Genomic DNA, 111409 nt, shown 5'->3' with positions numbered 1-111409 from the left:
CTGTGCATCCTCTGTAGCGCAGCCAGTGTGATGGAGGCACAAATGAGCACAATACATCCTGATCCCTCCCCAGACGCAGGACAACCCAAAACAGGAGCTCCAAGAGCGGGAGTTTGTGTGCACCGATTAGGCTGGGGGGTGTGTCTGTGCCTGGTCTGGCCATACTCAGCACGGCGGCTCCCTGCAGCGCGGTTCGGCAACTCCGAGCCCAGGCAGCCAGCACCTCGCCGCGGGTGGCCAGCTGGGTCAGGCAGAGGGCTAGCAGAGCCCTGCGTGGGCAGCCAAGGTTTATTAGAGAAACGGCTAAATTCAAATGGCTCAGATACAAAGATAAGCTGCGCTGCCTTCTGAAAGGCGAAGGTGTTTCTGACCCATAGAAATGGATACAGGTTACTGAGACATCAGTGACCGCAGCAGGTCTGACAGTAACGAGAGATCACCTCGCAGTTAATCTGAGTGGAGTCAAGGTTCCTTTCTACCTGGTACATCCAATAGGATGTGTACATCCAAGGGATGCGTACATTGTGTCAGCACGGAACTACCACCTCCCACCTACAGCCTTGCTGCCTTTCCTCCGGGACACTGCTGTCTGCCGTAGCAGCATCTCTTCTGTCCCCGTTCAATCACAGCAGCTCTCCCCTCCCTTGCCATGTTTAAACATCCAAAGCAACACATATCTATGGATCATGTCTAAATTCAACATTAGGCTGCTCTCTTTAACTAGATGGGGAAAAAGAAGGTGCAGAACTCAAAACCTGTTATTAGACCTTTAAACTAAAATTAAAATGAAAAAAAAAACCCCAAACCACTGTTCATTTCTCATGGAGAATTCAAACCCTTCACCGGTGTGTTCCTAGGAATGTTTTTCTGCTGGCAGCAGTTAGCATGGTGGGATTGTGTCCACCTTCCCTCCCTGGAGCACCACGGCGTCACCTCTCCGGGGGACGAGGTGTCATAGGGCTGCACACACCAGCGTTGCCGTCCACACGCCAGTCAGCACGAGGCTGGCTGACAGTCTGAGCGCAGGGTGAGCCTGGAGGGACGCGGAGGCCGAGGTGCAGGAGCAGACCTCATAGCCGTTCTCTGCGCGGCTCTCGTCGTGCTGCCCTGGTTTGGAGCGTGCCCCCGTCCGGCTGCTCCCAGCTGCTCCCGGGGAGTCGGACTGCATGTTGCTGCACACCAGCCAGTCTCTAGCAATGGACTGGGGATAACCAGGCTGGGCCTCCAGGTCACTGTCCAGCACCTTCCAGTACTCCTTGCCCCTGAAGAAGTAACTTGCACCTGCAAAGAGACCAAAACCCAAAGGCAAGGTGAGCGGTGATGGCCGCTGCCCCGGTGGAGAGCAGCAGGGCATCGCTCCTGGCCTGGCTGCATCCCGGTGAGCGGGGCACGTGCCGCACCACCGCCCCTTGCCAACACCTCCCTCGCTGCAGGAGCACAGCAGCTGGGGGCGCCCACAAAGGTGACGCTACCCGCGGCCGGCGTCTCACACCAGCCAGGAGCCACCGGCCAGAAGGGAGGCAGGTGGGGAGATGTGGTGGGTACCGGAGCGGACACATCCCCCTGACACTGGGGGTGCGCAGGGTAAGAGCCCCAGTAAATCCACAGCTGGACACATCGTACACCTCTCCCCGTGGCCGCAGGCAGCCTTGTCATGGGGCACGGTAAGGCCGAAGGTGGCCTCGCCTGCCTGTCGGTGACCTGGGCCGCGTGCCGCTACCCCAGAGAAGTGCCCTGAGCCCGGCAGGGCCCCTGGAACCCTCCGCTCTCAGGTGCATTTCTCCCCTCTGAGCTGCGAGGCTGTGAATCCTCTAAGCAGGTCCCACGCTCACGGAGGGCTCCTGCCCGCCAGAACGGCTGATTGCTCTCAACAGCTTTGGAAATTCAGCTTGAAAAGCCTCTGGAAATGTCCCTCCTCTCTGCCTGGTTTAACGATTGCCATTACACCGCTAGCTGGCTGATAAATAAAACCTGCAAGCACCACTTTGCTGGTTGCAAATGGCCAGTTTTAAACATCTCCTGTGACAAAATTTTTGTGGTCTTTTCTGGGGGAAGAAACCACTGAGAAATCTCATCTCTGGAAAGTAAGTCTAAACTCTGGGGAAAACATCTCTTAAAAATCTTTTCTGTCCACATCCTCACTGGCTAAAAATCCACTAGCAACAAATTCATGAGGAGCAAATCAGCACCTATTAGGATAAAAATCACTGCAAAACAACAACTGTGTTCTTTTAATAAAATCAAATTATTAGGCCCCCAGGATATTTTTGTTGCCTGCTTGAAATTTAGTCTTTTAGCGAGCAGTGTGTGGAGCCCTGGCTGGAAGCCTACCTGCCTTTGCAGCTCCCAGACACCAGGAACTGCCACCCCACCTGGGGCGCAGCAGTTTGTGTCGGCAGGCATGGTAGAAGGGGCTATAGCTCAAGTGCAAATGAAACACTGATTTTTTTTCTTGTACTTTTTGAACTGGTGCACGGGACTCACCATCTGACCACCTCATGGCATCATCTAAAGGGCTTGGTATGCCCTTCCACAGAATAGTCTCTGAAGGGTACCCAGGATCCATCCTCTGCTCGTGGTCATCGTAGCGCCAGTAGAGATTGTCCTTAAAGAAATAAGTCTTGTCATTGTGGGCCCAGGAGAAAGCGGCGTCAATGCCTCCCAGCGGCAGACCGAAGTCTGAGATTGGCCGTGGGTATCCTTCCTCCACGTTATTGTCTTTGAAGACCCAGTATCTGTCTCCTGTGGAAAGGAAAGAAGCACAGAGCAAAATCACATTTGTTTCGCGGCCAAAGCCAGCATGCCCCACTGACGAGCTATTGTTTCATTATCTGTTGCCCTGACAGCCCGCAGGACTCAGCTCTTGGCATTTGAGGATGGGGACGGGAAGTAGCGGCCCAGTGGGGAACCTTGATCTTTGAATAGTGGCTTTTTTTGTGTCAGGCTCTCCAAGGAGCACAGACCCCCTTTACCCCCTTCACTCCTCAAGGGCTGCAAGGCACGATGGTCCCGGGACGTGAACATGCCAACAGCATCAGTACGGCTGTCACTCTTACGTATTCAGTGGTGGCATTTGGTTTTCTGCCTGATATCCAATGGCAAGAAACAGAAAGCTGCTTACAGCTTTTGCGAGCATATCAGACCCTTCCTGCCTGCTGTTCAACTCCTGAGCAGCAGCGTGTAGTCCCACTTCGGAACAGTAATCACCAGACTTGATAAAGCCAGCTGGGCCGAAGGACCTGTGGATTTTAAGTGATGTAAAGGAAAATGCACAGGGGCTGGACAAATCCCACCTGAGCAGCTTAGTGCTCTTCAAGTGTCCTACACAGGCAGCCCAACCCTGGGCAGCAGCACAGAACAGTCAATACAGGGTTGTTTTTTTTCCCCTGATAAAAATGAAGCATGACATGGCCCTGGTCTGTGGCAGAACAAGAAAATGAACCCAGATGACTCAATCCTACCTAATCCTCTAACCACTGGGATGGTCTTTCTGTATGTACAACGTCTCTTTGGGAACCTGCAGTGTCCTTTTAGGTATCGCAAAACCTGTTTTAAAGATCAGGCTTTTTCCTCCCTTGGTTTTCTAGAAAATCTGGAGAGGCACTTAAGTACATGCCCACGTACAGCAGCAGGACCTTAGAGGCCAGGATAATTTGTGTGCTTTGGTGGCTGTCCAGGGATCAATGAAACAGTGCTGGAAAGAGAGAATGAGACAGTATTTTATGGCTGGAAAGAAAACCTCGAGTTTAACCTTCGGGGCGAGGCAGGACTAGCAGACACCTCAGCGTGGCAGTGCGCGGTGCGGCGCGAGAGCCCAGCTGTGGCACAGCTGCAGTTCTGGCCCCACAAGCAGCTGGGAGCAGCCGCTGGCCCTGGGCTGCTGGAGGCCTGCCCACCCTGGCTGGGCGAAGGGGAGGAAGGCAGGGATGCCCCCATGCTCTGCGGACCCACCGGTGCCCGGTGTGACGCTGCTGTGCTCTGGCCGACCCTGTCCCCTGCGCATGGGCCAGGCTGCCCGAGCAGCTGGGGAGGCGCGGCAAAGCCTTGCACGGGGCTCGGCACACGGGCAGCCTGCAAGGGCTTCGGCTGGGCTTGGAAACGCTTCTGCCAGCCATTCCTCCGGCCTTGCTGGAGGAATGAAAACCAAATTCCTGCTCTCAGGAAGCTTCTGAAGCTGGTAATTGCACCACGCTCAGAGCAGAACGGTCGGGAGACAGAAGCAATTTCCAGCTGGGGAGCACCGAGAGCTGGGATGTACTTAGCTCTTCAAGTGCATAACCTTTCTGAAACAAGAGCTGGTACCTGTCAGGGCCTTGGGTGACATTTAGCAAGTGAGTAACATCTAACCAGCATGAGTGGACCATTCATGGGCAATGGATGTTTGTATAGGAACCCAGAACTAATCTCTTAGACCACTTGTTTTAAGGGTAGGGTGGGGTGGGGTGGGGGGGGTGGGGAAGTCACAGAAATATAATTAGCAAAACCAAACTCTTCAGGTTTCAGTTTTGTCCCCTCTGCTGCTGCTTCTCTTCTCAGCAACAACTACTGAAAAGAGAAAAGCCCAAAGGAGGAACGCAGACCCTGTAAAGTGTGCATGTGGGTGGTTCCTGCTTTTCTTTCGTTCTTCAAAAGCTAAGATTTCAGTTAGATTTGGCTGAACTTTCTCTTCAATGACATTTCCCTCATTTGCTGGGGAACACGACTGCTACTTTTTGCTTGCCCTCCCTCTGAGCCGCTTTCTCCTGGCCTTGGACCTGCCCGGGGAGATGCTCAACGGCTGACACTGGTGTCTCCTGCCTGCAGGAGAGGTCAAAACGCTGCCAGGGTACCGCAGCACGAGGCTCCACATGGGGGAAATGCCCATGCTACCTCCAGCACCACATTTGCTCCCACCTTTGAAGAAGACGATCTTGTGGTCGCTGGTTCTCTCATAGACCGCATCCAGGCTGTCCAGGTTGAGTGGCAAGCCCCGCCAGAAACGGTGGATCTGAGCCGGCTGGAGGGAGACCAAGTGCTTATTGCGAGTCAGTCTCCAGAAGTACTTGCCTGGAGGGACAGACTGGACATTACTGACCCATCTTCACCAGGGAGACACGCGCTGGGCATGTGCAGCAGCAGAACGCAAAGCGCGTGAGATGGGAGCTACGAATTAGAGGCATCCTGCTTTCCACCAGAAGCTGCTAGCGCCTTCTATTTCTGGCAGCCATTAGAATAAATCCCCTTTTTAGGATCAAAATAATCCTCTGGACATTGCACCGGAGCTGTTCTATTCCTGGCTGTGGCATAGAGCTGTGCCACCGAGAGAAGCCATGGGGAGCTGGCAGCACCAGGCACCAGCAGCTTTCAGCGAGAGCCTCCACAGAAACATCCCCACGTCCCCTCTCTCGGAGCACCCCCAGCTCTTGCACACAGTGTGCCCAGTTGTATCCTATTTAGAAATGTGCATCACGTTATGATAAAGCACAGAAATACTCAGAGGGGGGTTTTAATGAAGAAAGGAAGTAAGAAAACAGGGGAGAAGGAAACTATATTAATCAAGCTGGAAGGGGCTGAGATGGGGAAGAAGGCGCAACTAAGGAGTTTGGTACCATCTAGAGGCGCAGGGGACCTCGGTCCTGCATTGCTCCCCAGGGCTGAAGGCACCAGTGGTGTTGGACCCCCCGCCAGCACCTGCAGCAACGTGGCCCCAGCCAGAAAAGTTTGGCTTGGGGCATTTCTGGAATATTTTGCGTAATGGAAAAAGAAACAGGTTTGTCCTCCATGGGAAGGATGCCAAACTTTCTCCTGCTGGAGAAGGCATATGCAGGATTTCCTGAGGAGTCTCAATGATTTTTAGGGGCAACTCAACCCCCCTCCCTCTGCACTATCTCTGGGATGCTCAGCCTGAGAGCTTTTGCAGCATGCTTTGTGCTGCATTTTTCCTGGGAGAGCTCCACACAGCGAGATCTGAGCTGGAGCAAGATATCTAAGAGCTAGCTCTCAACTTTGTCTCTTATTTGTTATTGCCTGTTAGAAATTACTGCATGTTATTTACATCCGCTCTTGCATGGGTTCCCAAGGGGGCATAAGCAACAGAAACCAAAGATACGTCTTCAGATTTGTATTCACGACACCCAGCCCTTTCTCCAGAGCTGGCAGATTGTGACACCATCTTTTAAAATTTTATGGAAATTGGATCTTAGCCTAATAATGCAGGAGGCAAAACTCTAACACTTAAACATCTGCAGAGAGGGAGTTTTATTCTAATTATGATGATTTATATCATATTCTTGTTCTTCTGCTCCAGTTTGCATATTTGCTCTATCTGACTGAAACACACAAATGAATAATACATTCAAATGTGGTGGGAATTGCCATAATTACAGATTCTTTTTAAGAACTAAAAAAAAAAAAAAGTATTCAAATTTGGTGGCCATTGTACATTGATGGAAACACATGTAATTAAATAAAGATGATCTCTGCATCTCTAATTAGCAAGGCACCAGACAAAGCCAGGTTTTCACTTTTTTAACAAGAAATACAGCTCAACATAATTCCTTCTTTAGCAGATAAGCATCTGAACTGCGAAGTGCCCTGGGCTCATTCAGACAAGGAGGGAAGCCTCAGTGCTTCTGACATTTCAACCCTCTGCCAGTGATGGCCTCACTGGGTGCGCAACTGCAGCAAGCAAGCTTTAAATCTATCCTGAGAGTCAGGCATAGCCTGGGCTGCTGGTGAGTTTGGTTGTTTTTTTGATAAGCTATCAGGAAAAAGCAAAAAAATATAGCAATTAAGTAGCAAGGAATTCTTAATGCGACAGCCCGTCTGCCTGGGCTCACGTTTTGTCACGGCCAAGCCTGCTCGCCAAAGTGCTGCGGTTGCTTGGACAGTCATCAGCCAAAGCCAGACCCATGGGGGAATTGCTTCCATTAGCATGCAGAAATATAAATGAATAAATCAATAAATCCCAACCCCCTGTTTGCTTAAAAAGCTTGATTTAAAACCACCTTCTGAGCTGGCAAACTGAGCAGGATGAAAGCCAAGTGCAAAGTCCTGCTGTCCCGAGTGTCTCATTTCATATGGATGATGGGTCGAGGCAATCGTCTTCTTGAATACCAGGTGATTTTGATCCCAGCTGCGTGCCATGATCGCACTTTGGCTGCCTCTGGCAAGACTGCTACACACATTGCACACACATTGCGCGCGCGCGCGCACACACACGCACACACACACACGCGCACGCGCCAAAGTTGTTTTAGAACTTCAGGAGTCTGTGGCGAGACACCTAAATCAAAGCAAGCGGCGTTTCCAAAGCGCAGAGAACCCACTGTTGCCTTCAACACGACAAGCCTGGGAGCCCTGGGGAGCTCCTGGGGTGCCTCTGTGGTGGGAGAGGCTGCTCTCTGGCTGGGCAACCAGCCAGACCAGCTCAGAACACGGTGTCCGTCGATGGAGGGAGCTCATCGCTGGAGGTCACTAAAATCCTGCTCCAGAGGTGACAGCCCTGCTCGTGGTGCCCAGGACGGTTTGGTGACAGTGATGGGAGCTCAGAGACAGTCATGCAGCTGGCACCCACTGATACTGGGCTCTTCACATTTGCACTTTGGCCCACAGTAAACACATCCAAAAATAGACACCGAGATGGATTTCTTTTTCCATTTAATCTTCTTTTTTTTTTTTCCCTCTGAAAGACAGACAGCCATTTTTCCTGGACACCAGTTCTTGTATCTTATTTTCCCTTCCTCACTGTGGCTTTTTGGAGCTGGCATCTGAACAAATATACCGCAGGGGAACAGCCTCCGTATTGTGCTCCCCCGAGGGTGCAGACAACATCAAATTCTCTGGAGTCCTTTGGCCGTTCTTGCCTGTGACCCGAGATGGCACTGTGACATCCAGATGGGCTACACGTGCCTGGATGCTGCTCCCAGGCCCTGGGGAGACACTGCTGCTTCCCTGCTGGATGGCTTTGGGGTGGCCAAATGGTGGCCAGGGATGGAAAGAAGTGCCCAGTGGGCATTCTTCCATCTTGGAAAGATGGGAAGGAAAGCCCACAGAGTCCAGCCTACTCAGCCGTAGTAGAGCTGAGAAGGCACCAACGGGATCCTGATCAACAGCCAGGCACCCCGGAGACACGCTGCCAGTGAGTGTTTGCTGACATGGAACCACATGGCTCTGCAACTGCACCCGTGTTGTCTTCGAGAGATGCACAGCAAGCAGAATTAGGGAAGGTGAAGCGTGGGAGGAAAGGAAAGTTGGAGGCATCCAGGAAAAAAATACAGCAGAGAGCTGTTGTTGCTCTCCTTATCCTTGGCTTGAACCAGCTTTTGGTTCCGATAAGCACGAATATCAGATCTTCACTTGGGCAGTGCGGGGTGATGGATCAGTGTGGCACAATGATGGCAAAGTGCCATCCTGGATTGTCACCAGCCTGGCCACCTCAGAGGGAAGCGTTAAACCCTGGGATGTAGCACGTGGCCACACACCTGCCCTGGCGTCAGGCCACATGTCCCTTGTGGGCACCACAGGGACCTGGGCCGCTGGGTTTGCCTGTCCTTCCTGACCGCCCACCAGAGCCCCAGCCTGCTCCCGCCACTGAACTGCTCCTGGCCACCGCTCCCGCCGGTGAATTATGCTCTGGGTTAGAGAGCATCCATTTTTATAATTTTAAAATAAATTGTGTTTCAGTTTCATTGGCTTTCTCCTTTTGGATAAAGAAAATGCTCAATTTACTGCTATTTACTTTTGGATACCTCTACCACATCCCTTCTCTTCCTCCTCCCTCACGGTCCCCATCTAGCTGCTCTCCCTGCCTGTCCCCAGCAGTGCCACCGTCCCCAGCTCCCAGCCACGTGGGGACCTCCTCTGCTGCGCTGTGACAGACGGGGCACGAGCTGGGCATTTGCCTTCCACATCAGAGGCAGGATTCACAACGACATTAACATTTCCTTACCATCCGTCCTCAGCCCCACGGGGTGATTGAAGGTCTAAGCGCTTTGACTTGAGCCAGAAGGAATCAGTGGCACGTGAGCCACCCTCCCGGCTCTGCGGCCCCACAGCCTGCAAAGCCTGAGCCAGCGTATCCTCATCGCCTGCCCCAGGCTGCACAACGCCGCCACGTTGCACTGCCACACGCATGGCACCGCAGGGTGATGCAGCAAAGGCAACTGGCAGCAGGCGTGCTGGGAGCAGGCGCGCTGGGAGCAGGCGCTTACCCTTGAAGAAGAAAGCCTCTCCCCGGATCTGAGCCACGGCGTCGAAGTGAGTGCTGCATCTGTTGGGCACGTCCCGCCGGAGCCTGTGGAGAGATGCCCAGGTGACCACGGCCCAGGTGGACGACGAGGGGCTGTGTCCTCCCTGGTGCCCCCCATCCCACGGACCGCAGCCCCCCTGCCCCTGCAGCCCACAGGCTGTGCCCGTCTGTCGCTCCTCACACTCAACCCCCACCAGGTGCCAGGGGATTTCTGAGGGGAGCTGGGGCAGCCCTCAGCCTCCAGGAGCTCTGTGGCAGACGCTCCCCGGGCCACTGGAGACCATCGCTGGGAGCCAAGCAGGGACACGCTCTACATCCACCAGCTAGCGTAGCTGGTGAGGGCTGAGCTGGCTGCCCGCTCCCCGGTGACATTGTGGCTCGGCTGGTTGTCCCCAGGCAGCGGGACACATGGTGGGTGAGAGCCGAGCAGCATCTCGCTCCAGCAGCTGGGGACATTGCTGGTCCGAGGCTGAGCTGGGAAGGGCTGGTGAGAGGTGACAGAGCTGCAAAGCAGAAAGCAGCCGAGACTGAACGGGGGCACCCGGAGGAGCAGCGACACCAGGTGATACCTGGCGAGGGCCACCTGGCCAGTGGCAGCTGAGCTGCTTTTAACAAGGTGGGTGGGGAAGGCACCGAGTATGAAGGACCAGAACAGCTACAAAGCCCATGTAAGAAATGATGATTGATGGAAGACGAGGAGAGGCTGCTGGGAACACGCACAGAAAAGCTGCTGTGGGTGACAGGGAGACATAAATCTCATTTGCTGGTAGAAGAGTTGTGCTGGGCCGCCAGCACCAGCTTCACAGCCCTCTTTGGCCACAAAATGGCAGATGTGGAGGTAAGCCCCGTCCACGCTCCCAGCCTCATGTGGGGCAGGAAGGGGGTTGGCAAGAACAAGCTTCTCGTTGCTGCTGCGAGGCACTGGCCTCCTACAGCAGGAGGGGGACATGCTCTGTGTTTGTAGGTCACAACCTGGCCACACAGAGCCTTGTGGACAACCCCCCTCAGAAGCTACACAGAAAGAAAGATAACTAATGGCATTCAGCATGCTCAAGGAGAAGGGTTCCCCAGGACCCTCGCAGCCTTTCTGCAACCTCTGGCAGCTGGCACATCCACACCAAGAGCGGCTGCTCAGCACCTCTGTGCTGTGGGCACCACACCAAGCAGGGCAAAGGGGGGTGAAGAAGGTGCCGAGGTGGGAAAAGTAACTGCAGCACAGGGGTATTTTTTCAGGTTGAGATTCTTCTCGGTCCCATTACTGTAGGGCTAAGCTGACTGTTCCTGCCTCAGTGCTGTTACCCCCTCTTTGCAGATGGGGCACTGAGGCACAGAGATGAAGTGACTCCCTCAAAGTCACACCCCAGATGGGGGCAGACCAGGAGGTGATGGTGACCTGCTTTGCCTCTGCTGCTCTCACCTGGGGCACTCCTGGTATCTGGCAAAACTGTGTGTGACCACGAGCTCCTACCTTTTTGCTCACTCTGCTCCCTTCTCTTAACTGTCCTGCTGCCTTGGTAGTAAAACAATTTGGCAACTTAAGCGTTTATTAACAAGCAAGATCCAGAACTTCCCCTAATAAGGGCACACTGGTTGCTTGATGACACTCTGTATAAGCAGTCCTTTGCCGACGCAAACCTGTGTTAGAGTCAGGCTGTCGGTCCACTTATTCCAATATTCACCCCCACAGGCACATTAGGGAGTTGCTCACTGTGGAAAGATTTAGGTATGTTATGCTTGCACCATTCAGGATGCTGCAGAGGAAGTTTGATTAAAATTACAGCAAGGATCAGTCCACCTAAGGATGATGGGGACAAATTCCCATTAACACAAGTAAAATTTTGAGTCTTAGAGAAATGCAAAGCATTCCAAAATAATACATGCCTTAAATTATAAAAATTAGTTAAGGGATAAATAGCACTGTCACTTGTTCTTGCTCTCAGCTACCTCAGTTGTGGGCTGGCTGGCCAGTCTGCAGGCACGCTGCTTGACAGAAGCAAAGTGTATGCAGGAGATAATCGGGGGACATGAGGAAAAGGGGGTACTCTGTGTGTGTGTACACTTTGCAGAAGACAAGAGGTCCAGAGGGAAATACCGAAACCAGACTGAGTAGGCTAGATACTGATGCTTAAGCGGAGCTTTACTACTACATGTCCTTTGCAGGAAAGAAACACATTTGACTTACAGGACAGTGGAGCGGTTCTCTGGCAGCTCTGGCAGGATGGGATGGTCATCAGCTTTGCTTACTTCAGGCTTGGCTGTGGGGGACACAGATTCCCTGACTCCTATGCATAAAGACAAGAAGCAGTAGTGGGCAATACCATTGTCTCCGCCACCTCTGCTCATCCCAGAAAGAGCTATTCCAGTGTGCCCAGTGGCAAAGCCAGGCCATAGCTGGGCAAGGGACACAAATTTACCATAGAGCTGCCAGATTCGGACTTTGTCCTCGTAAGGTAGGTCATACTTCAGAGGATCCCCCACAGGACCTTGGTAGTAGGGTCTCATGATAGACTCTATGGCAGAGACATGGGTCAAGCCAATGGCATGGCCAAACTCATGGACAGCTACAGCAAATAGGTCCATCCCATGAGCATCTGGAAACAAAGACAAAATTGAAATAAAAGTCATTACAGACTGATTGCATTTTGGGGGTTTGGTGGGCTGTAACAGAAAGTACAGGAATATGTTGGATAAACTGGAAAGTAAAGCTTTGGAATAGGTGAAGTTTGAAAAAGACATTTTTCTCCCGTTGGAAAAAGGAGACTGAAGTGTATCATATCACTTTTTAGTAGGGCCTGTAGTGCTAGGACAAGGGGAAATGGTTTTAAACTGAAAGAGGGTAGATTTGGATTAGATATTAGGAAGAATTCTTTTACGATGAGGGTGGCGAGGTGCTGGCACAGGCTGCCCAGAGCAGCTGTGGACGCCTCATCCCTGGCAGTGCCCAAGGCCAGGCTGGACGGGGCTGGGGGCACCCTGGGCTGGTGGGAGGTGTCCCTGAACAGGCAGGGGAGTGGGACTGGGTGACCTTTAAGGTCCCTTCCAACACAAACCATTCTGTGATTCTATGAGACAAAAATGGAAAGCAAACCAGACATCAGCCCACAGTGGGAGTCTTCAGCCCCACATGAGCCCAGGGATTGCCCCTCTTGTTCCCAGATCGCCAGTGGCACCCAAGCTGGGCAGACGGCTGAGCCAGCCACCAGCACAACCGTCCATCATCCCCGTAACGGCTGGCGCAGTCTGCCCCGTATCTTACGCCTGCCCCGCAGCAGCTGCTGACACACTCTTTGTGATGCCCAGAACCCTGGATTTCTGCAGCCACTAGGCAGAAGCTCATCAGAGCCTGTGATAATGAGCAAAGCCATGTGCCAAGGAACCGGTGAGCACCCAGCAGTGCCCGCCTGCCCACGGTGCTCTGCTGGGCTCTCCCTGCCTGCACGACACTGGCCTCGCATGCTGACGCCCGGGCCAAATCCAGCGCAGCTGCCTCCTCCACGCATGCCAACGCAGAGCTGTTGGCTTGCTCAGCGGCCACCAACCCCGCTCATCTGACTGCTGTCCTGAGGGGAAGGGGCCGAAAGGGCACGTGGCCATGGTGGCTTTCAGGGCACTTGCCCATCCTCCCTTCCACACCTTGTGCTGGCAGGGCTGCAGCTCTGCCGTCTGCTCCCTTAGGCAAACGCTTCGGTCCTCACACACCACACTGGGCATCAGGGAGACTTTATTGTACATTGATATCTCTTTTGATGCCTCTCCCCACCCCCCCTTTGAGCTATCTCCATCCATTCTCTTTCCCCAGGTTTCTCAGTTGCCATCCAGCCCTAGTGCCTCACGCCACGCGTGCGCACAGACGCGTCCTACACCCTCCAGAGCCTCAGGCACTCAAGGTCTATCTCAGGGGTAAATGTCCACCTCCAAACCTGCACCACCGCCACCAAAGCAAAGGAAGAACTGCTCGCAGGAGCCACACGGCACCGATCCTGCTCAGTGCACTTGCCACCCAGCCCCAGCCCAGCTGGGCCAAGCACCAGCGCAGCTGCTGCCTCTCACCCCACAGCAGTGCCCTGCAGGGCAGTCCAGGGGGCGGGAAGGATTTTAAGCGTGGCTCTTACAAAGGTCATCACTGCAAGTACTGTAGTAAAAAGGCAGCGAAGTTGGAAGGTCTGCGCAGAGCCCAGGGGAGCCCCACACTCCCTGAGCTGCAGTCGGGGCCAAAGGAGATGCTGTGCTGAAGCAGCCGTCCGTGGCTGATCCTGCACAGTCCTTAGTGCTCCCCACCGGGCTTCAGGTGCTGGGGAGGGGGATATTTTTGCTGAATTCTGCTTTTTTCCTTGATAACTATTATTTACAATGTCTGTAAACAGCCAGGATTTTTATAACCTGTGCTGTTTTCCCCGGCACCAGGAGAGAACAAGACATATGCTTTCTGACATTTTAATGCCAGACTGACAACCTTGGGGATATTTTTATATCACCTACCACGTTGTTATTTCTGAATCACTAGGGAGAACAAAATAAATAAAAGATGAAGCTGGGATAGCTCCAAGACCTTCAAAATAGAGGGCAGCTTTCTTGCCCATCAGGCTCACTTCCTTGTCCCTTGGTGGTGCTTGCAGGGACCCCCCCCCCCGTGGGGCTGCTGGCCTGGAGCTCGCTCCCCAGTGTGAGCACGTTTCCCAGCCAGCATTCCAACAATCCCAACCACAGCTACAAAAGGGCCACTGCCCCTTACTTCATCACACAGCACATCTGCCACCACAAGCTACCAGGACCCCAGCACTTTGCCTCTGCCCTCTGTGCCTGCAGAGCGGAACTGCTGCTGGTTTTTTCCTTCTCCATAAGAAACATCGGTTGGGGTTGCACAGCGCATGAACCAAGGAGCAGGTTGAATCCTGAAGAATCAGCCTGCCCAGACCTTGAGCCTTAACCTCAGACCCCCTGCAGCATGCCCGGTGAGCGCTCCTGCCCACGAATACACATGGGGGGACGGATGGAGGTCAGCCGATGGGCAGGGAGGAGAGGGGTGGGGAGAAAGAAGGTACTAGCTGGTTTCAGAGACGATGATTAGGTCTAAACAAAATCATTAAGCTGAAGCAGCAGGAGCCCACTGGGAGGCTGGCAGAGGAGGTGGTGTGACAAGTAAATTAGCAGCTGGTGACTGCAAAACGTGTCTGACACAAGGGTTGGGGACCTGATCCCTACAGATGGCTCGCGCAGCTGAGGAGCACTTGCTTCTGAAAGTCCCTCTGCTTATTAAAACTCTGCTCATTAAAACTCTCCTCTAGCCAGATAAGATGAAATAAAAGAAGAAAAAATAAATAATAAAACTGTAGCATGAAAAAGCTAGCATTCACAAGGGGCTTTTTCCCTGCAGACCACAGAGCCCTTTCCAGGCAGGTCAGCTTATAAATATGCTTTAAAAATAGGAAACCAGGACATGCGGCTATAAAGCCACCCAAGACACCGAAGTCAGAGAATGCGGTCCCCATCCAAGAGCTCCAATAGCTGCACACCCAACCTGTGACCTTCCCAGTCCCAGAAGAGATGGGGACTGGGGGTGGGCGATGGGGAGCTCTGCAGCTGCTGGTACGATAGGGAGAAACAGGGAGATGTTGTTGGGGCTTCCAGGAACATAGAAGGTCCTCAGTGCTGGCTGTTGTAATTTTGCTCGCAAGGCGGAGAGGAGAACCAGAGGAAGGGGTTGGAATCCCCAAGCCTGGGGTGAAGGCGTAGCAGAGACTACACCACCCTAACCACCAGAGCATGAGGGAAACTAGGAACCCTCGCGTTTGGCTGCAGCTCTCCCACTCCAACATACCTGAAGATCGGAAAGTCCAATACTCGTCATCATCAAAATGAGTGTCTCCTGCCGTGTGATGGTCTCCAGGGAAGAAAGCATGTGCCACTGTCCCACCAGGCCCGTCAAAAGGATAGCCGTCATTGTGATCTGCCTTGGAGAAGTCTATCTGGATGTCAGCATTGTTACCTGCCACTTCATGGAAATTCAGCGGCGTAATGTCGCTCCAGACCTTCAGGGCATAGTACATCAGGGCTCGGACGGTGTCGTGGCCCAGGTGGGACTCTTTTGGGAAGGTGCGAACTCTGAAATGAAGAAAGACAAAAAGAAGGTAAGTCAGCATCATGAAAGATCTTCTCTGAGGACCACCAGGAAGGGCTCTGCAGGTGCCTAGTGCCTTGAAGAGCCCCAGTGAGGCCTCCAGAGCTCTCAGTGCTCCTCCAAAGCACCCTGACACCTTTTATAGGTGTGTCTTTAAGTCTCTGAATCACATCAGTTCCAGAGCTATGAGGATTTCAGAGTCTGGGTCCTCTGGAAATACCAAGCCAGTCTGTTCCACCAGCGTGTGAAACATCCCACCCACGTGAAACACAACCAGGACCTGAATCCTGATCCCTCCCGATCCTGCTGTACCAGGTGTCAGTCAGCCTCAGAGCCACACTTCATGCACAACCCGCTGTTAATGCCCAGGACTGTTGCCCTTGCCCAGCCTTGGCAATGCCAATGCCACAAGTCCCTTTCCAGAGCTTGCCCATTTTTTTTTTCCAAGCTCCCTTTCAGACCTATGGACAATGATTTTCTCACCACTTATTCGTTCCACGTGCAACCCAAATATGCAAAGATTATTGACTCCTGAAGCCTTTGCACCTCACACAGGCCCATCAGTTTTCCTGCAACAAAAACCAGCAGGTCATTGCTCACTCTTATTACACGCACACAGAAATCCAGTACAGATTTGCTGCCTCCATATATTTCCCGGCCTGTCTGCTGGAGGTATAAAATATACTCAGAAACCAGTACACTGCCAGCAATCTTGGAGACTGCAATCCATAACAAGGAGGAAGAGGAAAGGATGCATTTTGTGTAAATTGCATTCAAAGTGCCTCCAGCCTATTGCCTGAGGAGACGGACTATTTGATGGAGCACTGTAGCCGAGAAGCTCTTGTCTTGCTTCTTGGCAGAAAAAGCACTGATGAGCAGGGGCTTACAACACTACTGCACGTACCATAGGGCTATCATAGCTTTTCTGCATATGCACTACATCCCTTCGTCCTCAGGTCTGCCTTGCCCTGGAAGAGGAGTGCGGTGGGATGAGTCATGTGCCGGCACTTGCTCTGCAGCTGCATGCCTAAAGCCTCCCTTGTCATCTTCACTGGAACGAAGAAAAGTCAATGTCTCCTATATAACCAAACCTTGAAAAAGAATTCCTAACGTTGTTGATTTAATAGAGAAGGTGAAAAGACAAAGATGCAACAAGGCACCTTGGCTTCTGAAAGAGCATGTTTAGATAATCTTTCATTGACAATTTTGACAAAAATAAACACACTCCAGGAGAAATGTACTTTTGACTGAGTAATTATTGACAAAAAACAATTCTGCTGGAAAATTTCTGGCCAGCTCTACCCCAGTAATAATGGATACTTTATTTCTTGTGTACCAGCACACCAACCAAAGCATTCATGCAATATTCATGGCTTGACAGATTTTTAAAGGCTGAAGCAACAATTACATTCACCTCACTTGCCCTGCTGCATAATACAGCTGGGAGAGCATCGCTCAGTATTACACTGCTCCCCAGCACCAGTGTGAAGTAATGACCTGACTAAACCTCTAGAGGTAATTACAGGTGTCAGAAACAGATGTCACGTCACTCAAGCTCTTCCTACAAGTAGTGGTTTGGGTACGAAGAGACACCATAGATCAGAGAAGGGACGTAGGAATGACTTGCTGACTGAGGTTGGATGCTCTTGCTTTCACAAGTACTTGCACATATCCCATGCCCTCAAAGACATGCAGCTCAAGATAGGCATCACCACCTGACCTGGGCAAAACTAGTGAGGGTTAAATCCAGGATGGAACAAAAAGGGACTCATGAGAACAAGTGCGGATCTCATTAGCAGTTTCTCCGAAGACCTGGGGAACCCCATCCCAGAGAGGGTGGGAACAAGATGGGTGAATCAGGCAAAACACATCACAGCCAGATGAGCAAAAATCACTCATATCTACGGCTTTGCTATCCCTAAACTATTCTGAGCAAAGAAAGACTTTATCTACTAAACTAAATGAACTAGCATACACGTAGCATCAGACAATCATGGGACTCCAAACAAAATGCATTTGTAAAGAAGACAGCATAGAGGCACAAACAGTATGAGCATGGGACTAGAAAAGGCAATTTTTAATTTATAGAAGAGACTGTGGCTGTTTTAACCTCTACTGAACAAGTCATTATACATGTAAAACACACCGTGTTTAGCCCAGGAATTACAACCTGTCTCCAAGATCACGGCGCCTAGCTTGACCACATAAGCTCCTTTCCTCTCTCTCCTTTCCCTTCCCTCTCCCTCTTTCCAGCTGTAGAGTAAGGATAATAAATATGATCTCCCTTATAAAAGGATGGCCAATGAAAAGCCCCGTCTAAAGAGACAAACGCTATTAATATTCATCTCAACCCCTGACTCCAGAAACATTAGATTAAGGCAGAAACAGTATCAATACTTATTTTGCTTCTTATAAAAGGTCCTGCACCTCTGAGCTGACCCACATTTTATTGACATACTGCAGGTGTAAGTAAAAAATCCCCCATCCTTTATTCATTACCACCGTTATTTTTCAAGAGAATCCCATCAGGGTTTTTCAATTCAGCATCTGATTTGATTGCCGGAGCTCTACTAATTGTTTTCAATGAGATTAGCAGAAGACTATTCTACTGATAGGATGTTTGTCGGCACTGCATTACCCAGTTCCACTGAAAAGGAGGCACATTTCTAACATCATGCAGAACGAGACAGGACTAAATAAGCTTCCTCCTACCTTGATTATTACTATTATTTGTCATAAATGCAGCTGCTTAGGTACTCAGCGGAGAGCCATGCTCCTTCTTCTTGGGTGTTAATCCCTCCTTAGACTGCCCTCCCAGCGTGCCAGTCTTGGGCAAAAGCCTGATGTAACTGGGGAGAAAGCTCCCTCTCCCAGGCTGGCCCTGCCAAGCCACTGGGACGGTGACAAGCACTGGGCTGCTCGTTCCCCTCAAGCCACCCCACCGGCCTGTGGGGTCGGTCACATCCCCCTGCAAAGCCACCGGCTGGGACACCCTGGTGAGCATCCGTCCCTGCTACAGACATGGCTGCGTGGGGCAGCGCCAGCCATGCTGCGGGACAGGGGCTGTTGAGCAGGGCACGGCTGGAAGGGCACAGCCAGGTGCCAAAGAGGGCATTGCTGCTCTGCCTTTGGAGCTCACCCGGGTGGCAGCACCGCCACATGGACAGATGAAAGCTGGCTTCCACCTAGCTGTTGCCAGCCCTTCACCTGTCCCTTCAGTCCCCTCCTTAGCTCGTCCCATCCCAAAGAGATCTGGGGTCCGCACTGGTTAATAAGTAGAAGCCCGAGAGGGCTGGTCTGCCTCAGCTACTGAGGGCACCCACACCAATGGTTATTTGATTTCTGGGTTCCTTTTTGGGTTTTGTCCTCCCAAAGACAAAAGTGAAAGAGTATTAGTGATGTATGGGCAATCAATTGCTGGTTAATGAAAGCACTCCTTCACCTTCTGCAGTCCTGAAACCACACAGAAATAAAATAAATGCTGATAACTCCTGAACACAGCAGGCTAAGGATTGCCTGATGAACCCAACCTAGTTTTGCTGGGGGGTGGGGGGTGGCAAGGGGACAGCTGGAAGGGGGGTGCTTGCTACTGTGGCAGGGGTGCTCTCCCAGCCGCGCAGCACGAGCTGTGGCACAGCAGCCCTGCTCTGGTGCTGCGTCAGCACTGCTGCAACACCCCGATGCCAGGGGAGGACAGCAGTGGGGTGTCTGCACCCCCGGCATCCTGTTCCCAGCACTTCGCAAAAAGTACTAAACATTTTGGGGTGACAATCCTTCTCCTGCCTTTTAAATCGTACCTAGTGCCTTGCGGCTCCCTGCACCCAGCAATGGGCACCAGCATGGGAGTAATGCATTCCAGGGTGAAGAGGTGGGGGAAATCAAATTCCACAGCTGGTTTCTCAGGCTGCAAGAGGAGCAGCTGCTCTGGGGGCTGCTGCACTTTGCTGCCCACCCCAGCCATTGTGCCCCTGCCCTGCCGCCTGCACTGGCAGCTGGTGCCACCGTGGCAGCTGCCCGCACTCTGCTCCGGCCGCTTGGGGCTTTTCCTGCGCGGGGGGCATTATGGCAGCCCTAAAGCAGCCCTGCGCCGGGGGGTGACACTCCTGCCCCCTTGGGTGTCTGTCACCCCCAGGTGACGGGGAACATGGCTGGCTGCAACCAGCTGGGCTTGGGCTGGCAGGTCACCACGGTGGGATGCCACTGATTAGAGGAGGAGAGCAGGAGAATCGGGTCCGTCACAGGGACAGGAGCACGGCACCGGGGCTTGCCCTGCTGCACACTTCTCCCCAGCAGTGCCTGCAGGGCTGCCGCCCCTCGGGCCTGGCAAACCCACCCCTCGGCTCGGTGGCAGCCTCCATGGCGGGTGGGCTCAGGGTGCTCCCAGCCACGGTGGGCAGCGACTGAAGGATGTCACTGCTCCCCTGCCACCTGCCTCTGCTCCAGCCCCATCCCAGGTCCTGAGCATCGCAGTTGCAAAGACCGCAGGTCTGATGAAGTGGCACCAGGGACCCATCCTTAACTAAGATGGATGACAGTCAGCTCAGCTCGGCACCAAGCTGAGATTTCAGCAAGAAAACACCTGGGAAATTCAGAAAGCTGGACTTGGGCGGCTTCTGCCTACCCCAGGGTGTTCAAAGCGCGCAGAGAGGGGGCACAGCCCTGGCGCTGCATTTCCCATGACCGCAAGGAGACAGCGGGTGCCTGGAAGAGATGGAGGTGCCAGCTGTAAACTCCCCTTCTGCGGGGCACAACCAGAAGCAATAAAGCAAAATTAGCAAAAGGAAAACCAGGCTGCAATGGCGAGGAGGAACCCGCTGCGAGCGGCTCCCGGCGCCAGTGCCAGCAGAGGGCATCCACAGCACGCTGCTCCCCACGCCCCTCTCCAGCTGCATCCCAAATCTATCCCACTGCCACCTCATCAGTTTACCCAGCGCCTTGGTACACATGTACAATGCAGGAAAAAAAAAATCCCATGAAAAGAAGATTTATATGCTGTAATAGCCTGGAAACTTCCCATGGAGCTGAGGCACAGAAGACTGTGTGTGTCTGCCACTGCACTGGGATGCTCTGACGCTGCATCACGGGCTGTGCAGGATGCAGCCTGTACTGTCTTGCTCCCTGAGCCCTCCTGTCCCACAGGCTGGCTGTGCTCACGGGTAAAAAGAAGAAACTTCAGTAACCTGCATGCCTATAAAATTTTGTTTGCCAAAAGCTGCCTTCTCCATCAGTGCAGGTGCATATCCCGGGATCATCCTTTTGCACAGCTTTGCCTACATGTATTCCAGCCTTGCAATCATTCAGGTTCTTATTCAGTTTTTAAATGTGTAGCATACTAGAATTTGGTTTCTTTTTCTTTTTTTTAAATCTTCAATCAGTGTGTAAAACGTAAGCGTGTAAAACTTTATGTCTCCATTGGCAGATTTTCACGGCAGTTTTAAAAGAAGCTATTTTAATCTCAAGTGTTGGATGTAAATACTGTGTTAGAGTTTCTATAATGCTGTAGCCTTCTGTTGGATTATACCACCTCCAGTTATAAAATACAGCCCTTTCTTGAACAAAAGCCAAGATCTCGGAAAAGATCAAAGACTAAAAAGAAGAAATGAGTTTGCCAGGAGATGGATTTTTTTAGGTCGTTCATATAAAATCGTCTCAGACCTAAACCCCTTTTTATGGCAAACCTTGCTGCAGCATCACAGTTTCAAGGGCGGGGGGTATCCTGGGGCTGCATCCACCGGAACAGCCTGACCCCATCCCACCTCCACTGCCCTCTGGGATGGTGGACCCTGCACCATGGCTGGGGTCCCGGCGGCACCGGGCACTGGCCCCGCTGTTGAGGCCAGGGCTGCGCACACGCCATGCCCCCTGCACTGGCTCCGGCAGCTCACAGGACATCATGGCAGATTTTATTGTTTCACCCAAAGGGATTTTCTCCTCTCTGGAATGTGAATTTTATTCCTCTTACCCATCAAGACGGGGCTGGCCAACAGGGGGATAGGCTAAGCTTTTGTAACGTGGGCTACTTCACTACAAGAAGCCGTCCATGAGCCAAAGTTGTTCCTTATGAAGCTGAATTATGTTTACCTTCTCTGAGAATAAGGTCGCAGAGGGATGTGCTGGAACATGGACCAAATCCCTGGTAAGACCAGTTTCAACACATGTCAACAGTGACAGCCAAGCTGAGATTTGTTACTGTAGAAGGAGGTCGACTCACTCTAGGGACTACGTCAGGATCAAAGAGAAGCTTATTATTAATAACGGAGATCTCTCCGCAGTGTCCACATGCATTTTCAGGATAGTATGAGCACCTCATGGTGCTCACCTTTCTTGAAGCGACAATCACTTGGTCTTAGAGGAAGGAAAAAAGAGTCCCCAAAAGCACAAGTTTTGGTGGGACAGGGATCAGCTTTTTGTCAGCCCTGACCTGCAGCACGACCACAGGGTCTCCAGGAGTTGGACCTGAACTTCTGCGTGTCGCACGTTTGGGCTGACCCACACACATCGCTTCCTGATGTCAAGGGAAAAATACTCCCCTACGGCAAGGACTAGGAGAAAAATAGTGACTATCACCCAGAAAACACTCCCAACCCTTAGGCTCAGGTGGGCTCTTCAAGAGAAGATGGCCCATCTGCGCTGAGCCAAGCCTGTGGCAGCTGCTTAAGGAAGCGCAAAGTCCCAATGAACTCAAGAGAAACAATGCTCTAACCATTGCAACGCAGCAAACACCCCGGCTAATCCAGCGGTCAGACCTGCACCATTCCCAGCCGGCAGCCTAGCAGGTCCAAGAAGTCAAGGCTGGGATAGGCAGAAGAGTTCAAATAAAGAATCTGGGGGGTCTTGGGAGCTCGGAGGGACGTGTTTTAACACGCCACCCTGAAACTCGTCACAAAGCTGTATTTAGCCCAGATCTGCATGGGATCAGCTGCAAGATTTCAGCAGGGGAACGTGAATTCCTACCTCCATGACAAGTTCCTTTTGCTCCACTTGGTGACAGCCTGTGTGAATCGCTTCCTCCTGGCCTCCACGGCAGCAAGGTCGGGCAGAGAGCAGCGAGGGGTCTTCATCAGCTCTAGTGTGGCTTCGTCTGGGGTCATGGAAAAAACGAGAAATCATGGAAAGGGTGGGTTACAAAATCCCGGAGGGGGACAGGGAGATGGGAAGCAAAGCTAAGGATGCAGCAGCAGAACAGCAGGCAATACCCGAGAGCCTGTTGGGGCACAGCACCGGCCCCAGCACCACTTGGGGTGACACCCATGGGGCACTGAGCCCCTGCCGTGCCACCGCTGCACCCACCCCCAGCAGCAATTCCTGCCGAAAGCCCATCTCCTCAGAGCACCTGCCAGCCGGGGCTGCTGGGGGGTCTGGGGGCTGGCACCGTACGGCTGGGGGCTGGGCGCTGCTCTGCTGTTAGTGCCACCGAGAGGGTTATTGGTGTCAGGAGAAAATGCAGCAGGTTGCCTCTTGCGTGACACCTTACGGATCTCAAGAAGTTGTGTGCAAAACTACCTCTGCAGGCTTTGATCATATTTTAAAACACAATTTTTTAATTATTCTGTTTTGTACTCTCTTGCTGAATTGCCCATTATTCCCCTGGCAAAGCAGGGAGACATTCACATGTAGATAAACTCCATCTCTGTTCAGTTAGGAGCTCATTTGGAAAACGTTCATATTCCTTCTTATTTATTTTTAAAACTGAATGAAAGCTTAAAGCCTCTGTTCTCATCTGCTGAAACACAGACAAGTTGTTCCATTCACCATTTTCTGTACTGGCTTTACCTCTTTACTTAAACACTGTTACCAGATGCAAAGCCACGTCCACGCCCTCCCAGGGCAGCCCCCAAGCCTGTTTCGAACACCCCCTCCAGAAACGAAAATGAAGATGCATTCGAAAGGCCAGCCTTGCTCCTGGGCCTCCTGCAGTTTGCGATAAGGTGGAAGACAAATAATTACATGCACTCAATTAAGAGCAGAGAGGGACAGCCCCACCGAGGGGATGCGGCTGGGGGCTGCTCAGGCAGCAGCTGTGCGGGGGGCCCACGGGGGGCTGCTGGGGCGTGGGGGTGGGCGCAGACCAGCCTGCTAATGAGCAGCTTCTCCTTAGTTCTGTCCCAAGCAGCCGAAGCAAGCTGGCCACACAGCAAGGTCATGGCCGCCTGTCAGGGAGGGGAGGAGAGTGGCCAGGCGTCCTTCCGAGGGCCGGGATAATGCTGCCTTTCTCCTTCCCTCAATGGGGACATTGAGAGGAATGTCCTGGCCATGCTGGGGAACTTGTGTTGCTTCAGCCTGGCCCTGGGCTGCTCCCTCCCAGCCAGATGTGGCTGCCACATCAGGCAGGAGCCACTCACCGCCCTGTCCCTGCTGGCCACTGGAGCTGGTGGTGGGCTCCTGGCTGGCCAGGGGGGTGCCCAAAGCCACGGCAGCTCAGCGAGAGCCCAGGAGACCCTCAGCAGCCCCAAGGGCACCTCGCGGCTCTACCTGCAGCAGGCAGGAGCAAGCAGCACCTGGGTGATGCAACCCATCTTCCTCCCCCGTGCTGTGCCCTGGTGGTGAAGAAACCAAAGCAGCTGCATATACAAACTGGGAGGCTTAATCAGGATTTTTGTTCAACTCAATTTGATGCTGCAATTAAGGCTTTGAACAGGACAACCTATCAGCCTTAGTTTTTCCGTCTTTTTTTCTTCTCTTTTTTTGAACACACCAAGAGCTATTTAAAGCATAACAGGAACCCCAAGGGCACGCGGGTCTGGTGAAATAATTGCTTGCCTCAGGTTCTTGAAAGCACAAGGCAACAAAGCACCTGAGCCATATAATTACTCTTATAGATGCAAACTGGGCCGTATGTTACACCTGCGTGAGATGTTCCTAGAGATGATGCTACACCACAACTCAGTGCCAAGTTCCCTCTCCACCCCAAACCCATAAGGAGCCATCCCCACATCCCTCTGCACCAGAGAGAGAGGAGGGATCATGAGCCACTGACCTAGGACCCCTGTCGCCTCGAGACCCCCGAACTTTTGCATGGCAGTGATGGCCTTGGTGAGCTCCTCCTGCGTCTGCAGTTGTCCTGTGATGGGATCCGGAGGTGGCAGATACCCAAATTTTGTCAGCCAGTCCTGTGAAACAAGAACAGGGGATGAGAAAAGGAAAGGAAGGAAATATAGACACAGGGAAAGATGCTCGGAAGGTCCCCTCCGTTTCACTTGGAAATACTTTTCCCATTTACACATTTATACCCAGCTTCCCCATCGGACTGTGTGGTCTCTGCTAACAAATGGACATGTCAGGACAGATCTGTACACATCGCTTCAGTAATGGGATCTGGTGACCTTCACGCATTCCAAGGGTGACATCTAATTTTCCCACCTGGCTGCAGACCATCTTGGGCAGTGGTGGCAGCAGGCCCCGGCGAGGGTCACGCAGGTGCCTGTGGTCTCCGCTCGGATGCTGGCAGCTCCTACTGGAAACTTGCTGCAGGGCTGAGCACAGCGAGGGGAGGAAAACTGCCCATCGCAGGGGCTCGGCAATGCCGCCTCCCGCGGGACCTCACTCCAGTGGGAGCCCACAGGGGTCTTGGGTCCCCGGGAGGAACCTCTCTGTCTGAGGCTGCAGAGCAGCTGGGTTTTGCCCAACTTTGTCTCGGTCAGACCTCTGTTGGGTTAATAGTTGGACTCGATGATCTTGAGGGTGTTTTCTGACCTACATGATTCCGTGAGGGTGGCTTGCTTTACCCTGACCTTCCCCATGCCAGGATTTTGACTGGCAACAAACCCAGCCATGAAGACTCTGAGCCCGCCCTGAGCTACGCAGTTATCTGAGACCTGAGGTGGATGACCTCAGCACTGACACAAAACTGAGCCCTCCGGAGAAAAAAACAACACATGGAGAGACAAGGTGCCAAGCCACTTCCTTGGAGGCCACCACATGCAGTGGGACCTCGGACTGGTCCCTTCCCAGCAGTTCCCAGGGAACACGAGCACTGCAGCTGCAGTCCCAGCTCCCAGGAACCAAAACGCTGCCCCAGGGAGACCCAGCGGGTTCCCAGCGGTGCTGTCACCCTTCCACTGTGACAGGGAGGGGTATGGGGAAAGGGAGCAGAACAAAACCCTGCAACAGCCTTACCCTAAAATTTGGCCAATGCCAAAAAGTCATTCCTGGTGACTGGTGGCCCTCTTTTTTAAAAAAATAAATACATAAATGGATTTTTAAAAAAACACTAAGAAAATCTCACTGATGATGGCAACTGGTTTCTCAGCTTTAGATCATTTGTTGAAGGGGATAAATGGGCAGAGCTGCGCTCGCCCCAGCAGCACCAGAAGTGCCAGGACTGGCTAACTGGTGAAGCTGAAACCTCAGCCACCCGTGGCCCCCGAGAGGGCTGACTGATTTATTTAAGAGAAGCAGATGGCTTTTCTCTCTGTGCCCTCCTCTCCAGCACTTCCACGTGCCTGGTTTAACCACCTCCCCACCAGTTGCCGTAAAGCGCCCAGAGCCAGGTGCGGGCACCTCCGCCACCAGAAAAGAGCAGGGACCCGCAAAATGCCCGCACATCCCTCTTTGCCGAATCTTGAGCAAGCACAGCCACGTGCCAGCGATCCCCCCCTCACGGATGCATCGTTCAACCAGAGGCCACTATTTGGTACGGATTTGTCTCTCAAAGGACAATAATTTTTTATTGAGTTCTTTCTCTTCCTCTTTTCAGCCTAAAGCTGATGAAGAAAATGCCATCACTCCCCTTCTTACAACTGCTTTTTCAATGTCTGGTGAACTAGCGCTCTAAATCCTTCCCTACCCGCCTCCTGGCTCCCCTCCCCCAGCAGCAGGATCAGCAAAGAGCAGTACCACCGCACGCAGGGAATTCCATAACCACCTGCCCCCTGTTTGCTTTATCTGTATCAAAGAAGCATCGAACTATTGAGCATCTTGAAGACTGACATTGATCTAGACCTCCAGTGCGGTCAATACACCACAGGTTTATCGCAGTCAGATTAGTTCCAGAAGTCAGCACCTGCCTGGGGCACCATGCCCTAATGTCTCCTGGCCTGGTGTCACCCACCGCGGCCACCCCGAACGCCACAGCCTCCCAGACCCTCTTGCAAAGCCCAGCTGGACAGTTTCATGCTTGCGGAGCTTGACGGCGATCTCCCCACGTGTGGCGTGGCTCTTCACCGGGGAGCATCGGCTCCTGTGCCAGGTTACTCACCGGCAGTTCACTTCCCTGCTCGCCCTTCTGCACGGATGCCTTATTTTAGCGGGATGATGTGCTATCACAGCTAGAGAAAGCAGCTTATCTGGCCATTTCATGTTGCTTAATGCAACTCCATTAGCCACCACCTTTCTAGGAGTACATTAGCATCTCTGCAGCCTTCCCTCACCATCAGGCTGAAGGCCAGGCCAAGTGCTCTCCCTCTCCTCCCTGCTCCTATCTGTCCCTTTGCATAGCAAAAACATTTGTGACAGAAATTAGAGATACAATTCACCCCTGATAGCTCATGAGAAATCGGCTGTGACACGGAGCTTGGCAGCCGGCCCATCAATTGCCAGGGATGGTGGAGTTTAATCTGGTTTCTTCCCTGGCCATGGAGACACCGTCATTTATCCTCTAACGACAGCGGAGATGCTGCTGCACTGGCGATGTGTGCATCCCAGCTCAGGCCCACCTGGCGGAGGTGGCTGCAGGAGGCTGGGGGGCACAGGGCGGGGGGCTCAGCAGAGGTCCTGCCGACTTCCCTGCTCCTTGACCCGAAGGGAGGAGGAGGCACCAACACGAGCGGACAGCCTACGGCAAACGGGGGGCGGGTGTGTGTGTGTGTGTGCTCCCTGACAGACAGGTGGCAGGAAGGGGCAGGTACCACAAGTCCTGCAGCTGATCTACCTTGCAAGCACTGATTTTCCTGCATAGGATTTTTCATCTAGACCACTGTGTTTATCATGCCCTACTCAGGTTCTCCATAATTTGGCAGACCTCTGTGATAATCGCTCTCATTCATCTCGTTTCCAGTGTACAGGTTCTGGCCGGTTTCCTCTCCCCTTGTAAGCAAAGCTGATCCATAATATTGAACTTCCCCATTCCACCTTTGCTGTAGCAAAAAATCTCATTTAGGGAGAATGCAGCTGGACTTGCAGATGAGAAGGGGCAGCTGGAATTGTCTGGCTAATTACCTGGGTGCCCTGTGAAAGCTTTTCAGGTATTTTCTTGTCCTTAATTAGGACAAAAGCTAAATGTATGAACTTCCATAACTGAAAAAAATGAAAACATTTTCCACTGAGATAACTTGAACATGTTCCTGTCTTATTTCCACTTGCCTTTTTCATTAAAAAAAGGTATTTTTGCCAACTCTCATTAGCTTAAAATGTTTAAATAAAACAGTGATTTGAGCTGAATGCTAGAATTCTTTGGACATATTTCTTGCCTGAGTTGGTGCAATAAAAATTTTTCCTTAAAATTGTGCTGCACTAAATCAATTGACCTAATCCCACGAGAAGATTCAGCTTCAGCAACTCCCCATTTCAAATGGAAAAAATTGCTTCACCAAAAAAATTCAGATTGAGCCAACGTCTGATCATCTTCCAGCTGGGAGGTGAGCTGAGAATGAGCGCGGCTGCAGGACGCGACTCCTGCCACAGCTCACAGGACCCTGGCCCAGTTTTTGTGGCATTCACCTCATTGTGTCTCTGGCCCCCAGTTCTTCATCTATGAAATACCTGCAGCGGTATCTCCTGGTGTCCCATCTAACTGGTCCTGTCTGCTGGCACTGGGAGCTCTTTGGGGCAGCCTCTCCCTGGCTCTGCTGCACCCCATGCACAGGGGCTGCCGGCTGGACCAGCCTCGCCAGAAGTGGCCCCACACAGGGGCTTCGCCACCGGTGCTGGGAGTTAGCAAAAGTGGGGCTGGGGAAAGCTGGAGGGACCCAGCCAGGTCCCCAGTGAATTTTCTGAGCCAGGTCCACCACCAAGCAGTACAGAATGAGAGGCTTCCCATTGTGCTCAGGGCCAGGAAAAAAAAAAGGAAGAACCGCACACCTGGCAAAAGCAGCCAAGGACACCCATCCATCTGCACCTCCCCCCCACCACATCCATCTGCACCTCCCCGCCACTGCGCCGGGCCAACAGCTGCCAGCAAGAGCCCTCACGCTGCTCTGCGCTGAACACAGCCACATACCTACTCCTTGAAAACCACAGCTGGGATGGCTACCAACAAACCACTGCTTGTGGGGGGCTGGAGGTGCCATCTACCCCACTGCGGATGGTTGGACTTGCCCCACATCCTAGGCAGCGGGAAAAAGCCATTGCAAGGCGTTCAGCCCTCAGGGCTGAAAGAGCAGGAACAGGGTCTCCCTGGGTGCCGCCCGTGCCCCATCCCCTGCAGACTCGTGGGACCAGCCACCCACAGACAACACAACTCAAGAAATAAAGAACAATTGAAAAAAACAACTAAACCAGAAAAAACCCACTTTTTCCCTCCCATGTAGCTCTACAACGTTTAAATGGCTTGATTTGACCCCTCCTGTCCCACCGCTGTGGTACCCAACAAAAGATGTCTTAAAGCAACTGCTCCGAAGCAGCCCTCCTCCAAAAAGGGACTGTGCTAACGATGAGGCAGCAGCGTCGTTCCTCCATGGAGCTGCTCCGTGCATGTGTTTGGAGGATTGCTCACTTGTTTGGCTAAAAATAAGCTGTATTATTTTTCTCTCGTGTGAGTTGCCACACTGCTGTGGCATAGTGTAATGAGAAAAAGCCTGTTTCTTGCCTTAAAAAATGATTAACGGAATCCAGAACTGCAGAAATTTTTTTTGCACATTTTCTTTTGAAGGCCGCACAAAGTTAGGAAAAACGGAAACTAAGTCCTTGCCTCTGCAAGCAAGCCCTGCTTCAATTTTGGACGTTTTTTTTACTCCTTAACCCACCTGAGCAGAATACCAGGAAACAGCCTGGGTCTGGGGCTTTCCAGGGCCAGGTGATGACCCGGAGCAAAACGTTAGCTGCAGCAGCAGAGAAGCCTGTGGTATCACTTATGCAGAGCCAATTTTCAGATTAAAATGGCAATTTAATTTCTTTCATCTATCCACTTCCTTTGTACCAATACACTTTTGTCCTAGAACCTACTTACCTGCTTAATTTTAAATCAGATGTAGATATTGTCCCTCTTTTACGGAAGATTTATGAGCTCTGAAGGTTTGCTTTTACAAATATTAATATTATATAAGCTGATGGGCTTATTCAACTGCCACAAGCAAAAAAAGACTCAGTCAGCAAGTTTTCTTCCTGATGATTTCTTTTTAAGGGTCGTAGGTTGGTGTTTACAAGAAGACAAACTAGTTCAGGATAACAAGGAGAGGATAAACAGGACAAACAGCAAAGCAGAAATCAGGGTAAGCAGAAAAGCTCTACCCAAGCCAGGTCCGTGCTCCTGCCTGCTCTTACATTGTAATGACCACATTTCTAAAGCTTAGCCCCCCAAAAATCAGGGTGGTTTCTTTTTTTTTTTTGCTTGATGTTGCATAAACACACAGGAGGTGAAAAAAGCCTTAATCCTGCAGTTTGTAACACTCCCGTTGCTCTGGGATGTAGATTGTTACTCTCCGCTTACCCGGCAGGTTGCCAAGGGGGGAGGAGAGCAGAGCCTTACCCCCCAGTCCCTGGCGCCTCTGTCCTGGACTGGAGCCTGAGCTTCGCACCAGCACCCAGACTCCCAGAACAGCTCTATCCCCATCCCAGCAAGACTGGGGGAAGAAACAGGGTGTCAATTCCTGCCCCTGTCGAGCGGGGCACAAGCAGCACCCACAGCGCTCTGCCTAAGGGCTGTCGGTGGTGACACCCATGGGCACCTCTCCCTGGCCTGTGCCGCAGCCACCAGCATCGCTCCACATGCCGCTGTGGCGAGGGGCTGCGCTCGCGGTTCTGTGTGACACCTCCGGAGACCCTTTGGATGTGCAACATGCATGGAGAGGATGCTGGCATATCCCAATCCCCAGATTTTCAGGGCAGTCCAAGGCTTGAGCAGAAGCCTGTTTCCACTCAGAAGATCCCTTTCATTAATAATCCTTGGAAAGCTTTACCGAACCGCACCTTTTCTTATTCATCAAGCTATGAGTTGCTTTTCTTCATTTAAAAAGGCTCCGGTCACAGCTGGGTGGCTAAACCCTCACCCCGGCCTAAGCCTGGCCTCGGCTTGCTGGCGGGGCAGCATTCCTGCCCACGGTGCCCAGCGCCCCAGGCTGAGCCGGAGCACGGACCCCCCCCCAGCCCTCATCTCTGTCATCCACGCCAGGAATCCGCAGGGGAACGGGCTCTGGGTTTGCAGAGCCACCCAGGCGGAGGGGGCTCGGAAAGCTCCCTTTCCTGCTGGAAGCCTCCTCATGCCCTGGGTGCAGTCATGCTTCACACATACAGGGGAAGAAAATCCAAACATACTACTCAACAAAATTAACGACCCAGATTACTAAAATAAAGCTACAATTCAAACATCCGGAACTAATTTCCAAATTACACTTCATTTTATCTCTGCAGCTACTATTAAATAGGGTGGAAGCTTTTAAAATAATAATAATAAAAAAAGTCACCGCCACCACAAGCTAGATTAAAAGGAAATTGCTTTCGGCTGTTTGAGTTTTTCTTCCAAGTTTTCGAAGGTTTACAGCATTAAAATTTTTACAGTCATTTTCCCGAGATCAAACAACCCCAGAAACAACGCCCATTAATTAGAGCAACACATATGGTGCCGCAATACTCCGAGGAGCACGCTCCTGCAGTGTAACGGCCTCCGGGCCACGCAAAGCCAACAATTCCCTTCCAAGGGTTGCCATGCACCTCTCTAATGAGCTATCGCATACACATAATCAACTGATTAATTCATTAGGAGAAAAAAAAATGCAGTTTGGATTACAACCAGGACTTTGGTTGATGCCACCGCTGAACTGCGGGACTAGTTTCATTAGCTCACGCCGGAGGAGTTGCTGGAATCCAAACAGCTATTTAATTCGAGCGAATGTTGTGCACAGAATCCAGGGTGGAAGTTAATGCAGCTGCTAATGATTTCCTCTCCCTCCCCCTTGCTTTAAGTGTTCGATTAGGTTAACAACAGTGGTGTTGCAAAAGGCCACAACCCAGAAGTCCTGAAGATGACAGGTCCCTTGGCAAGAGACACATCAAACCACTCGACACTGGTCCTGGGACACCCTGGTCACCAGGGATCCAGTGGAGAGAGCACCTCTGCTCCGGCGCAGCTCTCTTCCTAGCCAGCCACTGGCACCAGCCTGGTGGCCTGCAGGTCTGGGGGGATGTGGCCAGGTCCTGCCTGCGGCTGCAAGGGCCCACTTGTAGGGCTCTGCCGGCGTGACCGCCTTGCTGGGCATCCTCCACCAGACACAGTGGCCACGGGAGTCAGCCGTCCTGATTTGGAAGCAAACTTCATTGACTCTGCGGTAGATGTTACACAAGGTGTAAGCATCTCTTTGGTTGGAAGGATACTGACAGCCTTCCCAGAAACACAGAGTTAATCAAGAGTTGGAGCAGCAGCAGAAGGGAATTCTCTGCAGACCACAGAAACAGCATTTTCAACCTCTTTGAACTGAAGATCAAAGAACCAATTCCTGCCCATAGAAGGCAGGCAGAATAGCGCAGCGCAGAGCAATGTTTACTACAGCTGGTTCAGGTTTCTTTTCAGCGTAAGAAAAAATGACAAAACATATAAACAAGGTACAGTTTATTCTGTATTTTCAACATAAATGTGTATTTTTCTTGGTGGTGATTTAATACTCTGGGGCTTTAAGGAGGCCTTCAGTCACTGGAGGTTTTTCCAGCACATTCTGAAAATTTCCACTCGAAGGCAATGAACAATGCAAAAACATTGTGTGTAACTGAAACTCCACGTGACCATCAAAAAGGACTTTCAACGGCAATAGTTTTTTGTTTTAAATCAGCCCTAGTTTTGCATAATGCTGCTTGTCATGGTGAAGAATCCTTTGTCATCAATGAGTTATTTAGGAAGGAAAAGAAGAAAGTCCTGGTGTACAGCAGTCTGTTGAACTGTGGTGGGAAGTTAGGTAAACGACCAAATTAGCATTCTTTTATCTCGCCACAAAACCAGCTCTACACAGCATAACCCATCGCACAGCGTGGTTTATGGACACAGCCCTGCTCCCTCCATGCAGGTGTAGTCAGAGCCTGTTTGTGGTGGGTGCAGGAGGCTCCCAGCCGGCAGCGCCGTGTCCTGGTGAGGGATGCCGCCGGCCAGATCCTGCGTGGAATGGCAAACGCGGGACTTCAGCTCTCCCTGAACACCCCAGCCCTGCTCACTACAAAGGAAAGTGCCAGCATTTGCGTTAAAAATGAGATGAGTTCTAGTCCTCTGGTGGGCCCAGAAGCCAGTAACATCACCAGGGGGATCTAAACCACCCCAATATTCCACTGAGAAGCACAATAAGTAATTACCATTGCAACATATGGCATATAAATACCAGCAGCAGAGTTTAAACGTGCTTTAAAATCCACTTCAGAGCATCTGCGCTGTTGGTACCCAGGCTGTGCCCAGCTTCATCTGCACCATGGAGTGTGGTGGCTGCTGCGTTAATTCATGGAGCTGCAGCTCCGCTTATGTGGGACGAGCCAGCGCAGCCTGGGCTGATGTGTCAGGGCAGGGCGGTCGGTGGCTAAGCAGGGTAGAGAGAAAAGCCCAGCTCCAGTGTGAGAGACAGAGCAACTGGAATCCCTGAGACCCGCCACCCACTGCTCCTGAAATGGCTGCAGATGATGACGTGAAGTGTACAGTGCTCACACAAAGCCCCAGGACAGGCATTTCTCCTGGGTGCCAGCTCCCCTCCGTGCTGGAGCCCAGCAGCCAGTGGGCGCCCAGAGCCAGGGAGCACGTGCCCCTGACACCCCCTTTCCCACCAACAGCACCCGCTGCTGTGCTCTGAGCATGCCCGCAGGGACAGCCAGATCAAACCCAACCTCAGATCTGGTGTGACAGGGTTAAATTAGATGTCACCACATACGGTTCCTACAACATTTGTAAGCCCAGAGATCTCCTCCCCATGTACCCAGCCGCAGTCCACATGTAGCCAGGGAAGAGGTTTCCCTGCTCAACACAGTGCAATAAATCATGGTGAGAGGTTGCCTCATCCCTGAAATCACATCCTCTCTGTACGAAGGGAAAATCAAAGCCAAAGTTTTGCAAACCCAGGGTTTTCTGGGCACAGGACACGGGAATGTCCGTGGTTTCCTAGATGATTTTGCACAAGGCTCAGCAGAGTCCAAAGCTGCTGGGAGGCTGCTGCGAGCAGAGCCAGCTGGACAGTGCTCCCCAGGAAACATCTGCTGGAGAGGGACAGAGGGAACAGAGTGTGCCTTGACCCTCCTCTCCCCATGCTCCTCCACCTTATCCCACCCACACAGCAGGAGGGTGGGCAGGGAGGGCGGCTCCTGCGCCCCTCGCCCAAGGGGAATCCCATGTCAGGAGGCTGCCTGGGCCCTCTCCACTACCAGAGCTGGGACCCCCGCCCCACACAGATGGGGGGACCCTGCAAGACAGGCTGTCTGGGGGTTTGTCCACCTCGTCGCACACAGATGTGCAGACATTTAATTAAAGTCTCCAAGCCTCCCAAGCATCCACCATGGGGCTGTTGACATCACCCAAACAGACTGTGCAGAAAACTTCCAAATGCTCCCATCTTCCAGCTGGATTGGGACCAAGATGAGCAAGAAAATGATGAATTCTTTTAAAAGAAGTACAAATTGCTCTTTACCAGAGTGAGACTACACAGCAAGGCTCTCCTGGGGGGTGACTTTAGAGGTCCTGGTTTTGCTTAATGAGCCTGTCCACTCATCAGACCCAAGCAGCACGTTCGCTCACGGTGCGTAGGGAAAGCCAACGACGCGCCGGGAACACAATGCCGTTCATCTGTATTCTTCCGTGGCCCCGCCGAAACGAGCTCCTACTCTTCTGCTTTCAGTCATTAAACAAACCACGTCTGGTAGCTAACTGAACAGACTGCTATACATCAAAACAAATCTCTTGCTAACTCCATCTATTGGATCTTGGACTAGGACAGTGTCTTCTGCAGGACAGATTCCAGACCCTGCGTTGTCTCTGCAGCGTGGCTGGTAACACCAGAGCTCACCTTGGCCTGCCTATGTCCTCACTCGCAGCTTTCAGCCTCCGTCCCAGGCTTCAGAGCTGAACCTCCAGCACAGCTTAACTGTTTCTGCATTTACAGCAGCCAACAGTATTTTACATCCAGAAATCAGCTTGGCTGCACATCTCCCCTCCGCTCATTAGCTCGGAGATCAGTGGCTTCCTTCCTCCCCCTTGTAGCGTCACATTTCCCTCCAGCTAGCCAGGCTTGGTTTTCAAGATAACCCCAGGACACAGACTGCCTGTTTAAATATGCTCACAGCGTGGCTCCACACTCCTTTCAAGAGATTGCAGAAATGCTCTAGTCCTCCGCAAACTGGGAATTCAGACACTGTTATCACCATGCTCTGTGCTAGGGCTGGTCCAAGGGCTGCTAACAACAGCTACAGCCCCTGAATTTACCTCAGCAGCTTCTAGATCAGGTCTTAACTGTATCTTCCCATTTAGTTTTTAGCAATGAAAATATTGTGACATTAAAAAATATCCATAAATCAGAAGCCGTGCTGGGGTGTGAAATAGTGCATCCATCTGGGAGAGAATTAAGCCTCACATACATCTCTTGTCCCTGGATCTATGTGACTACAGGAACAACACATTTGCTACCTGGTTGGCTTTGCTGCTTCCCCCAACGTCTTTACAACAGCGGTATTACAATGAGCTTTTCTTGTTGACAGGCTCTTTCTATTCTCTGTACAAGCATCTTGAACAATTATTGATGCTGTGGGCAACTGGCAAACAGAAAAAGCAGCCTTCTGTTCACAAGCAAGGCTATTAAGTCAGAGGAAGCAATAACATCACAATTCTCAGGGGTCTGGCCCTCAGGTGCAAACACGGGGAACTCTGCAGAAGTACTTCAGGAGCACCCACAGGCTGCATGAGCTGGAGAAATTACCCGCTGAACAGCAGCAGATTTAGAAAAGCCAAAAAAACCCCAAAAAGAGCCCTGCATCACCACAAAGTGTTGGACAACTCACAAAACATGACAAAAATTCTTTAATTATTAAAATAAACTAACCGAAATGAATAATTTAACCCACTCTGACTAGTCCGGGGCATTTTCCCATGGCTGCCAGGATGACTCTGCTTTCAGTGAGCGCTAGCGTTAATCATGACCTGGGACAAAAGCGGTTTTGCAGGAAACAACCAGAACAAAGCAGAACCCAAACAAAACCACAGATTATACTCCTCCCCAGAGGGATTCAAATTATACAGTACCTGACTTCGGCAAACGAGCTGAACCATGCAGCAGAGAACCTGCTTTTACCAGCACTCCCCCCATCCCAAATCCTAATTTAAATAATAATAAATCTGTGCGTCTACACACACTGTTATCTATTTAGGTGTTACAAACCAGACCAAATTATGCAGCACCACCTGTGTGTACTAGACCACTGCAGCTGGGAAACAGCAGTAACTCGCCCCTGCCCAAGAGTGAGAGCCAAGGATGCAGGTGCCGACCCCTCTGACACCCCCTCCCGGGAACCACCGCGGCTGCTCGCCCCCAGGAACACCGGGCTCCCCAGCCACTGCTCACACCTGCAGCTGTGCCACGCCGAAGGACAGGCCGAGAACAAGTTTTTTCAGTTTTTTATCCAACAGACACGTGGCCACAGGCTACGGCTTGTGTAGGTACTACCAGTTTTGCCTGCCCTTGCTCCTCTGCTCCCAGGCTTTGCCCTGGGCCAGTTGCACGCAACTACATCCCAGTCAAGTGCAAGCTGATGGGATATTGGAAGAGCAGTTTGTTTCCTCCTTGCTGGGAGGCAGTTGCTGTTTGTAGGATAGCTCTTCCCTGCTGCTGGCAGGGAGAACTGCTGTCCCTGCCTCGCCAGGACTGCAGCCCCATGGGGCAGACGCGCAGCGCTCCCGCCCGAGCCCAAGCTGTCAGGCTGTGCAAGATCAGAAGCTGGCAGCTGGCACACAACTGCTCTCGCTCATGTGGCACAACACAGGGGAAACTCATGCATCCAGGGGACATGGCTCCCTTTGCTCCATGGCTGCTATCAGGAGCCTCTTCATAGCACAGGAACCTTACACAGGTCCTGCTGTACCAATGTGGTCACCAGCACCCCTTGGGCACCCCAACCCCAGGTTTCTGCTGGTGGCTCAGTGCCACATGCCCATGGCCACCGGGTCACCCTGCTGCCAGTCTTCTCACCAGCCTGCAGACTTCAAACCCCTGCGTTATTTTTCATGTGGGCTTGGAGGGGCTGGGGTGGGGTGGGGTGAGCAGCGGCACCCGAAGCCGTTGGGCAGGGATGAGCCTTTTCTCAAGGCAATGGCCATCTGCGTGACCGCAGCCACGTGCGGTGCCTTGGATCCAGCCCTGATCCTAATTACAATAGCATCTTCTCTGGTTTTAGAAACACAGCTCACCGTGGTCCTGATCGCACCAACGTGGGATGTGCAAATTAAAGCTGGTGCCTGCTATTTTACACAGAAAAAGCCACTCCACGCTTGTGATAAAGCAGCCCGCTCTCCCCACCACCCTCCAGCCTGCATCTCTGCACATCCCCTTCCCAGCACGGCTGGCAACAGGCACATTTATGCACAAAGATCATTTCTCCCCCACTGAGCGGCAAATGATGAAATAAAAAGATTATAGAACTTACATATTTGAAAAAGCTCTAATGGGAAAATATCCCCTATCTTCTGCAGCCTCGATACGGTGTGTGTGCAGCCTGACACAGCTGGAGGCATCCTTCACCTTTCTACATGTAAACAGCCAGGCTTTATATACCTATTAGATCTATTTGCAGTGCAGACAGATACTGAGATTAGGGGCTTTCAGCTTCCCAGCCACATAACCTGTGCAGAGATCCAGGTGAAAGGATCCCATTTAACTGCCCCGGCTACCACTGGTCCCTCAGCCACACTTCCCTGCCCTCAAGCCTTCGTTTGCCTCTTCCACCACAACCTCTCTAGCATCAGCAATAAAGGAAAATTGATGGTTTTATCTGGTCGAATCTTTGCTAAAAGTATGTTTCCCCTCTGTGAAGGCTGTGGGTGTTGGTGGTGATGGCAGGACAAGGCAGGTGGCTCCCGTTACGGGCAGCTGCTGCTCTGCGCTCGTGAGATTTATGCAGAAATTTATCCCCTGGCCCCTTCCCAAGACCTATTCCAGCAGAAACAACACAGACTAAATTTTGACACCAATCGCACTCATTAAGTGGAGAGGTCTTGCATTCCTCCATAAGCAGAATATGAAATACAGAGAAACTCCTGGAACAGACCATCCTGCACAGCAGAGTAGAAATCCATCTGATAAACTGAATAAATTTAATCACATTGGGTTTGTTTTGCCTGGGTTTGGTTTTGTTTTTTTTAAGACCCATATATTTTGACTTCTTCAGCTTCACGACACAAAATGTCAAAGTGACCATCAGTATCACGTCACAAGCAGAATCACTCTCCTTGCAACACCAGGACAGCTCTTCATCAGGAGCAGAGACATGCCATGGCATGCTGAGTGGGCTGCTGTTCCCTTCGGCCATAAGTATCAAGTACCATTTGTGAACTATATGGAAGCCAACCGGCCGGATCTGCTGCCTCCTGCCCTAAATGCCACAAGAACAATCTCATCTCCTGCTGAACCTGGTGCAGAAAGGTAATCAGCATCAGCCTGCAACCACCAAGTCTATAGGTACTGCCGACTGGGTCAGACAAACCACCGACAATTTGCCAACACATCTATTTCCAAAGCTCACAAGGCTGGGCCGTACCCCAGGAGGAGCCAAACGCCTTCCCGCAGGGATGAGGAGCCGCACACTGCCATGGCTGCGGCACCCTGGGGCTAAAAGACTCGGAGCAGCGATGCTACAGCAGACACTGTTACGGAGAAAGGCCAATCAAGCCTGCCAGAAAGGTGAGAGAAGACAGGACATGTACGGCCTTGGAGGGACTAAGGCAAAGCACCAGGCTCTGCTGACTATGCTGCCTAGGGTTTTGCCTTGACCACGCAACGAGCTTGTTCAGATATGCAGGTGATGAGTTTCTTTTTCGTGAAAAGTGGGGTGAATCCTTATTCCTCCTTATCAACATGTCAATTCTTCCTGCTTTGCTTGGGAAAGGAAGGATGCTGCTGTGCTCAAACAATAGCAAGCACAGGAGAGCTATAAAAATATCAGTAAATAAGTTATTCCCTCTTTAACATGGGGAATGAGACCATCTGACCTTTCCAGACACCTGCAGCTCTCTACAGCTCCAGCCCTGCCTTTTAGAAGATGTTTTGGGGTACATCTAGCCCGCAGAATGCAAAGGCAGCAGAGAGTGCTTTTGAACAGCTTTAAGCAGGTTAGGTGGCGAGAGCTAGCTTTGTTTTGTTCAGGTTTTTTGTTGTTTTGGGGTTTTTTCCTTCTTTTTTTTCTCTACATGCCACAGCCACCAGTGTAGATGTTATCCTTTATTTTCTTCCATAGCAAGGACACAGACATCTCAGTGCAAGCAGATCTGCTGCTGCTGTGCAATTAACCCACTTTAGCAGGCAGCTGTCCCTGAGCAAAACCACAGCAACAGCCGCAGAGGTAGGACACAGCCCCTTCCTCAAAGGGATGCGACTTTCAAAGCATAAGGCCAATTCCAGCAATCAAGCTATTAAACTGAGTTAATCTTGTTCTTGGTAAAATAAGCAAAGAAATCAAAATGTAACCCCCTAAGTTAATGCAAATTTAAGCTTTCACATTGATTGCCCATCACATATTTATGTCATTGCTTAATCTAGCAGCACTAAAATGAACATTCTTCTAGCAATGCTACAAATAATAATCCTCCGTGAGCGATGATAGCATCTCTGGCTCCGAGGCTGCTGTCCTGCAGGGGGGCACAGAGGCTGCACACAGACAGGCAGAGCCCGTCCTTCCCCCCGAGGGATCTCCCCACATTGACAAGACAAACAGGAAAGGGAAACAGGGAGGAGGTGGTGTAGGCTGGAGGTCACACCATGGGGAGCACACGTCCCCCACAACCTGGGCAGGTGCCCCAGCCACCGAACTTCACTGCCTCCAGGCAATCACCCACTGCAGAGCTTTCCGTTATCCATTACTATCTAGCCTTTCTACCTAGTTAAAGCCTCAGGTTAAAAATAAAACAATGTTTTTGTTGAAAATGTGGCTTTTAAATTATTGTTTTTTTCTTTGGGGAATTATCTGCAACTGATGGAGCATTGCTGGGGAGGCGGTGTGGCAATGATGCTATCAGCTGGCTCCCCGCCAGCGTGCACCAGGCCATAATGGTTAATGAACCCCTCATAGCTTTTGTTTTGCTCCTTTTTCTGTATTTAATGCCACCATTTATAAGGCCCTTGGGAAAAGAAATGGGTTTGCATGTGAGTGTCCTGTGAATTTTCTGCAAGAAACCAGGTTTTTGTGAACAGGGATGCAGCTGAGCGCCTGCGTCTAATGAGGTTACATCAGCTGGCTGTGTGGGAAGGGTGAGGGATTTGCAAGACCCTTTCCTTTTTCTTTCTCTCCTTTATTTCCTTAAATAAATGCCTTTTGTCGTCTTTTCCCTGCCTTTCTGCTTTGCAAACAAGCCTTTAGCATGTCTCAGCGACCATGGCCTGGCACGGTGGGTGGCTGCAAGCAGAGAAGCAGAGGCACACGGGGCTCCCCAAGGATCCCCAAATGAAAGCATTTGTGCTTCCAACAAAATGAAGCTCGAGGGTGGCCAAGTCGATGGAATTTTGCTATCGAGGGCCATGTTGCCCAATTCCCCAGATGCAGGATGTCACAGCCAGCTCAGGGGCACAGATGCCAGCCAGCCCGATGAGGGGAACAGAGCCAGTGGAAACCTTCACCGCGCATCTCCGAGCTGTCCGAGCACGACGCAACGCCTGGCCCGCAGCATGGCTTCCCACTCTCTCCCAGCCACTGCCTTTTATTTCCTGGCAGCTCCAGCCCCGGGCCGGGAAGCCCTCGGAGCCATCCCTGTCTGATGGAGTAGTGCTGCACCAAGGGAACACAGGGGAAGGTCCATACAACTGTGCCATGGGCAGCAAATGAGTTTATCATGATCGGCTGTGTCGCAACTAATGCAGGGTGGTAGCAGGGTGCTTAGAAGCCGTAGGTGCTTAGCAGGATGAGTATTTCTTGCTGTTGCAAAGAAATGCAGGCAGCATGTGGCTCCCCTTCCCCTGCACGTACAATTAAAAAAAAAAAAAAGGGTATCTGTATCTTCGGCTTCTCCTTTCTCACTTGGATTAGCCCTGCCACGGGTGGCATGAGGCTTCTACACTAACTAGGTACAGCAGGAGCAAAACAAACACAGAAGAAGAAACAACCAACCTGCTGCAAGAGTAAAGTTACTCCACAGCAGCTAAAACCAGAAATCAAAGCCCTTTTCCCTGCTGCTGCTCTCAGGGAACACAGAGAGGGGTGGCTTCACCCAGCCTGCACTGATCTCAGTCATCTCGACATTTAATTTTGATCTGTCTCTTTTCTTGCTTTCATACAAACACCTCACTTGGCTTTGGCCAATCCATCCATCAGGCTGAGCTTTCAAAACAATAAAAGGAGATGTCTAAAGTCCATCTTGTAGACAAGGGAAGAAATCTTGCAGGTAGGACTCACCACAAGTCAGGACAGCATTGTTATGTATCTATTCTGTGAATTAACACCTTTTAGCCAAGCTAGTAAGACTTGACTCCTTTCCAGCCCATAAGCTCATGGTTTTACTAAGTAGTAAGTATTGACTTCTAAAAGGACCGAGATAATTTTATGACCATCAAGAATATTTCAAGCTATACAAAGCCAGATAATGGCATGGGGGTGGGGGGGGTGGGAACAAATCAGATCAGTTCGTATATATCACGCCTTAACTACTGACTGACAACAGCCAGGAAGGAATTGTTCCTTTCAGAAGCAGCATTTCATCCCCCAGGCTGGGGGAGCAGAGAGCACATTTGCCCTTCACAGAATGGGCTCAGAGAGGAGCCACGAGGTCCACGCTCCCACCAGCGCCGGGGACCCTGCCTGCCCCGGCATCCCTCCCTCTGACACGTCCCTGCGCTGACACGTCGCCTGCAGAGCCCAGCTGCACACGGGATGGAAAAACACGTTTCTCTCCCCAGGCGAAGAGGGAAAGCCACCAGCACAGGGCTCACAGCAGAGCTCCAGAGGAAAGCAGGGAGAAGACACGACATGAAAACATGCAGGAGACATCTTCTCTGCGACCAACTCAGAAAAAAAATTAAACTGCTAATTAATAGAGTGGAGAGGCAAAAGAATTGAACAGGAGCCCAAACAGATTAATTGAGCTTGCTGGAGAGGTAGGCAGGAGCATGGCACCCGGCGGGCCGGAGCTAGCAGGCAGCAGCCAGGCACTTCTCCCCCGTCCCTGCAGAGAGGCAAGCTGAAAACCAGGTCCTTGTCACGGTGAGGACAGCGAAAGGCAAAATACTGTATTTGTTCCTCAGTTCCATGGCTATAAAGTGCCTTTCTCTGGAGGACCAGCACTAAGCACAATCCGGCACTTCCACTGCCCCAAAGCCTTCTCTCATTTTGCCACCAGTTTGCCACTTCATGGGCTGGCAGGTTTTGGGGAGAAACAGGGCAGGCAAAGGAAGGGTGAAACATCAGCTCCTATGAAACTGGGGCTAAACTCCCACAGCTCAAAAGGAGCCAGGATTTCTGCCCTGCACCTGATCAACCAGGCAAGGAGGTCTGGGAAGTCACTCCAGTGAGACCCAGCCTCCGCCACGGCCCCAGTTTGCACCAGGTGGGAGAATAAACATGTCAGTGAAAGGCATCCTCTGATCAATGGAGGGAGGAACAGAAGAAAATCTATTCAGATTGCTCTGACACAATTTAATCTGACTAAAAGCCATGACCACAGGGGCAGCAGCAGGCTGACACCCACAGTAACCCCAGCCCACCAGCTCAGCAGGGCCCATTTTAAACACGGAGCTAACAAGAAGTTCATTAAGTGAGCATACTGTGTGCTGTTGTGTTGTCCTACAAAGAGCATTAAAGCAGCTTTCTGGCTCTTGGGGCACAAGTGACACATCAAATGGCTTGGGGACCCACTCAGCGGGCGCTGGGGTGGGCAGGCTCCACCCGGCCATCTCCAAAGCCTGCCATGTGGAAAAGCAGCGTGCAGGGTGGGTTAAGAAACACCAGAAGAAGGCAAGAAGAAAGCATTGCACACCCAGAGAAAGAACATCACAGACTGCCTGGTAAGAGAGAGCAAGCATCAGCCAAGAGCAGAAATAAGGCAGACCCTGATGAAGATCCAACTAAATAGAAAAATCACAGCAGTAAGCTGCATTACAGGGATTTCTAAAGTGAAGGCCAGTTCAAGAAGAAACTGGTGCTGGTAGAAGCTTCACCCCCCTGGATGCTCTCGAGGCTGTGTAAGCGTGGCCCACCACCTCCTGCTGCCCCCAGACCCGCCCCGGCCTTCAGCAGGCAGGCAGCAGGCACATTGCAGGAGGCGGCTGGCTACCCTGTGGCGCACTGTGCCAGCCAGGAGCATCGCTTGTGCCGTTGTCCCCCCAGCAAGGCCTCCGTGCAGCACCAGCATCCCCACCAGTCCTGCCAAGCAGTCCAGAGCAATGCTGCCCACCCACCAAGCCATCACGACCCCCGCTGCGGGTCAGGTAGTAGCAAAGAGGCCCATGTCTCCCTGCTCCCCTGCCTTTGCACCCCCCGCACCCACCCTCCCGGCTGTGCCCGAAGCAGCACAGATAAACCTGCCATCTTCAGCAGCCCAGCAGGAAAGGATTACCAACCATCAATCCTCCACCACACAGCAAACTGGAACTATTCAGAAAAAGCAAGCAAGCTCTTTGGGTAAGAAAATTTCAGCCAAACAACTGTAAGCAGAGTAAAGTCAGGATGCACTTAACCTGGGCAGCAAGAAAAGTCATCTCAGTGCCCTGCTCCTGCCTCCCGCTGCTGCTGGGGGCTCTGCCAGCTGCCCACGCGCAGCCTCAGCAAGTGGGGCCGAACGCCCCTCGGCCAGTGTGGGCAGGATCCAGGCAAGCGGTGGGCAGCAGCCCCTCGCCATCCCAGCACCAGGGACACAAGGACAGCAGTGGAAAAGCCAAAATCCCTTGCCACTGGAGCAGAAGAGACCAGGGGAAACGAGGCGGTGGGCAAGCGGGGAGCAGCCAGGGACAGGAGCCTCCTGCGGAGCCCACATAACACGTAAGTGCATTTTAATGTTACGTAAGGGTGGACTTTACAAGGTCTGTTTCAAAAGGACCTTGCTCTAAGGAAAGGTTAAAGACGGTTGAATTATTCTCTCTGAACTCAGAGGCTCAGAAGTGACATGTTTCATGTTGGTTACGGTATCAGAAGCTGGACGTGCAGCCCCACGTGGGGTCTGGCTGCTGCGGGGGTTTCGGGCTTCAAGGGAAAACAAAAAGTTTGCAGGAGACTATATTTCTTTTCATTTGTGCACTTACCACAGTGCGGGCTCCAGCTGGGACTAGCTAGAGGAGTGGTGAAAAACACTTCCCCCCCTCCTCCCCCCACCCCCCCTTAAAGAACTGGCTGACTATGCCATTATTCAAGCTCACTTTGTGACTGGGAGTCTCCAGGATACCCCAGGGAAAACTGAAGCAGCATCCTCAGATGCTGCCCTTCCCTGTCCTCTTGGTTAGCCAGGAGGACAGAGCGGGTCCAGCACGGCCAGACACTCCCTGGGGCTCTCCACCTATGCAAGGCACCTGTGGGTCTGCGATCCCTCATCCAGCACCCCTCGGAGGAGACCTGCCCCGCAGCAGTGGGACACTGCATTTCCATCACAGACTTAGGATGCTCCCGGACAGCATTAAAGGAGATTTTGGTCCTGCTTCTGCCAACAGGCAGCTCCATCCCTGCCCATCAGCACGCCCTACGCTACGTGCCTGCAGCAGGAGCTCCGTGTCCTAAGAGAAGCATTCCCAGTCTGGGCTGCTGTGGTGGCGTGTCCCACCTCTACACCATGCCAAGAAACAGATTAGTTAATAGACAAGGAGGAAATATTTACTGCTTCTCATCAGGGGAGGTATGAAGTCAGCCTCCAGTCCACCTCAGAAGGCTGCGGGTACCTTGCAACCTTGTACTAGGAACACACTAATGAAGGGATATGATAAAAAAAAAAAGTTATTAAGCAGTTCTAAGACTCTGCCTTTCTGCCTTGCCATATGACATCCCACTCTCCAAGCCCAGAAACTAAGGGAGAAGGGGGAAGGTGAGACCACTGCCCCCAAGGGACTGGCCACGGCCCTGCCCCAGGCAGCTCTGCAGCATCTTTAGCAAGAGCAGGAGGCAACCCCAAAAAAACAGCCTGGGAGAGGCTTCAGGGGCCGAGTACTCAGCCTAATAAGCTAGTTGAGATGCTGAAGCAGCTACATAAAGAACATATAGTTATGCATCATTTTAATTATGCATATAATGGCTTTATATTATTGTTGCCTTATTTCATTATTGAAATCCTTTATTTCACATATACATTTTAATTCTCAAATCCAGCCACCAACAAAACTACTTATAAATAATTTAATACACAACAAGGCACTGCTTCCTCCAAAAGCAGCAATCCTGGAACATGGTTACTGGAAATTCTCTTAGTGCCTGACACTTTAATATCATACCAGAGCACCCAGAAGGTAGCAATATACAGCTCCTCCAAGCAACACATGCTCATTTAGAAGCTGTAGTGGAGGAGCTTGTGCGAGAAGAGCATCTCCTGGTGATCATCAATATACAAGAGAGGTCTTTGGCACGTATCGAGGCAGGAGAGCCTGCCAGTGAGTTTGCAACACCAGCTTGAGAGCTGCACAGAGAGAAAGAAAAGAAACCTTCAGCCGCGCGGTCCTCTCTGCCCCAGAGACTCACAGCCAGCTACACAGATTGGGCTGGGCAAGAACATTCCCCTACCAATGTCTTTTGGCACCACAACACCACATTTAGAATGGAGAAGAGTCGTTAGGGCGTGCTGAGCCACATGGAGCAATGACGAAGGTCTCGAGCACTGATAGCAGCTGCCGAGCACCAGCAAAATAAACCCAGAGGAACCAAAACAAAACCCTCACCTCCCAGCTGTACCAGGAGGAAACACTGTTAGTTATCCTAGTCCACAATCAGCATTTGCATAATAGATATATTTTTCTAATGAGGTTTGTCAGCTTTTCTAATTACACAAGATACGCAGCACAACACCGTAATTTTTCATATACCTGCCTCGCTTTTTCCTTCTAATAAAATGAAATTAAATACAGATCCATCCGTGCAATCTCTGCCCCAATGGAACTCAGACTTCCACCGCAGGCATCCACACAGCCAGGCTTTTACATTTCTTTATTGCATTTATTCCCCCAACAAAGTTGTATTTAAAATGTACAGGCTAAAACAATAGGTACCTACAGACAAAAGGGCACGAGTGCACTCTATCTCTTTTCACTTCTGGTCCTGCTACAGTGAGCATTTGTAGCCTAAGACCCAACGAGGTCAATGGGAAACAAGCAGGTGCCTTAAGTTTTAGGCATGTGCATAAATTAGTCGTTACTGAAGAGACTACACATGTGCATATTTTACTGATTGCTGAATCAGTGCTTTTAAGCTATCAAATTGGATCAGCCTGATTGCCATCACAGAGTACCCTTTTGCTTCCCCACCACTAAGGCAAGACCTCCTTAAAGTGATTATTTTTGCATTATGCAGTGGAAGGGCAGAGATGCAGGGAGCTCCCCTGAGCCCCCGCTTCCACCAACCCTTCTTGGGGGGCACCTATGCTACATGTTCAGCTCAAGAAAGTAGGAGATGTAAGCGTAGCTGCTAAGGAGACAACTCTTGCTTTGCAAAGGGGAGGTGAACACATCGGTGTGCTGTGGGATTACACTCTGGGTTTGCTACATGGAAGACACATGGGCACTACACAAGCCGCCTGCTCTACAGTAAAATGGGAAATTAAGACGTATTCCAAGATAACATCAGATTTTGCTAGTAATGCTAATGAAACCACAGCTGGCATTAAACTGATGGTGATTTTGGGTGCTGACAACAGCCTGAATTGGTGCAACAACACAGTAGCAAAAGCATTTGCAGGTGGTGGTGTCAAACAAGCGCAGGCAGCGCTCCACCTGGATGATGAGCTTCCTCCGCACCCCTCCCACAGACAAACCCAGAGCATTTGCTAAGGCCGGTAAGTGGGTGCTCTGGCTTGCCCCCAGCACTGCCTGTGCCAGCCCGCCCCGCGGAGGGCCCGATGCAGCACGGGGCAGGCAGGCTTCTGCCCGCGGCTGGCGTTTTGATCCCTGTGCCGGCAGCGCTGGGCAGGCTTTGCCCCCGCCTGCTGGCTCCTTCCCAGCCCCAGCCCCAAAACCAAGGGGTCAGCTGCTCACCAAGCACATCCCAAACCACAGCTTCTGGCCCTCCAGCCCCACTTACATGTGACTAGGAGGTGTTGCTGCAGGCTGGGTTAACTCCAATTTTTGAAGCCTCCTGAGATCATCATATGCAGGTCCCACGGCTGTAGCACGTGTCACCCTCCGATCCTCCCCATGCTTTCATCTGGTGTGGGAGTGCCAGGACCCTCCCAGGAGCAAACAGCCTTTGCAAAGGGCTTTATCTTTGCTGGCAGGGAAGCCTTGAAGGTTCAGAAGGCAGCAAGGGAAATGTGTGCTGTCAAAATCAAAGCTGTGGTAATTAAGCAGGAGTTTCCTCTGTCCCAGGGAGGCGGCTGACAGAGCAGTATTTGTGAGCGGGGACGTGAGGTTATGTTCTGCAACGAGGAACTGCACATACAGAGCGTGAAAACTCATCCTGCCCAGCAGCGTGTGGCACCAGCCCCATGGCTGTGGTGGGATCCAGCAGCAGGGTCACTGGGCTGCTGAGGCACATCCTGCTCCCACATACAAGGGCATCCTGAGGACCCTTGCCCTGCTGTTCCAAGTTCATCCTCACCCCACAACTCAAAACTAAACTTTCTTTGTTCAAAACTAGGAAAATCTTCTCCTGCTGAAAAAAGAGGTGGGGGTGGGGAGCAGCATCTTCCAAAGCACTTCCCGGTCTGATGTGCAAAAGCCAATTATCCAAAACAGAGGTGAATCAATGGAAAAGGCTCTTGGGCATTGGGAAAGGCAGTGGCTGCCCTTTCCCAGGGCCATGCACAGCCTGGATCGATGCTGCTCTGCATCTGGCATCCACTCTCCATATTTCTATTTTTTCCAGTGATGGGTTGCCAAGGTGTCAAAGTCAAATCATTTGAATTTCTCACTGAGTGAAAGACACTCAAGGTTCAAAATTACACCTTGACCCAGTTGGGTCATTTTGCAGCAATTATCACCAATTTCTACGGTGAAAGATTGTAAGAGTTCAGAAGAGGAGAAAAGAACATTGCTTATCCTTTCTTCACCTTGCATACAAATGAAAAACAAATGTGATCTTCTTGCTCTTGACATAACCATGCTTTAAAGAGCTTTACAAACATCCATTTCCTCATTCAAGCTCACATAGAAGACATATTATCTCTTTTAAATATGCCTGCTCCTTGGCAGTGTGCAGCCTATCCCCTACCTTTAACATTTTAAGAAGCCACCAAGCGGTTATTTGCAAAACTGACGTTAGGAGATGGATATAATCTATTTAAACCTCAGCAAAATTGGCCAATTTAATGAGGTTTTAACATACGGTTGAATTAATCAAGTCACACGGATTATGAAATGTGAAACGCAGGCCCCCCAGCTCTCCACCCGCATGGGAGCAATTTGGAAAAAGCCCAACCGTCTCACGGCACAGTGAGGAGAGAAAAAAATAATAATAAAGGGAATGGTTTCCAACACACACCGGCTTCCTGAGCGGTGATGCTCTCCCTATTAGAGCGCCTCTGCCTTGCGAGACTTCCACCTCGACTCCCCTTTTTGGCCTTGCCATGCCCCACTCCTTTGGTGGCGAAGCCCTGGGAAACCAGGAGCAACACCTTCGGGCTCTGCACCCACCCAGCACCAACCCTTCTGCGGCAGGGCCAGATCCAGCCCTTCTTCCCCACTTACCAGATGCTTTGGCTAACTCCTGCCTTTCCCTGCTGCCCTCTGCACAGGTACTGGCACCGCATGGTCCCCTCCCAAGGGAAGGAGCCCCTGTGCTGGCTGGAAGCAGCTTCACCCTTTTGATGGGAAATAAATCCAGGAAAAGGCATTTCCTCCAACATTAAGACTCCAGACTCCTCTGTCTTACTCTATCTTGTTTGCGAGGTCTTGCTATTCAGTTGCTTGGAGACTTTTGTTTATTGCCTTGTTTTTCTTTTGTTTTAAATGGCTGAAGTTAGTGTTTTAACTGAGATTGAGGGCAAAAATATTGATTCCCAGGCAAAACTGCCTGGAGCCTTCAGTGGTTTCCATCTTTTGCTAAAAACGTGTCGGAACGAAGCACAGCACCCTGTGCAGGTTGGCAGACATGGCATCGCACACCGAATGCGCCTTCCAGCATGGGTCACTGGCAGGGCCGGGGGACCTCAGCTCACAAAGCCACAGTGTGCTGCTGTTACGAGGGAGTTGCTCACTGGATCTGGATTTTTGCATCCATGCAGATTTTGTCAGCTGCCACCCTCCATCAGGCTCTGAGTATGGGCAACCGGGCAGCAGCACACCGGTGGTGGTCACCAGGAGTGCCCGGAAAGCCAGCCGTCCTCCTGTGCGCCACCGGGCAGCTGCCCTGGATGCTTTACTCAAAGCTGACGACTTGCTCGGGACAGGGGCCTGTGGCAGGCAGCCAAGCTGCGCCGCAGGCTTGTGCCAGCAAAACCCCAGTGGTGCCGGCTCCCACCTGGGCAGTTCAGCTGCACCCGGCAGCAGCAGCAGGTCCCAGCCCTGGGACTGGGACCCCCAGGCACAGGGAGACTTCGATGTTGCGGTGCCTGGGCTGCCGGCTCACTCCCTGTCCTCCTGCCCTATGTCGCAGCAGCGGCAGCTCCCCAGCATGCACCCTGTGCCGCAGGACCTGGACCTGCCAGCCTGGTGCGGGCGCAGTGGGCAGCAGCAGCTCCCCAGAGCCAGGCAGCTGTTTTGAAAACTATTCAGTGTGGCAGCGGCTGCCACGAGTGGATAAACGACAGGCAGGAGCACGAGCACGGGCCCCTGACAGAAGAGAGGGAGCTTGAACAACAGTTGCATCACCCATGGGAGGTGCCGGCTGCATCACCCAGGATGCTGGACCCACAAAGCAACTCGGAAAATAGGGTGGAGGTTTCCAGTAACGGCAGGAGGGCAGCAAGGGGACTCAGGCATGCAACAAGGGGGGGGGTCTTCTCGTGCCCCACCACCCCCTGAGCTCTCCTCCAACACAGTGGGTCATTTTTGAGGGTGCAGGCAGCAGCATCACTCCCAGGAACACCTCTCAGCTGCCTGCACTCAGAGGGGGTGTTCAACAGCAGCAAACACAGCGTACACAATGCTGAATCCCGTCCTGTTCTGCCTTGCCCCCAGCAACCCGGGACGGGCAGCATCTCCCAGGCACCGGCTGCTGCGCAAAGCCAGGGAAGGCAGGATGTGGTCTGAATGCAAACACGCCACCGACGGGAAGACAAATGGCTCCGGGGGAAATACAATGACCTCCCCGGCAGCGGCAGGAAACATTTGTCAAATGGCAGAAGTCATTAGCTGTTTCGCTCACCTATCGGAAACGTCACACCACTGGTGACGGCCGGTTAATGCAGACCTGACAGGGCTTCACGGCCAGAGCCAAGATCAACTCCTGCTTCAGGTGGCAGCAGACAGGTCTGCCCAGCACAGGCTTGGCCACTGGCCCCGGCACCCCTGGCTCTGCCCCTGCCTGGCTGGGGGCACAGCAAACGAGCCGTGCCAGGAAACCTGCCTGGCTTCTAGTATCCTTTTTGAAGTAACCCCCAGAACTCCTTTTTCTATAAAATCAGAAGATCTCAAAGCCTTTTGCTGAAAGGGAAGACTACTGAAAGCCTATCACGATGGGTGTGAAGCCAAAGACCTGAGCAGGTTAAGGACTTTCTTGAAACCCATGAAAGGTTGACACAAACCGCACCGAACCCTACGACCCATCCTTCTGGACAGCTTTAGGGCACATTGAGCTGAACTGCATTGAGCAGAAGCACCCTCTGGGGAAAGCCGCTTGGCTCCCACACACAGCAGAGCAGGAGCCAGCCACCGGTCACCAGCCTCACGTGTGAAGGAAGGAAAGCAGATATAGTTAGTGCCGTGGTTGAATTTTGCCTACCAGCCACCGAGACCCGGCCGTGGGAGCTGCTGGCTGCCTGGCCGCGTGGGTACCGCTGGGCCAGCCCCAGGCACCTGGCTTTATGAGGCTGAGGGTGGGCTCAGCAAAAATGAAAACTGAGAAACTGTCAGGTGAAAACCACCCTTCTCCCTTTGTGAGAATGGAGGTGGGATGGGGATAGGTGACAGCCAACACCAGGGCATGCAGATGGATTTACACAAATACTTAAATAAATGCATATACTCAGGCACTTAATAGAATTTAATACATTGCAAATAACATCCCACTGTAGCTCAACCATGACAGCAATTATTTTCCAGTGCTGCCATGAGACCAGCAGCCCCCTGACCTCCCAAATTTGCAGCTCTGGCAGCAGGGAGATGGTCCAGTGGTGTGCCAGAGCCCGGCCCATGCTGCTGCCAAGTGCTCTCATGAGGTGCTTTTGCTTTGCAATTGCCTTAAAATAAGGGGAAAGGAATTAAATTAAGTGCACCCATCACCTGGCAATGAAATGTGACTGTCAAGGGTCCTTTCCAGGAAGTCATGAGGCCTCCTCTCCTCTCCTAGGAAAAATGGCACAGATATCTGGACCAGCCAAAAAGGGTAGAGGGAGAGATAGAGGAGGTTAACCCAAACCCAGGTGTGACCACGAGATGCTGAGACACAAAATGAACGAGCGAACTCATGCATTGGGTCGCCCTGCCAATTTAACCTTTAAATTTAACGTGACTGCATTAAGAAGCATTCAAGATAAGATGCATTTTCTGCATTACATCTGAAATGCAAAGGGGAGCTGGTATCCCCAAGAAGGGCAGCTGTGGCAGGGGGGACCTGGAGGGGTTCAACCACACCAGGCCCCTGCTGAACCTCCTTCTCCAGAGGGAGACTCACCCACCTCAGGCCCAAACTCATCTTCCAACCCAAGACAGCAACACACGCCTGGAGGCTCAAAAAACAGAGTGCTGGGAGTTTGTGGAATGATGCGGGGAAAACGAGCAAGAGGTCAGTCCCATAAAAGCCACCCCCCCCCCCCCCCCCCCCGCCCCTTAGCAGAGAGGCCACCTGCAGCAAAGGAATACAGAACTGCAATGAAGTGAAGATGCAATTTCTTTTAGCGGGTCCTGAGCCTCCTTCTGCAGTTAAGGCCCCAGCACAGGCACGGGTCCGTTGAGTCACCAAATCGACTTTTGCAGGCTTGCCCTCCTGGAGGAACCTCTCCTGCAAAAGCAGCCATAGGAGGAGAGCAGAAAGGGCTGCAAAACGCACGAGTGGGCAAAGCCACGTGGCACTGCCTCTGCAGCCTCCGCGGCAGGGCACTGCTGCCAGCTGCCTTGATGGAGTGCTGCTTTCACATGGCAGCCCTCCTCCCAAACAACATTTTCTCTAGAATGGAGCTGCATGTTAAAGGTCAGTATCTAATAAATATTTAGGCCTTGCCTGATTGTAACACAGCTTTCCTCGAGCATCAAGGAAATTCTCAGCCTGGCTTTCTTGCTCTTGAATCCGCAGCAGAGCAGGGCAGGTACCTGCAAAGCCTCTCCCTGTCTCCCCAAACGTAGCCAGGGTCACAGCACTCCCTCCCTGCCCAAAACACTTGCATCGCTTTCGGTCGTGTCCCGTTTTCTTGTTCTATACTCTTTAACAGTGCAGCGGTTTTGGGGTGCACAGACCGTCACTGGCACACAGGGGCAGTGGTGCCCAGGGATGCCTTGGGCACCTGATGCCTGCCACAGGCACGAGTCACTGGCATCACAAGCACAGTGCACCAAAATCAAGAGTTATTGTGAAGAGCTAAATTCAAAACACAAGGAAACAGCACTAGCACAAGGCTAGAAATAGGAAAAGGCTGTCAGAGATGTGAGGGCCAGGACTGACCCCCCTGGGTGCTGTTTTGCCAGGGCAGGAGGGAGAAACAGGATCACCAGGAGACCCAGAGTGGGTGGGAAAGGTCTTCCAGCCATCACTCAAACAGACAGTGGCAGGTTTTGGTTCCCCCTCTCCTGCCCAGAGCTGTCCCCATGGGTAGGGATGGTGCCAGGGGAGCCCTGCAAGAGCCTCTTGGCCGCTGCACGTCGGTGCATGCCATGCCGCACTCCATGCTGGCCACTGCGCGCTTTCCTTCCCCCTCCCCAGCACCGCGCTGGCAGGGCACCAGGGAAATTAAGCAGGCGATTTCTGCAGCCCAGAGAAAAGCAGCCATCTGGGCCCTAACAGACAGGTCATTTAATGAACAAAGGGAATTTTCTAGAGAAGCTGGAGAAATGCAACAGTCTGAATAAAAGAAGTGGTAACCCCTCTGATCCATCCAGGGGCTGCAGTAAGACAGCAGCTTTCAGGGAGTGCTGAATACCGGGTAACGCTCCATCCTGTCTAATTAAAGGCTGAAGCAGGAGATGGGCTGGAGCGGTGGGAAGCAGGAAGAAGCAGGGTGGGCTGGGGGTGAAGTTCAAGGTTTTCTGTGCCACAAAGAGCTGGGGCAGCTGCCCATGACAACAGAAGCAGCCACCCTGGCAGCACCCTCTGCCAAGGCACCAACTTCAGCACCTTTGGGGATGGAATTTACATCAGTAAGTCCCCTAGGAGACTTTGTGTGCCCTCATCTTCATTCTCAGCATATTCCCCTGCAGAAAGCACGCTTACTGCTCGTGTGACTGACAGAAAACCCTGGCGACTTTCCCAGGTCACAGCCCCAAAGTTCAGAGTACAAACCTGGCACCTTCACCCTCACTTCTGCACATCCACCACCAGCTACAGAAAGTTCCTTTCCTTTCTGCTCTTCCTCATAGAAAAACCATCATCACTCCTAATTCAATTTGCAAGTACTTTCTCATCCCATCGTTTTGTGCTCTGCCACATTTCATAACCTTGTTTTGCACGCTTGCAGGCAGTGCTCGCACTTCTCCTGGGGCTGGCAAGCAGGTCTCTTTTGAAGTTCTTCCAGGTTATTGAACTACTATGTTAATGCAGCTTGTTTCCCATCAGTTGAGGGCAGAGTGCCGGGGACATAATTTATTTTCCATGTTTATTTATGTCAGGAGAGTCCTAAAAGGATTTGTTTGCAGCTGCTTTGGTTGCTGCTCTTGCCGAGGTTAACTCCTGCCCCGCTGTGTGCCAGCAAGTCAGGCCCAGGGAGACTGGAGTCCACCGTCTCCTTCATGCTGTGGAAAGAACTAATTTCTTTTGTGCTTCTTAATGAGGAGCAGAATCATCCTTTTTTTCTGGCTAAAAGGCCCTTATGCCCCTGGAAGGCAAAGCAAGCTGGGAACCAGCATGGATCCCTTAGTCCTACACCCCTGCTTCTGCACATCCTCAGAGAAGGGACCGTTTGGTCACCTCCTTTTCGGGTGGCTTGAGCACGTCCCGTCCGCACCCCCACATTAGGGACAGAGCAGACAGCAGTGTTGCTCCCACGGTGTGTGGGGTCCCCAGAACGAGCTCCTGTTCCAGAACTATATGGATGGAGAGCCGTAAGCCCTTGAAAAATGGAGGTTTCTGGATTATTCCAACAGAGCGATCCTCTCTGCCCCTTTCACCCTCACGGAGAAAGCAACTGGGTACATACTTTACTCCACCACCTTTATTACTATTAGTTCTCCAGGCTCAGTCATACCTGCAGGTGGTCACTTTTTTATTGCTATCAACAATATACAGCCCCAAATTGCAGACTGAGATGACCTCTCCTGCACCAGCCCCTGCTCAGGGCTCCACACCAGCCCTGGTTCATCCCCCACAGATGATGGCCAGGCTCTGCACCTTTTCCCAGGTGGTCCAAGCCCACGGCATCACCTCACTCCCAGCTGCTACCCAGCAACTTCCAGCTCTTTGGAGCATCCCAAGGTGATGTGCTGGGGAGCCGGCTGCCAATTAGTTTTCTCATCTACCTGGGAGGAGGGGAGCATGCTGAACCGATTTCCCCTATTGTCCTCACAACCATCTGGGCAAAGAAACATTTGTTGTTTTGTGATAGATCCCCGTGGAGGCCGTTCAGGCATCCCACCAGCTTGCACAGCAGAGCTGGCAATTTTGCCAGAAACTCTGCTTTAAGGAGTTTTGCAACATTAATTAAATTTCTGCAGTTGTATCTCTTGGCTCTGAATAAGACCCGAGACTCTCTTAGCATGTAAGGAAGGTCTCAGCTCCTTGTTCCCATCCAAACCCGGCTCTGAACAAGTCTGGCTTCCAAGGCTGAATTCCCTGTACGCAACATCAGAAATACAGTCTTGTCCCCAACCAAAAGGAAATGAATTCAAGACTATCAGGGTTCTGACACAGTACGGGTCTAAATAACCTAGAAGCTGAGAGATGATCCCACAGCTACAAAAAAAAAGCAGATATCCTTGCCCAGAGAACCGGTTCCTCTAAATAAGCAAAAATGAGATCAGTGATCATGCAGACAGGCACAAGGCAGGAGGGACAGCAAGCCACCCCAAAGACTCTGGGTGAATTTGACACAAAACCCCCACAGCTCCAGCTCCCTTTCGCGTCCAACGCACACAGCCCCTGCCTTGGGCTGGCACCAATGACCCGGCATGGCTGGGCTGGTGTAGGCACCACTTTCCAGGAAAGCATGGAAGGAAGAGGAGCTGCCAAGCCTGGGAAATGCAGGAGGACACAGGTTGATTTTTAATGATTAGAATTCTTTAGAAATTTAAAACAGAGGCTGTTTTTTTCAGGAACAGGATATTAATAAATGAGATAGGAGGGAAATGTGAAGAAGACAAGGAGAACATTAACTCAAGGAAGCTGTGGGACTCGGGCTTCCTGAGCAGCAGGGCCAGATCCACTGCCTGGAGGTGGGAGATGGGCACGAGGCTCGCCAGGGTCCCGCAGGGCTGGGACACCAGAACAGAGGGTGGAACACAGACCAATGGTGCCGGGCTGGCATTTCCCACGCAGCATAGTGCGATTTCTGGCAGCTATGATGGAGAGACCTGAAAGCAAGGTGGCTGGCGGGGTCAGAAGACGCTTGGCACCAGCACGTTTGCTCCAAGCCAGCCATTAATCATCGCCCTTTGTGGCCGGGGCTGCTGCGTGCACCACAGGGGCCGTGCTGGGCTGCGGAGGCAAGGGCCAGCAGGTTGGCACCACGGTCCCGTGGGCACGTTCACCCGCTGGCGTTCCCAGGAGGTGGCCACAGCAGCATCGCACCTTCCTGGGAGCTGCCGGGCCACCGCAGGTGGCAGGGCTCTGGGTGCAGGGCACCCACGGGCTCAGCGCCACTTCAGGGAGAAAGTCACAGTTTGTGCCGCCGCCAATGAAGGATTTTGCTCTGACATAAATAGCCATTACTGCAGAATAAGGAGGCGCAGAAGACACTTTGCAAACTTTATCTGCTTAAAGCACGGCCTGCTGCCGCCACGCAGGGGTGCCTGCACCAGGGGCAGGACTGACCCCCCGCCGGGTACCTTAACGCCGCGTCGCTCGCCCGCTGCCAACAGCATCAATGCGAGGGCGCTGAGGCGCGGCCGGCGGGCACAGCGGGGGCCAGCTCAGCCCAGCCCAGCCCCGGCCAGCCCGGCACAGCCCCGGCCAGCTCAGCCCAGCCCGGCACAGCCCCGGCCAGCTCAGCCCAGCCCGGCACATCACCCTGCTCCCACGGGGCCGTCCCGGCCCCGCACCGGCACATCCCGGCTGTGCTCCCAGTCTCCACAAGAGGGCAGCAGCACGACACAGGCCGCCGGCCCCTGCCACCACCGCGGCCTCGGGGCGGCTGCAGCCGCGGGCTCGGGGGGCACCGGCCCCGGGGGGGGGCGGGGACAGCGGCTGATGCCCACCGCCCCGAGGAGCGCCCTGCAAAGGGTGGGCGCGGGGAGCCCTGCCGCGGACCCCCGGCTCACCCGGGCACAGTTCGCTATGGCGCAGCCCCTCCGGCTCACGCTTTCCGAACAGCTCGGCTAAGAGCGAGGGGCTGCGGGGCGGGAACCGAGGGGCACCCACCATCACCCACCGCCAGCCTCTGCCCCCTCTGCACAGCCCCGGCAGGCAGCACGGCCCCCACCGCAGGGTGCTGGTGGGCTCGGGGCAAGCCCCGGTGCAGGGGAAGACCAAGTCGGAAAGAAATGGCCCAGTGTGGGCAGCCCCCCAGGAACAGCCATCGGGGTCTGCAGGGCCCCCCCAGCCCGGGGGGCAGCCAGCAGGCCGGCGGGTGTCCGGGAGGCTGAGGTCACCCGGCAGCTGCGCCCGGGGCAGCCCCCGCCCCAGGAACGCTCCTCTTCCTCGGGCCCCACGGAGCCAAGCAGCTGTCAGGAGCCAAATGGTGGAGCCCCGGAGCTGTACCTAACGGCAGGGAGCTGCAGCAGCGTTCACCGGAGGGCATCCCACGCCAGCCACCCAGCCCCAGGCTGCACCGGGCACCCCTCGCCAAGGGAAGCCTCTGACTACCAGAGACCTGGTGCTTGGAGCTCCGGTCGCCTTTCAGTGAGCAACGCGGTCGCATGGCCAGTGACTGCATCTCATGCCCCAGAGCCCGGCAGAGCAGGCACTTGGCGCTCCAGGCTTTAGGCAGAGAATGAGAATTTTAGTATCTTCTGGGGTGAATTCTTTAACCCCGGTGAGCTTGTAGAAGACTACTCAAATCACTGTTGCCCTGTTCACCGCCCACATGGGACCCTGGAGCGTGACAGCTGATCTCCTCTAGATTATCTTGATCTTGCTGGACATTGAGCAAGTGCACACCAAGGCACAAGGTGTATTAGGGATGCCAAAACAGCAACAGATTGTCTAATGGGGCTGTCATTCTGTCATGAAATATGACATGCATCCAGCCTGGGAGGAAGAACTGGATTGCTGTACAGTTCAGCGCCAGCTGAGGCCACACAAGATTATTCCTCATTTCAGAGTCTCATTGATCAGACCCGGAGGATACCTTTCTGCAGCATAAACAAAATGTGACAAAAGTCCCAAACCACCCACCTCTCTTTAGCTGCGCTTTATATGAAGCGCGTTGCCATTTCACAGGCACATCTATGAGGGATTTCCCTTTTGTGAACCCAATTTCCTCTTGCTTTTGAACAAAAACTCCTCTCTGACATGAAGGATGCGAAGGTAGAGACAGCATGGCTTGGTACAGAGCAACGGGGAATTTGCCAAGTGGCAACAAAATGGAGAACAAACAAGAAAAATAAAAGCCTATTTAATGCGGAGCATTTATCAAAGGGGCAAAGATGCTTCTCCAGCAGCATCACTGACTCCCCTTCTGTTGGCGGACACGCCGGGGGGACACTATGAGCAAAAAGAAGGAAGAGCAATGACAAAGTAAACACAAGTAACAAGGTAGGAACAAGCCTACAGGTTGGTAAGAGCTCCTCATGCTCCCCACCACGCCACCCTATCAAAGGCGCAGCCTCGACCAAGCGCCAGCTAGGACAAAACTAACGTTGAGTGGATCTCTGGAGGAGATCCCACATGGTGAGCTCAAGGAAAACAGAAGAGTCATCTTTGTTTTGCTCTTCCTCAGTGATAAATGGGACCTGACACCCTTTCCCAAAGGCTGAATTCATCAGCTCCAGAGCTTACAGGTAATTAGATCTGGAGTCATGGTGGGATTGTCTCTAGCAGTCATGGTACCATCTTGCTCCTTGCGCTTTCCTTGGGATCCTATAACCGAACTTCCCAGGACCTACAGTAAGACAAAAGAAGCATTTTCTTCTGTTATACCCTCCAGCCAAGCAGACCTCTGAGGTTTTGGTACTTATAGGCCTCTGGGAAGGCACTGCCTCTAGGATGGCTATGGAGAGCCCAGCAGAGCCACCCAGCAGGTCAGGGTACCAGGAGTCACAGCTCTGACTTCGAGGGAAACATGAAAATCTGTCTCGTGAGACATACTTCAGCCACAGTACCAGCAGTAGTGCTTCTGCATGTGCCAACACCTTGCTGAGAAAAGCAAATCTTCATGAAGACGTGACTAATACGTGGACAGCCAAAGCCTGAGAACAAGCAGTATCGCCTACAACTCACAGCATTTTGGGAGGTCTACAGCTGTCAATCAAGTGCACACTTACTCAGATGAGCATTTCCAGGCTTCCCTCTCAAAAGGGATCCCATGGGAACCCCCTTCCTCACACACCAGTCTTCTCCATCTTTTTATCCCGCTCAGGTCCCCCCCAGGGTTCAGCTGCTTGCTTGGTCCCAACACCGCTCTCAGATCTGCTTCCTTAGCCTCAAAAATGCCTTGGACAGAGAGATCCTCGAAGTCTGGCAACAGCCTGTGAAGTCTCCTTTTGATCTCCTGGTAGTCTGCCATCTCCTGCAAGGGGCATTTGGTGGAAAGTAGAAAAATCCAGAGACAGGTGGTTTGGGATGGGAGCCCTGGGAAAGCTGTAAGGCAGTTAAATGCGCCCACCGTGGTGTAGGACAGGCAACTTCCACAGATGAGGACGAACCTGTGGATGAAGCAGTCCAGGCCTCTTATCTCCCACCAGTATTTTGGATGAGGGAACCTGTTGTCCTGCATCGTCACAGAAGGCTGTGTGTAGCAGGCTGCATAGGGGACAAATGCAGGAGCAAATCCAGGACGTGACAGCAGTGCCTGGGATGTCGGGTGATCTTCAGCAGCCGGGAGCTGAACCACAGGAGATGCCAGTTGGGCTTTGTGAAATGACAAGACCATGTAATCCAAACATGTCCATCACCTTCAAGCAAGGATCCTGTGACACACGTAAAATTGCTTTTGTTCACCCAAAAGATCAATATTGTCAGGATGAAATAATATGTCAGCTGGTGTGAAGAACTCTGCCTGACCACTGACAGTCAACGGGCAGAAACTCCCTCTTGAAAAAATATTTTAAAAATCCTGAATATACTACCACTTTCCAAATCGCTGTATTCAGACTGTAGATCATCTCCAAATTTCTTGGAAGAATGATTTTCTGTGCACGTGGTTTATTCTGATGCAGGAAATTCCTCAGATTAAATCGAGGGTTTTTTTCTATTAAATCATCACGGCTAATCAAACTGCCAGAGTCCCATCTGAAGACCATACTCCTCGGCGAACATCAGCATTTACTCCATGTCAGTTGAGGTAGGACTTTCCTCTGAACAAACCTGTTGTCAAAGACAGCTTCTCATTATGTTCATCTAAAACTCTCTGGTCCTTCGGCAGCTTCTTCCCCTCGCCCCCGCATGATAGCTTTGTTTTGCATGGGATTTAACTTTGCATGTGTGGTTTGGTGTGGGTTTTTTTAATATAACATCAAATCTCTTAATTCTCTGACCCAGAAATCAGAGACAATCCTCATAAAAATCTGGGACAAAGAAAACGCAGCTGCGTGCTTGCAGCAGCAAGAGCTCCCAAAACTCCCAAATCTACCCATTTAAAGTGGTTGTGATTAAAGAAAGCATTTTGAGAACTGTTGCTGTCAGATCTCGGGTTGTTCTGAAAGTAAATCCTTGGCTTTCAAGCACAGGTCTACTCTGAAAAAGACGCTTTAAAGAGTGACAACGCAGCGGCCCAGGCTTGCCACCAGCCGGCGATTCACACCTCCGATGGGAGGGCTCTGCTGCCCACCATGTCACCTCCATCACCACGCAGGGCACACCTGCCCCCACAGCATCCAGAGATGAAGGTTCTCCCAGCCGCAGCGCGACCTTTCCCAGCGCCGCACAGCCCACTCCTGCAGCACTTTTGCCAATGAGTAAATAATGAGAAATTAGCGCATGGTCCTGGCGATGAGTCAGAGAAACCGCCGCTGGCACTAACAAACCCGCAGGGACAAAGCAGGGTGCTGGAGGCATCCAAGCCCTGCGGTTTCCTGACGGCATCACCCATGTCATGCCCGTGCCACCCCCGTGTGTCTGGCTGTGCGGTCCCATCGGTGAGTCACCCCCAGACACCCACCGGGACAGCCCCGTCCAACGGGCCAGGGCCAGGACCGTGCTGCCCGCCATGGCCTCCCCACGGGTTAGTTTGGCCAGGGAGACCCACACATTGCCAGTTGGGGCAGGCTGGCACACCCAGCCGCCCCCCGTGCGAGAGCCCGGGGGGTTTTAGGGGCAAAAGGAGGGCACAGAGATACAGCTCCACCGCATGCTGCCACCAGGGCCAGCGGGGGGGCAGTTGGACAGATCTTCTTCTGCCCCCCCAGTGCTCTGCTGCAGCACCCAAGGGTGAGGCCAAGGTGGGAGCTCACCCACTCCATCCCCAGTGCCAACCCCAGGGAAGCCCCACATGACAGCAGGGTCACCCCCACCCGTTCCAAACCCTTCCCTAACGAGGCAGGGTCTCATTAAGGAGGGTGACGCAGCCCAGCTGCCCTGGGTACCGCAGCCGGGGCCCACGGTGGCCAAGCACAGGAGGAAATGGCATTGCTGTACCTGGAGCTCGGGGGTGCTCCCCCCGAAAGGGAAAGAGCAGTTCAAACCAGCCAGGGCTTTAATATCAGATTAAATGCTTTCACAGGAGCCTATTTGAAAGCTTCCAGACAGCCTTTTGTCAAGCCAATTTCATTTGCATTGTACTTTGGCTTCAAGAGATGCCTTAAAATGTAACCAGCAGCACTTTTTTTTTTTTTTTTTCTTTTTAACATGGTAGCCTAACTTTCTTGGATGGGGCTGGGATGGCCACTGCTCCATATGGGAAGGCAACAAAGTGTTTTAAAGGCAGAGGGTCCAAGCAAAGCTCTCCTCTCCAATGCTGATGGCCTGAATGCATTATTGTTTAGGGAATCTGTTGAGCATTTTGTCCTCAAAGACTTGCCGTTTTAGAAGGCTGAATGAAGCTCCAACTGGGATTATCAATTTTTAATTTCCCCATTAGCAGAAACAGAAGGTTATAAGTCTGGTAGTTTCTCCAGCTAGAGGGAACAGCCTATTTCCAGACGAGGATTTTACTTTAAGAGGGCTAGTTATCCCAGGCCTCGGACCGGGAGGTAAGCCGTGCCTCAGCACTGCAGCAGTTCAGGAGTTCCTGGCTGATCCCCGGCCAGGTGGGAGCAGGAGGGCGGCTGAACCAGGACGTGCAGCTGCACGTGGGCATCTGGCAGGGACAGCAGCAGGGTGCTCCTGCCCTCTGGCAGGCAGGAAAAGCGACCCAGAAACAGCAAGAGAGAGCCCCTTCCCCAGTCATGGGCTGGCTTCCACTTTGAAATTTGGCACCTGGTAGACACAGGGCACAGACTCGTAGGAAACTGCTGCTCCTCCTGCCCCTCCGCTCCCTGATGTGGGGACACAGAGGAACCTCTGTTTGTCCCCCAGCCCACCACCGCCAGCCGGGAGGGCCCAGCATCACAGGGCTCTGTGCCACCCCGGCTCTCCCCACAAGTGCATCCTTGTCATTCAAATGAGAAGCTGCCACAAAGACGAGGGCCCTGCCCTGAACAAAGAGTCGCTTGGGAGTACAGCAGAGGGGGATGCGGGTCCGTGGTCTCCACCGATGAATGCAAAATGCCTCCATCCCCTGGGAGCAATTTCTGAGGGAACAACAGAGACTGGCTTTGTGAGCCGGAGGCCGAGGGAGAGGCATCGTTCATACGCAAGCCCCCAGGAATGCCCAGCAAGCCCCAGCTGGAGAAACGCCTGGGGGGCATGCACAGATGTCCTCATCACCCCTAACCACGAAGTCAAGAAAAAGCAGCTCAGTCTTTTTTTTGCACCCGTGCTTTTGCAACCAAACTAAAGCTTTCCTAGCACTCCCGCATCCCTTGGCCACTGACGCCAGAGCCCACATCCACCAGGGCTGATCTCAGTGATGCCACCACCACCACCTCACCATCAGCTCCCATCCTGCAACCCCAGCGCCAGGGGAGAGCATCTCCTGAGGACAAAGCATCCCCCTCGGGGCCAAGCTTGCTCAGCACTGGGCATCAGTCCATCCCAAGCTGCAGCTTTCGCCTGGTGCCCAGTGTCCCAGCACACGGCTGCCGTACCCGCAGCGGGCAGTAACGCAGCCCAGCGGGCAGCAGCTGCCTGCTTAACAGCCAGCTCCTTTACAGACCAGCCGGGCTCCAGGTCAGCGCCTTCAGTGCAGACTCCACTGCGCCAGCTTTTCTGGAAAATAAAACTTGAAGGCAGACCTCCCTTCAGGCCTGGTTCAAAGCCCAGCAAAGTGAGAGCTCTTATTACTCAGTTACTACTAATGTATATAAAGTTTTGCTGCTTACACCTCTGAGACGCTCAAGCCCAACAGCCATAAAAAGATGCAATTCGTGAATGCTGGGCACTGCAGTGAGGAGGGGTTGGGGGGGTTACTGTAAAGGCAGCAGTGCAAAATGCAAAGTAGTAAATCTCAAAAGCAATGTACTGAAATTCAAGGGAAACACTCAAGTCAAGCTCCGTTCCATCTGCTATTTTATGCTCTCTTTGTTAGAGTAGCTAATGGAGAACAATAAAAACATTAATAATCAAGCTAGATTTATAAACTGGGCAGGATATTCCACTAGTAATGAAATCTGGAGAATCATTCAATATTACATTGCTTTGGGCAGCACTCTAACAAGAACTGCCTTTGAATTATAGCCCTCTTTTGTTTTGCTGAACTTTAATGTGGCCCAGCATCACTGTTTCATTTAAAACAAACCCTATAGCAGGACCGGAGCTGAGGACACAGCTCAGAGGCACAGTCCTGCTCGGCACTGAAAGCCTCTCAGCTGCAAGAGGGGAGTATTTGGGATGTAAAGGCTCTGTTGACATTGTGCTCTATTTACAGCAGAGAATTGCTGGATCTAATTTTCAAAGGTTAGCGGAGCTTTCTATTGCCATGCTTTCATGCTTCCTGGTTTTCAAATATTTGGTTGAAATGCATCACAGATCTTTAATTTCTTAGTTGCTTCATAAAGTGGATGTCAAATAATACTTCTTACTCTCGCTTCCCACACAGTGGTATTTTCTAGACAAACACCTCTGAAAATACCTTGGCGTTTTCTGCTCCCTGCTGCTTATTAGAGGGCATAAGCACAAACCTGCTTCACAGCAACCTCTCCACAATCCCCTTCAGCGCTGTCTCGAGCCAGAGAGATGCATTTGCCCCAGCAAGCACACTCACCGAAGGGGGGGAATCACTCCGACACCTATCTGAGACCATCCACTCTGCACTTCCCAGCCTAGATAGGGCTTGGTCTTAACGTAGGACTCCCTGATCCCCTGCTCCTGCAGTTCACTTCTGCACTGCTGCCACCAACCCCGGCACCTTTTGCTTTGCAAGACTGCCACAGCTCTTCAGCATTTGAGCTACTGCTCAAATCCAGTCCAGGACAAAAAAAGGTACTTTAATGCCTGAAAGTTGTCAGTGATAACTAATGAGCCCTCTTGAGTATTAACATTTAGCCTGTAAAAGCTGAGTGCAACATGTACGGTAGCAAGGGTAAAAGCAGGTCAGAGACAAAGCTTGAGTCAAATTGATCGGGGCAGAATACACCAATTCATGCGCCGTTTGCATGAAATATTAATTCCAGCTTTAACATTTAGAGGAAAGCAAATACACCATAACGATGCAGACGTACCTTATTTCCCCCACATTTTCCCTTCTGCTAGGAGCTGATGGGGAACAGTGTGCTTTGTCCTTCCCGGCAGGTGTTTGGGTAGGAGCCTGCGAGCCAGAGCACGCGCTCGGTGGCCAAGCCTCGGCGGCAGAGGCAGCGTCCTGGCGCACTGCTCCATGTGAGCCCTGCTCATTAGATAACCCTGCCATGCTGCAAATCCTCCCTCCCTCCTTCACAGCAGCACACAGGCAGCAATTTGAAATCCGCTGAATTTCAGGGAATTTCTCCAAACTGGCGGGACCAGCCCCAGGACTGCTGCCCACACCCAGCCTCCGCCAGCTTTCCCACACCCAGGTCTGACACAGTCCTGGGGCTTCTCTGAGCTACGGCTGGTATCAGCTACAAGAAACTTTTCCTCCTCCAGGAGGAAAGCCTCCATTTCTCCCCTCTCCGAGAGGACGGCGCGAAGCTCTGCTGACCTGCTGGCACCGTGACCTGGCAGGGACACGACCCAAGCCCTCGCTGCTTGCTAAAACCTGTCACCCTCCTGCAAACCGAGCAGGCACCTGTGAGCAGAGAAGCCGGACCACAAGGATGCCCACACAGACCACCGCAACGAAGTCAACCCTCCACCTGCCGCCGGCGCAGAGCAGCCCCCAGCGCATCCCCGAGCTCGCCCCGGCCCTCAGGGATCGCTCTTACTCCAAACGAGCCATTTTACCGGGCTTGCTGGCAGGGGTTTGTGTGGCTCTGCCGCAGGCAGGGAGCCCTTGAGGGAGGCCAGCCTCTCCCAGCGCCTCAGAAACCACCATCTCCGTGTGAGGGCTGCTGGGGCCATCACCCCGCGGATGCTGGGCTGGGGGAAAGTTGGGCATTTTCACACCTCGGTGCGTGGTGGGTGCAGGGGGGCACGGCGTGCGGGCAGCCACCGGGGGGGGGGGGGGGGGGCGGGGGGCAGCGGTTGCAAGGGAACGCACCGCACACCGGCTGGAAGGGAGGGGGGGTGCCAGGCTCCAAAAGGGTTCCGGGCAGTGGTGGGGGGCACTGGGTACTGAGGGGGTAAATAGTCCCTGCCCTGGGCGCGGCGGGGGTGGGGAGCGGCACTAGATGCAGCGAGAGGCACCACGCAGAGTGCTGGGGGGGTGAACACCGGGTGTAAAGGGGCACCGAGCAGCGGGTGCAAGCTGAGGGCACTGGCTGCAAAGGGGGCCCGAGCGGCGGGGTGCTCCGGGGAGCGTTGCTGCCGGGGGGGCTCTCCCAGCGCCGCGGGCCGGCCATGCCCGGGGACGGGGGGAGGAGCGGGGGGGCAGCGAGGCGGGTGCCGGCTGGGGGGGGGAGCGGAGGGTCGCGGGGGTCGCAGGTAACTCACAACTCCCCGGGTGATGTCGTCCGCCGCGGGGGTCGGCGCCGCGGGCGCTTCTTGCCACGCCAGCCACAGGGCGACCACGAGGAGCATCTCCCGGCGGCGGGCGCGGTGCCGGGCGGCGGGGCTCAGCATCCCCCGGCGCCCCGCGCCACCCGCCGCCCCCCCCGGCAGGGCCCGGCCCCGGCCCCGCGCTGGGCTCCGCCGGGCCGCCGGGCTCCGCGCCGCATCCGCGCTCCCGCCCCGGGCTGCGGGCGCCGCCGGGGAGGGAGGTGGCAGGCGGGGGGCGGGCTCCGCTCCGCGCCGCTCCGCCGGGCCGGGAGGCGGGGGTGGGCTCTGCTCCGCGCCGCCGGGGGGGGGCGGGCTCCGCTCCGCGCTGCGCTGCCGGGGAGGCTCCGCCGCCGGGGCGGCTGCGGGGTCACATCGCCCCGCTCCCGCACCCCGCGGAGCGAGAAAGTTGCTTCGGGCGCTACCGCGGAGCGGAGCGCGTCTCAGCTGCTGCTGCCCGGGGCCGCCGCGGGGCCGTGGCTGCCATGCACCCCTCTGCCTCCGGCCGGCGGAGAGCCCCGACCAGCGGTGGCGGAGGAGGAGGAAGGATGGTAATGAGGGAGGCGGTGTCAGGGCTCCGGCGGGGAGGGGCGGCACAGCGCGGTCTGGCCGCGGCGCTGCGCTGCGCAGCACCGGCACCGGGCACCGGCACCGCTCCCGGCGCGGCTCGCAGGGAGGGCTCAGACCCGGGGCCGGTTGCGGCCCCTCTCAGCGCTGTGTTCGCCTGCGGCTGGAGCGTCCCGCGCTGCCGACACGCTTCTCCCCCGGCACCACCATTTCTTTAGCGCCAGCCGAGCCCCCGAGCTCCCCGAGGCGCCGTGGGCGCAGACCGGGAGGCCGGTGCGTCCCCCAGCAGCACCCAGTCCCGGCGCTGGTCCCCAAGAGCTGCGTAACGGGCTCCGCTGGCCGCGGCAGCCTGCCTCCCGGAGCTGTGAATCTGCCACACTGTGACAGGCCAGATGGCAGGGGACACCCTGACACCTCCAGCTCCAGCCGGTTCAGCATGAAAATGTACTTCAGACTTTGCCTTTCCCACCTCCTATTAGCACGTTAATATACTCAACAGCTTTGGAAATGAGCTTCAAAGTTGTTTTAAAATGGAAATTTTAAATGTTCTCTTTTTTTAAAAAAAAAGGGTAAGAAATGGAAATAATGAAGAACAGCAGAGACAAAAAAAAACGCTTCAAGGTGCTGCTGGGGCAAAATTGGAACGGACATTGATATGGCACCGTCTGCACAAATGGATTAATTCAGCAATCAACCGTAGCTGCTTCTGGAGATATTGAATATCAGACAGGACTTGAGCAAAGCAGTGGGGGAGGAAAGAAGAAATCTTTTTCTAGAAGAAACTGGTTAGAGATAATTGACAGGGAGACCTCACTTCCCACAGCTGAGCTCACACCACCCTGGGTCCCCCTGAGCTGGGCCAGAATTACTGCTCTGACACCAGAGAAATCGGAAGGAAAACCACTGGACAGCAGGGCTCAGAGCCTCACCAACTAGAGGTCTGTTGTAGCTCAAGAGCTTTGCTCCTTACTAAGGCCAAGTTCAGCTCCTTAAGATGACGAGCAAAGCCCACCCAGCCTCTGGGTCAGCACGTGCGGGAGGGGGGCGGTTGCAGAAGGCAGGAGCCCCCCGTGCCCGGCTGCAACGTGATGGGGCTGGCTGCTCCCACTCAATGTTTCATTTTGCTCTGAAAATCTGCCCATGGCCACCTTGCCACAAACCCCCATCTCCCGGGCGTGGGCTCCCTCCCCTTTACAGGACTCCTCCTTCACGCATCTCCTGCCTCATCCTGTCTGCCCTGCAGGTGCTGCTGCTGGCAGGGGAGATCTCTTTCTCACTTCTGATAACCACCACGCAGCGCCCCGATGAGATGAGGATTATTACTTGCTCTATTTCAGATCCCACTGCCCCAAGCAGAAAGCAGCAGTCACCCAGCACCCCTGGACCTCTCCTGGGTTTTCCAGCAGAGAAACATTACCCTGGGCAGTCAGGCCAGCCTGACATTGCTTAGCAACATCACATGTAGTAATTTCCTGCTAAGCAGCTCCAGAATCTCTTCTTATTAGGGATCATTTCTCTTGGCAGTTGACAGGACTGTGGGCAGCTAGGAGCCATCCTCAGGAGGAAGGCAGAGGCAGCACAGCCACGTCAGCTGGGAGCAGCGGGCAGCAGCAGCACAAAATCTCAGCCCTGAGGACAAGCCTGCAGCCTTGGTGTGCTCAGTCTCTGCCCTGACCACCCTGCCAGGGTGAAAACTGCCAGTGCAGGTGCCCTGACATGCAGTGGGTTTGGGGTTATCCCTGACAAACGTGTCAGCACCTGGAAACACTTCCTAGGGGTTTGGGGCTCTCTTATGACTGCTCAGCACAAAACCCCTCTGTCCCAACATGTGGCACATCTTGCATGCCAGCCCAGTCCCCGTGCTGGGCAGCCTGCAGCTCCGTACTCACAGTGCCACCTTCCCTGTGCTAGCCACACCACCCTGTAGCAGCAAGGTTACCTCAGCTGCCTTCCTGGTGCATGCTCCACCCTGACCTTCAATTCCATTTTGCAAATGAGGGCAATGAAGGATAAAGGTTCATCATGGGCAGCCTGTGAGCTGTTGGACCAAAGATAAAGGCTGAGCCCACTCCAGCTGGAAGAGTTTTGCTCTTAATTTCAAGGGGTCAAGGTTTTAGGGCACATGCTACAACTTTTTCTTCACCTCCTAGTTCATCCTCTCACAACAGTACAACAGGGACAAAATCTTCACGGTTTCTATCAGACTGGGTGTTTTAAGTGGATTGACAGCACGGCAAATGGAAGATGCTGCTCCACATCAAATGTACTTCAGTCCCTTTAGATTCTTTCCTATAGCATTACATGTAAGAGTATACCCATTTTTACCAAATGTAGAATATACTAAAACTCGCCTATCGCAGGAGAATATTTTCCCCACAGCTGTTTCTCACATACATGTATTACATACAGGCATGGGCTGTGATCACAGTTTTGGGTGTTTGTAGAACATTTTGCTGCAGCAAACTCGGCCCAACCTGCCAGCTCCAGCCTCCCACTGAAGAGCACTGTGCAGAAGCCCAGCTTCCCACCAGCAAGCCTTTGCACAGCCTCCTGCCTCCAGCATACCAGGAATGAGTTTTATCCTGGCTGGGGTAGATCAGCTTTTATTAGAGCAGATGGTCAGATGGCCCCAAGCAATGTCAAAAAAGGAAAAAAAAATAATTAAAATTAGTGTCTTGTATCATCTATTCCTGGCAACAGCCCCTGCTGGGAAGGACTGTAACGTTAAGCTAGCTGCAGATATTATGAGAGGGAGCAGCACTGCCCAAACTGAGATTTTGAATCCTTTAGCATCAGTTGCTCCATGGCAGATGGAAATGTGTCCTCTGGAGATGGGCTTTTAACACTGAGCTCAGTTAGTGAGGGCTGGGTGGGCTCCCCACTTTCTTGGATGCAGAGCTGCTTGCCTGCGTGGAGGAATTTTGAACTCCTGGGTGGTCAGGACAGTTTTGTCTGCAACTTTAGGTGCTCAAGCTCTGCCTTGGCTCCCCCTGTGTGCAGCAGAAGCAGAGGTGTGCACGGGGACAGGAGAGCACCCATTGCTCTCCCCTGCTGACAGAGAACCCTGAGCAACCAGCTTCAGGGGGCAACATTTCAGCCAGTGGAAGTTAGGTGAGGTTGGCGGCATCCTTGGCCCTGCTCAGTGAAGCCCCTCAGCTCATGGCTCAGGATTCCCACTTGCATCTCAGCTGCTTTGGTATGGGCTCAGGTCCAGGGCTGTGATCCGTGCACCTTCCTCCAACTGGGACTGGAGCAGAGCCACATGCAAGGTAGGAGCTGAAGAGTTCTGCAGATCTGGCTGAGGCTTTTTTCAAAGAAAACGAACAGCCCCACAAAACTCTCAGACTTTTTAGGTGGCCAAATCCCACTGAATTTTCCATCCTCTGCCTTCTGCAGCTGTCAATACCTGCTCTGTTTCACCATCTGCCCAGGTATTAGTTATTAGCATCTGTGTTGTGACAGCACCTCAGAGCCAGTCTTGCACCACAAGAGCCTGCAATGTGAATAATTATATACGCTCGATGGGTAGGTGCTCTGTCCATACCCTAAAGCTATTCAATGTAATTCCCAACATATTTATAAACATTTTTAGCAAGCACTTGTAAAAGACAAGACAGCAGATTTCTATGCATTAATCAAAAGCTGTCACAAATTACAATACCAAAAAATGCTACAACCATGCTATGTACGAACAGCAAAGAGAGATCCCTTAGTAGTTTAATTTTATTGCATGAGACCTCCTCTAACAAAACACTGCCTGGTCATCAAGGTCCAAAGAAATGTCAGAGAAGATCTAAACTTTCAGACTGTTGTAGGGCATATATTCAACTTTAAGCATATGACTAGTTATGCTGACGTTACTCTAACCAAATGAATGTAATGAAAGTGCATCTTTCCTTGGAAAGGTGGAAGCTGTGCACAATATAGTGAGGCAGATCATATGGATGCCATCAGCTCCTTACAGCTACAGAGAGCAGAGTTAGGCAATATGAAGAACCCAGTTACAACAGACTGAACTGTGAATATTTTTTCTCTCTTTCCTCTTTAGTCAATAAAAAACACCACCTCAATGGCACAGGTTTAACTCCACGCTCATGCCATAAGAACAATACGGGGGTAGATAGAGTTTTCATGCCATTCATTACCCAGGCAGGCTGCTGAATAGAATTTATTTAAGGAGGGAGCAGCATGATGATTTTAATTCTGTTAAGTGTAGCTTCCAAAATGCATTCTTTATGCTTTATTTGTTGCAAATGAATGACTCAGTTAAAACAGCATTTCAACACATTTTAGCCAAAATATTTGCTTTGCACAACAACAAAATACAGATAACTGCAATCATCTGTAAGTAAGAACAAGCAAATTGACAGACACAGCAGACAGCCGTTTACCGCCATACCTATAGTCTTTTTTAGCACAAAACTTTTATGCAAAACAAGAAGTGCTAGTAAAGCTGATTTGCAAGTTCACATTTCCCTGATCTGCCTGCCTGTCCCCCAGTGTTTGGGGAAAAGCGGTAAACAAGTGCACTGTATTTGTTTTCTTTCCACATGCATTCCAACCAAAATGCACATACTTCAAATATTTTCACCCTTGTGCATCAAGATGGTGAGCAGGAATTTAAAATGTCATTATCTTCTGCCTGTATGTGCTATGCGCAAGCTGGAGGTTTTTCCTCTTGGTGTCTTTAGTATAATTAGCATGTATGACAACATTCAGACAATTTAATTTCCCAATTACACAGCTATACTGAAAATAACCTTTGCATTAACTATGCAGCAATTCTTATCAGTAGATACTCTACAGCTTCTTCTGCCCTGTTCTATCGCTACAGATGCTCATGTTTTGGCAAGCTGAGAAATGATAATTTTCTGCCCTATCAACCAGGGAGACAAAAGGCAGTGCCGCAGTGGAGTGGGGGCCTGGGCTGACACGGTGCCCCCTCTCTGGGAGCAGCCAGCACACGCGGTGCTCCCGAGGCGCAGCCACATAGCAGGGGCTTCTTGCTGAGCCCGAGCGGTGCATCGGTTTATGCTGCGAAGTGTGAGAATGAGGACACTTATGATCCTACCCTGCTGTTCTCCTAGAAGCTTTGGTAGCCATGGGAAAATCAGTTACCAGAATCTAATTTGCTTGCTTGTAAGTAATATCGCTCAGACACTACTTATTTGCTTGCCTACTTTTAGGACTGATGGGTGACCAATGATAATGAAAAAAAAATAATAATCACTTTTCTGAGACCAGTAGTAAACACCTAGTCACATATATGTTAATTATTACTCATGGGAAGTTTAGAATTATTTTTTTTTCCATGGGCAAAAATGAAACCAAACAGGGCATTTACAGAAGGCTTGGGAGCATGCAGCTTTTTTTGCTTCCTTGTTCTCTTACTGTAAAACCAACCCACTGACATTTCTTCAATACCTTGTACAAAAGGAGGGAAGCCAAAATTAGAAGGGGTGGGGAAATCAGTGTTCCTGCAGGCCAGGGCTCCGGAGTGGAGGGATGCTGCAGAGGTGCTTGCGGTGCTCATGGCCATGGGGTTTTGTTCTCTGCATAATCACGCGCCGGCACAGAGGATCTCCAGCATCTCGGGGCCATCTGCCTGCCAGCTCCGCCAGCCAAGGCTGCACTAACCACCTCCCCGAAGAGCTCATCCCACTTGAGTCCTCTAACAACATGGCTTAGACCTCTCTAACTCACTTTAAGGTCTAAATTTTGCAGATTTCTCCAACATAACACCTGAAAAATGCAGCCTTCCCTGGCTCCCCAAGCAGCCGCAGCTCCCCCCGCTCGCCTCTCCCTGCGGCTGGGCCCCTGCATCTCCCCAACCACCCTGCCCCATGGGTCCCTGCGTCAGGTGCAGTTGCAGTGGGCTTGGTCCAAGCCCGTCGCTTTGGCCATCGCTCTGCAGCCCTGCCCCAGCAGTGCTCTGCTGAACTCCATCTATTGGATCAGACACGAGCTACTTGTCTTTATTTCCAAGGCCTTCACAGATGACCCGGCCTTGTCTTTTATTATTCATTTAGCATCAAGAAATCGGCTCCATCCTCCAGCTGGCCCTAAAACCAGCCTCTCTCTTCCTTCGCTAGGCTCGCAAACCACCACACTCACACTTGCTTCCACACTGTCTCTTCTGCCTGGGATTTTTTCCTTCTAAGCAAACCCAAGTCAGCCATGGTATCCTCCCTCTGCCTATAAATACACCCTATAAGGTCAGGACCACCCCTGGGAGTAATTTTTTCTAACACAATGATGCTCCAAGAAGCTAAGCGGTACTATTTTGCAGTTTCCTTCATCTCCGTTGCTAGCAGTTGTGCCTTGTTTTGCATTTTCTCCTGGATACAAGAGCTCTTTTTCCCAAGTCTGTGAGGCACCTAACACAAGGTCATCTTCATCTACTGCTGGAGTCCCTTGACGCTACAGTAACGTCAGTGATGGCCACAACATCTAAGTACTCAGCTCACAGCCACATTGCCACCAAGCAGATGCAGGCACACGCTGCACTGCACAACACTGGCCACTTCTGCCTCCCCACTGCATCATATACTTCTCACAGAACAGTGTTTAAAGCATTAACACCCATGAAAGAGGCACGTGTTCTCCAGGCTTAGCTTTGCTGCAAGTTTCACCGATACAGCAAAACCTCAATCAAGATCCTGTAATGGCGAGCCAGGCACAGGGACGGGCCAGACTGCCATGGTAAAGCACACTAAAGTGTAATTCTCTCTTCACTAGCAGCATTCCCATCTTTATTCCCATTGCTTTTTAATAACATTAACATCGTTTCAAGCACTGTCTTTTTTAAACGGTGAAGCGAAGTTCAGAGGTTAATTAGCAAGAAGCAGAACATAGTCACTTTACTAAAAAAAAAAAAGCCCAACAACAACAAAAATATTAAAAGGTATAAACTAGAATTTGATGGAGTTTTACAGGGAAAAAAAATACTGATTTTAACATTATTTAAATGCAACAGACTGTCCTTTGGCTTAGGAAAACCATGAAACCTTTGACAAGCTTTTATAATGCTTTAATAAGTGTTTGTGCTTTCCGTCAGTCAGAAGACAGCAAATTATGTGACATCCATCAAAAGTCAGCAATCAGTTATATGCACACATACACTGTATCCTACAGAGGCAGATAGGCTCTTCAGTAATGGCACAACATCTCATCAATTCAACCTAGCCATATATCTTCTTCCAACGTATGACATGTTGATTGGCAACCTTTCTAGAGAGCTGGTTCAGACATCCGGGGGATTTTGCTGGCAAGGTCAGCAAAGCTTGTAATGCAGCAGTTTCTGTCACAGGGTCATGGGTGACAAGCCAACAGACCTCAGCTGCACGCGGGGCTGCAGCAACCCCCACCTGCCAACGGCACATGCTGCACCAGGGGTGCTTGCCCCAATCTCTGGTCCTTGCTCTGCTCTCTGTGCCATGCCTCTTCCCGGTTTGCCCCAAAATCCTTCCTCTGCCCAACCCTTCCTATATCACCCTGCCAGTTCCTTGAAGTCCCTAATCAAGGAGGTTTGACTGCAGTGCTATGCCACGCTCCCCACCGAGATCAGTGTTCTCTTCTCAGCCCTGGCTGCTCCTCTTGGAGGCCAACAGCTTCTTCAGGTGCCGAGAGTCCTGGGTTTAACTCTGGAGAAATCCTGGTGTCCTTCACCTTTTAGTTCTGGGAACCTCACTTCTAGAGGGATGGGGGTTCAACAGAGAGCAACAAAAAGCATTCAGGTGTTCTGTGGGAAGGGACTTAAGACTCACCATACCCATCTTTTCAAGGGAAAGTGTTACCAGAAAAGAAGAGGCAGGAAGGAAACTGTCTGTGATGACAGGGCAATCGGAAAGGAGAATGAACCAGAAGATGCAATTATAGGAAGCGGTAAGAACAGTGAAATATTGAGCCCCATTGCCCGGGAAGGCTGTGGGATCCCCACTACTAGACCAAGAGGCTCTCAGAACCAGCTCAGGCACGGCGGGCCACTGTCTTGCAGAAAGATCGAGAACAGTCTCCTGATGGCCTTCCTAGTCTTGTTTCATATTTTATTTCCTCTGCTTTTCATCTGACCTGGATCTTCTTGCCTTTAAGATCTTCGTGAGGTTCAAGAGCTGAAGAAAATCAGCCGTTAGTCTAAGGCCGTTGTTGCATTCATAGAGATGCAGTCCCAGCTGCTTACCCTATATAACAGGATTTAGGAGACTGAATCTTCAAATTCAACTTTTTCTCCGGTAAGCAAAGAACTGTGTGGTGGGTTGACCTTGGCTGAAGGCCAGGTGCCCACCAAGATGCTCTATCACTCTCCTCCCCTCCCCAGCAGAACAGGGGGGAGAAAATAAGATGAAAAAATATTGTGGGTTAAAATAAAGGCAGTTTAATGAAACAATAGCAAAAGTTGCACGCGTGGAAGTGAAGGAAAATGAAAGGTATTATTCTCTACTTCCCACCAGCGGGAAACGTCTGGCCACTTCCCGGGAAGCAGGGCTTCAGTTTGTGTAACACTTGCTTCAGAAGGCAAATATCATAAATAACGAATGCCCCCTCCTCCTCCTCCTTTCTCTTAGCTTTTACATCCAAGCAGACATAACACTGTACGCAATATCCCTTTGGTCACTTTGAGTCAGTTGTCCTGGCTATGTCCCCCCCACCCCAGGATCTTGCCCACCCCCATCCCACTGGTGGGGGGGCGGGGGGGGGGGGAAGGCTGGGGAGACAGCCCTGATACTGTGCCAGCCCTGCTCAGCCACAGCCAAAGCACTGGTGCATCACCACCACCGTTCTAGCTACCAACACGAGCACAGCTCCGTAAGGGCTGCTACGGGGCTCCACCAGAGCCAGTACAAACCATTAAGATGTGTTTAAGTCTCTTGTTCGGATTCAGAGCTGAACACTTACCAAATTGCACATCCAGGAGTTTTCCCTGGCCCGGCCCGTTGCAAAGCCCAGCTGGCAACCACGGAACCTGTTCTGAAACGTCAGCAAAACCCAAGGATATTCTGGAGCCAGTGTTGCAAATTCAGGGCTTTTTCTTGCTATAAACAATTCATCTATAGGAAATACATTGCCCACAAACCTAACATGGCCCTTAGCAGAGCTAAGCACAAGCTAAGGGCAGCTGCCAGTGCTGCTGCTTCCTTGCTAATGCCTTAACAGAACGACCCTGCTTCTCTCAAGCAAAGCTATTCCAGTGCATCAAATGCAAACAAATCAATACTTGCAAGGCTTCTCTCTCCATAGCCTCCTCTAGACCTTCTCAGCAAAACTACAACCAATGGTGAGTTTAACCTGCTCGATCAGTCCTCCCTGCTTGAGCCTGCAGGGAGAGCATCAGTTAAATAAGGCAAATGCTTAATATGAAACCTGTTCTTGGTGGCAAAACCTGCATTTTGCCTTTGTGGCTATCCTCACCCCTGGTGGTTTCCATCACGGTCAGAAGTAAGTGGCTGCAGTTGGCAGAGGAAGGCTTCATTACCAGAAACACAAGGCAAAGACCCAGGAGGAACATTCTTCTTTTACTCTGCTCTCCCCTGGGTTGATGAAGCATGAAAATGAAAGCCCCATTCAGACTGGAAGGATTATGCCTCTGTATGTCAGAGCCATGTGAAATAAACAGTAGTGTAATTTATGGAGCAACTTTGGGAACTTAATTATTTCTCAGAATTCAACTTTGATGACTCCTTTCTACTCCCTGGGTCCTAAGCAGCTAGTGACGTTATGTTGCATTAGAAGCTGAAGCTGCAGCAGACAGAACAGCATCAAACCTAGGGCCAGGGGGGGACACAGGGCCCAGGGACACATCCCAGAAAAAAACCCCCTGAATGGTTTTTCTTTACCAAGAACAAACATAGGCAGTAGCACAGTGCTTTGGAAATAAATTGTTCATGAACCTTCTGGCTCGAAGCTACCAGTAAATCTTCCTGTTTGCAATGACGCCCAGGTATATATGGCAAAAAATCTCACTGCTCTATTAAAGGTCTTACTGAAAAGTCTCCCTGCTTTACAGAAAAGCTCTTATTTACCCCTTGTGTCCTCAGAATAACAGATTACCACAGCTCCTGGCAATCACAGCACAGCTCAGCTCTGTGTCCACACAGCAGACTAAAGTGCATTACATAGATTGCAAGCTGTTACATAAACCAAACTTTTATTATGGTGGTTATAGCAGCAAGATGTCCAAAGGGATGCTTTATATACAGCCTCTCTCTCTGCTTAATCAAAGTACAATCAAATGCCTTCTTTTTTTTAAGCTTCACTAGAGAAATGTTTTATTATTTTTAAATTGTCCAATACTTAACCACTAATTCCCTATGTTATTAAAGCTTGAACGAGGGGACTAGGGTCTAGCTCTTGCAAATCCTCAGTCAATTGAGTTTGGGGTTTCTAAAGCCTCAGTGCCAAGTGATACAGACCTGAACTCATGGCAGCTGAACTGTCAGAAGACAGCTGTCGGTGGACAGGAGGCTCAGAACGGTCTGCCTCTGTTCATTATTGTCCCTGTTTTGTCCCAAGAACGGGCAGCTACATTGCTTGGGAGCAGGGCGGAGAAGGCGGACAAGCAGGGGATGCTTTAGCCTGGAGATGCCACGTGAGATTGGGCACAACCAGCAGCCCCCAGTCACCCAGACTTAGCAGCACCGTTTGTCAGAGGCTTCCTGAGGAAGGTACAGGACAGAGCAGGAGATGTTCAGTTAATATGGTAACGTGTCTGTGGAAAGAAATCAGGCTGCTACACCCAAGGTCTGGGGTCTCACATCCACTGGCTTCCAAGAAATACCCTGGTCCTGATCCACACCAGTGGCCGATGGTGCTCGGCTCAGCCGTGCCCTGCAAGTGGGAGCTGGCAGGGGAGACAGGTGGGAGCTTTGTGAGGGGTGTGATGCAATGGAGCACCTCAGACACCCCCTCCTGCCCACAGCGATGCACATTGTCCCAGGCGCCGCCCCCCAGGAGCTCTCCGAGCACACAAATCCCCTCCCAGGGGACAGAAGCAACTTTCCCCTGCTCAGGGCCAGCCGGCTGTCTCCCGACAGTAAAGCTGTACTAATTGCTGTCTGATACAATTAGGTTTATTCCTACTTGTAATTTAATTTGTGCAGGAGTGCTAGTTCAGCACAGGAGTTTGCATGCATTTGTGGCTCCTTCAATTAGTGGCACTTTGTAGTCCCTCCGAGAGTGGCTGCAATAGAGCTTGCTCTCGTCCCTCCTGGAGCAGCACTCGGGGGGCAGCAGGTGCAGGGCTGGTGGGACAGGGACCTACTGGGGCTAACAGGGCAGGGGGACCATCTGGGACCAGCCAACCCTGCCATGGCCCTGCATGGCAGCACAGGTCACCAGCCAGGAGCCTGCTTGTCTCTCTTGACCCAAGGGCAGCTGGGTTCAAGGGACAGGTAGAGATGGGTGGCAATGCAAAAAGGGCAAAAGTAGGAGAAAGGAAAAAGAAAGGAGCTGCTGAAAGAAGCCCAACATATACAGCACCCAAGGCAACCAGCCACGGGCCCCTTCCCACGAGGTGTGCTGGCCCATGGGACTCTGGTGGCTCCCAAAGGGCACATGCTTCACTGAGACCACCAGCCAAGCCTAGATGGTGCTGTGCTTAGCGTAGGGAAAGGAGGAGGGAAAATACCCAAGAAGTAGAAATCAGAATATGATTAATGCAAAGCAGTATTTGCTGGTGCCCGTGATGTTTCACTGATCTTTATGTATTTCCTGTGGGATCAGGAACATCTTAGGTACCGTGGGAAGATAAGAGTCCTTGACTAAATAAGCAGCTCTCCTGACATCTATCTTTCACATACTTTGCTCTGCACACAGATAGTAAGCGTGGGAAAGCTACTGTATCCCTCTGACAAGCTTACCCTATAGTGGAAAAAAAAAAAAAAAAAGAAAAGAATATATAGTATTTCCTTAGCCTTAAAAAAAAAACAAAAACAAAAACCAACAACCAACCCTATTTGGAAAATAGGAGGCCTGTGGAGGTCCGATTTCAAATTCATCACACCTCCTGCCCCAGAGACATGCCTAAGGATGGCTGCTTCAGAACACATAAAACTGTTTTCAAACTTAGCCATGTCCTGCCTGTCTGCTTCGCCTGATATTTGCTTGAAGAGCAGAGCATCACAGGGGTTGCTGCAATGACTTTAAAGGCAGAAAAGACCCCTTTGTGCCAAGGGAGGCAAGCAGTTGCTTAGAATGAGAAAGGCACCGCATTGTATCCACAGGGTATTTGACAGATAAAAGTGTTTTATTTGTAGAAACTAGCAAAAAAAAAAAAAATCCCAAAACCCCACTGTCCTTGATAACTAGAGAAATTAAGATAATTTCTTGTGTTCCCCCTCCCCCCCTTAACTAATCTTGCCAAAATAAAACACTTTTCCTTCATTCTAATGCTTAAAAGACAGCCACAGAGATTTAACAGTTAAAATAGAACCATTTATTTCAAAAGGTTGTAGTAGAAGATGTATCATTTTAGTAGCTATTGCCTGTGGGCAGTGGGAAGAGAGCTGCTGAATGCACCATCAGCAAAGAGATTGAAGAGAGGCTGAAAAGGGGAGCCAGGAGAAGGCATTCACCTTCCCAAATGGGCCATAAACTCAAGTGACTGACTACAGCTAACTAAAAAGCAGGAATATTTCCATTGTGTATCAGAATCACAAGCAGGAGGCTTGCTGGAGCCCTGATGATGCTTTAGAGGACCATCTAACCGAAGAGCTGCTGGGCAGGGAGCAATGCAGTTCCACACACCACAGTCAGCGACTAGCCCCGTGCTGGGAGCTGAAGTGTGGGTAAACAGACATCTGTAACACCAAAGACCCCACACGTGTCTGGATCCAGCAGACCAGCTGATTTGCAGGTTTCCTGGTGCCCGCCTGAGCCCAGGAGCTCCCAGGGACCTGCCTCAGCCACCTTGTTCCCAGCTGGGCAGCAATTGCAACGCTTGAAAAGAGCTTACACCGAGTACTCACAGCAGAGGCATCATCGCACCCACACATTAGTGTTTTGCCATTAGCCAGCACATACCAAAGGGACGGCCAGCCTGTCCCAGCAATGGAGTTGGACCAGGCTATAGCCAGGCACTCACAGGTGCTTTGGGTGGAGGTTTTGTACCTCCCCAAGTGCCGCCGGGCTGACATTCACCAGGCGATGCCCCCGAGACCACCCCGCGGCTCCTGTGCCTTGGGAGCCGGGAACGATGTGACTCCCCGCACACCCCCGACCTGCTCAGAGGCAGCCTGGTTATTTGGCATGAGTCCAGACACAAAATCCCTATCAAGCGCAAGAAATTCTCTCTTCACAAACGCTCACGGCAGGGGAGGGAGGCGCATGTAACTGCCCCAGCCAGGTGGGCTCCTTCAGCAGCCCAAGGCAGGCGGTGTGACCCCACAGGTGCCCACCACCCTCCTGGAGAGGGGCTGCTGCTCTTCCCAGCCACTGCCGGGTGGGACAGCACGTTGTGTCAACCCAGCACAAGGTGATGAGCACAGCCCTGGGGCTTCAGATAACAGATTTATGCCACAAAAAAAGAAATTCAAACAAAAAGACCAGCTGAGCATATTTTCAGCATTAATAAATCATTTAGGAGTCAGGCAGATGCCCTGACACGGCTCACATGCCAGTTGACCCCAAGCTTAGCCACAGGAAAAAGCACATTTCAGTTGTGCCAGGCTTTGCTGGATGCTTAGCAGTTTCTGGAACCTGGGTCTCTCCCTGGAACTCTCTCAAATCCAGGTGATTCCCATCACTGGATGCTTGGGCTCCAAGAAACCTGTGTGGGTGGGAAGGAAGGATGGAGGCAGGATTTGGAGGTGGCAGTGTCCCAGAGAAACAAGTGACAGCACGGGCAGATGCTGCTGGAGAAGCAGGGGCAGGGGAGGCTGAGCACAAAGGCTTTTGCTCCGGCTGCAGGCACATTCATGTGGGCAAGACTGAGCCAAGGGAAACTGGAACCTCTTCCCAGGCAGCAACCAGGAGGAGAGGGAGCTGCACCTCCAACGCTTGTGCAAGCCATAAAAAGGAGGGAGTCCCTGCAGCAGCCCGCTGCAGTGCCTGTTGCATGCCTGGAGGTGTTTGAACTCAGTGACGCTCCACGCCAGCCGCATGCACTTTGTAGAATCAGGAGCCGAGCAGCAGCTCCTTGCTCGCAGATTTACGTCACAGACTCATGGCACCTTCCGTCGTCTCACCCAGAAAGCCAGTTTGGGATGTGTCAGGGCACCATTCCCCACCAGGCTCCTCATCTCCACCACGGCCAGAGCTACCCAGCCAGGGGGACAGGAGCACTGCCAGCCCCGCCAGGGCCCTGCTTTGCACCCACAGCTGAGGTGCTGCTTTGTTGCTGCTGTTGGGTTTTTTCCTGTTTCCACTACACACACACACACCCCGCAAGGCTTTTCCTTTCCCCTCACAGCCCCCATCAACTACATGACCACAATCAAGGGGACTGAAAATTTGCCATCAAGTAAGAGCTGGAAATTCTTTCAAAAACTGCAGGGAGAAACCTGTTACTGACAGCGGTGACCGAGAGGGGGGAAAACAGACGCATAGTTTTACAGATTACGTACACAAATCGCACAGAAACACAGCACCAGCCCCGGTTAGCCCCGCGCAGGAACGGCCCCAGAGCCTTCCTGCCCCGCAGCCCCCAGCCCCCGCACAGCGCTGCCCACCGCCACCGCAACTCCTGCCACCGGGACACGGCACCCGCTGCTCCAGAGCGGCCGAAGGGGGGAAATGTGTCACACAGCCCGGGGCGACCCCCGGCAGCAGTGCCCTGAGCACCACAAGAAAAACTGCCCTGGTAGGAGTTTTCTAGTTCACCAGAACTGCACAAGGAGGAGGGGGTGAAAGGTGGGGGTTTCTGCGACTTCCCAGCACCCAGGCACTCCTTCGCTCGGGCAGAGCTGTGGCCCTGTCACCCCGTCCCAGGGTGGGTGTCTGACCCATTCCCGGTCGGGGTAGGTCTCGTTTCAGACACTGGGAGCCCCCAGGAGGGGTAGAGGCTCCACTACTCCGGAGCGCCCAAGGGAAGGAGCAGCAGTCCAGCCTGCCACCGCCACAGCAGCCACCAAACCCAGAAAGAACCGAGCAACCACAAATGCAACAAGAAACACATCACTGAAACCCAGCATAGAGCTCACAGAGAAAAAGTTCCTGAAGTGCTGAGAAACCAGTTATTAAAGATTTCTCTTACCTGAGAGAGCTTGATGCTTAAGGAACTTCCTTTGCAGTAAAGGTTTTTTTCTTTTTAATGTTAGTCATTTTCTTAGAGTTTTTCTTTACAGGAAGACCCCACCCCTCAAAAAAAAATTCCACCCTGAAAAAGCAGAGCCACTTCACTTTCTGCTCCCTTACTAACTGCACCTCCAGATCACCCCCTCCTATCTCACCCTCACACTGAGTACACCTATAGAAACTCTACAACACATGTTTAGTTTTACCTGTGCCATGTCCCTCAGCCGCGCTCACTCCGTGCCACCCCTCTTCTGTCACACAGGGCCCAGCCAGCCAAGGCAGAGAGAGCACCCACCACTCAGCCTGCCCTAAGCCATCTCCAACCAACACCGGGGGCTCTGCCCCTGCCCAGAACAGCTGGACCCCATCACACCCCAGCTAACCCCAGCCCCTCCATATTAAGCATCAGCCCTGCCAGACCCTACCTGCAACCCCAGCCACACAGACCCACAGCTGTGGCTTAGGAAAAATCCTGCTGTGGGGCACAGACCCCCACCTGCATGGCGTTAGGAGGCTGATGAGGTACTCAAGCAAAATTGCTGCATCCTTTATATAGGTGTGAAAGCAAGCACACCAATTTCTTTTTTTTCTGTTTTTTAAAGTGCTTTGAGCTGATAATTTTTTAAAAAAGGCTTTAAATTAACTGGAGTTTTCTACAGCTTCATTGCTTGAAAACCTGAGCAAGGCTCCTGCCGGCCTCGTGTTTAGCAGCTCACCTTGCACATGTGGGGCTAAATCCTGGTCCTCGCCGGGCTCATTTCCCTGCATAGACCTCAGGACCCCGGTGGTGGATGGAACGGTCAGGGCGGTCGCTGTGTTTTATGGGAATTCAGGCACACTTCAGGCCAGGTGGCTGGGCTGGAGAACACGCTGGTGGCACCCAGGGCGGTAGGCTGGGGGGCTGCCGCTGGGGAAGGTCCCACTGGAGCTGGGACAAGGATGGCTCCCGGCTCCTGGGGGAGCTGCCTGGGAGCTGCAGCGTGCTCCTGGTGGCAGCTGCCCCGCCAGCGAGCATACTCGGAGATGTTGGGTGCTTTTATATTTCAATATATTATTTTCTTTGAAGAAGTAAGAGGGTTGAGTCAAGCTTTATAGCTCTCCTTTAAAAGTTTGGCTTTCCGAATGGTTTCATTTGGGAGGGAAAAGAAACATCTGCCAAGCAGGGGAAGGCTGAGAGGTCAGCAGCCTTGGTGGGATCCCATCCATCAGGTGCAGAGCAGCCAGCAGCAGAGGCAGTTGTGAAAAGAAGTCAGATATCCCAAAGGCAAAGACCATTTCAACTGCTATGTGGTGCCCAGTGCTGCTGGAAGGTGGGAAATGCCTCCAGGGACAGCTCAGCCCTGGTTTTGCAGCCCATGCAGGGCTGAGGCCACCTTCTTCCTGGGGAAATGGCCCCCGGTGAGGGTCCCAGGCTGGGGGCAACCTGCTGGGTCGGAACCTGGCACTGACAGGTTTAGTTAAATCTTGTTTCGAACTGAAATGCATAAAACAAGCTGAAGAAAATGAACCATGGGAGTAAATGATGAAGTGAGAAATCTGCTCAGTAAAACCAACTGCCTTGGGGCCTCCTGCACATGAAAGGACTTGAAATGGTGCCATAGCAATGGAGAAGCTATGGAGTTCTAGGAGAAATCCCAGAGAAACTTTGTTTAAATTTGGAGTACTTGAAAAAGCAATAGGATACCTTCTACAGAAAGCTCCGTGCCCTGGGCCTGCTGGTGCCTACATGCATCCCTGTTCCCTCCTAGGGGCCTGCTGCTCCCGGCGGGGGTTACACGTATGCCGATGTGTGCACAGCCTGTGCCTGGACTGGGCCACTGTGGTCAGCTCGAAGAATGCTCAGGTACTGCTCAAAGTCAGAGGAAAGCTCCTGCCTCCCGCCTGCACTGTGGTAGCGTGGTTAACGCCCATCGCTTGTGTGACATGAAGGTGAAACAATCCCATGGAAATTCGTCGATGGGTCTGTGCCGGTTCCATGGCAGGTGGCGGGGCTGGGATCTGGCTGCCAGAGCTGGCAGGGCTGTGGGAACCCTGGCTGGGCTGGCCCAGCTCTTCTGCCTGCAGATCACGGGCTTTGTGCGTCTTTCCTACATGCACAGTCAGTGATGCTAATGCAAAGGTTGGGGTTTCCCACAGGATGCGCGCTGCAAGTGCTTGGCAAAGTGCTCACGGCCAGGGATAACACAGTAATTTGAGCAAGACCTGTCCAAGGCTCTTGGAAATGTCAGCCTTGTACAGCTCCAGCATGCTGGGGCTGCATTTCCCTGTCTGCAAAGCAGGAGGGGAGTTAAATGTCAATACTTGTGAGTCTTCTTTGGCAAGGATCCAGGGCTTGCACTGCATGGATACCCACCCTGCTTCCCTTTCCCCAGGATACCCACTTGCCCATCCAAAGAGCCAGACATGCTGAAGCCTCTCCATGCTAGGAGAGGAGGTGGCTGATTTCCAGGATGCTGGAGGAGCCCAGACAGTCAATCTAGGCTTCTTGACTCTGTAAGCAGCCCAAATCCAGCCGGAGCCTGCCTGAGCACCTAGCGAAGGTTTGTACTGCAAGGGCCGTGCCTTGGCCATCGCAGAGCGAACTCCTGCCAGGGGACAGCAGGACAGCATGGGCCCGGGGCTGTGAGGGGTGGCAGGCACATCCTGCTGGTACTCGGCTCTTCACTTCCCTCACAGCATCCCAGTGATGCCCCACTGAACACCCCCTGCAGCTGTGCCCTGCTTGACCATTGCTGGGGGTCTGGCCTCGCTGCCGGGGCCTCCCTGGGAGGGGAGCACCCTCCCGCCCCGGAGCGCCGGGTGCCAGAGCCCGGGGGGTCTCCCTGCAGAGGACACCAGCGACCGTCCCAGCCCCCGGCTGACCGCAGGCGGTGCAGCACTCTGCCTTCTCCAAGTCTGATGTGGGGGTCAAATGCTGGGCCAGGGGTCTGAAAATCACATCTCCTGACAGCTCATCCTCCTGCAGGCTGGAGAGTGGCGTCAACACAAGGAAAGGCACTTGATCCCCATTATAATGCTAATCTCCTCCGACTCACAGTAGGAGCTGTGCAGCATCCTGTTAATGAAATTATAACCACGGCTCGCACAGTGCATTTCTGCTGAACACATCTGAAATCTCTTTCCCTCAGAGGCTACATAACTGACGCCTGGGAGTTATCTTGCTGCTGTTATAAAAGCAATGCGATTAGAGTGCTGAAGCTAATTTAAATCCCGTTGAATGCTATTGTAAAGCAGCAAGAGACAAGCTGGTATGTAATGTGTTGTGGAGCCATCCTCAGAGTGGGCACATCAGCCTGATACCCAAAGGTCTAAGGGATAAATGCAGAGACTTCAACGTAAATTGCAAATCCCACATGAACAGGTTCTGTTTGATGAGACTTTCAGGTACTTAAGGTACAAGTCTTAATTCTGTGACCACTTGAGGACTCTTAGCCGGCCACAGACTGAAGTATCTTCTCAGATCCCCAGTTACCCTGAGCATCTTCTGGGTACCATCGCATCTCTGCTCCCAGCGTAAGCAACAGGTCTGGAGGTGGGGGAAATGGCTGTGATAAATCCGAGCACTGGTAGTGAGGCTAAAGTGGAAGTTTAGTGGCACAGGTCAGTTGTGTTGGAGGTTCTTCTGATCCCTTGCTCAATGGGCTTTGTAGGGGTTTGGGGTGGGGGTGTGTGTTTTAAGAGTACAGGACAGCCCTGTCAGCCCAGGTCATGACAAGCAAACCAGATACTGAGCTAAGAGGTTTTGTCTTGACCTTTCCTAGCTGCCGCAACACCCCAGAGCTCCAGCAATCGCCACCTTGCAGAGCCTGAGCAAACAAGTTACTAATTCAGCGGGGAGAAGCGAGTCAGTCGGTACCGGAGCATGACAGCAGACTGCAGCATTCAACTGCTCTCCCGAGCCTGGTGTCACAGAGTCAGGCTCCTAACATTTGCATTTTATAATTGTTCCTGAAACACAAAGGAGGGTTGAATTGTGCCTTTTGCTCCCCTCTCTTTCCCAGCACACCTGAAGGCAGATCACAGAGGTGCAGCCAGGCTGGATGGCTGGTTTTCCCTGGTGCTGAGCAGAGGGCTCCTGGTTACCCCACAGACAGTCACAGAGCATCTTGTCCCATCTCAAGCCACCCCCACCACTGGCTCTTGGCTGTGCCCAGCACAGGTTTCCTGCCCTGCTCCATTTCCCCCCTCACCTGACGCTATTAGGATGTCTTCGTCAGGTCGGTGGGCAGCACTGCACGAGTTTCAGCCCTTCGTGGGAGCTCTGTCCTGGAATCGCCGCCCCTGGCCCAGCCAGCTCACAATTTCCTACTGCATAATTTAACATCCTATGGCACAAAAATATAGTGCAAGTGTGGGGAGGGGAAGAGGAAGGAGAAATGGCTACAGCGAGCAGCAAGGAAGGGATCCCAGAGCCTGGGAGGAGATCATTTGCCATCTGTCTTCACGTCACTGAAAGAACAAGGTAGACCTTTACCAGGGCAAAGCAGCTTGGCTCTCTGCTCCATCGTGAGTGTCCTGTGCTCGGCCGCCTGCACAGCGGGGTGGGCTGGGGGGGCCTCTGCACCCCCTGGGCCAGGCACTCCTGCCTGGGGCTGCTGCTGCAGACCGCAGGGGTGGGAAGGAAGGTTACCTGCCGTGCAGGAGACACAAACCTTACCCCGGGCATGGCCCTGCCCCACCAGGTGTTTCACAGGCTCTAACCAAACTGCTCGGTGTTGAAAAGAGCAGTAAGCAGGCAGAGCTGTAAAACAAGCTTGGCTTTAGGGAGCCCCCTGCAAAGGCAGAGGCCATCAGCAAGACGAGGGGGGTCTGCCCTCTCGGCTTCCCACCTGTGAAGCAGGGCTGATACATCCTCACCAAGAGGGGTTTGATGGATCTCCTCAGCGTGAGCTGAACCAGGTCAGCAGCCTCCCAGATTAACTCCACAGCTGGCTTCTCGCAGTAACACTGCCATACGTCTGGCCTGCGCTTTCTGGGCAACTCCCGCAGCTTCTTCTAGGAGACAAGGCAGCTGCTTCTGCTCCGTAAATGATTTTAGAATCAGCACTGGAGCCTTGATCAGACAGGGTTAATGGACTAGAAGTCAGGTGAAGCTGGAAGACCGTAGTGATGTGAACCAGGTGGCCTAATCCATGGTCAAAGGGAGCAACAGCAACCAGCCCAAGTTGGAAGCGTCTCTTTCAGACGCCAAACGCTACAGCCTCCCTGCCTGGCCATGACCCACACTGGCATCACCTATTTTCTAGCTTCAAGGAGATGGGAAAGACCTCTAACTGCATCCCCCAACACAGGGTGGCTACCTCCTTTGAAGCAAGGTTTCTCTCTGTTCCTGCTTGTATTCTCATCCAGAAATTCATATTCCTTCCCAGCACTCCCTTTCCCCATGGAGACCTCTCACAGCCGTATAACCCTTCCCCAGCACTCCTGCCCGCTGGGATCTCACCAACCCTTGGCCGGATTTTGTGCATCTCCTGAGGACCCTACAGCCGTTTCTTCTCTATAGGTCTCATTTACATTGTACCAAGGCTGAATTTTTAATTCTGTGACTCACTCTAAAGTTTCACCTTCCTCCAAATCCCTGCCCAAGGCTGAGCTCCAGTCCCACAGCCTGCACTCTGTGACACCCCATCTGAGCTGGGTGGGACTGTCCACATCATGCTTAGTGCAGGTGAGACTGTTTGCTCATCCATTTATTATTTTATATTTATTATCCATTCAAAATACTTAATTATCACGATATTTTCATCTTGGTGCTGAAGTAGGGCATCGCTATCATCAGAACTCGGTTTGGCTGTATTATGGGGAAAGACTCCCCGCAACTGAGGTATCAGCCCAGGGCTCAGTGACAGAGCTGGAAACTGGGTTCCTTCAAGCTTTAGTGCCTGCCCAACCATCAGCCTCTCCATCACTCTTCACCTTGGCCACCAACACTGCCCTGCTCTGGGAGCTGCTGAGGCCAAACATGTACCTGCTGTGTCTAGAAACAGTGAAGTATTTTAGAGGGGAGTTAACACTCCCCAAATAAACTCATCCTTTCAGTTCACGTGCTGGCAGCACAGGCCCTCACAGCTTTATTTTTAAATGGCCTTTTCCTTTATCACCAGAAAAATTTCTTCCCATTGACCTGAACAGCACTAGCAAAGTCAAGTGGAATATATGTATTCTTTCTTACTCACTGAACATAGTCATTGTTAATCTGAGCATGCTAAAACCAAAGGGATGAGACATGGAAGGTGGTTAACGCTAATGTGATGGGAGCAAAGGGGAAGGGGTGAAGACCAATCTTGTTGAAGGCAGAATTAGATGTTTAAAATGGAAGTGAAGTGACTACCTGCCTTGGACTTGCAGTGCCTACCTGCATCTCAGGGGACACAACTGCAGCACAAAGACTTTTGGCTGAGAGGAGATGGGGAACCAACAGCCTCGTGGAGTTACCAGCAGCATGAGAAATATGGAAACGTGTTCACAGGTATAAAACTGGGAGATCCAGAGTAAGAAACCAGGAAAACCAGCCTGCACAGCCTTTGCAGAGGACACTGCTGTCAGGTCACTGGGAAAACATCTCGTAGCCACTTTGAGAACTGTGAGCCAAGAAAAGAGATACTCAGAACACTTGAGGGTCAGTTCACAGCAGGACTGCCTCATGTGAAGACGAGGGGAGGACTAGCCCTGCATTGAGAAGATCTCATCCTGCTGCCAGCATCCACTGTGCTTGGCAAAGCAAGCTCACCCGAAGGCCGCTCTCCAAAGCGGGCTGGAAATGATCCTACGATTTCCCACATCCCAGAAATGATCCTATAAGCTTTCGTAGCTCTCCCTTTCCAAGGAGAGGGGAAAGAAAAGCCTAGAGGAAGGGTTTTAGCATGCAGCAAGCAGACACGGGAATGTCTGACTGGCTGAGAGAGGACAAGTGTACTGTTTTTTCCATCCTGAGAGTTTTATAAGAGTAAAATGTACCTGTACAATCCACCCAAGGCCTGACATCAGTCTGGAGGCACCTGTGGTGGCTACAGGGGGAGAGGCAGGAGCTGGAAGCTGCAGGGACCGACACCTTCTGTGGGGCCCAGGAGGCAGGCAACCCTCCTCCCTCCTCAGCAGCTGCCTCCTCGCAGTGTTTACGGGAGAAATTCAAAAGCAGAAGCTAAGGTTATGCATTGGAATGATTTCTAACACAGCAAATTCCAATTTTAACAGCGAATTTCATCTGCAGGGGAAAAAAAAAAAAAAAAAAAGGAAGCGCCAAATCACACCAATCCATCAGGATCTGTCAAAATTGTCTTTGTTGGTACAAACGTGTGTCTTTCTTATTCACACAGTGCTGGAGGTTTAGGGCAGAGCAGAAAATCTCTTGCAGAGTCCTTTGGACGATATTTTAACTCTACTACAAAATATGGGTCTAATTAGTCCCTGAAATTGGTGACATTTGGGGCGAGCCTGCCCATTAAGCCTGAGGAGGTGGGAAAGAAAAGAATCAAAATATCCATATGCCTCAATTTGATTCAATGTAGACAAAAACCTAGCAAACACATTTGCTTATTAGAGATTAGCTGTCATTTAAAAGTTAATTAGAACTGTACTGAAAAACTCAGGGGCTGAAGACGGTAAAGGTGAACTTTAATGAAGGTTTAATCACTAGAATGACCATGAAGTGCTTGGGTTTGCATGCCCCCCGCAGCAGCACGGAGCTGCAGTGGCATCTCTGCTTTGGGTACCACACCCGAGACATCAGGAAGAAATAGCTGAACACCGCCAGGAATATTCGCGTTCAGAAATACCCGGCAGACAAGGCTTTTGTACAAAGCCATCAACAGAGTCAGGCTGTTTCACACACGGGATGATCATTACTCCGCTGTCAACATTTTTTTTAACTTGGAAAGCCAAAGTGACCTCATTTCTGGAAGCAATGAGCCGAGCTTCATTTTGCCTATAATGGCAGTTGAGTGCATTAGTACCTACACCTCCTCTTTAAAAATGCGTGTTACCGGCCTACAACAAATTCCCATGAAGAAAAAAATAATATATAAATGTCCTAACAAAGCAGGAGAGAGCTATTTTAATGAAAATGGATGCAATTTCATTAATAAGAAAAATATTTGCTTTTTCCCAAGCACACCACTGTAGCGGTCACAGTGACTTCATGACCCTTGCAATAAGCAACTCTCTAACTGGAAACAAGAGCAGCAATGCCCAGTGCATCTGAAAAAGTGATTTATCTTCAAGGCATTGCTAATCATAGCAATGAAGGCTGGAGTCACAATGGATAAGACCCATCCCATCACGCTACAGCTTTAATTAATTGAATTAGTATGAACTTGGAGTTCAAATTAACATGAAAGTGACAGGTCTGACACTGTATTTTCTAACATATTTAAAGAATGATCAAAAAAAATAGCATCAATTATCTCTACCCGAGTCAAAATAAGACAGTCCATCTTCTGTTCTCCCAGATGCCCCACTGAGCCTTCCCGCTGGGGCAGACCCATCCCGCTCCTGCCGCCCCCGCACACTGCCGAGGCACTCAGGGCTGGCAAAGCCCCACGCGGCTCTGCGCCCCGCTCAGCGCTCTGAGCCCCCACCTCGTTCCCGGGCTCGTGCACATGCGGAACTCGGGCTCCTTACTGGATGCCACCAGCCAAGCGCGCGGTATGCCGGGGGCCCGCTGCTACTGCCCAGGCTGCTGCTAGCCCACCACTAGCCCAGTGGCTGGGGTGCGCAGCCCACCTTGGCCCGGCCCAGGCCACCGCATGCTTCCAGGGGCGAGCCTTCTCCCATCCGGAGGGCTGCTAGGAGGTGCTTTAGTGCCTTTTCCAGCCGTGACTCCTAAATGGAGCACCTGCGGTTGCTTTCGGTAGCATTTTTTCGTGGATTTCAGCTGACCAATCCCAGGTGCCGCAGAGGGCAGTGGCTGCCGGCCCCCGTGCCCCCCTGGCTGCAGCCACCTCGCGGGCCGAGCCACGGGGATGCCACCTGTCACCGCTGCTACCTGCTCCTGCGCTCTGCCAGCTATGCTGGCTTTGACAGCCCCTACCTCTAATCAGGTGTCCCTGAAGATTTTAATAACACGATTATACGAGGGAAAGAAAAACTAATAACCCAAACCCTGATGTAAGCTGTTTTTGTCACAATCTTGAGACTCCTGTTTGGAGCAGATGCCTTATTAGCCATTTAATTCTCGGCTTCACAGCAAGGCACTACAATGAGAGGAAATATAAAATCAACAAGGCAGCTGCAAACTATCTTCATGTTCTCTCTCAAATTTAATAGAGATTCATGAGGCTTTACACTAATGTGCTGAGAGAAAAGGATTACAGGGCTCTCGCGCCTTGCTGGGATACGAGGGAGGTGAATCACGGTGATCAGCACACAGGCGATAACGGCCTGGCAGTGCTTACACCAAAACGCGACCACGCTAACGTCAAAACACGGCACTTCAGCTAACGTGGCATGTCCAGCTCAGGCCAACTGTATCAGACACGAGCCCAGAGGTAAAGGAGCAGATCCAGAGCGAAGGACACACAGACGCTGCGTGCAGCCCAGAAGCTGGGCAGCCCCCTGCCCAGGGAGCACTTGCAGCAGGAGCTGCCTGGTCCAGTGGACGCTGAGGGGAGGTAAGGTGGGTGTTGCTGTTTCTGCTTCCCCGCCAGGCAGAGAGCAGAGGAAACCAGCAAAATTTTTAAAAGATGGAAGACTGTACTACAAGATTTTGTTTAACCTAACAATAACTAGTGGGTGGAGCTGGGGGAGAGGGTGACGGTGGCCAGAAGCCCCCCCGGCTGCTCTGCTCCGCTCAGACCTGCAGCCCTGAGGTGAGCGAAGGCAGGAGGTATCTGCTCTCCCCAAGTCATGAAGGAGCCAGGTCGGTTCGCTCCCTGCCACCAGGCTCTTGGCCATCGGGCAGCCGTGTCCCCACGCTCTCCAAAGCCACCTGTGCTGCCAGGCCGTGCCCCACGGCGGTGCCAGTGCCCTCTCCCCCTCCCTGCACACACCAGCACAGAGCTTGGGCAGCATCTCAGGGGCAGAACCAGACGCTGCTGCCTGGCTGACGGCTCCGGTCACGCTCAGTCAAAACCCACTGCCACAACCGACTTCGCCATGCCAGTACAAGGTACTTGCACCGTCACCGCTTGGTTCCTTTAGCTCCTCACCTCTTGGGTATTTCATGCAAGACAAAAAGCAGCTGAGCATTAATCTTGCAGTCACTGGACTGTGACACCCAGCCCTCTGCTCCCCCCATGGGTCCTCCTGCTCTTTTCCCTCTCACACCAAATGGATTTTTCCACGGGGGTGCCAGGCCCTGCCACCAGCACCACTGCTGCGGAGGCCAGCAAGCAGCACCGCGGGGTGAGCTGGGGGTGAGCAGGGCCCAGCTGCTGGATGGCAGGTCCAGGTCAGCGAGCTGTCAGCCCAGCCAGGGAAGTCCCTCGTGCTAGGAAACACACCCTATACGCTTTCCAGCACATACGGAAAATGGATAACCTTTTTATTTTAAACTGCAGCAGACTCACATGAAAATGAACGCACCCTAAGAAAGACTTTCCACCTTGCATCCTTTGCCGTAGTCTCAGTAAGTCATAAAACTTGCCGCTATATATTTTCTTTACCAGGCAGGAAACCTTGGCTGCCATTCAGGAATGTGCCGGGGATATAATGGTACCGTCCAGCCCCAAGCCAGCCTGCATATGATTGTATTTATTGGTATGAAAACAGCCCTGAAGGGGCTTGACTGAGACCGGACCACGCAGCAGCAGGTACGGCACACAGCTTCTGAGAGAGAATCCTGACCCTAAACACCTTCATCAGGCAGCAGGAAGGAGACCGGAGTTATTTTTACTCTGGTTTATCGCTGTGGACACTGCTTGCCAAAGAACGACATAAATTGCACGACCCTTGCGCTGAGCTCAGAAAGGAGCCTGAAGAAGAACCCTGTTTACTGCCCTACCTGCAGGGCTCTGGCGTCCGGGGCCACCAGTCTCGTGGCAGGTGGGGACACTTGTTACACATGGGCACATTTGTTATACGAGTGCACAGCCAGAGCTGTTGTAAATAAAGCAGGGCATTATGCAGTAGTTAATCCAGCACTGTTTTGCCAATCATTTTGAAGATACAGATCTGTTTATGCTCTGCACTTCTCTTATTGAAAATAATGGAGCAGATTTCACCTTAGCAGCTTACTTCCACCACATCAGCCTCCATGCCCCTAAATGAATGATAATAGCTGCCATGCCATTGTAATTCCCGTGCAGTAAAGCATGTTGAAACCTGTTACCTCCTGTTTGTTCTCAGCATGGATCATTGCTTCTTCCACGGCTGCAAGAGCCAGACCAAAAGAAAAACCTCCTAGCAGAGGTGGTTAATAAATTTACCACGCATCTGTGAGGAGATGCAGATACAAACAGGCACAGGGGGCTCTGAAAAGCACCGGGGGCCTTCCCGTTCCTGGCGTGGGGCAGACCCCCGGCACCTGGAACCAGCCACTCTAACTAGCAAAAGCGAAGCACGAAACATTGGGCACTTTCAGTCCCAGCCGGCAGCCGGGGCTGAGGGCACAACAAAAGCTTGTTTTTGCTTATTGCTCCAATTCGCTTTATTAGAGAAAGGAGGGCTGCTTCATCTTTTTTGTACCTCTGAGGTACTGTCAAGCCTTAAGCCAAAGAGATATAATGCAAGAATTATTTTGAACAATTCAAGGTTGTTTTTTGTTGCCTTTTTTTTTAAACTTTCCAGAGCAATCCATTTTTATTCTGCACATGGACACACTGAATATCACAGGCACTGAGTGCACTTAGGCAAAGCAAAGGCAAGGATTCATGTAAAGCAAAAAAAAAAAACACAAAACAAACCAACCTGGGTTTTTTTCCACTCTTCCAATTAACTTTGCTGGCAATTTGTAACAAGGAATTCATAAAAATCCTGAGGCGCTTTTTACAAGCGAGATGGAAAGCGGTTTATCTTTTTTCATCTTGCAGGAAATTTCCTTTTTTTTTCTCCAAAGCAAAACAAAACACATGAATAAATAAAGAATGAATCTCCAAAAACTTTCTTTGACTCAAAAGCAACCTGAAATTATACAGCCTAATTCACTTCAGGCACTCCTGGCTTGGCCGGGTGAGCGCGTCGCTCCCAGAGGCAAGCTGCATTTCTAAAGGACAGTCCATTAAGCCCCACCAAAGCCGCCCTCTCTGCCTTTGACATATTGCGTTAAATTGCACATCAGCTCAGTGTCCTCGTCCCCTCTCTGTGTCAAGTCCCTTAACTCAGCTCTGATTGCTGGCACAAACAACAGAGTCCCCTTGCAAGCACCACCGCTCCTTGCCAAGGTCCCTCCACACATCCAAATCCAGTAACACAGAAAGAAACCCCGGCTGTTCTGGCTGCAGAGCATCTGCAGAAAATGAGCTGGGATCTTTGCTCCCTCCCTGCCCTTGCTCAGTGCCCGTCTCTGGGGCTCGACACGCGACACACGTGTCATTATGGGTGTTAGGGGGAGCAACATCTCCCGAGCCTGGCAGGGACTGCAGCCACGTCGCTACCTGCCTTCACCCTCCCGGCGTTGCGGCACCCGACAAAAGCATGTCAGTAATTCCAGCAAATCCCTTGAGTTCTGGAGGGGGGTTTGTTACCCAAAGTCAGACATCGCTTCCTTCACAGGAAAAGCAAGTGTCTTAAAAAGGCACTTGAGCTGCTCTGGTTGCCTCCAGCAGCCAGGAATGCAGCAGGTACGTCACATCACCACAAGCATCGCGAGGGGTGCTGGCTTTGTCTTTCTGCCTGCTCAGCCTCTGTGAAGCTAGCGGTTGTTCAGAGAAGGCTTGAACGGTGCAATCGGCACTGAGACAGCAGTGGGATTTTGGGGGCAGCGGGGTGGGTGTTTGGGGGGGGTGGGAATATATAAATTAGCTCTCAGCTCTTGGATTCAGACAGAACCCAGGGTTTCAGGGCACTTTGTGAAAGGACTGTTAAAAAGTGGGTGTGCAGAACAGTATGTTGTCACCCCTTGAGACTACGTCTGCAGCGTGTATTTCTCACCAAGCCTGAGCCCGTGGCCTTGGCCAGGATCCGTGCACATCCCTGCAGGGAAGCAGCAGCAGCCGCCCCCGCCCCGTGACGGATGCTGGGGGATGCTCGGGGGAGCCCCAGGACAGCCACCTCAGCCCCTCCACCCCAGCTCCCGGGCTGCTGCGGAGCTGAACACCACGCTGAGCGGCTAAGGAGGGACCCAGGTTTGGGTTCTGACTCAGCACACAGTGTGGACACACTGAAGACATTTCTGCTGCAGCGCAGCACGGGCTGCCCGAGCCATCCCTGACCCACCCGCCGTGGCAGGCCGTCCGTGGGGGCTGCGGCAAGGCAGGGTGCAGTTAGGGAGGGCGCAGAGGTTTAGGGCCCCCTGCTCTGCTCAGGGTAGGTTTCCTGCCCATCAGAGGGACGCCTTTGCCACTGAGGCACTGTCAGCCTTTCCTGGATCAACGACACCGAGCAGCTGAGGCCGCAGGGCCTTGCCGCAGCACCGGCATGGTGGGCAGAGCCCGGCGTGGCCGCGGGGCAGCCAGGGCAGCACGGCATGGGGCTGCCCTGCCACTGTACAGCGCAGGGGCTGCAAGAAAGGTTTTGGGTTTGCTCTAGAGGAAAACAAAAACACACTTGGAAAACTCTGAATTTTCTCCACGAAACAGCTTTCCAGCCACCCCGTTTCCAATCTGCCTCCCCAAGAAGAGGCCATCCCACCCTCACAGCCAGCCCTGCCAGTTCTGTTCACAAGCTGGTGGCCTTGGACCACTCCTCCAAACATCTCCATTCGAGCACAGCTTCCCACTTTTCCACTAACAGCTACTTCACAGGTTTTGCTCTTCCCACATCCCCCATTTTTATCTTCCATCTGCTAACACCTCTTTTATTATCCCGTGCACCTCTCAAGTCAATGACTGCTATCTACATTCCCTTCTACTCCACATCTGCCAATGCTTGCAGTTTGGACATAATTTCTGATCAGATGCCTGTTTGAAGGCTGCCTTAAAACCTTAATCAGAACGGTTTCTCCCAGTCTGAGATAATTGGATGTTAGAGTCTGCTTTTCTTACTTATTTTTAGCAGAAGGCAAGACACTTTTACAGGTGTTTCAGCACACAGGGGGAGGGGAGGAGAAAAGTCAATTACATGATCAAAACCTTTCCATATTCCATCCCCAGCTCCCTTCCCTCCTGTGCAGACGCTGCCCGGGTGTTGAGGTGAGAGGACATGACCCAGCAGCATAAAGGTCATGTTTTACCTGTCTCGGAGGTTCTTGTCTTCAGCAAACAGCCAGATCACCACCATTTCCAGAGGGTGTCAGCAAAGGCAGAACAGAAGTGCTCCAATCCAGCTAATTTTAAACAGCTGTAACAATCATTCAGCAACCTTGTGTAAATTAGGGTTTCCTTGGGTACGTTTAGCGAATTATCCTGGATTTTAAAGTGGAAACATGACAGACGGTTCAACAGCCAGCAACAAAAAGGATGCACCCCTGCATCCTGCCCGGCTGGCAACGCCTCTTGATCAAAAGAGTTTAAACAATTAAGAACTGATCAATGTACCTTTGTGTGTGCAAAGAAAGCAGAATAAAGAACAAAAGGGGCTGGTGGGAGCTTTGCTGCTGCCAGGGTCAACCCACCACGGTCTTTTGAGCTGAGGCCACAGGACGGCAGTCCCTGCTGGCTGATGTTCCTATTTGCAAGCAGAGACTGGGCAACGATTGCTGTGCCCAAGGTACTTAGGAAATCTGTGGAGGTGGAACCTCAAACTGAATTCAGATTTCCTGAAACCTCCCCCAGTTCTGTAGCAACAAGACCAACACCAACAGCACACTGTGTAACTGGCTGCTGAAGAGTAGCTGAAATGCCAATGAAGGCAACAGAATGGCACCCACTGGCTGCAAACTGAACTCAGCAGGACTGGCTTCTGAAGAACACACATACAGTCATTTTTAATTATATTGATAGTAAGAGTTGCACACATGCCAGTAAACCTGTCATTAGCAATGTAAATTAGTATGATTTTTAATATTAACCATCAGAAGAAGCTAATCTACATTTAACAGAGGAAAGAATACAACTATTTAAAGGAATGTCTTTGTTTTTCCATGCTGCATACAAAATAATGCAGGTACATGAAAACAACACAGGGAAAATAAATGCAATAACAATTCCTGTGCATAGAAGACTCCTTCTGCAGCAGTGGAGGGCACAACATAGAGGCTGGCTCAGCGCTGTATGGGGCAGTGTGTACAAGGTGCCCTGTTTGCTTTCTGGGTAAGGCAAGCATCACTGAGACATCTGCAGTGATTTGAGGCAAAGGCTTCACTTCAACCACACTCAAAATTGCTTCCCCGGGGAGCACACAGAGTTGTGGGCAAGTGAGGATGGGGCAGAGGAGGGTGGAAGGACGACACAGAGCTGGCAAGCTTGTCCATGCACCAACAGCTCCATTTTTTTGCAGCCCCCATTGCTCATGCAGACATGCTGCCCCATGGGAAGTCCTGGTTTGCTGAAGATGTCAGGATGGGGTTCCTATCCTGGCAAGCTGCTCTCAGTTCCTTAGTGTATGCGAGTTCACCAGCACCTACAGAAATATTTGCACAGGGTAGTCAAAGGAGAGGGTGGATTTCTCCATTAAATCACCTGGCTGTTATTTTTCCCAGAAAAATTGTGTGCATTCCTTCAATCCTTTTGAGAAACATTCAAAGAAAATGCGAGGGTCAACAAATCGGCCCTTAATGTCACACGCATGTAAAGACGAAGGTGGCAGCAGTATGTCACTCACAGGAAAGCTGACAGGAATATGGCAGAACAACCGGGTCCTGTACACATTCAAACTGCAATGCTGCTCCAAACACTAGCACCTGGTGATAGCTTTTTCACGAGGAGGAGAGGGGAAAAACAAAGCTTTGCTTGGACCTGATAAATGGATCTCCCTGGAGTACTCCATGAAGATCTGCAAGGGGGAAAACAAACAAACAAACAAACAAAGACACAGAATCCTGGACTTACATAATTCATGCAAGTACAGGATATGTATCAGGAGCTTTTGTAGGACTGGGGCTTTGTTGTGCAACAATAATTTTCAGAAGAATAAGAAGAGGTAGGCAGTATGCTTTGCAGTTGTGACAACGGCATGGTGTATTATGGAGATGGTTGTAAAGGCCTGTATTTCCCTGTTTGTATCTATCCACACTTGCCCCTACGCAACTTTACACAGGCTTCTCCCTGGCATGCACTTTTCTTTCTTTGGACTCCTCAGTTTTCCCTGTCCCTGCTCATTCCCACTGCCCCTGTAACTTTTCCTCATCCTTGCACCCCTGGCTGTGTTCCCCGGGCTTCCCAGCTGTCCGCTTACAAATTCTTCCCTCCTCTCCATCTCTTTCCCGCTCTGCTCTGGTGCCCAGAGCTGTCTTGGCACGTGTAGGATCTTCCCCTCAGGAAGGTGATTGAACTGGGCCTTTCCTACCGCGACCTGATCAACAAAACCCAAACCCAGCAGCCAAGAATAGAGCTGGGTCACTCAAATTCATTGCTTAACAAGCGTCTCAAGCATAGCGCCATCTTCTTGTATCACCACTTAGGGCCAGTAGCTCCCAGTATCGGCTTTCTGGATATTAACAGGCTGCTCATGACTCAAGAGTCTGCAAAAAGCAGACCGTCGTTGCTGGTGCTGACTTACCCGGTGGATCTGCAGCCTGGAGAACGAGCGGATTTTGTGATGATGTTAGTAATAACAGCTAAACACAGTGCCAGCTTCCAATGAGCTCCACCACCAGCACTAACCAGTTTCCTACCAAGGAGGTGGAGATCCCACCACACCATCCGTATGCTGCTGTTTCCACTCTGCCTCTCCAAAGTAAGCCCTGGAAAAAGCTGTTGCGATGCACGAGAATACCCAATGAGTAGCTCAGAGTAAAAAGATGTCTGTACGTTCAAAACCCAGCATGCTGATTATCAAATTCATTGCTGGTTTAAGAGAACATACATTGAACAGAATTAATGAATTGTGCCAGCTGCAAAACTTCTGGCAGATGGAGAAGAAAAAAAAAGCAGCCCTGGATGCTGGGAATAATCTTCACCTCCTTTTGAGGGAGATATTTCTACAATGAATATATTTAAGTGATGAAAAAAACCCTCTTGTGCAAAGGTGATCTTGCTTTTTCTTCAATCCTTCTTCGAAATAATTATTTCAAACACAACAGCTCTTCAGAAGATCAATAGCTAGGATTATAAAAATACCCCAGCACAGACTGATTGCTGCCGAAGAAAGAATTATTACTAAGGTTTCGCTTCACTTTTTTTGTACTAAATAGAGACTATTTACAGCCCAGAAAACTCAATGTTTCAAGATCTGAAATGTCATTTTTAGCTATGCGTTCATCTTTTTGGTTCACATCGACTACCATCATCTGTTAAGTCAATAGTTATCTTCCCTACCTACCTCCAAGGTGTCCCGAATGAACTATCAGTCAAGCAAATCTTCAGTGCTCTTGGTGCTGGAGAGAAGAAAAAGCACACACATCAGAAGGAACCAGACAAGAAAAGTTTCTTCATACACCATCACCAAGCTTTTTTTATTAAACAGATGTTCCACCCACTGCCCTACCTATGCAAAGGTATGTAAGGTGCAAAACCAAAAGAAAACTGCTATGCTAGATTGGGTGCATTTACTATTAAGATTCTAATAGACTAGAATTTCATCTATTTAAAATTAACTCCAAAGCCAATTTTAATGCTATGATGCAGTTGAAAATAGAGTTAAGCTCTAAGCTCTGGAGAAGAGGAAAACCGCAGAAGGCTTACACAGCATCGCTGGCACTCAGTCCATCTCCACATTACTGGGAGTGCATTTCTTATCGAACACCTGCGTCTGAAGAACATCGTGCCCACAGAACAGGGGTGCAGACATCATGGTACAGGATCACTACCTACATTATGGTGTGGTCTCCAGAAGATCTTAGCGTTATTGCACAGTACAACAAATACAGGGGGCTTAGAATCAAGAGCAGCAGCCTTCAACCATACATTACAACCATAGTATCACACTTCGTTCTCCTCCTTGGACCCAGTTTAAGCTTTTCTTTCTTGTCACCTCTGAGCTATGCTCAAAGGTCTCAGAAACAACACACTGCCTTTAAGCCCAGCGCTACGCACCACTGAACGAAGCAAAGAAGTGAAATTACCTCAATTTTTCTCATGTAGAACTGATCTACATGAGATCACATAAGGAGGTGGCTGGAGAGCTGAGATGTGAACACACTTCCTCCAAGTGCCAGTCCAGTGCTCTGACCACACCACAGTTCTGCCTTACTTCTGGAGAGTCAAAAGTTTTGGCTTCACTTTTCCCCCTTTCAGATACCCTGCTGGGCACGTTAATATGCTGCTACAGGGGCAACGCTTCAGCCTCCCAGTGTGGAAACACACAACCTGAGAGGATGGTGACAGGTGATAGGCACATTTCATCAATAGTTGTTAATTATCAACACCATTTGATAATATTTATCCAAATAAATTAACAGGTAGAAAGCTCAGCACAATTAGCAGAAGAGCCCAAGGTCTGATATTCTGTACTTGGCCAGACTTTAATTAGTCAAATAGCAACATTTTGTACAGATCCTGACAATTACAGCCAGCAGCTAGTAACATTCACAATGCTAGGCTAAATTGTGCACAGATAAAAATTGTAATGAACATAAATTAAAACTGGAGCTATAACACAGACTCTTAAAGGCGCTTCCTGCAGATCTCTCTGACCAGCAGTACCTAGGGACAGCAGAGCTCTCTGCTGCTGGCGTTCTACTCCCCGCCCCCCCCCCCCCCCTTTTTTTTTTTTTGGCTTTAACACAAATCCTGAAGTGCTTCTGTATTTTGTAGCAGCCAACATAGAAGCAACAGAACACCTCCAAACATCCCCTCTTCATGCCTTTATTTATAATTTCTGCACCCATGTCATTGCCTATGGCCTCACAAGACAAACCTTCCAGCCAGGAGCAGTGCTCCTGCAAGGACACTGCTGACTTCACGCACTTTTTATGGTACCCTTCCATCAATGGGGCTGCAGGAGGCAGGTTGCAGGACACAGGCAACACCTCTCACTGCAAGCCAACACCGCAGCCCACCTGGCCTGGCGAGGGGCAGCGCTTGCAGCACACTCCAGTGCTCAGGCACCAGCGACTGCCTTGAGCCCACAGGTGTGAACACCAGCGCCCTTGCCCAGGGGTCCCTCCCGAACAAAGCTCCTGCCCCTGCATTGATAGAGGTAACAGGAGATTGAAATTTAGAGCTCCTCTTTCTCACCAGATTTTGTTACTAAAACTTTAAATAACATAATTTAAAATATGAAATAGAAAAGGCACATTCCTCTGCTTTTTATGTGGCAGCACAGAGCTTTCCCCCTCCCTTTGGTGAGGGTCAGTGTTTTTGCAGAACAACTTTCAGCCCTGCTCCAAAGGAACGAGCTGATTATTTTCTCTGATCGCACCAGCCCCTCTCCATTTCCCACTCAGTGTGGCATACCATTAGCTTCAGATGTACAAATAACAAACATATTTTACAGGGAGGAATTAGCCTGTTATGATTTCTGCTGATAGGGAGAATGGAAAGGGCAGACTGGCACCAGGCTACAAATTAGCTGCTTTAATATATTCCTTTTCTCCCCTTTGAGTTTTCATGGGTGCTTCTAGACACTGCAAAGGCGCATCCTCCAGACAGCCCAATTAAAATCAAAGTTAGGTTCGGTGACTCAGTGTTTAGATACAGCACAGTTTACAGCATCTTTCCTTGTTATTTCATGACATCAACAGTTGGCAGAATGAAAACCATTCCATTAGATTTGTTGTTCATGGGGCTGACTTCCTCTCCATTTACAGGCTGACGACTCTGAAAGGAACACTTTTACATCGCAATGACAGTGTTTCATTTTCTTCATAAAAGCAGGTTTCCAGATAGCTGTGGTTACAGTCCCACATTCAAACCAGGATTACGTATTTTAAGATTTAACCCTTACCTCTCCCTCCCCTCTTAGAAGAGTCTGAAGCCTCCTGAATATTCTGTCAGCCCTACTTTCTCAAAAGGCTCCTGAAGTGATTTGTCCCATCGGTCAGGTAACAGCACAGTGCCCAAGGGGCACAGCCAGCAGCCCACGGCCCCTCAGGCACTGCTGGCACTTCTGAACGGCCACTTTCATACTGCCAAGTACACAGTACTTCCCTCTTTTTCTGGAATAGTCTGAAGCCATGCTTAATGAACCTACATATGCAACTCTAATTACAGCTGCACACCAGTCACCTATCTACATAATGCAGCATAATTGGACACAATGAGCAATCATCTGGAACGCTTTTCAGAGTTCAGCTACTACTGAACGCTGAAATACCCCTCTAAGAAGGTGGAGAAAAGCAAGTGTGATTGCTATGTCATTTTTATTTATTGGCAGATCATTCACCCTTCTGGTCTCTGTGGTATGAACAACAGGAGGATTTGGAAGGCTTTTTACAAGCAGTCCATTCTGCAAAGATCAGGCATTTTCAGGGAGGTTCTGTGAAACCTCCCCACTGCTAATCTCTGTCCAGGCAACAGAAATGGTGTCGTGAGCTTTTTATAGTAGAGTGAACAAGATTTCAGTTGAACTCAAACTATGTGATATGGATAGAAAATATAACTATATAACAAGTAATGGGAAGCTGTTTCTTAAGGTAACTTCATTTACAGAAGACTGTTGAGAAGCTGCTTTTGTACTGCTGACAATGCCTGAATGAAATCAGTGACTCTTCAGTGACTTTAAAGAAACTGCAGATAAATCCTGCTTTGCTGGAGCTTTTATTAAGGTGTAAAACTCATTACTAGCAAAGGTCTAAATGCTGTAAAACTTTGGTCTTGAAAGTTCCAGTGCTCAGATGATGAGACACCTCAAAAAAAAAAAAAAAAAAAAAAGGAAGGGGGGGGGGGGGGAGTTGAATGGGCTGCCAAGTTCAGAGTTAGAACTGAGCTTTGAGGTACTCATTATTAGAAACATAAAAATTTAAAAATTCAGCACGGGTACTACTTTAGGGTTACAGAGAATGCTGTGACTTTTGGCATGAGATAGGGATGTTCGCAAGGCCCAGGATGAAGCTGGACCAGTCATAAGCGAGTGACTAGTGAAGCAGAAAGCATGTACTGCGGCAAGTGCTTGTAAGCATATAGGGACTAGCTGCTTCCATCCAGCAGAGATCCACTCACAAACAGAACAATAAATTATATTAGAGACAGTGCAAGGAGATACTTGGCCACCAGCCTTTTAAGGGGCCAAGGAAGTATTTCCCCAAGAGGATCAAATAAATTGATGGCTGCCCAAACTTGTGATTATTTTCAGACTTTGCAAAATGTCCTCCACATCTCCAGCAAAGTGAAATGTGAAGGGACGGCTTTGAAGTGTGAAAAATAGCAGCCAAGTGCATTACCTTTAGGCATGGCTACAGACTGCTGGCAATGGAGTTAAGCTCTCCAGGTGGGCTCTCACCCATGCACCTACCACTGGTTTTAGATTGTACAATCTACATCAGTAAAGACTTGGTTTGACATTTTAATTCATTGTGAATCACCTGTCATTGTTTAGATGATGGGTCAGCCAAGCTGGTCATTTTTTACCACTCAGTTTTTCACAACTCGCTTCTCGCATCTGTGAACACATTAAATCATAGCACTGTTCCCTTTCTTCACTCCCAAATGAGAAAGAACGTCAGTAAGTCTGAGCCAAACACAATGAAATACAGAACTGTCTTCTGTTGTTGGATACTGACCTTGCTTTTACAGTATTTAAAAAAAAAATAAAAAAGGAAAGAAAAAAGAAAAAAAAGCACCCAGTAGTGGAATAATCTTGAACTGTAGTTGAAACTGGACATCATCCTACTTGGTTCAATTTTACCTATAGTCTGACTTCCTAAATGATACCAGCTGTGAGATCTAAGCTATTATTTGCCAGAGCCTGAACATGTCTCCACACACAATTTTTAACACCCATTTGAATCTATTATTGCCATTTTTAACTCTGTATGCTATTTTGATATTTGGAATATATTCTATTCTTTCTTCCCATGCAGACGGGCCACTGATGGAGGAAATTTCCCACAACATAACCCTTATTTAAGGATAAGTAGTAGTATTTACTGTATCTGCATATTCTTAAAGCATAAGGGCAAAGAACAGTCTTTCTTTATAGAATAGTTGATATCTTGTGTTTGCTTGTGGCTTGAATAAGACCATCACATTTACATTCTTCTGCACTGCCACGAGAAACTACTGAGAAGCTAGCAAGATACAAAACCTAACTTTCGGTGACATTTCAGGACACCTCCAATGGTGCAGAGTTCAGCACACTGTATGCAGCAAGACAGCAGTCTAAACTGAGTAGCTGGGGAATCTAAGTACTCCCCTGCCTCATCATGAGCAACCGGTCCACAGAGCAGAGGTCTCTCACCCATGCACATCCTTGACAGCTGCTTCTATTTCTGTCTCTCTGCGAGATGTCACCCGCTTATCCATACGAAGAATAAAACTGTATATTGCTTCAGACAGAGACACAGACAATTAAACCAACCCCCTATTTACAAAATGGCATGCAACCCGTTTGCCCTTTATAAAAAGGGCCTACCTAACTTAGATGTCACAGAAAGCATATTCCTAGCTTTCCTAAATGATAACTTCTGCTTTGGGCTTGGAAGATTGTCAAAAAGAAGAAGCAAGTTCAATGACTTTGAAGGCCAACAGCTCAATCATTTCTGCAAAGCAAGCAGTCTGATTGCACACTGCCTGTTATCTTCAGCTCCATGTAAAGTAGTCATTATCCTGGGAAGGAAACACAGAATTGCTTCTGCCTCTGAAGATATAAGACTTAATTTGTTGGCAAAGTTGCACTGGGCTTAAAATCTAGCAAGTTTTCACTGTCACAGTATGAGAACAACAGCTTTTCAACACCACTTATTGTGCCCATGCTCAAAAAACTATCCCAGTGTCATCAAAATCATGAGGTTGTCAGAACTGAGTGCATGTGTCTGCCAGTTAAGAAACACTGGACAAATGCCATCAGATTTGCCAGCATAGCCCACTCATTTTTACAGTGTTCTCTTAAATTCAGCATATAATATCACTCTTTGTCCACTTTGTCTCCTTATCTACAATGCTTTAAAATAGAAATAGCTTTAGGAAAGGATGAAAGATGTGTTTAATTTTTGCCAAGTGTGATACCATTAAAGTCATTAGCCAATATTGGTTCCAATGGGAGATTATGAACAGTGGGAATTTAATGTGCTCCTTCTGCAGGATTAATAGATACATGTCTCGTAATGCTTTTGTGTGCAATGACAGCTTGAGGCTGTCAATTTCTCCCATTTCCTGATTAAAAAACATCAGACAAGCTTATACCCATCCAAAAGGCACAAACTGAAGATGCAACCCAAGACAAATTGTTACGTGATATACAAAGGTTTAAAGCAGAAGTTGTTTTTGGCAATAGGATGTGAGGGTTGAGAGAGTGTTTTATATGGATCATGAAGTTGCCAATGTTCAGCTATGAGATTTCCCAGATTACACAGCATATTATCATATTTTTAAATATACCTTTTATGAAGAGGAAGGAGTTCAATAAAAGCTACTTTAGTATACTGGGCTTTTTTAGACAATTTCTATTGCCTATCACGGTAAGACAGAGGGCATTTACCTTTGGACTTAACATATCTCTGCAAAGCTATTCCAGCATCAAAATAAAATCACAGAACCATTTAGGTTGGAAAAGACCTTTGAGATCATCAGGTCCAACCGTTAACCCAGCACTGCCAAGCCCACCGCTAAACCATGTCCCGGAGCACCGCATCAATGTCCTTTTTAAACACCTCCACGGATGGGGACTCCACCACCTCCCTGGGCAGCCTGTGCCAGTGCTTGACAATCCTTTCTGTGAAGAAATTCTTCCTAATATCCAGCCTAAACCTCCCCTGGTGTAACTTGAGAGTGGGACAGCTTCACCTAGAGTATGTAGAGTGGAGGCAAAACCAGCTGTTTCCACCCTGATTAAGATAGACAGTCTTGGAGTGTTAGCAAACATGAACCACAGAATAGCTGAGGTTGGCAGAGCCCTCTGGAGATCGTCGCATCCAAGCTCTTGGCTCAAAGCAAGCTGAGCTGAAGCAGGGTGTCCAGGTCTGTGTGCAGTCAGGTTTTGATTGTCTCCAGGGATGGAGACTCCACAACCTCTCCGGACAATGGCAACAGCCAGCGAGTCAAGACTTGAGCAACGAGAGCCAGGGAGCAGCGAGGGCCACCTGCTCCCTGAAGGGTGGGAGCTGGGCGCAGCAATGCGGGCGGCGGGGCAGGGACCTCACCAGCCCAGGCACAGCCCCACGGTACCCAAGGAAACCAGGCAGGCCAGGAACGGCAACTGGGATCAGCCGAGAGCCCAGACCGCCAGACAGGTGTGGTGACAAGGCAGCTCTGAGATCAAGATGGGAAGTCAGCCAGTGGGTTCAGGCAGAAGCAGGGCTGCGATGGACCCAGGGTCAGACCAACCTACAGCCAGCTCAGCAGGAAGCCAAGGCACCAAGCTGGAACGGAGCTTCCGGTCAGAGGCTGTGGGTGGAAGTCCCAGGCGAGGCTGGCCAGGACCGTTAAAGGTCTATTACCGCATTCAGAGCCCCGACAAAGAGAGAACACGAATGAGCTGGAAATATCTTCCTACTGATAAATTGCAGCACAACTCACAGGGACAGTGTGAACCCAAACAGATAAGGGACCTGCACAAAAGAATAATGATCATCTATTCTCTGTTTGCAATGGCAATTCTCAGAAAACTATTAATTTACAAACTCAAAGGCTTTCACAATTCATGATTCAACTGAGTAAACTGGTGGCTTCTTATTATGCAAATACATGAAACGTGTTGTTCTGGGAATATAAAACAATAGGTTGGAGCATCTGAAGAACCTTTATTCCTTTATCTGTCATTATTATACCATTCCAATTAAATCCCACATATTTTACCGTAAGAATCCAACGGAATTCCTGCTAGAAATATACCTATGGAGTTGTTGCCTTTTTGTTCTGTGTTGAGTATCCACTGGGAGAACATTTCTAGGTGAGCTCATGGTCATACAGCTTTCTAACTTCTCTTGCAGCATAGACAGCTTACTGAAAATGGAGTGACTGTTAGTAATGCCTTTGTAAAACAGGCTTCACCATTCCACCATTTTTTTTAAGGCAACATCTTACGATTTTGGTAAAATCTTTTAATTGTTGTACCTGGTGACTTACAATCTTCACTGTGCGTAAGCTAGGGCACTCAAAGACCTGTGGACAGTGTACTTTTGATTGCCTCAAAAGACTGAAATATCTTCTTACACTTACTTGACTCAAGGGGGAAAAATACTCATCTTTTCATCAGTCCTTACAAAATGAATTTTTCCTTTCCATTTTCCCCACAGCAAATGAATTAATTATTAGAGCTCCAGTAAGGAGGAGCAAAGATTACAGATTACTTTTGCTTCCTTCCTCATGATGCCAAACCCTCTGACTTGTTCCTTGATCAGTTAAGGTTAGTTTTTTCAAGCTTTAGCATTTCTGAAGGAAAAAGCTGTTACAGAAGCAAGAACAATAATTTAACAGACAGTCCTACAATCACCAAGGCTACCATATCCTGATAAATAAAGTTGCAGTTAAACATCTTTGGATTGCATTTTAACAAGAAACCCCAAAGCCTCCTACTTTTCAATACAGAAAATATCAGCATATATGGGACTTATCCCTGGAAGAATACATCCTTAGAATTTATTTTACAAGAAACAGGACAAGGAAAACCTTGCATCTCCAAATTACACCAGTTTCACTGCAGTAACATATCATATCTGCCACTCTATGCTGTCTGGGGAAGGTGGTACCTGCCCTTCTCCAGTCTTGCATTCTGGATTTATCTTACCCAGCCAGGCAGCTGTATTTGTAACACTGTCAAATATCACCAAGAAGTCATCACGCTTTCTATTTAGAAATCAACAGTTGAATACACAGTCTAAAGAGAAAAATTAGTTTGTCAGCATGCACCTAGATCTGCAGCCATTTTGTCCTTATCAGAATAAACTAGTCATAGCACAATTCCTGAGGAGAGTGTGGCAGTGATCCAGAAATGGCAGATTACTGCCATTGCTTTTAAAACGGTCTGGCTAAGCTTTTTATAGTATTTGTCATGCTATATGTTCAGAATTAATTGTTGCCAAGAGATTATCATCTTCATTCAAATTACAGATACAAAATTAACACCATGGAAGTTTTCAGTTCACTGGAAGGTTAAAAGTGGATTTTTTTTATAAACAGTCAAGATCTGGTTTAGGATTATACAAAATCCAGTAGGTTATTTCCATACCTATATTCACCTCCTGCATAATCCACAGTAGGGAAAATTAAGGCAAAAATCAAAGACATGATTTGGATCAAGAATTATCAAGAATCCTTCGATGGTTCACACAGAGTAACAGCAGCAATGCTACACCAGCTGGCTACCAGAAAGGCTGAAACTTAAAGAATGTGCAGGCAGGTATTAGTTTCCAACCAACTGCTCCAATAAAGCCTTTACTTTTGTATGTAATATTTAACCAAACTACACTTTTGGTGCAGAAAGGATCTGTCTAAAAGGAAAACAAAATATTCAGAAGATGTTCATATTTAAATCATGACAGAAAAAAAACTAAAACACTCAGCTTTCAACTTTTAAGAGCTGCATTTAGGAGAATTTCAAACAAATTTTCATCGAGTTATAGCCAAGTTCATTTGTGAGATGAAAATACAGGTGTTTGATCAGTGCAATGCTGTATTTCATGCTTTCAGATCATGAGGCAAAAGAAAAATTAGTAAAGAAGATGCTTTAGTATTTTACTAACCTCAATGAACAGGTCTTTTACTTCTTCATATAATTAGCTGCTGCATAGGGATCAGAGAAGAGGAATAGATGATAAACACAATTTAATTAAGTAGAAATTTAATTAAATAGGATTTCCCAATAAAATTTCTTCATAAAAGATAACAGACATGGCCTTAAATCCAAGAAAACATGAACTCTAAACGTTACCATTTGTTGCCCCATTGAAAAATGGGAAGTATGGTTTCGATTGTCTCTAGCGCATGAAGTTTACAAGTGAGGAAGTGCATGTTCCAAAACAACTGGTGTCAAACAAAATGTTATGATACAAAGAGCGAAAGTCACAACAGATGTGAAATTATGATCGATGCCAAGAGACCACAGATACATCTCAATGGCTGTCAGTTTCTTGACAGAGCCAAGTTGTTCAGTGCCAAACCATTAACTCAAGTTTGATAGAAGCTGCCCTACAAGCGGAAGCAAGGTCTCTTCACCTGTAGAAAAACAAGCAGTATATATTGAGATGGCCAAATTATTTTAACTTTTTTATTATTAACAGGTTATCCACCAGCTGACTGAATTGCCAAGTAGGAAGCTCTTGGAATACATCTAATTAATTCCAATTAGAGCACCTTTAATAAAATTTATTACGAATCCGCCTCTTGAAGGTTATACCTAGATGGGCAGAAGAAGCAAGGCTGATGAAGCAGAAGTTCAGGTTCAGAAGTACTGAGAAATATGCTCTGAAGGGAACTGCTACCAGGAGGACAGATGTATACAAGCACTTAACTCTCATCTGTGTCACCTCCATTTGACAAAGAAAGGTGGAGAACTTACAGCTACTCACTACCTTTGCTGTGGCAATGCCTTTGTCCAATTAGCTTTATGAAACAAAGCTATCCGTCACTGAGAAAACGTCTGTAACACCTATAAACACACAAGTCACTGAATGACTTAGTGGTTCAAAATTTAACAAAGCTTGAAGTACTTTTTTTGATATCTCAGTTGAACCTGAATCTCCACAGACAAAAAACTGATACCTCTTGAGCAACTCCTACTGTCAGTGGAAATTTTTTTTTTTGAGAGAGAATGCTGCTCTGCATGAGTACAGAGAATAAAGTTTTGTTGTATAAACTGACAATAAAAAAAAAATAAATTAATCTTCAGAACTACGATCTGGAACATCTAAGGCAACAAGGGAAGGTTGGCTAACACATTACACGCAAAGTCCCTTCCACAGCGCTCTGGAAAGCTAGAGTTAATATTCCAAGTCCTTCTGGTTTGTTACATGCATGTAGAGGAAATAATTTAAAAGTACCTACAGCTGAACAGCTGCTTAACTTACTGCATATGACCGAATTTAAAGCAAAGCAATCTCACAGTATATTGTTTCCACAAAACTGTGACATTTGAAACATTAAAACTAGTTGCTGACACCACACAGCTACCACAGTGCTTTCCTCAAGGCTACTCAAAGCCCACTTTCCTCCAGCTGAAGGTCCAATTTCTTAACACCCCATTGCAGCAACCACATGTGTTCCCCATCAGAAAGAAGATTCTGGCAATAAAACCAGGTGACACAAAGCCTCTTTAGGGCTCTTGGTGTGTGGCGACATTGCAAGGAATTGAGTACCTACAGTTTTTGTGGATGGGAGGTGGGGTATGAGATGCAGCTCAGTTCCCCTTTTCTGCAGACCCCAGACCTGCTGCCTGTGGTCCCCGATACTTCGGCAGGGTCCTATAACTGGGTCCACAGAGGGGTCTCTTCCAGGGGTTGCAATGAAAATCTATACCTGGAAAACAGAAATTTGAAGATTTTGCCATTTGAAGTTCTTAAGACACTTTCCTGATACTGATTACACATTCTCCCAATACAGTCATTACAATTTCTGGTGTCTGGTGTATCACAAGCTGCATGCTCTATTTACACGCAGCTACAACACAGCTATTGCCTGTGAAGACAGACCAAAAAAAAGCAGCATTGACTTCTAAATGTGAATATGTACAAAGAAATTATTCTGGTAAAGCAGTTCAAGTCCCTTTAATATGTTGAAAGTGTCCATTCTGGTTGGAAAGAGAAGAAATAACAATAAAAGCACTACTACTTTTTAAATTCTGGAGGATACAACTACTCATGAGAGACTGCTAAATGCAAACAAAACTCAGTAAACAATAGAGTGTATAAAAATGCAGTTTAATCTAAGTTTTCCTGGAGCTAAACACTCCATCTCACTTCATACCACAAAGGGGAATAAGGAGAGGGGGAAAAAAAAAAAATAAGACTTGCTCACAAGGAGGGAAAATATTTTAAGAAGTCATTAAAGCAACAACCTTCCCAAAGAGAATAAATCTGAAAAGCAGCAGTAAAACAAGCTGCCCTGCCCATTTTATAAAAGAGCTGAGCTTTTTTTCCCCATTACATGACAAACAATTGGCATCTAAGCTGCCGATTATTTAACCGTGGTGAGACTTTTAACTCCATTTAGAATGGAAAAATATAGCTGCTGTAAATTTTAACACTGCACAAAAATCTACAACAGCTGCCTACGAAATTTACTTTTATGGTTTTTTATCTCTATCTCTACTAGTACTGTTTCATCAACATGTACAGAGAAAATGTTCTCTCTCTTGTGCTGGTTTAAAGTTATTTTTGTCCTAGTCAAAACATTACAAATAACTTTGAAATAATTAGGTAAATGGCAGAGAACATGATTCTACACTGCCATTTAGATGGTTCTGTTTCATCGCAATTTTTGTGTACAATATGAATACAATGACATTTCTCCACATCAGACAGAGCATTTCATATTGCTTGTAGGAGTGTAAACTCTAATGATTACTTGCCAAAAATTGAAAGACAAACCTGACTGATGATTGTTTCCAATGGTTTAAATATTGTGCTTGCATTCCAACTGAGGACCAGCAAGTGGCATACCAACTACCATTTTGACCATCGTGTTACTAAAACCTTGAATTATATCAGTGCATTGTTTCTCCTCCCCTTGCTTTGAGCAAAAAGATTTTTGCATTGGAGTTATTGATCTGCGTAGTTCTATGCAGTGAACTTGCCAACTAGTCTTTGAGTAAGCATAAACTTTACCACATTATTTTCTCTAATCCATCTCCAACCTCCACCTACTCTCTATAAAATCTGAGAAAATTAGGATATGAGTCACTATAACCACAATTTTTCTGACTACAGATCACAGAGTTTTTCAGGAGTCATTATATGTCTTTATTCTACTCTTCATGGAACC

At 50.7% G+C, this 111409-nt stretch overlaps 1 protein-coding gene and 1 long non-coding RNA gene across 2 annotated transcripts; both read right to left on the bottom strand.

The window, feature by feature from the left end:
• Nucleotides 1-253: 253 nt before the first annotated feature.
• Nucleotides 254-66016, bottom strand: MMP17 (matrix metallopeptidase 17). The gene is made up of 10 exons (XM_055700636.1): nt 65427-66016; nt 24325-24457; nt 22302-22428; nt 15048-15331; nt 11644-11820; nt 11412-11511; nt 9192-9274; nt 4894-5046; nt 2485-2742; nt 254-1281 (listed from the first exon to the last, which is right to left on the bottom strand). Exons 1-10 carry the CDS (start codon nt 65553-65555, stop codon nt 953-955), a joined length of 1773 nt encoding a protein of 590 aa, XP_055556611.1. The 5' UTR covers nt 65556-66016; the 3' UTR covers nt 254-952.
• Nucleotides 66017-96353: 30337 nt separating this feature from the next.
• On the bottom strand, nt 96354-100061 carry LOC114017558 (uncharacterized). The gene is made up of 3 exons (XR_003562689.2): nt 99460-100061; nt 98718-98772; nt 96354-97229 (listed from the first exon to the last, which is right to left on the bottom strand). It is a non-coding gene; the product is annotated as an uncharacterized LOC114017558 (long non-coding RNA).
• Between the last annotated feature and the right edge of the window lie 11348 nt (nt 100062-111409).

The sequence above is a fragment of the Falco cherrug genome, chromosome 1 (assembly GCF_023634085.1).
Source record: "Falco cherrug isolate bFalChe1 chromosome 1, bFalChe1.pri, whole genome shotgun sequence".
NCBI lineage: Eukaryota > Metazoa > Chordata > Aves > Falconiformes > Falconidae > Falco > Falco cherrug.
The sequence above is the reverse complement of the archived record's forward strand: the minus strand, read 5'-3'. Positions and strand labels throughout refer to the sequence as shown.

What these genes read in the sequence shown, in the direction of transcription:
- MMP17 (XM_055700636.1), bottom strand. Translation starts at nt 65,555, where the DNA reads ATGCTGAGCCCCGCCGCCCGGCACCGCGCCCGCCGCCGGGAGATGCTC. An exon ending in GAGAACCGCTCCACTGTCCT is followed by an intron (nt 9,275 to 11,411) that starts GTAAGTCAAATG and finishes ATCTCTCCACAG; the next exon opens with GCTCCGGCGGGACGTGCCCA. An exon ending in CAAGATCGTCTTCTTCAAAG is followed by an intron (nt 2,743 to 4,893) that starts GTGGGAGCAAAT and finishes TCCTTTCCACAG; the next exon opens with GAGACAGATACTGGGTCTTC.